The sequence below is a fragment of the Ranitomeya imitator genome, chromosome 5 (genome assembly GCF_032444005.1).
Source record: "Ranitomeya imitator isolate aRanImi1 chromosome 5, aRanImi1.pri, whole genome shotgun sequence".
Classification (NCBI taxonomy): Eukaryota; Metazoa; Chordata; class Amphibia; order Anura; family Dendrobatidae; genus Ranitomeya; species Ranitomeya imitator.
The window spans coordinates 229,612,919-229,757,097 of record NC_091286.1 but is presented as its reverse complement, the minus strand read 5'-3'; the positions used below and the strand labels follow the sequence as shown (position 1 = coordinate 229,757,097).

Sequence of the window (144,179 nt, the reverse complement as noted above, 5' to 3'; positions counted from 1 at the left end):
TCATTGCAATACATCTCCTTGGGCCACAGCACTATGTTGCCCCCCTTATCTGCCTCCCTGATCTCAAAGGACTCGTTAGATTTTAACTCTTTAAGGGCCTGCTTTTCCTGCCAGGATAAATTGCTATGACCAATCCTATCAAGTTTCAGATTTTGAATATCCCTACTCATCTTTTCATAAAACATCTGCACAGCAGGAAAGAGGGTGAATGATGGAGTAGCTTGTGATGGCAATCTGCCACTAAATCTGCGCTTACCTTGATAGTTCTCACTCTCTTCCAATAATTCCGTCAGGTCTCGCAGTAGTAGCCTATCTGTCTCCGTCACATCATCCAATACTGTAGTGTTCTGATATAACAATCTGAAAGTCAGTTGTCTACAAAACAGGTATAGGTCCTTTGTGAGTTCAAATTTGTGAAGGGTGTTCATCGGAGAAAAGGAGAGGCCACGGGACAATAAATTCTTTTCAATACTGGAAAGATTATAGGTGGACAAATTAATGATGTTAAGCTCACCCGTAGTATGTTCTGTTGTTGCATCTCCTCCTAACGTCTGCGATTGTTGTAGCGGGTGACCCACTTGAAGCTCGGTGACCAATCCTTGCGTCGGCCGTTCCTTTTCCTTCGGCCCGCCGTGCTTCCTTCTCCCCCGACTGTGCCGCTTTCGCGGTCGCTGGTATCGGTGGATAAAAAAAGCTGTATTTTGCTAACATAAGAGACACTGAGACAGCCATACACATCACGTAGGATACAGCGGGACTGTTGTATATACATCCCATAGTAGACCCCAGGGCTGGACTATATACATCACAGGAGGCATGGGCCTGCGGTATAGATATCAAAGGCGACATGTGGCTGCGGTATAGACATCACAGGAGAGATGGGGCTGTGGCACAGACATAACAAAAGATATGGGGCTGTGGCATAGACATTACAGGAGATATGGGGCTGTGGCCTAGACATCACAGGAGACATGGGGCTGCAGCATAGACATTACAGGAGATATGGGGCTGTGGCATATACCTTACCGGAGACATGGGGATGCAGCATAAACTTCACCAGAGATATGGGGCTGCTGCTACTGTTTTCTTCTATGGGATGGAAATGCATTGTGTGCCAACTCCGCTCACAAAATACGTCCTCATGCTGGCACTGGCCAGCGTCAAGACCTACTCTTTCACTGCACATGCCGCACCGTTCAGTAGGGAACGCTGTATGGGCATGCTACAATAATAGCAAGAATAAATTAAAGGGCCATCACTCATCAAAATGTAGCTGCTAACTCAAGCAGTGTGGTCCCTGGAAATCACCCTGGGGGGCAGAAAAAATGTTTCCCGCCCTTGTTCTAAATGGTACACCTTCCATTTTATCTTGTGATATATTCCTCCCTGTGTCAGTACAGTAAATGACAGATTTGTTATTTATTTGTATTGCTTTGGCTGGCTGCACACGGCATCTGTGTACTGAGCATACAGTATACATTGGAAGCGTTTCCTGATGTATGCCATAATGTAGCCATAGGCAGCCGTTCACCAGAGGTACAAAGTATGTTCTTTTGGCCTCTCTTTGGCAGGTGTACGACTGCACACTGTATAACTGTATAGGAAAGCGCTGCTGACTGCTCTTTTTTATACAGGGGGTCACTGCAAAGAAACTTAGACCATGAGGTATACATTTCTTAACAATGGGTCCCTATGGTGTACAGATGCCTCGGTCGGCATCCTTCCTGACTGTGCACACTGTCAGCGCATACCACAAAGGTGTATGTTCCCAGTCGGTGTGCACAAACATAGTGTGGAACTAGCCTGTAGAAAAGGAGCCTTCTTTTAAGGAGTGGTGGAATATGGAGGCACATAAGTGTTTGTAAATTGCCTACAAAATTCTCACTACTGTGTACAAAGAGAACGCCGTGTTGCCATTCACATTCGTTCTGACATAGCTCCCAAAGTTAAAGTTACTCATTAGTATTTCACCTGTCAGTAGCATGTGGTTGGCAGCATTGGATGGATGTAATCCTTGTGTTGACCAAAGGCAAACCAAGGCCGGTTTCACATTTGCGGTTGTGTCCGCAGCCTTTCTTCCGCAAATATCCGCATGCGTTGTGTATTCCTATCTTTAACATTAGGGACGCATGCGTCTGCGATCGTTCGCGTTTTGCCGCGTTTGACGACGCATGCGTCGTTTAGTCGTCTGCGGCTTGTCCCGGAAATGCAACATGTATTAATTTTTGGAGGCGTCAATTTGCCACCTGGAAACGTATGCGGTCGATTGCGCAAGGAATGCGCCAAAAAAACGCATTGCTGTCTATATGAACGCAGGCGTTCACAAGCATATGCGTTTGCTTGCGTTCGTGAATGCATGCGTTCAGGGCCGTATTTGCCACTAGGCACTTGAGGGCGCGTGCATAGGGCGGCAGGATGCGGGGGGGCGCACTTGAGCAAGGTTTTTTTTAATAAGTCTGGGGTCAAGTGCCCGCCCCCCCTCCTGCCTCCCTCCCGCCCTCCCTCCTTCCCCCGCCCTCCCTGAAGACGCCATACTCACCTTCCTCCAGCGGTGGCTGCAACTCCGTTTCAGCGCCGGCAGCTCGTCCTGTCTTCAGCGGTCACGTGGTACCGCTCATTAAGGTGATGAATATGCGCATATTCATCATCTTTAATGAGCGGTACCACGTGACCGCTCATACAGGAAGGAAGACGCTGCAGACTAGAGATCCCGGGAAGTTCTGCGCCGTGCGGTGAGAGAAAGGTGAGTATGACAGCCAGGGTTATATAGTGGGGGGTCGGGTCTAAAGTGGGGGTGGGGTATATAGTAGAGGGTTATATTATGGGGGTGGGGTATATATTGGTTACACCTTGGGGTGAGCTGAGCCTGTGATCTCGGGCACCTGTAGGCTCTGTCCGCAGTGTGCGGGGGGGGGGCTGTCGCAATCTCCGGTCACTCACATACACCCGCAGCTGCAGGTATCGGGTGTGCAGGGCGCTCAGCAGCTTCTCCTCGTCCAGATCTGGCAGTGACGCTGCGTCCTCCCCGGGGACAGGAGCCGGGAGCCCGGCCGGCAGCTCCATGTGTCTCAGCTCCTCAGTGGCCCACATCATTACCGGCAGGAGGCGCCACCCTGCGGGTGTGAGAGGAGGAGGCGGCGGGTCACCGGGACACAGAGATAAGGAACGTGGGATCCAGGCACCTGCACCTGTCTGTATATATATGTGTGTCCTGTGTATATATGTCCTGAGTATATAGATATATGTGTCATGTATGTATGTGTGTCCTGTGTATATATGTCCTGAGTATATAGATATATGTGTCCTGTATATATATATATATATGTGTGTCCTGTGTGTATATATGTCCTGAGTATATAGATATATGTGTCATGTATGTATATGTGTCCTGTGTATATATGTCCTGAGTATATAGATATACAGTGGGGCAAAAAAGTATTTAGTCAGTCAGCAATAGTGCAAGTTCCACCACTTAAAAAGATGAGAGGCGTCTGTAATTTACATCATAGGTAGACCTCAACTATGGGAGACAAACTGAGAAAAAAAAATCCAGAAAATCACATTGTCTGTTTTTTTAAGATTTTATTTGCATATTATGGTGGAAAATAAGTATTTGGTCAGAAACAAAATTTCATCTCAATACTTTGTAATATATCCTTTGTTGGCAATGACAGAGGTCAAACGTTTTCTGTAAGTCTTCACAAGGTTGCCACACACTGTTGTTGGTATGTTGGCCCATTCCTCCATGCAGATCTCCTCTAGAGCAGTGATGTTTTTGGCTTTTCGCTTGGCAACATGGACTTTCAACTCCCTCCAAAGGTTTTCTATAGGGTTGAGATCTGGAGACTGGCTAGGCCACTCCAGGACCTTGAAATGCTTCTTACGAAGCCACTCCTTCGTTGCCCTGGCGGTGTGCTTTGGATCATTGTCATGTTGAAAGACCCAGCCACATTTCATCTTCAATGCCCTTGCTGATGGAAGGAGGTTTGCACTCAAAATCTCACGATACATGGCCCCATTCATTCTTTCATGTACCCGGATCAGTCGTCCTGGCCCCTTTGCAGAGAAACAGCCCCAAAGCATGATGTTTCCACCACCATGCTTTACAGTAGGTATGGTGTTTGATGGATGCAACTCAGTATTCTTTTTCCTCCAAACACGACAAGTTGTGTTTCTACCAAACAGTTCCAGTTTGGTTTCATCAGACCATAGGACATTCTCCCAAAACTCTTCTGGATCATCCAAATGCTCTCTAGCAAACTTCAGACGGGCCCGGACATGTACTGGCTTAAGCAGTGGGACACGTCTGGCACTGCAGGATCTGAGTCCATGGTGGCGTAGTGTGTTACTTATGGTAGGCCTTGTTACATTGGTCCCAGCTCTCTGCAGTTCATTCACTAGGTCCCCCCGCGTGGTTCTGGGATTTTTGCTCACCGTTCTTGTGATCATTCTGACCCCACGGGGTGGGATTTTGCGTGGAGCCCCAGATCGAGGGAGATTATCAGTGGTCTTGTATGTCTTCCATTTTCTAATTATTGCTCCCACTGTTGATTTCTTCACTCCAAGCTGGTTGGCTATTGCAGATTCAGTCTTCCCAGCCTGGTGCAGGGCTACAATTTTGTTTCTGGTGTCCTTTGACAGCTCTTTGGTCTTCACCATAGTGGAGTTTGGAGTCAGACTGTTTGAGGGTGTGCACAGGTGTCTTTTTATACTGATAACAAGTTTAAACAGGTGCCATTACTACAGGTAATGAGTGGAGGAAAGAGAAGACTCTTAAAGAAGAAGTTACAGGTCTGTGAGAGCCAGAAATCTTGATTGTTTGTTTCTGACCAAATACTTATTTTCCACCATAATATGCAAAAAAAATGATAAAAAAACAGACAATGTGATTTTCTGGATTTTTTTTTCTCAGTTTGTCTCCCATAGTTGAGGTCTACCTATGATGTAAATTACAGACGCCTCTCATCTTTTTAAGTGGTGGAACTTGCACTATTGCTGACTGACTAAATACTTTTTTGCCCCACTGTATGTGTCCTGTATATATATATATGTGTGTCCTGTGTGTGTGTATATATATGTCCTGAGTATATAGATATATGTGTCATGTATATATATATATATATGTGTGTGTCCTGTGTGTGTGTATATATGTCCTGAGTATATAGGTATGTCTTGTATATACTGTATGTGTGTGTGTCCTGTGTATATATGTCCTGAGTATATAGATATGTGTCCTGTATATACAGTTAGGTCCATATATATTTGGACAGAGACAACATTTTTCTAATTTTGGTTATAGAAATTACCAAAATGAATTTTAAACAAAACAATTCAGATGCAGTTGAAGTTCAGACTTTCAGCTTTCATTTGAGGGTATCCACATTAAAATTGGATGAAGTGTTTAGGAGTTTCAGCTCCTTAACATGTGCCACCCTGTTTTTAAAGGGACCAAAAGTAATTGGACAATTGACTCCAATGCTATTTCATGGACAGGTGTGGGCAATCCCTTCATTATGTCATTCTCAATTAAGCAGATAAAAGGCCTGGAGTTGATTTGAGGTGTGGTGCTTGCATTTGGAAGGTTTTGCTGTGAAATAAACATGCAGACAAAGGAGCTCTCCATGCAGGTGAAACAAGCCATCCTTAAGCTGCGAAAGAACCCATCCAAGAAATTGCTACAATATTCAGAGTGGCAAAATCTACAGTTTGGTACATCCTGAGAAAGAAAGAAAGCACTGGTGAACTCATCAATGCAAAAATACCTGGGCTTCCACGTAAGACAACAATGGTGGATGATCGTAGAATAATCTCTATGGTGAAGATAAACCCCTTCACAACAGCCAACCAAGTGACCAACACTCTCCAGGAGGTCGGCGTATCAATACCCAAATCTACCATAAAGAGAAGACTGCATGAAAGTAAATACAGAGGGTTCACTGCACGGTGCAAGCCACTCATAAGCATCAAGAATAAAAAGGCTAGACTGGACTTTGCTAAAAAACATATAAAAAGGCCAACACAGTTCTGGAAGAACATTTTTTGGACAGATGAAACCAAGATCAACCTCTACCAGAATGATGGAAAGAGAAAAGTATGGCGAAGGAGTGGTACGGCTCATGATCCAAAGCATACCACAGCATCTGTAAAACACGGCGTTGGCAGTGTGATGGCTTGGGCATGCATGGCTGCCAGTGGCACTAGGTCACTAGTGTTTATCTATGATTGGACACAGGACAGAAGCAGCCGAATGAATTCTGAGGTATTCAGAGACATACTGTGTGCTCAGATCCAGCCAAATGCAGCCAAACTGATTGGTCGTCGTTTCATACTACAGATGGACCATGACCCAAAACATAAAGCCAAAGCAACCCAGGAGTTTATTAAAGCAAAGAAGTGGAATATTCTTGAATGGTGAAGTCAGTCACCTGATCTCAACCAAATTGAGCATGCATTTGACTTATTAAAGATTAAACTTCAGACAGAAAGGCCCACAAGCAAACAGCAACTGAAAACTACCGCAGTGAAGGCCTGGCAGAGCATCAAAAAGGAGGAAACACAGCGTCTGGTGATGTCCATGAGTTCAAGACTTCAGGCAGTCATTGCCAACAAAGGGTTTTCAACCAAGTACTAAAAATGAACATTTTATTTACAATTATTTAATCTGTCCAATTACTTTTGGTCCCTTTAAAAACAGGGTGGCACTTGTTAAGGAGCTGAAACTCCTAAACCCTTCATCCAATTTTAATGTGGATACACTCAAATGAAAGCTAAAAGTCTGAACTTCAACAGGATCTGAATTGTTTTGTTTAAAATTCATTGTGGTAATGTCTATAACCAAAATTAGAAAAATGTTCTCTCTGTCCAAATATATATATGGACCTAACTGTATGCGTGTCCTGTGTGTATATATGTCCTGAGTATATAGATATCTGTCCTGTATATATGTGTCCTGTGTGTATATATGTCCTGAGTATATAGATATGTGTCCTGTATATATGTGTGTCCTGTGTGTATATATGTCCTGAGTATATAGATATCTGTCCTGTATATACAGTATGTGTCCTGTGTGTATATATGTCCTGAGTATATAGATATGTGTCCTGTATAAATGTGTGTCCTGTGTGTATATATGTCCTGAGTATGTAGATATATGTGTCCTGTATATATGTGTGTCCTGTGTGTGTATATATGTCCTGAGTATATAGATATGTGTCATGTATGTATGTGTGTCCTGTGTATATATGTCCTGAGTATATAGATATGTCTTGTATATATGTGTGTGTGTCCTGTGCAGGGCCGCCATCAGGGCATTACAGCCGTGACTGGCGTAAGGGGCCCGGTGAGCAGAGGGGGCCCGCATCAGGCCCCCTCTTACCTGCTCACCGGGCCCCTACCGGCAGCCGCAGGCTGAACCGGGCCCTTAGCGGCGGCCGGCGCTGCAGCTGTACGCTATTGACATGCGGGCCCGCGCCCGCACGTCAATAGTTAACAGCCGCCAGCCGCAGCGTGCAGGTCGCCGGCGTCTGACGTCATTGTCAGTCGCCGGCGAGTGCACAGTGCAGCTGCGTGGAGAGAGGAGCGCGGCAGGTAAGTAGAACTTTTTTTTTTTTCTATTAAGAGCGGAGAGCGGCGATCGGGGGGGGGGGTTTGGGCAGAAGGCTGGACACAGAGGGGGCAGAAGGCCGCTGGACACAGAGGGGGCAGAAGGCCGCTGGACACAGGGGGGCAGAAGGCCGCTGGACACAGGGGGGCAGAAGGCCGCTGGACACAGGGGGGCAGAAGGCCGCTGGACACAGAGGGGGCAGAAGGCCGCTGGACACAGGGGGGCAGAAGGCAGCTGGACACAGGGGGGCAGAAGGCAGCTGGACACAGAGGGGGCAGAAGGCAGCTGGACACGGGGGCAGAAGGCAGCTGGACACAGGGGGGCAGTAAAGCTGGACACAGGGGGGCAGAAGGCAGCTGGACACAGAGGGGGCAGAAGGCAGCTGGACACAGGGGGGCAGAAGGCAGCTGGACACAGAGGGGGCAGAAGGCAGCTGGACACAGGGGGGCAGAAGGCAGCTGGACACAGAGGGGGCAGAAGGCAGCTGGACACAGGGGGGCAGAAGGCAGCTGGACACAGAGGGGGCAGAAGGCAGCTGGACACAGGGGGGCAGAAGGCAGCTGGACACGGGGCAGAAGGCAGCTGGACACAGAGGGGGCAGAAGGCAGCTGGACACAGAGGGGGCAGAAGGCAGCTGGACACAGAGGGGGCAGAAGGCAGCTGGACACAGAGGGGGCAGAAGGCAGCTGGACACAGAGGGGGCAGAAGGCCGCTGGACACGGGGGCAGTAAAGCTGGACACGGGGGGGGGGGGGGCAGAAGGCCGCTGGACACAGAAGGGCAGTAAAGCTGGACACGGGGGGCAGAAGGCTGGACACGGGGGGCAGAAGGCTGGACACAGGGGGGCAGTAAAGCTGGACACAGGGGGGGCAGAAGGCTGGACACAGAGGGGGCAGTAAAGCTGGACACAGGGGGCAGTAAAGCTGGACACAGAGGGGGCAGTAAAGCTGGACACAGAGGGGGCAGTAAATCTGGACACAGAGGGGGCAGTAAATCTGGACACAGAGGGGGCAGTAAATCTGGACACAGAGGGGGCAGTAAATCTGGACACAGAGGGGGCAGTAAATCTGGACACAGAGGGGGCAGTAAATCTGGACACAGAGGGGGCAGTAAATCTGGACACAGAGGGGGCAGTAAATCTGGACACAGAGGGGGCAGTAAATCTGGACACAGAGGGGGCAGTAAATCTGGACACAGAGGGGGCAGTAAATCTGGACACAGAGGGGGCAGTAAATCTGGACACAGGGGGCAGTAAAGCTGGACACAGAGGGGGCAGTAAAGCTGGACACGGGGGGGGCAGAAAGCTGGACACGGGGTGGGCAGAAAGCTGGACACGGGGGGGGCAGAAAGCTGGACACGGGGGGGGCAGAAAGCTGGACACAGGGGGGGGCAGAAAGCTGGACACGGGGGGGGCAGAAAGCTGGACAGGGGGGGCGGGGCAGAAAGCTGGACACGGGGGGGGGCAGAAAGCTGGACACATGGGGGGCAGAAAGCTGGACACGTGGGGGGCAGAAAGCTGGACACATGGGGGGCAGAAAGCTGGACACGGGGCAGAGTGCTGGACAGAGATGGGGCAGATTGCTGGACAGAGATGGGGCAGAGTGCTGGACAGAGATGGGGCAGAGTGCTGGACAGAGATGGGGCAGAGTGCTGGACAGAGATGGGGCAGAGTGCTGGACAGAGATGGGGCAGAGTGCTGGACAGAGATGGGGCAGAGTGCTGGGCAGAGTGCTGGACAGAGATGGGGCAGAGTGCTGGACAGAGATGGGGCAGAGTGCTGGACAGAGATGGGGCAGAGTGCTGGACAGAGATGGGGCAGAGTGCTGGACAGAGATGGGGCAGAGTGCTGGACAGAGATGGGGCAGAGTGCTGGACAGAGATGGTGCAGGATTGGAAACAGATGGGGCAGGATGGATACGATGGAGACAGATGGGGCAGGATGGGGAGATCATATGGGGTAGAATGGATACTCATGAGGGCAGGATGAGAGAACATATGGCTGGAGCCTGAAATGAGACACACGGTGGCCAGGATGGCGAATATTACCATAGGGGCTAATTAAGGGATATTATTATTGCAGTGATGTATTTATTTTATTTTTTGAGTATACTGTTTTAAATGGGGGGGGCGGTCCTGTTACTGTGTAGAGTGATACTATGTTGCCTTCTTCATGTGGTGTAATGTAGAAGTTGGGAAAATTAAGTAATGTGTTCTACAAGCGGAACTCGAGATAACTGTTTTATTTCCTGCAGAGACGAGTCCTGGCTGGATAAAGTGATGGCGGTCTGTGCTGGATGAAAGATGAAGGACTTCACCTAGAGACGTCACTGGTGAGTCAGTGTTACCTATACACTTACACTATACACTGTATACTATATACAGAGGTCCTGTGTACAATGTCACCAGTGATCACTGTATTATCTATACATTATATACAGAGCTCCTGTGTGTAATGTCACCAGTGATCACTGTATTACCTGTACACAGACACTGCTTACTAATTACAGATCTCCTGTGCATAATGGCACTGATGGTGATAGTATTGTGGGTTTTTTTTGTATTACTGATCAGTATTGTAGTATTCAGTCATTGTTGGTAATATGTGGTCTGGTCATGATGTGGAGGTAATATGTGGTCTGGTCATGGTGTAGCGGTATTTGTTCCTCGTATTTTATATTATTCGATCACTGTGGTGGTAATATGTCATCTGGTCATAGTGTTGTGGTATTTGTTCCTTGTATGTAGTATTATAGGTCATTTTAAAAATTGAAAAATAAATAAAAATATACCTAAATTGTATTGCATATTTTAACAAATATTTAGTAGGTTACAGTAGAGTAGGGCCCGGCCAAAAGTGTCTACCTTGTTGTGGTGGCGGCTTAAAAAATCTTTTGGCCAAAACAAAAGCTGCCGGCTATATGTGTGATCTGGTGATGGGAACTGTCAATGTGTGATAGGTGAGAAGTGGAGATTTTCCAAGAGAGAGTGGTGGGACTGTGGACAGTTCGTGGGGTGGAGCCTGGAGGCGGGGCTGGGGTGGAGCCTGGGCGGAGTTTCAAGGGGGCCCCGAAAATTTTGCCAGTATGGGGCCCCGAAATTTCTAGTGGCAGCCCTGGTCCTGTGTATATATGTCCTGAGTATATAGATATATGTGTCCTGTATAAATGTGTCCTGTGTGTATATACAGTGGGGCAAAAAAGTATTTAGTCAGTCAGCAATAGTGCAAGCTCCACCACTTAAAAAGATGAGAGGCGTCTGTAATTTACATCATAGGTAGACCTCAACTATGGGAGACAAACTGAGAAAAAAAAATCCAGAAAATCACATTGTCTGTTTTTTTATCATTTTTTTTGCATATTATGGTGGAAAATAAGTATTTGGTCAGAAACAAACAATCAAGATTTCTGGCTCTCACAGACCTGTAACTTCTTCTTTAAGAGTCTCCGCTTTCCTCCACTCATTACCTGTAGTAATGGCACCTGTTTAAACTTGTTATCAGTATAAAAAGACACCTGTGCACACCCTCAAACAGTCTGACTCCAAACTCCACTATGGTGAAGACCAAAGAGCTGTCAAAGGACACCAGAAACAAAATTGTAGCCCTGCACCAGGCTGGGAAGACTGAATCTGCAATAGCCAACCAGCTTGGAGTGAAGAAATCAACAGTGGGAGCAATAATTAGAAAATGGAAGACATACAAGACCACTGATAATCTCCCTCGATCTGGGGCTCCACGCAAAATCCCACCCCGTGGGGTCAGAATGATCACAAGAACGGTGAGCAAAAATCCCAGAACCACGCGGGGGGACCTAGTGAATGAACTGCAGAGAGCTGGGACCAATATAACAAGGCCTACCATAAGTAGCACACTACGCCACCATGGACTCAGATCCTGCAGTGCCAGACGTGTCCCACTGCTTAAGCCAGTACATGTCCGGGCCCGTCTGAAGTTTGCTAGAGAGCATTTGGATGATCCAGAGGAGTTTTGGGAGAATGTCCTATGGTCTGATGAAACCAAACTGGAACTGTTTGGTAGAAACACAACTTGTCGTGTTTGGAGGAAAAAGAATACTGAGTTGCATCCATCAAACACCATACCTCCTGTAAAGAATGGTGGTGGAAACATCATGCTTTGGGGCTGTTTCTCTGCAAAGGGGTCAGGACGACTGATCCGGGTACATGAAAGAATGAATGGGGCCATGTATCGTGAGATTTTGAGTGCAAACCTCCTTCCATCAGCAAGGGCATTGAAGATGAAACGTGGCTGGGTCTTTCAACATGACAATGATCCAAAGCACACATAAGAAGCATTTCAAGGTCCTGGAGTGGCCTAGCCAGTCTCCAGATCTCAACCCTATAGAAAACCTTTGGAGGGAGTTGAAAGTCCGTGTTGCCAAGCGAAAAGCCAAAAACATCACTGCTCTAGAGGAGATCTGCATGGAGGAATGGGCCAACATACCAACAACAGTGTGTGGCAACCTTGTGAAGACTTACAGAAAACGTTTGACCTCTGTCATTGCCAACAAAGGATATATTACAAAGTATTGAGATGAAATTTTGTTTCTGACCAAATACTTATTTTCCACCATAATATGCAAATAAAATGATAAAAAAACAGACAATGTGATTTTCTGGATTTTTTTTTTCTCAGTTTGTCTCCCATAGTTGAGGTCTACCTATGATGTAAATTACAGACGCCTCTCATCTTTTTAAGTGGTGGAACTTGCACTATTGCTGACTGACTAAATACTTTTTTGCCCCACTGTATGTCCTGATAATATTGATGTGTGTCCTGTGTGTGTATATATGTCCTGAGTATATAGATGTGTCCTGCATATATGTGTGTCCTGTGTATATATGTCCTGAGTATATAGATATGTGTGTCCTGTATATATGTGTGTGTCCTGTGTATATATGTCCTGAGTATATAGATATATGTGTCTTGTATATATGTCAGGGAGGAGGATGGGGGAGCCATGGACGCAGGGTGAGAGGATGGGGGAGCCATGGACGCAGGGTGAGAGGATGGGGGAGCCATGGACGCAGGGTGAGAGGATGGGGGAGCCATGGACGCAGGGTGAGAGGATGGGGGAGCCATGGACGCAGGGTGAGAGGATGGGGGAGCCATGGACGCAGGGTGAGAGGATGGGGGAGCCATGGACGCAGGGTGAGAGGATGGGGGAGCCATGGACGCAGGGTGAGAGGATGGGGGAGCCATGGACGCAGGGTGAGAAGATGGGGGAGCCATGGACGGAGGATGGGGGAGCCATGCACGCAGGGTGAGAGGATGGGGGAGCCATGGACGGAGGATGGGGGAGTCATGCACGCAGGGTGGGAGGATGGAGTATAAATATGGAGTATAAATACTGGGCCCTAAAGGGGGGACACATTGTAAGAGGACAGTGTGAAGAGGGGTCTGGTATGGAAAGGAGAGGTCAGTGTGAAGAGCATGTATCATAAGAGGGACAGTGTGGGGGTTATATTTTATGCAGACAATATAGTGAGTGGCAATTTTTTATTCAGGAGCATTATAATGACACTTCTATCTTTAAGGGCGTCATGTGGAGATTTTCTGCAAAAGAGCGGAGAAGATGGAAGTCTGCAGAGACGAGCTGTGGATGAGAAAACTCATCATTGGGTCTGGACAAGATGAAGAAAAGAAGAATGACTCCAGAGACGACATCGTCTATAAGGTACCTGGATGTAAATGTTATTTGTGATACTAACTCATGTTTTTATTTGTTAGGAGAATTAAAGGGGATGTCCAGGTTTGTGATGAGTCTGCAGTCATTCTATGTGACTGCAGACTTCTGAGTTCTCACAGTGCGCACTGCACGCTGTCAGGATTCTCTCGTGCTGGCGATTTTACATACGTGCGGTCACGTGCTGACTAGACGTGTGGCCTCACTCTATGAAAATAAACTGAGCGAGGCCGGGCACGTCTAGTCGGAATGTGGTCAGAAGTATACAAATCACATGCTTGTGCTGACATTACTGTCCACTGGCAAGAGAGAATCCTAAAAGTGTGCAGTGCATGCGTTGTGAGAATTCAGAAGCTGCGATGTCAGGATTCAGCTCTGCAGGTTCCATTAGTCGTCACATGGACACGTCACTCACATGTGATTTTCATACTCATGGTCCTGTGACAACGAGCTTGTCTACTGCTTCTCTGTTTTTCACTGAACATTGAGAGCATTAGGGAGAGGAGCTCGTTGGTACATGACTGAGTGTGCAAATCGCATATGTCCTTGGCGGAGGGAGGGGGGCGCCAAAATGGATTCTTGCCCCTGGTGCCAGAAAACTTAAATACACCTCTGCTGGTATGCCACTGCGAGTGGCGAATACCGGGTCCGGTGGAGGGAGGTCTGTGCACAGGGAGTGAGGCAGGGACTGAGGGTGTGCACAGCGAGAGAATGGAGACCTACCTGGAGACTGCCCATCCTAGTCTACGCCGTAGCCTGGAGCCCTCATTATCATAGGAATATGTCAGTTAATTGTTTTTCTAAAGCTTTATAGTGTAGTTTTAGGTCAGAGAGGGATGAGCTAGCAAGGTGCAGGGACAGGTAGTGATGGCTACTTGCAGACATGTGCGGAAATTGCGGTTTTGCACTTGCAGTGATACAAAAAACACTGCTAGCAGCATTTTTTTTTTCTATTGCTGCAAGTACCGCATTTGCCGGATCGCGGCAAAACCGCAAGTGCCGCACATGTCCGCAAGTCCCATAGGGAATGTATGAGGCACAGTGTTGCCGTAAGTGATCCGTTACACGGCAGATGCGGAAAAACTTCCAGATCTGCTGCAAAAGGCGACTTTCACATCAGCGATTATTGCCAAAGTCACTGCCGATAGTGTCATACTCACCAATGGGGGAGGCAGCACTAAAAGTGCCTAGGGCAGCAGAAACTCTAAATACAGCCCTGCATGCGTTCCACAAGAGAAAAACATGTCTAGACACTAATAAGCCACCCCCACATAGTATGTGATAAAGGGAGGGAGTGGACATTTGCAGGTCACTACTCAGCAGACACTGAAGCAGACGAGACACAGGCTACATCTTGGAGGAAAACAAGACACTGGACAATGTGAGTATATCCTAGCCAATGCCTTTATTTTCTATTTTCTGTCTCTACATGTCCTGATTTCTGCTATTTCTTTCTTTCTGCATGCATCAGAATGTCTTCTTCTTCTGATGAGGAGCAATGTCCTGGGCCTTCTGAAGTAGAACATGTCAGTGAGGTGAGTACTTGCATCCTCAGATTGGTAAGTATTCACTGTCACATCAACACATATGACAATTTTTGTTTTTCATTTTTTTAGGGCTCTTCTTCTACTGCGGCAGAGACTGGGCAGGAGCAGCGGAGTCAAGGTCGGGTGTACGTATACAAGGCTGACTGTTTACTGTATCCTCACTTTAGTATTCTTGAATCTTCCTTTCTTTACATTCCTATTTCTTTACATTTTCCTTCTGGAATCCTTTTGTATCTTGACTTTCCTATTCATGCCATTTCTCAGTCTCTATTTTCTTTATTTTCCTTAATTGACCCATCATTAATGTCTTTATTTCATTTTTAGGTTCCAGAACGGGATGAAGACATAATAGAGAATGACCTCCTCATCTCCCTGGTCCAGGAGCGAGTCCCGTTGTGGGATACCCGGGATCCACTGTACTCAAACAACGTAACGATCCGGCGCCTATGGAATGAGGTGGCCAAAGAGATGTGGGATGGCTGGGACAACGCCCCGACTGGGGTCCGAACTGCATTTGGTAAGTATTGCAATGCAGTGTGAAGCAGCAGAGACCTTGGCCGTGCTCACAAAACTGTGTGCGATGAGAGAAACTCTCAGGATGAAAGAAACTCTCAGGAGTTTCTCTCATCACACACAGTTGTGTGAGCACGGTCAAAAGTTCATTTTCTGACCATAATGTTTTTTTTTTAACAGTGGCCAAAGTCAAAACACGTTGGCGTTCGATGAAGGACCGCTTCAACAAGGACCTGCGTCAAGAGAGCCGTGTTCCCAGTGGTTCAGGAGCAAGGATCCGAAGATATAAATACCACCACATTCTAGCATTTTTAAGAACGGTTCCTTGCCCAGAGAACGTAAGTATTTTTCCCTTGCATTAGGTTGTATTGTATTGCCATAATCTGTATGTTTCTATTCCACAGGAGTTGGCGTCTGGTTATTTTTTGGTATTAATTGTCTTTTTACTTTTTTCACAGCACATGGAGCACTACTGTTGGCCCAGGTTCAGGAGCGGTCCTTCATCAGACAGCCACGGACCCGTCCCAGCCATCCAGCAGCGCTGCAGCAAGTGGGCTTGCCACACTAGCTGGAGACCAGGAAGTTGGCCCATCAGGTGTTCCCCTTTCCCAGTCCTCTGCCCAGGGGCGTAGCTAGAGCTTTTGCCGCCCGGGGCTGCTCCCGAGTTTGGCGCCCCCCCGCCTCGGCTCAATACACACAAAGGTTACCAAAAATAGGACAACACGCATGATCGGGACTGCAAAAAAAAAAACAAGTTCTGCTTACCTGACCGCGCTCCTGCTCTCTCCACGCAGCTGAAGCGTGCACTCGCCGGCGACTGACAATGACGTCAGCATTGCCCCAGTGTCTCCAGCAATCATCTGCCCCAGTGTGTCCTCCAGCATTGCCCCCATTGTGTCCAGCAATCTGCCCCAGTGTCTCCAGCATTGCCCCAGTGTCTCCAGCAATCTGCCCCAGTGTCTCCAGCATTGCCCCCAGACAGTGTGTCCAGCAATCTGCCCCAGTGTGTCCAGCATTGCCCCAGTGTGTCCTCCAGCATTGCCCCCAGTGTGTCCAGCAATCTGCCCCAGTGTCTCCAGCATTGCCCCAGTGTCTCCAGCATTGCCCCAGTGTCTCCAGCATTGCCCCAGTGTGTCCACCGTTAGCTTATCAAAAAAACAAAAAACAAACAGAGTCTCCTCACCTGACCAGTGCTCCATGCGGCGAGCTCCCTCCAGCAGCGCACACTCGCCGGTGACTGACAATGACGTCAGAAGCCGGCGACGTGTGCGCTGCGGCCGACTTCAGCTGCCAGCCTCCAAATGGCTGGTGGCTGTTGTTAACTATTGACGTGCGGGCGCGGGCCCACACGTCAATAGCGTTAAACAGCTGCAGCGCCGGCCGCGGTTTTAGAGGGCCCTGGGCGAAAGAGTCTCAGTGGGCCACCCCTTTAACACATAGCACGATTCATGATGCAGATACAGCAGAGAAATATAGCATAGCCACATAGCATATAACACAGCCCACGTAGCACATAACACAGCCCACGTAGCATATAGCACAGCCACGTAGTGTATAACACAGCCCACGCAGTATATAACACAGCCCACATAGCGTATAGCACAGCCACGCAGTATATAACACAGCCACGTAGTATATTGCACAGCCCACATAGCATATAACACAGCCACGTAGTATATAACACAGCCATGTAGTATATTGCACAGCCCACGTAGCATATTGCTCAGCCACATAGTATATTGCCCTGCCACGTAGAATATTGCCCAGCCACGTAGTATATTGCCCAGCCACGTAGTATATTGCCCAGCCACGTAGTATATTGCCCAGCCACGTGTTATATTGCCCAGTAACGGAGTATACAGCACAGAGTCACGTAGTATATTGCCCAGCGACGTAGTATATTGCCTAGTGACGGAGTATACAGCACAGAGTCACGTAGTATACAGACTTAAAATAAAAAATAAACATATACTCACCCTCCGATGAAGTTCTGACCCTGTACCGCACGAGGCAGCTTCCAGTCCCAGGGTTGGTATGAGCGCAGGACCTGTGATGACGTTGCGGTCACATGACCGTGACGTCATGGCAGGTCCTTCTCACATACCATCCTTGGCACCGGAAGCTGCCGCTTGCATGGAGCGGGCACTGGAGCGTGGGGAGGAGCGGGAAAGGCGATGGAGGGTGAGTATAGCAGGTTTTTTGTTTTTTTATTATTTTTAACATGACATATTTTTACTATTGATGCTGCATAGGCAGCATCAATAGTAAATAGTTGGAGACACACAAGGTTAATAGCAGCGGTAACGGAGTGCGTTACACCGCGGCCCGTTACTGCTGCTATAAACCCTGTGTGAGCGGTGACTGGAGGGGATTATGGAGCGGGCGCCGGGCAGTGAGTGCAGCGGAGGGACTAATCGGACTGTGCCCGTCGCTGATTGGTCGCGGCAGCCATGACAGGCAGCTGCCGAGACCAATCAGCGACGACAGACATAGGCTGCGACCAATGAATATCCGTGAAAGAAAGACAGAAGGACAGACAGAAAGACGGAAGTGTGACCCTTAGCCACTGCCTCTGCCTCTGCCCCTTTTTTGGGGGGGCTCCTCCCGGCAGCGGCAGAGGGCATCGGACAGGTCCCTCATGCCCGAGTTTTTGCACTTGAGCTCGGTTTTTCACGAAGATTCCATGGAATCTTGTCCCGTAACATTTCTCCCGGATTTATATTTTTTCAGACGTCTTTAAAAAGATAAAACAGAAATCATGTTGCAAATTGTAAAGTAAACTACAGCTGCGTTCTGCAGAACATTATAAAGGCATTTATTTTTCTTCATCTATTTTATCTATCCCTATCTGCAGTCATTTTTGTTATCTATGACAATCAGAAATGATTTCATATTGTACAGAAAAGTCCATTGTGCTCGGACAGGTCAGACCCAGTTTATGAACCACTAAACATTTACACTAGATTGTACCCTATACTGAATTGTGTGATAACCTGAAGATGGGATATTTCTTATACAGTATGTAGCCAGGGCCGGACTGGGACTAAAATTCAGCCCTGGCATTTGAAGTTACACAGGCCCACTTGTCACATGGTGACTGTATAATATCTTTGTACACTTGGAGGTTACAAGAAGTGAGGGGAGTGTAACACGACTATATAACATATAATACAGCTGTATCCAGCATTACAGCTCAGTCCTATTTATGGCTTTTAGTTGCAGTACCAAGAAAAGCCGCTACTTTACCTACATAACTGGATCTCGTAGATAATGAAGGGATGAGATGACCAAAGGCTGTGGAACCTCATTCTGATGCTCCATATACTTTGCATACAGCCACTTTTGGTTCCGCTGCGCAGCACGAGACCCGGTGACTCTGAAGAGCGGTGACAACAGTAACGTCACAGCTCTTCAGATATTCCGGGTCTTACACTAAGCTCGGCGACTGTAAAGAGCAGTATTGTTACTACCATCACCGCTCTTCAGAGTTGCTGGGTCTCGCCAGGTCTGGGCTAGTATTGGGGGTGTCTGATAGACACCTCTCCATTACTTACACCAGGGATTGATAGCAGCTGACATTACGCAGCTGACATCAACCCTAAAAATCATTAAACATACCAGAATTAAATGCTTTGGCGGCTGGGAAAAGCAGTAGAGTTAGCGCTATTCCCAGGCGCCGGGTGCTAACTACAACTGTCATCATCCTTGCCTGGTCTCCCTGTGAAGCATTTCTGCTGTATTTACATGCGCTGATCTCAGGCCACTAAACAAGTGTGATCGACAATACTGAAGTTGTTCGCTTGTTTTCCGGCCTCTTTACACCAACTGAGAAATAATGAAGGGAACAGAACAATCACAATTAGATCAATCTGTCCCCATACAGTATCATGTTATCAGCAGCACATCTACAGTTTACACTGGCGATGTGCTGCTGAGAACAAGGATTTCTGTTCCCACATAAACAATCCAATCACTCGATGAATAGGCAGCATTTTGCTTGTTTAGTATAATACACCCTATAGTCCTCCATATATTATAATGTGCACCTCAGTCCTCCATATATTATAATACACTCCTCAGTCCTCCATATAGTATAATACACTCCTCAGTCCTCCATATAGTATAATACACTCCTCAGTCCTCCATATAGTATAATACACTCCTCATAGTCCTCCATATATTAAAATACACTGCAATTCCTCCAAATAGTATAATACACTCCTCAGTCCTCCATATAGTATAATACACTCCTCAGTCCTCCATATAGTATAATACACTCCTCAGTCCTCCATATAGTATAATACACTCCTCAGTCCTCCATATAGTATAATACACTCCTCAGTCCTCCATATAGTATAATACACTCCTCAGTCCTCCATATAGTATAATACACTCCTCAATCCTCCATATAGTATAATACACTCCTCAGTCCTCCATATAGTATTATTATTATTATTTATATAGCACCATTGATTCCATGGTGCTTTACATGAGAAGGGGTTACATACAAGTTACAGATACCACTTACAGTAAACAAACTAACAATGACAGACTGATACAGAGGGGCGAGGACCCTGCCCTTGCGGGCTTACATTCTACAGTATAATACACTCCTCGGTTCTCCATATAGTATAATACATTCCTCAGTCCTCCATATAGTATAATACACTCCTCATAGTCCTCCATATATTAAAATACACTGCTCAGTCCTCCATATAGTATAAAACACTCCTCAGTCCTCCATATAGTATAATGTACTGCCACAGTCCTCCAAATAGTATAATACACTCCTCATAGTGCGCCATATAGTATAATGCACTGCCATTGTCATCCATGTAGCACAATTCACTTCCCATAGTATAATGCATCCCATAGTTCTTCATATAGTATAATGTATTCCCCATAGTCCTCGATACAGTATAATGCAGCCCACATATAGTATAATGATGCCACTCCAGAGTATAATGCAGCCACCCCACAGAATATATTGTAGCCCCCTGAGTATAATGTAACCCCCCAGAGAATATAATGTAGCCCTCTCATATAGTATAATGCAGCCCCTGCATATATATGGTAGCCACCTCATAGAGCATAATGCAGCCCCCCATAGAATATAATGTAGCCCCTCCACAGAATACAATGCAGCCCTCCTCATATAGTATAATACAGCTCCCCATAGAATATAATGTAGCCCCCTCATAGAATATGATGCAATCACCCCTCATAGAATATAATACAGCCCCCCATACATTATAATGTAGCCCCCAGAGAATGTAATACAGCCCCCCATAGAATGTAATACAGCGCAGCCCTCATAGAATGTAATACAGCCCTCCCCCCCTAATTGCCCCACAATCCAGTTATCACTCATTGATATATTTTTTTAAAAAACCACTCTCCTCATGCCCCGCGCTGCTCCCGGCTCCGGACTCAGCAGCTGCAGTCTGCTTTCCCGGCCACACAGCAGGTGCGCAATGATATGACGTCATCGTGCACCCGCAGTGTCAGAGGCAGAGCGGGGAATGATGGGAGAGGGAGCGACAGCAGACTCTCTCTCCTCCATTATTGCATTCAACTGTACTGGCGTCATAGCCACTGATAGCGGCAGCGGCCCCGGCCCACTCCTGGCACCGGTCCTTCTGGCATTTGCCAGAAGTACCCGATGGGCAGTCCGGCCCAGCACTGACCCCGGGATAGACCCCAGCACTAACTAATGCAGAAAGGACAAACCATATGAGATATTAGAGAGTACCATGTCAGCAGTACAGACGAGGAGTTGACACTCTGAGGAAACGGCAGTGCTGCATAGCAGCCTGTACTGCCTCACTAGATGAATACAGCTGTATAAGGCTACTTTCACACTAGCGTTGTTGGCTGCACGTTGCAATGCATCGTTTAGGAGAAAAAACGCATCCTGCAAAGTTGTCTGCAGGATGCATTTTTTCCCCATAGACTAACATTAGCGACGCATTGCGACGTATGGCCACACGTCGCAACCGTCATGCGACGGTTGCGTCCTGTTTTGGCGCACCGTCGGCACAAAAACGTTACATGTAACTTTTTTTGCGCGTCGTGTCTGCCATTTTCGACCGCACATGCGCGTCCGGAACTCCGCCCCCTCCTCCCCGGACCTTACAATGGGGCAGCGGAAGCGTCTTAAGACTTCTTCCGCTGCCCATGTCGGGCATTATTTTCACAACGCGCGTCGGCTCGTAGGGCCGACGCTAGTGTGAAAGCAGCCTTATGAGGCACTGGCTTTAGGCTGCCGTCACACGGTCAGTATTTGGTCAGTATTTTACCTCAGTATTTGTAAGCCAAAACCAGGAGTGGGTGATAAATGCAGAAGTGGTGACGTGTTTCTATTATACTTTTCCTCTAAGGGTATGTGCACACGTCCGGATTTTTAGCGTTTTTTTTGCGGAATTTCGCCATAAAAACGCTATAATTCCGCATCAAAAACGCTAAAAATATGCATCCTATCATTTAGAATGCATTCCGAAATTTTTGTGCAGATGGATGCGTTTTTTTCCGCAAAAAAAACGCAATCCGCAAAAAAAATGAACATGCTCATTCTTTTTGCGGATTTTTTGCGGATTCCCTGATAAAAGGACATTCAGGAAAAAAAAAAAAAAAAACGCTAAAAATCCGCAAAAATTCCGCGCAAAATCCGCGCAAAAAACGCGCAAAAAACGCGAAAAATCCGCGTGGAAAAAAACGCAAATTTCTGCCAGAAAACTCCGGATTTTGTCAGGAAAATAACCTGACGTGTGCACATAGCCATGTTCCACTCCTGGTTTTGGCTACAAATACTGAGGTAAAATACTCACCAAATACTGATAGTGTGACGGCAGCCTTAGGCTATGTGCACACGTTACAGATTATTTGCGTTTTTTTTTAGCATTTTTGCGCTATAAAAACGCTATAAAACTGCAAATAATCTGCATACGTTAAGCATCCCATCATTTATAAAGGAATCCGCAATTTCTGTGCACATGATGTGCGTTTTTCCGCATGAAAAACGCATTGCGGAAAAATAATGAACCTGTTCATTAATTTTGCGGTTTTTTCGCGGATTTCCCACTGTCTAATGCATTAGGAAATGTCTGGGAAAAAACGCGCAAAAAAACGCGCAAATAACGCGTCAAAAACGCGCAAAAACGCATGCGGATTTCATGCGGAAATCTGGCATAAATGTCCGGATTTCCACAGGAATTTTCTGCATGAATTCCTGAACGTGTGCACATAGCCGAAGGGACAGGACTGAGAACAGTAGGGAATAGGACTATTGGCAAGAAGAGCCGCACTGCCCATCACTGGCAGATACACGTCCTCCTAGGAACAGAGTAAAACACGACACTGGTGACTCGGCCTCGTCACTGTGGGCCCGGCTCACGGACACCCGAGCAGGTGGCAGGCTCCTGAGCATGCTCACACACACCTAGCTCCCACAGCCAATACTACACTATCCTCCCACAGGAAATCCCTCGCCACTCCCCCTCCTTGGCTCAATGGATTGTTCCTTTCTGTAAGAGCCTATACCAGGATCTCCTAATAGAATAATTAGCGGGGGAGGCCTTCTCTGCTCCAGCCTCTCCAGGAGCCGGGGAATCATCCCCTGCCATGTGTGTGCGGTGCCCGGAGTGTGCGATGAGTCATCAGTGATGGGAGCCGGGGATGCTGCGCACTGAGCCTCCTCTCCGAGGGGCTGGCACATCATTACCCTGGGCTTAGCCGCCTCTGCTGCTCGGCATCATCATCATCATCATCATCATCATCCCTTCAGTAACATGGAAGAGATTCTGAGGAAGCTGCAGAAGGAAGCCACTGGCAACAAGCACAGGGCGATCAAGGATACGTGTGTCCTGGCCATCGGTGAGTGCACCTGCCTGGTGTATGTGGGATCATGGCTGCGGATGATGGCTGCCTGCCTGCTGTCACTTCTGTTCTCATGACAGCTTGTCAGGTGATGCCACATAATGACAGATGTCCGGGTAGCTGTAAGTGTGAGGCAGATCCTGGCCAGGGAGGCTGCCACCCCCGGATCTGCCGTGTACATGCTAAACTTTCTACATGGCACAGCGCTGGCACAGATCTGGCGGCGGTGGGCCAGTGTCAGTCTGCTACCAATCAGGAATCCTGGGTCCATGCACAGTCTACATATAGAATTATAGAAGCCCCTGATGATTAGTGAGCGGCCGGCTACTCACTGCCCACCATTGCCTAGTAAGCCTGGCAGCCCACCAGAAGCCCCTGATGGTTAGTGAGGGGCCGGCTACTCACTGCCCACCATTGCCTAGTAAGGCTGGCTGCCCACCAGAAGCCCCTAATGGTTAGTGAGGGGCCGGCTACTCACTGCCCACCATTGCCTAGTAAGGCTGGCTGCCCACCAGAAGCCCCTAATGGTTAGTGAGCGGCCGGCTACTCACTGCCCACCATTGCCTAGTAAGGCTGGCTGCCCACCAGAAGCCCCTAATGGTTAGTGAGGGACCGGCTACTCACTGCCCACCATTGCCTAGTAAGGCTGGCTGCCCACCAGAAGCCCCTAATGGTTAGTGAGGGGCCGGCTACTCACTGCCCACCATTGCCTAGTAAGGCTGGCTGCCCACCAGAAGCCCCTAATGGTTAGTGAGGGGCCGGCTACTCACTGCCCACCATTGCCTAGTAAGGCTGGCTGCCCACCAGAAGCCCCTAATGGTTAGTGAGTGGCCGGCTACTCACTGCCCACCATTGCCTAGTAAGCCTTGGTGCCCACCAGAAGCCCCTAATGGTTAGTGAGGGGCCGGCTACTCACTGCCCACCATTGCCTAGTAAGGCTGGCTGCCCACCAGAAGCCCCTAATGGTTAGTGAGGGACCGGCTACTCACTGCCCACCATTGCCTAGTAAGGCTGGCTGCCCACCAGAAGCCCCTAATGGTTAGTGAGGGGCCGGCTACTCACTGCCCACCATTGCCTAGTAAGGCTGGCTGCCCACCAGAAGCCCCTAATGGTTAGTGAGGGGCCGGCTACTCACTGCCCACCATTGCCTAGTAAGGCTGGCTGCCCACCAGAAGCCCCTAATGGTTAGTGAGGGGCCGGCTACTCACTGCCCACCATTGCCTAGTAAGGCTGGCTGCCCACCAGAAGCCCCTAATGGTTAGTGAGGGGCCGGCTACTCACTGCCCACCATTGCCTAGTAAGGCTGGCTGCCCACCAGAAGCCCCTAATGGTTAGTGAGTGGCCGGCTACTCACTGCCCACCATTGCCTAGTAAGCCTTGGTGCCCACCAGAAGCCCCTAATGGTTAGTGAGGGGCCGGCTACTCACTGCCCACCATTGCCTAGTAAGGCTGGCTGCCCACCAGAAGCCCCTAATGGTTAGTGAGGGACCGGCTACTCACTGCCCACCATTGCCTAGTAAGGCTGGCTGCCCACCAGAAGCCCCTAATGGTTAGTGAGGGGCCGGCTACTCACTGCCCACCATTGCCTAGTAAGGCTGGCTGCCCACCAGAAGCCCCTAATGGTTAGTGAGGGGCCGGCTACTCACTGCCCACCATTGCCTAGTAAGGCTGGCTGCCCACCAGAAGCCCCTAATGGTTAGTGAGTGGCCGGCTACTCACTGCCCACCATTGCCTAGTAAGCCTTGGTGCCCACCAGAAGCCCCTAATGGTTAGTGAGGGGCCGGCTACTCACTGCCCACCATTGCCTAGTAAGCCTGGCAGCCCACCAGATACCCCTGATGATTAGTGAGCGGCCGGCTACTCACTGCCCACCATTGCCTAGTAAGCCTTGGTGCCCACCAGAAGCCCCTAATGGTTAGTGAGTGGCCGGCTACTCACTGCCCACCATTGCCTAGTAAGGCTGGCTGCCCACCAGAAGCCCCTAATGGTTAGTGAGTGGCCGGCTACTCACTGCCCACCATTGCCTAGTAAGCCTTGGTGCCCACCAGAAGCCCCTAATGGTTAGTGAGGGGCCGGCTACTCACTGCCCACCATTGCCTAGTAAGGCTGGCTGCCCACCAGAAGCCCCTAATGGTTAGTGAGGGGCCGGCTACTCACTGCCCACCATTGCCTAGTAAGGCTGGCTGCCCACCAGAAGCCCCTAATGGTTAGTGAGGGGCCGGCTACTCACTGCCCACCATTGCCTAGTAAGGCTGGCTGCCCACCAGAAGCCCCTGATGGTTAGTGAGGGGCCGGCTACTCACTGCCCACCATTGCCTAGTAAGCCTGGCTGCCCACCAGAAGCCCCTGATGGTTAGTGAGTGGCCGGCTACTCACTGCCCACCATTGCCTAGTAAGGCTGGCTGCCCACCAGAAGCCCCTAATGGTTAGTGAGTGGCCGGCTTCTCACTGCCCACCATTGCCTAGTAAGCCTTGGTGCCCACCAGAAGCCCCTAATGGTTAGTGAGGGGCCGGCTACTCACTGCCCACCATTGCCTAGTAAGCCTGGCAGCCCACCAGATACCCCTGATGATTAGTGAGCGGCCGGCTACTCACTGCCCACCATTGCCTAGTAAGGCTGGCTGCCCACCAGAAGCCCCTAATGGTTAGTGAGTGGCCGGCTACTCACTGCCCACCATTGCCTAGTAAGCCTTGGTGCCCACCAGAAGCCCCTAATGGTTAGTGAGGGGCCGGCTACTCACTGCCCACCATTGCCTAGTAAGCCTGGCTGCCCACCAGAAGCCCCTAATGGTTAGTGAGGGGCCGGCTACTCACTGCCCACCATTGCCTAGTAAGCCTGGCTGCCCACCAGAAGCCCCTAATGGTTAGTGAGGGGCCGGCTACTCACTGCCCACCATTGCCTAGTAAGCCTTGGTGCCCACCAGAAGCTCCTGATGATTAGTGAGGGGCCGGCTACTCACTGCCCACCATTGCCTAGTAAGGCTGGCTGCCCACCAGAAGCTCCTGATGGTTAGTGAGGGACCGGATACTCACTGCCCACCATTGCCTAGTAAGCCTTGGTGCCCACCAGAAGCTCCTGATGATTAGTGAGTGGCCGGCTACTCACTGCCCACCATTGCCTAGTAAGCCTGGCAGCCCACCAGATACCCCTGATGATTAGTGAGGGGCCGGCTACTCACTGCCCACCATTGCCTAGTAAGCCTGGCTGCCCACCAGATACCCCTGATGATTAGTGAGGGGCCGGCTACTCACTGCCCACCATTGCGTAGTAAGCCTGGCAGCCCACCAGATACCCCTGATGATTAGTGAGCGGCCGGCTACTCGCTGACCACCATTGCCTAGTAAGGCTGGCTGCCCACCAGAAGCCCCTAATGGTTAGTGAGTGGCCGGCTACTCACTGCCCACCATTGCCTAGTAAGCCTTGGTGCCCACCAGAAGCTCCTGATGATTAGTGAGTGGCCGGCTACTCACTGCCCACCATTGCCTAGTAAGCCTGGCTGCCCACCAGAAGCCCCTAATGGTTAGTGGGGGGCCGGCTACTCACTGCCCACCATTGCCTAGTAAGCCTGGCTGCCCACCAGAAGCCCCTAATGGTTAGTGAGCGGCCGGCTACTCACTGCCCACCATTGCCTAGTTAGCCTGGCTGCCCACCAGAAGCCCCTAATGGTTAGTGAGCGGCCGGCTACTCACTGCCCACCATTGCCTAGTAAGGCTGGCTGCCCACCAGAAGCCCCTAATGGTTAGTGAGCGGTCGGCTACTCACTGCCCACCATTGCCTAGTTAGCCTGGCTGCCCACCAGAAGCCCCTAATGGTTAGTGAGCGGCCGGCTACTCACTGCCCACCATTGCCTAGTAAGGCTGGCTGCCCACCAGAAGCCCCTAATGGTTAGTGAGCGGCCGGCTACTCGCTGCCCACCATTGCCTAGTTAGCCTGGCTGCCCACCAGAAGCCCCTAATGGTTAGTGAGCGGCCGGCTACTCACTGCCCACCATTGCCTAGTAAGGCTGGCTGCCCACCAGAAGCCCCTAATGGTTAGTGAGCGGTCGGCTACTCACTGCCCACCATTGCCTAGTAAGGCTGGCTGCCCACCAGAAGCCCCTAATGGTTAGTGAGCGGTCGGCTACTCGCTGCCCACCATTGCCTAGTAAGCCTGGCTGCCCACCAGAAGCCCCTAATGGTTAGTGAGCGGTCGGCTACTCGCTGCCCACCATTGCCTAGTAAGCCTGGCTGCCCACCAGAAGCCCCTGTTTGTGGCAGCTGTGATCTTCCTGCTTCCTACCTTCATAAAGCTTTTTCCACATCCTCAGGTGTTGTTATGGAAACGGCTGACATTTTGGTGTTGTCACTGACTTCTTATGACGTGGTGCAGATATTTAGGAAGCTGTGATCTGTTTCTGCACAGTACCGATCAGTAATGTGCGACCCGTAGAGATGAACGCCAGAGTGAGGGCCGCCATACACATTAGACGCCCCCTTGGTAAGGACCAGAAAAATGCCCACTAAATGAGAAGGCCCTTATCTCTGGAAGCATGTGGGGGGGTTATAAAAATACCCCATAACATAGGAGCTAAAGCTGCCCACTTGTGACCCGGTGACAGACCCCCAATAGATGGGGCACAAGATACTCATCCTTCCAGACTGCCACAGGCAAGTTGCCATTGTGCGCCATAGTGCTCATGGTCATACGCTTGAAGTCTCCATAATCGGGCTCCAGGCCTGAAGGACACTCTCTTTTTGATCCAATTTTTACTAATTCAAAATGCGTATTATTAATCCAGAGTTCACCCCTGAATAAACCCCTGGCATCCGTGTCTGTTGGCGTCATTACTAGTTCTGGGTGGACTCACTTGGGCTAATTGCCCCAGAACAGCTCAGCCGAGCCAGGTCCTGCCATACCAGCAAGCTCCGTGTTCGGCTTTGGGGTTTGACCACTAAAAGTCATTATATTGGTGGTCCCCTTTAAGAAAACTTTCTTTCACAGACCGTGATAGCAATAACCAAAACAGACTGAGTACTACATGCCCTCCCCAGGTCCAGCACGGGCTCTTCACCGCTGTCTTTGACATCGCGTCAGTAACACTGCGGCCAATCGGGGAGCTTAGGTTCTCTGCCTCTGAGACAACTGATTAGCTGCAGTGCTGTCAATGTGATGCACGTGCTGCAGACAAACAGAGACCTTTTGAGGTTAAAGGGGTATTCCCGTCTCCAAGATTCTACCCCAATATATAGTAGGGATAATAATAATGTTAGCAAATATCTCCAATTAGGAATTCTGATTCACTATGTCGCTTAGTGCATTGCAGTAGCTTAGGTATCCATTGTTACAACCACCAGCAACGAACTAACAGGATGTCACATCCACTCCTATAATAACTATGGACACCTAAGCTACTGCACATGGAGAAAACAGCATAGCTAATCAGAAGAACTATACTACATTTCTAATTGGAGGTATTTGCTAATATTATTTCTACATATTGGGGAAGGGACTTTGTGATGGGGAATACGCTTAAGTCCCCACTATGAGTTTTTGATGCTGCAACTTACTTTTCCAGCAAAGTGAATGGGATTAATAGAAATCTCATTCCCTTTGTGCTTTTTTTTTTTTTAAACGATCTGTAACCTGACCTGCGGTGCGTGTTTGAAATCTGCAGCATGTCATTTTCTCTTGTGAGTACATGGATTTTCAGGGCTCACTCGCACTGTTGTCGATTCTCTCATGTGAGCAAATGACACTCAGATCAAACTGTGATCCCGGTGTGATCCGAGTGTGATCTGATTGTCTCTCGTGAGAGAATCTTATCGCAAATGCAGAGAAGACGAGAACGTAATTTCTCCATCTCCTCCATTGCTGGCATCCGCAGTATTCAGCCTGCACTTGGATGACATCTGAGTGCAGCCCGCTGTTTCTTACTCACACAGACTTGTATGGGTGCACTTGATCATTGGATGTACCTGAATCGGCATGAGAATATAAGGTAATCACAGATCTGCACTGCCCCATAGTATAACTAGGCTGAGTGCCCTCCTATAAAACATCACCTAGCACTCGGCCGTGTCATACAGCAGTGTGAACAAGCCCCAAGTAATACTTGTTCTGTATAGCTACTGTAGTCTATGAAAGGAGGGTTTCTTAAAGAGGAGAGTCCCTTTAAATCTACAAATAAATGATGATTTTATTACCATCTTGAAAAATAAGTGTATAAATTTACCATCTGTTTACTAAACTTTTACCTAAACGTTTGGTCACAACAAGATGTTACTGAATATCTGACCAAATATTTAGGAGAGACGTGTGTTTGTATTGTGTTTGTACACTGTGGGGGGGAATTACTGTCAGGACATATAACCACTGTCGCTCTGCGCACACGGCTGTTTGTGTCCCTCTTTTTAGGATTTATGGCAAAGTCGCCTTTGCTGCAGTGCTGGTTGTGCAGCATCTCTTATAGTCTTGTGGCATTTGTTGTGCTCTGTGTATTTTGGATAATGCACATACAAAGTTGAATCCACAGAACATTTCAATACGTTTCACTCATTGATTGATGGGCGTTTTTTTTTATCAATATACAGATGTATTAGAAGCTCCAGAGGGCACCGCCAAGATCCCTCCTTGCCACCTTAGGTAAGTGCCCTCCTCTCCTTCTTTACCTCAGTATTCCTAGCTGCATGCAGCATCTGTTGGATATGTTGTATTATAATAAATGGATATCACTGATCTCTACAGAGACGCTGCTATTTCTACTGTCAGCGATATATTGCGCAGGATTGCTGTCACAGGCCCCTGAGCACTTTGTGTAGCGCTGCATAAAGCCACAGCAGGGCATCAAGCTACAGGAAATGACTGTTTTACAGCACGTCTTTTTTTTATTTTACAATATTATATCCTTCCCACATTACGATGTGAATAAACGTCCTGAGCAGGGGTCCATAACTATAGAGGGGGCTCACAAATGTCTGAAAGAAGAACTTCCCAATGCTGCAAACTAAACAAACAGTAATTGTATGAGCGAGAATGGTTTCCAAATCTTCTCACGCTCCAACTGACAATTTCCAAAAGACATTACATTTGTTCTTTTCTTGTATTTGGTATCCTTATGGACATGGCTTATATCAGTGCTTATTAAAGGGAATCTGTCACCCCATTTTTGGCCTATAAGCTGCGGCCACAGGCATCAGGGGCTTATCTACAGCATTCTGTAATGCTGTAGATAAGCCCCCGATGTAACCTGAAAGATAAGAATAACAAGTTAGATTATACTCACCTGGGGGGGGAGCGGTCCGGTGCGGTCCGGGTCCAATGGGCGTCGTAGTCCGGGTCCGGCGCCTCCCATCTTCATACGATTCATTGGCCCTCTAAGCCAAAGCTTATAGGGCCAAAATGAGGCGACAGATTCCCTTTAATAAGTTTCATCTGGTGTGGAATCCTCATGGATCCTCACAGATCATTTTCACCGTAAAACCTGATTATTTTGGATTTTTTTTAAGTTATAAAGTTAGTTTCAAATAATATATTGGCATAAACATGAATGGACTCTTCAAAGTTAACCTTTTTAATGCACATGGACCACCAAGTCCTGCATTATAGGAACCCTGCAAACAGCAACATACAGAGGCGTGCTAATGTTTTCAACCACTTGGCATTTTTCGGGTTTTGCTTCTTCACATCCTGGAATTTCATTTGAGGGTTTGCTTTCGTGTAAACATTTGGTTTTCTTGTTTATTGTGAAGCAAACAACAAATAGGACAAAATAACTGAAAACTTCAGTGTGCATATCTATTCCCCCCCTAAAGTCAGTACTTTGTAGAGCCTCCTTTTGCAGCAAGTACAACTGCAATTTGCTTTGGATAAGTCTCTGAGCTTTTCACATCTTTCCACAGGGAGTTTTGCCCATTCCTCAAGGCGAAACTGCTCCAGCTCCGTCAAGTTGTGCCCCTTCACACGTCAGTGTCTCCAGTACGTATGGTGACAGTTCCACCCGTACTGGAGACACTTACACACATAGACGCATTCAAATATTTGGGTCTGCGCACATGACAGTGACCGTGTGCAAAACACATAGACATGTCAGTTTTTTGCCAGCAGCACGGTCTGCAATACGTCCCACACACTGACACACGGATGACATCCATGTGTCATTAGTGTGACACGTACCGGCGTCTGGGAAAAGCTTTACAGTTGGCGCTGTTCCCAGGTGCCGAGTGCTGAATCCAACTCTCATCATTGTCGCCTGGTCTCCCTGCGATCAGCAATACCAGGCGACGCTGATGACAGTTGTAGTCAGCACATGTAGTCTGTGTCGCGCATATCAAAAAAACCATTTTAACGAACATTGTTGTGCGGTCCCCTTTACTTTTCCTAACCAGCTGTAGGAAAACAGACTGTTGGGGGCTGTTGTTATTCTGGGAAGGGGCCAATAGCCATAAAGGTTTCAAGCCTATTAAGAACAGATTACATCTGTCTGCTTAGCTTTTACTGGTTAGTAAAAAGAGGGGACCCAAAAATAAAATGATGTCGGGTTTCCCCTATTTTTACTAACCAGCAAAAGGTGAAACAGACAGCTGTGGGTTGAGATTAATAGGCTGGGAAGTGGCCATGGATATTGGCCACCTCCCAGAATAAGATCACCAGCCCTCAGCTGCCCCAGAAATGGCGCATCCATTAGAATTCTGGCACTTAGCCTTGGCTCTTCCCACTTGCCCTTGACAAGTAGGGTAACAGTTTTGGGATTGATGTCAGCTGTTTTATGTCCACTGGCGTGAAACCCAGGGGTTGCTAATGGAGAGTCATTCGCCAGATACCCCCATTACTAACCCCATTGTCAAAATTAATAAAGATGCACACAGAGAAAAGTCCTTTAATTGTACAAATCAAACCCTGACAATCACCCTCTTTTACCCATTTAATAACCTAAAAAAATTTTTTTTTAAATCAAAGTAATTCTCACCTGTCTACGTTAATCCATAATGATGTCCCACAACAATTCCCATCTCTGCTACATCTGAATGGTAAAAACAGAAAAATTTAGCTTGGTTTGAGTTGGTATCCATTCAGCACATAAGCGCATGTTCACATTGGCCATAAAGCACACACAACCTACAAGAAACAAAATGAGCAAAAACCCTGCTGTAACTAAATAAGTTTTTAATATGAGAGCGTGTAGGACCGTCCCGATCAGGGTCACCTTGTGGACGGTGGGATGGCTTTTATGCTATTTTTGATCAAAAACAGTATTACTAAGAACCCCGAGTTATTTAAACGCACTTCTGCTTTTTACTTACGGTATTTGGTTACAGCAGGGTTTTTGCTCATTTAGTTTCTTGTACATCTGGATGGTGTGGTGAGCGGTGACATCAGTATTGTGACCACTTACCCTTGGAAGAGGGGAGTAAAGCAGAGCTGTGTGACAAACATCTCTTGCAGCTTTCATCCCATGGTACTGTCAGCTCTATTCTAACTGCCATTAGATGAGAGCTGCATATGCTGAGGCGTTTGTAATGACACACAGCTCTGCTCCACTTCCCCAGTTGTAATCACAGTAGGTATAGGCAATGAGATTAGCCAGGTCTAATATCTGGGGGCATGAGACGTTTTTTTTTTTTTCCTCTTGCATATAATTGGCCAACATCATGCAGAGAAAAAAAAGATCAACTTCTCCAGAGAAGAGTCTCTAACTTCCCCTTAGATTAGTGGAAATTGGCACATAAACTTCACTAGCTAATATCTCTGCAATGGAGATAATAATTGGTAAAACTACCTTTTTATTCAGCTCTGCAGCGATTACTCCATGATGTGGACAGTTTATGGCCTGTGGACAGATGTTGATGGCGTATGTCCTGATAACTCTTACTGCTTTATAATGTGATATACAAATAATAATATAATACAGCAGTGAGCATGAAACATTACCAACGTTCACATGATCTGAACTAATTTTTCACTATGTACAGTATAAGAAACATAGAACCGGCTGAAATAACTGTGCACATAAATAGTCTGAGATCGTAGATCAGTCCATCAAACGTATCTATCCTTACAACCTCCTACTCAGCCTACATTCACACATCCATGTGCTGTCTGATTTTTTTAATTTTTTTATTTTTTTTTAATCGTACAGCACACAGACTCTTCGAGTATGTCCTATTCTCAAACTCCGATCAGAATTGGACCTGCTTCAGGTCTTACTGATCTCGCACTTGGATCCGTGATTTTCACTGATATATGAATAGATCTAAGATACTTTTATGTCACATGGTGTCAATGGACTGTGGGCACCTACCTGATCTCTGAAACTAGGGTCATCCTAGTCTATCCCTGTCCCTCCTGAAGGGACGTTCTCGTACCTAAATTAAAACTCATCTGATCCCTCCCCCATCCAGGGAGGTGAGGGGCTGAAATGTGTAGGAAAACACTAACCAGACAGGGATGAAAGAAAACTACAATCATACAAATACACTCACAAAAACAACAGAGTTGGAAACGGAGGAGGTATGGCAAGGGGGAACCATATGTGAGAGGATAAGAAACAACCCACAAACCAACTCCAAGCAGCAATCTCCCAGAAAAACTCTCCAACCGCAAACTCCAAACACTGAACTTTCTCCTTCACCACCAAACCAGGCAGTAGAACTATCACTGGCAAATCCTCAGTGCCAGTGGGGAGCATATATACATGAAGGCAGTGGCCAACACTGAACAGCTGAGACCATTCAGGAGGGAGAGCTCCAGGAGAGCAACTGAACTGATTGACTCTTGCCATGACAGAGCAAGGAAAACTGTTTAATACAACCCTTGGCAAAAATTATGGAATGGAGGATGTTCATTCACTTGTTTAATTTTGTAGATAAAAAGCAGATCACAGTAAAATTTACTTTTATTAATCTTACTTTCATTTATTTCCAAAATCTACGGTGCTCGTGCAGCCTATAAATGGTAAAAACACCCATGTCTACTGACATCTGTAATATAAGCAATATTGCCCTGGCGGCGAAACACATAAATGGGACAATTGGAGAGTACTCTGTGGGATTATGTCAATTACTAATACGACCATAAGCCTCAAAGGCAGATTGGATTGAGAAGAGCAATACTACAAAAATATCTCAGAGCAATCAAGCTTGGACTGGCCCACGGGAGAACCGGAGAATCCTCTGGTGGGCCATCATGATCTTATATGAGCAGTACTTGGCAGAACATACTGGAATTACTATGTACAGACAAAAATGTCAACATATCCATTAAGCAATCTACCCAGTTCAGACTGCACTAGCACCATGGATTTGGGAAATAAATTATTTTAACGTAATATTAATAAAAGTTCATTTTTATTGTTAGTCTTACTCAGTCAGTGATTTTTTTTTTTTTTTTTAAGCAAGTGGCTTGAACTGAGTTTTCTATGTCCTCATTCCGTGACTCCACGTGTGTGGGACAATAGCTGCCATATACATTGGTCACATATCCACAATGTCACTCTATACAGACAAGGAACAAAGTACCCCCAGTCTTGTGATTAACAGGGGTCTCAGTGATTGGACCCCAACCAATCATACGTTTATCATATATTCTGTGAAGAATGCCATTAAATGGTTAGAATATGTTAGACGTGTGGCCTGCCAAACCTTGGTTCATAGGCATTGCACTAGACTAATACAAGCCATCTTGATATTGCTGAATTCCATACATTGCATATTTGATATGACAGATAAGGTTAATACGTGAAATGCAAACCAGTCAAAATATTTGATCTGAGATAGACATGTAGAGATAATTAATTGACAGTGAGCTATTCATGAGTTCATCTGATAAATGTTTCTATGATAAATGAAGAAATATATTTCTACATCTTAATCTGTTTATTATTATTTTTTTTTTTTAGGGAAAGATGTCTTCTCCCCCTTCAACTTGCTCTGGAATCTAAGAATATGAAGTTGGCGCAGCAAGCACTAGCTGGCATGCAGGTAACAATGGGAAGATCATGGGGTATAAATACTATATATTGCTTTTATTTGAGTATTTGGCATTGTTGGAAGCCAGCTCTTAGTAGTTGATGATGTAAGTGTCTCTCCTGTAAAACACCAGAAGCTGAAAAATATTCTTTGACTCTATTTAGCCTAATGAAGACCAAGGACTAGTTACTAAAGGGGGTTATTGGCACCTCTCATGGTGTCCATCAGGTTCTTGATTGTACAAGACTGTCAGATTTCGTTGATGCATGATATTAACCCGTTTCTGACATCTGCCAATGTTGGACACTCTCCTTTTGATGTGGGCTCCTGCGGTGAGCCCACATCTTTCCCGGCACATGTCAGCTGTTTTGAACAGCTGACATGTGCCCGGAACAGCCACAGGTGGAATCGCGATCCACCCTTGGCTATTAACCCGTTGAATTCCACTGTCAAACTCTGACAGCGGCATTTAACATGCTCTCCCGGCAATTGCGCCGGAAATCCACCCATTGGTGACCCCCCGTCACATCATCACGCGTCACCGATGGGTTGGCATAACAACCAGTGGTCTCCTGCATAGCAAGTGAGTAATTCTGCTACATACAGGCTATCTGATCATCGCCTGTATGTAGCAGAGCCGATTGGGTTATGGCAACTTCTAGTCTCTCATAGAGGCTATTGAAGCATGCCAAGCGTAAAAAAAAAAAAAAATTCAAATCACCCCCACTTTCCCCCCCATTCAAAATAAAACAATAAAAATAAAATCACACATACAGTACATATATTTGGTATCGCCGCGTTCAGAATCACCCGATCTATCAAAAAAAAAGAAAAAGGATTAACCTGATCACTAAACGGTGTAATGAGAAAAAAAGTCAAAACTCCAAAATTACGTTTTTTTTTCTCGCCGCGATATTGCATTAAAATGCAATAACGGGCTATCTGTACCAAAATGGTATCAATGAAAATGTCAGCTCGGTGCGTAAAAAATGAGCCCTCACCCAACCCAAGATCACAAAAAATGGAGACGCTAGGGGTATCGGAAAATGGTAATTTTTTTTCTAAAAAAGTTTGAACTTTTTTTATTTTACCACTTAAAGGCAACCTGTCACCCCCCCCCCCCCCCCCAGGCGTTTGTAACTAAAAGAGCCATCTTGTGCAGCACTAATGCTGCATTCTGACAAGGTGGCTCTTTTAGTTATTGTTCGTTGCACTGCAGAAATAATCACTCTTGAATTATGTCCCTCATACCTTCAAATCGTCCGGGGGGCAGGTCTTTCCCACCTCATCCAGACACAACACAGCCATCACTCTGCGAGAAGGATGCTGCCTCCTCGGCGTTATTCAGTTGTCCAGGCGCCTGCGCGGTCATATTCTGCCTTGGGCATGCGCAGTTCGTGCTGCCCGACAACTGACATCACTTGATGTCTTGTTTACTGCGCCTGCGTGCACGCGCGGCCCGTGCGCGCATGGTGGCTCTTTTAGTTACAAACGCCTGGGGGGGTGACAGGTTCCCTTTAAATAAAAAAGAACCTAGACATGTTTGGTGTCTATGAACTTGTAATGACCTGGAGAATTATAATGGCAGGTCAGTTTTAGCATTTAGTGAACCTCGTAAAAAAAGCCAAACAAAAAACTATGGAATTGCAATTTTACCGCACTTGGAATTTTTTTCCCGTTTTCCAGTGTACAATATGTTAAAACAAATGGTGTCAAAAGTACCTCTCGTCCAACAAAAAACAAGCCCTCACATGGCCATATTGACCAAAAAATAAAAAAGTCGTGGCTCTGGGAAGAAGGGGAGCCAAAAACGAAAATGCTAAAGCGAAAATACCCCTGGTCATGAAGGGGTTGAAGAGTAGCTAAACTTTTTTTTATTTTTTAATGTTTGAGTGCCTTTTTAATTGCAAGCAGGGCATTGGGGGTCTCGGTCCTGAGAACTCCATCAGTTGCTCAAGAAAAACCCCCAGAGTTGCGCAGCAGATGGGAGCGTACAGCCACAGTATGAAGCACATGCTTTCTAGTTTACAAAGTCTATGCTTTCAATTGAATCCATAACGCTTTCTTTGTGCTCCTGTTGACTGAGTTGCACACCTCTTTGTTTTTTTTTTTTTTTGTTTTTTTGAGCATTTGGGGTCTTAAGACCTGGATCTGCACTGATCTGATTGCAATTAAAAAGTCACTCAAATAATAAAAAAAGTGTTGAAGGTTTATTTCCTCTTACATTATATGAGGCCACATGCATGATACCTGGCAAGAGGGCATCACTTCAGGTTCCACCCTTCCTCCTGATGTCCTCTCTGTGACCGCCTACCTAAACAGACATTTATAACACATACTAAGGTCATGGTATAAATGCCTTTGACTACAATAACCAATTAATAGAATTTTCTGCCATTTCTGATGACTTTTATACATAATGAGACATTATTTCGGTCCATAAACCTTCTAGCAGAAATATGGGCTGAACATCTACATCTAAAAAATAAAACCTTCTTTCTTGGATAGGAAAATGAGTTTATATCTGGACGGCTGGTCGCACAGCGATAATGACCTCAGAGCTGACTCACTGCTTCTCCGTTCCTTTTTTCTATAGAAACTTCTCGCTGACGACAGATTTGTATCCGTGGAAACAGAACCTGATGAGCGTCAGCTACTTAACCAAATGCTGAGTGCCGTTAAAGTGACCCCATCTCTATATGAGGATCTGCAAGTTGAGGTTATGAAAGTAAGTACTTCCCAATGTGATAATGATCCCGTACGATACATCGCAGCCACAAAGCGTCGGGTCATGAGTCAGTGTTGGATTTCTATATCGTTGATTTTGTGTTGAAAATAGATTCTATATGCGTCTACAGTACAGGGAGATTCACTGGTAGGAGACCCCCATTGTAGTCTCGTAACTCGCGTTCGGGTGAAGCAATCTGAATAATGCCCTACATACCTTGACATGTGTTATCGATTGCATTGCATTCAATGCTGGAAATGACCTCCGCTTTCTGCCAGACAAATTTCGACGTGGCGCTCCATGTTCCTTAACATATCGGTAAGCTTATCGGAGAGATTAGCAGCAATTTCACGTTGGATGTTTTCCTTCCAATCTTCCTTCAGTCCAAGGCTTGTTTTGATAGACCCCAACAATAGAAGTCTGGTGGTGTCAAACCGTGGTGGCCAAAGCACCTTCATCATTATTCTGTTGCTAAAAAAGAACTACATTTCTGCCATGTTCCTGTTCCAACTGTTCGTTATCTCCCGAGGTTAAACGTTGCGATGGCTGTCCGGCACCTACCTCATTGTACAAAGTAGCATGCCCATGTGCTGGCCCAAAGCTCCAGATACCGAAGATTAAGTTTTTTACTTCAGATTGCTTCATCTTGGCGCGAGTTCTTACAGAATATTCGAGGGCTCTTTTGAGTGAATCTCCCTGTGTATGCACTTCTAATATAGAAATGATATAGTTTACACATTAGCTTACATAAAATATTGTTTCACAATTATCAAAATGTTCTAGTTATTTCTACCTCAGCAAGTGATATCATAAGTCATATAATAGGATGGGCCTGTGCAGCAGGCGGAAGACAGACTAATGCCTTGTGTGGTAAGAATCCACTCAGTCCAGTGATCGTGGGGATCCTAGTGATTTATTGCTTAGGTTGGAAATTTACATGGGTTATTTTAGTGAAAAAAATTAAGTAAGTAATTTTTAAATAAGTAATTTTCAGACTTCGTGAAATTCGAGCCATCATTTCGTGACCAGCTACCCATGTTCCAAGAATTGTGTCAGGGCGTGCATCAGGGGAAGGGAGGAATGTGCAGCTCCTTTTCAGCTTTCTTTCCTGCCCTGCATTGATTCGAAAGATCAGGCAGGGAGAGAGAGAACTGTGCAGCTGCTCACTTCTCCCAGTGTTCAACTTTATTTTCCTCTTGATAAAGTGTGTGTGTCAAAGTCCAGAAAAACAGACTTTTTGTAATTTTTTTGATAATTTTAGAAAATTAAAACTTGCGTTACCACCAAATTCTGGCAACCATCACTTTTTTTTTTCTGAGCTGTTAGGTGTTTTTTTTTTTCTGGCCAATGTTGCAGGTTTTATTTTACTGTCGCCATTTTGGGGTAGATACAACTCTTTGAAATAATAAAGTTATTAATATGCAGTTTAAAAAAAAAATTATACCCTATCTTTTAGCATTTTTATTTATTTGGTCTCCCTTGGGTGCTTAATCGTGCAATTGCTTGATTGCGGGTTCAATAGAGTAGTGTAATTCTAGCAATCTCCTTTTTAAAATCTTCCTTTGACAGGGCTTATCTTCGTTTTATAGGTTGTAGTAGCTATAGTGAAATCAAACACAAGTATTTACCCTCCTAGAATTCAGCTCCAGTCTCTATTTGTCTGCAGTGCTGATGTCGCATCGACAGCGCTGCAGCCAATCCGTGAGCTCAGTTGCTCTCTAGAGTTCACTGATTAGCTGCAGTGCTGTTGATGTGACTTCAGGACTGCAGACAAACAGAGACTGGGACAACAGTGGAGAGCCACCATTGGACCCGGGAGGGTGCATACTACCAAAAAAAAATGAAATGACAGCTAGGAACAGTTTATAGGAACAGAAGGTGCCCATGACCGATCTGACACGTTTTGACTGACATGTCCTAAAATTCTTTTGATCACACTGTTGTGTAAATGTAAACTTGAAAAACTCCCCTAAATGTATGCAGTATACCCTCTGAGGCTGTCGTGGCATTTTACAATTTGTGAGTAGCACTGTGTGCTTAGGAACCAGAAGAACCTGTCTGCTTTATAGCACCAGAGCCTGTGTTCCTTGTCAGCATGTGGTTCACTCGGATTGGAGGTTTAATAGACAGATGGTAAAAACACCTACTATATGTCATTGGAAATAATCTGCTAAATTCTGGAAAAACATATGCACAACACTACAAATAGCAGCAAGCAGCAGTGCTGTGTGTGCACAGTGTGTGTCTGTCAGCACTCTGAATAGTAAAGGTAGGAAGCTTACATACAATAATTGGCAGATCAATGGTTAAAGGGAATCTGTCAGCAGGATTTCACACCCCAAACCATGTATATGCTCATGGATAAAAGTCCAGCAATACCTTTACATGGCCAGTCCTTTCCTCTATTACTGAGAAATCAGCGTTTGTATTACTATGCAAATGAGACTGCTGGACTATGGTAGATCTGAAGCATCTATCACTCCAGCTCTATTCCCCACCCAACACTGCCTGATAGTCTCTGTGCTGTGTGACTTCAGGCAACGGAGCCATCAGCCAAGCAGCAGGAGCCGATTCTGGGAAGAGAATAGAGCTGGAGGGATCAGTTGATTTCTCAGTAATGGAGGTGACCATGTCCAGATATTGTCTTTGAAAGAGCCATGTACATGGTAATAGATTGGGGAGAGAGAATCATGCTGACAGATTCCCTTTTTGAATAGCGCCATAATTCCCAATAATCCGGTGTAAGTAGGTGCAGCTATTGGCAATAATTAATTTGTTTTTCGCATTCTTACCTTACTGTGATCACCTACAGTATATCGTTTGTAGACAGTAAAATCACTCATGTAATTTAGACGTCCGTAATGGACGCAATCAAAGAGAAGAAAGCGCAAGTGATCACGTCAGGATTCTAAAAAATCTTTCCAGCCAGCACGCACTCTGCATTTACCAATTTATCTGTCCGCGTAAAAGAAGCCTAAGGCTATGTTCACACCGTGCGTTTTTTAATGCAAATTTTCCGGTGCACTTTACAGTACCAGCAAAGTCTGAGATTTCAGGACTCTCATGCACACAGCTTGGGGTTTTTTTTTCTGACTATACAGGTTATTTTTTTGCAAAATGCAGCATGTCGCTTCCTTTCAGCAGGTATCAAAAATGCTGCTTTTTTTGGTGCCAAAACCTGACGAAGTTGAATCGGATTTTTTTTTTCTGCACTAAATTGTATCCGCATGCACCAGGGGCAAATGTACCCTGACAAGAGTAAAAATAAAATGCAGCAAAAACTGCTTCTTTACTGCCAAGAGGGTAGGTTTTGCTGCAGAAAAAAAACGCATCAAAAACGCAACGTGTGAACATAGCCTTAGAATCCTGTGCATCTAGAATTGCTGCTAATTACTGTTCTTATTTGTGTAGGTGTTACTCTGCATCACGTACACGTCCACGTTTGAGCTGAATGGCAGCTCCGTCCTAAAGATTGCGGAGGTAAGTGATGGTAGATTTAAGTATGCTGCGCCATTCCAGATCTACAGAAATGGGCTGCTCCCAGTCCACTGTATAGCGTGTATGCATTTCAGACCATATACCTGCTCCAGCCACATGTTTCATGAAGGAACTATTAAACCTCGGTCTCCAGTTAGTACCAGCATATATGTATGATTATGTACGTGGCTCTATTTTTCCACATCTCATATCTGCGCTCCATGGTTCAGTTTTTCTCTTTGTGTTATGCTTTTTGTAGTTGTGTTTGGCTTGCCATAAAAAGGCATGAAATAATAAGAGTCCATTGCACACATCCTAGCTGCTTAATTCCATCGCATTTTCCTTGGCCCCTTACAACCCATTGCTTTTTAGAGGTATCCTGTTATTTACTAATGTATGTATGTGGATAAGTTACTTTTATTTTTTTTTCATTTATCTGATCGCCCATTATATCTATAGAGAGAGTTTAGTTAAAAAGGAAGGTCTTGTATAATCACTCCCTATACAGTTTCCAGTATTTTAGCCTATTACTTGTGTAAGTGACCGTATTACACCGAGACACAATAATAATGTGAAATATACTGGGGAAACAGCCACTCTCATGCCTACCTTTCATCTTTATTGAACATTTTTTTTCATTTTTTTGCATAGTTTATGCCCTTTTGGTGTTGGCTTGGGGATTTGGTTGTGTCTGTCCTCGTGGGGTGTACTTATATAGTGCTGGGCTGCCCGCCTGATGTAACAGTATGGGTGTAAGCCAGACTCTGTGTGTGACTGGCGCCCTATACAAGCCATATCCGCGTACATTTGGAATACTAGGCCACCATCCCTCCATGAATGGTCGGTGTGTAGGCGGTTGTTTCATCGGTATTTTGCACCAACGCTGCCTCTGCCTTTACCAATGGGGGCTGCTTCTTCCCGCGGTGCATTAGTACATTTTTTTTCTTCCTGTTCTTTTCTGTGTATACTATAATAAGTGGGGAAGGTATTTTCAGGGTGTGAAATAAGTAGTTACCTTTTTCATTTATTTATGTCCTTTACACCTTTTTGAGACTTTTATGCTGTGAACCGATGGTCCTGACATTTAACGGTATCAATATAGTGACTCCTAGAGAAAATCTGTCAAATCTAGTCATAGGGGAGAAACTGGTATCTTGCGTTCAGTTATTCTTTTGTAGATTGTTACCTTAATATTACTGCTGTTTTCCCGCAGATCTGCATTGAAACCTATGTATCAAGCTGTCATCAGCGAAGCATAAATACGGCTGTACGAGCCACGCTCAGTCAGATGTTAAGTGACTTGACGTTACAATTACGTCAGAAGCAGGATAGCCCGGTGAGACTTCTTAGATTTCTATATATTTTTTTTCTTGTATTTTCTGCAGGTAAATCTATGCTTCAGACAATGCCTGGGATTAGCAGTAGTGATGAGCGAACGTGCTGGGATAAGGTGTTACCTGAGTGCAATCTTTTGACCCCTGTAAATATTTTACAAGTACAAGTTATTGTTTTTTCATAAAAAAAATAAATAAAAAAGTTAAAAAAAATAAAACATGAAATTTAACAAAAAAATTTCAATTAAAGAAGAGTAGAAAGGAGGAAAAAATGAAACCATTAATCTTCTTTACTATTCTACTTTTCTAGTAGTCAAAGGGTTCTTCTCGAGTTTATATCTTCAGGAGCGCAGCGCTCCTCTGCCTCCCAGCTGTTTGCTCTGCTGTGATTGGGGTGCCCCCCTGAAGGACAGGCTGCGATCCTTACTTAGGCATCCATCCACTCTGAGACTGCAGGGTGGCCGGTAACCTAGGCAACGAGCTGTACACTTAGTAAAAATAATTCTCAAGGATGGAGGGATTATTAATTCTAAGAGGTAAATTGCAAAGCTGGTTGTTTTTATAAGCACTTTGCAATTTTACCCATTTATGAACTTCAGACAACCCCTTTAAATGAGAACATACAAAATTGCTCTTAAACCACTGTATGTGAGGTTTGTGCACACGACGTCATTTTACAGGCAGATACCAAAAAGATGCCTTAAGATGTTTCAGGAAAGAGGTGCTGCGTGCATATACCCTAATGATGTGCTAGTGCTGAGTTTTTACAGCCGAAATTGAGTGGAAACTCCAAATCCATCTCCAAAAACTCAGCAAAAAAACGCCGAGTGAACACACTCTATGGCTGCGGTCACACTAGCAGTATTTGGTGAGTATTTTACATCAGTATCTGTAAGCCAAAACCAGGAGTGGAACAATTAGAGGAAAAGTATAATAGAAACATTTGCACCACTTCTGTATTTATCACCCACTCCTGGTTTTGGCTTACAAACAGGGGTGGATTAAGGGTAGCCAGGGCCCCGGGCTGTTCAGACACTGTGGGCCCCCCCCCCCCCGGTCATGTGACGGGGGTCATGTGACAGGGGTCATGTGACGGGGGTCATGATATACCCGAACCAGATTATTCCAGAAAAATGGCCGGGCCCTTCTCTACTGTAACCTATTAAATATTTGTTAAAATCTGCAATACAATTTAGGTATATTTTGACCAATAATATCACATACAAGGAACAAATACCACCGCACCATGACCAGACCACAAATTACAACCACAGTGATCGAATAATATCACATACAAGGAACAAATACCACAGCACCATGTCAAGACCACATATTACCACCACTTGGTGACCAAATAGCACATACAAGGGACAAATACCACAACACCATTTCCAGACCACATATTACCACCACATAGTGACTGAATACTACAATACTGATCAGTAATAAAAAAACAAAAAACACAATACTATCACCATAAGTGCCAGTATTCACAGGAGATCTGTACTTAGTATGCAGTGTCTGTGTAGAGGTAATACAGAGATCACTGGTGGTATTATACACAGGACCTCTATATAGTATACAGTGTATAGTGTCAGTGTATAGGTAACACTGACTCACCAGTGACGTCTCTAGGTGAAGTCCTTCATCTTTCATCCAGCACAGACCGCCATCATTTCTTCCAGCCAGGACTCGTTTCTGCAGGAAATAACAGAGTTATCTCGAGCTCCGCTTGCAGAACACATTACTTAATTTTTCACAACTTCTACATTACACCACATGAAGAAAAAAAGGCGATATAGTGTCACTCTGCACAGTAACAGGACCGACCCCCATTTAAAACAGTATACTCAAAAAATAAAATAAATACATCACTGCATTAATAATATCCCTTAATTAGCCCCTACAGTAATAATATTCCACATCCTGGCCCCGTGTGTCTCATTCCTGGCTCCAGCCATATGTTCTCCCATCCTACCCTCATGAGTATCCATTCTACCCCATATGATCTCTACATCCTGCCCCATATGTCTCCATCGTATCCATCCTGCCCCATGATCCCATCCTGCCCCATGTCTTTCATTCTGCCCCGTGTCTCCAATCATGCCCCATGTCTACATTCTGCCCATGCCTCCAGTCCTGCCCCCAGTGTGTCCAGCAATCTGCCCCAGTGTCTCCCGCATATTGCCCCCAGTGTGTCCAGCATTGCCACCAGATAGTGTGTCCAGCAATCTGCCCCAGTGTGTGCAGCAATCTGCCCCAGTGTGTCCAGCAATCTGCCCCAGTATGTCTAGCATATTGCCCCAGTGTGTCCAGCATATTGCCCCCAGACAGTGTGTCCAGCAATCTGCCCCAGTGTCTCCAGCAATCTGCCCCAGTGTCTCCAGCAATCTGCCCCAGTGTCTCCAGCAATCTGCCCCAGTGTCTCCAGCAATCTGCCCCAGTGTCTCCAGCAATCTGCCCCAGCGTCTCCAGCAATCTGCCCCAGCGTCCTCCAGCAATCTGCCCCAGCGTCCTCCAGCAATCTGCCCCAGCGTCCTCCAGCAATCTGCCCCAGCGTCCTCCAGCAATCTGCCCCAGCGTCCTCCAGCAATCTGCCCCAGCGTCCTCCAGCAATCTGCCCCAGCGTGCTCCAGCAATCTGTGCTCCAGCAATCTGCCCCAGCGTGCTCCAGCAATCTGCCCCAGCGTGCTCCAGCAATCTGCCCCAGCGTGCTCCAGCAATCTGCCTCAGCGTCCTCCAGCAATCTGCCCCAGCGTCCTCCAGCAATCTGCCCCAGCGTCCTCCAGCAATCTGCCCCAGCGTCCTCCAGCAATCTGCCCCAGCGTCCTCCAGCAATCTGCCCCAGCGTCCTCCAGCAATCTGCCCCAGCGTCCTCCAGCAATCTGCCCCAGCGTCCTCCAGCAATCTGCCCCAGCGTCCTCCAGCAATCTGCCCCAGCGTCCTCCAGCAATCTGCCCCAGCGTCCTCCAGCAATCTGCCCCAGCGTTCTCCAGCAATCTGCCCCAGTGTCCTCCAGTATTGCCCTCAGTGTGTCCACCGTTATAAAAATAAAAAACAAAGTCTCCTCACCTGTCCGCGCTCCAGCGGTGAGCTCCCTCCAACAGAGCACACTCGCCGGCGACTGACAATGACGTCAGACGCCGGCGACGTGTGCGCCTGCGGCCGACATTAGCCGCCAGCCTCCAATTGGCTGGCGGCTGTTGTTAACTATTGACGTGCGGGCGAGCGCCCGCACGTCAATAGGAAACCGCCGCAGCGCCGGAAGGGGCCCGGTGAGCAGATGAGAAGGGGCCCGATGCGGGCCCCCTCTCTCTGCCCACCGGGTACGGCGGGGGCACATAAATGCCGGCGGCGGCTTCCGGCATTCACAGATGATTATCAGAGGGTCAATCTGTGCGGTAGCCCAGGGCCCCCCCAGACCACTGGGCCCTGGGCTACCGCCCATATTGACCATCTGATAATCCGCCCCTGCTTACAAATACTGAGGTAAAATACTGACCAAATACTGCTAGTGTGACGGCAGCCTTTTAGTGGTAGGTCGGTTTATATGTGTTCACGACGTAGAGAGATTTTGACGCCTCCAATTATAAGGAGTTCACCTGCGTCCTGGTGCCAGAGAGGGCTCAATGCCCCTTTGCCACATAAGAGACCACCTTAATAAACATCACATGTATTTGGGGGGCCCTAGTATTCAGATTCTAGCCTTTGCACCAGGAGCTTCTGCAGTTTCCCTATGACAAGACAGAACAAGGAGTGAGTATTGTCATGGGGACGTGGGTTTGGGATGCTGTAGTCGTGCACAATTCACATCCAAAGTCAGAAATGAGGGGAAAAGTTACATTATAAGATCTTAGTTGAAGTTTACTTATTTAATAACTAGCAAAGCTCTTGTGTGAGAGTATAGCTGGCCTCAGCATCCCGACATGCCGTCTGGTGTTACCGTATGCTTGATAATCATGCCATCAAACTTTGTACACAGGGCGTTTCCAGCCCCGCGGTCTTCTGTGAGTCAGCAGACACCTCGGCAGTGGCCATATGTTGTAGTACACATTCTCTGCTTGAATGTGCATCGTTAAGGCTACGTTCACATTAGCGTTTCCCGACGCAGCGTCGGGAAACGCAGCGGCGACGCATGCGTCATGCGCCCCTATATTTAACATGGGGGGTGCATGGACATGCGTTGTGCTGCGTTGTGCGACGCATGCGTTTTTTTTGCCGCAAGCGTCGGGCAAAGAAAACGCAACAAGTTGCATTTTTTTGCATCTAAATTTCGGCAAAAAATGACGCATGCGTCGCAAAACGCAGCGTTTTTGCATGCGTTTTGGTGCATTTTTATTTGCATTGTGCGTTGCGTCGCAGACGCAGCGGCGCACAACGCAAATGTGAACGTAGCCTAATGCAGTTGTGGACTGAGAACTTATTTAGGCAGATGCAGTAAATGAAATAAACACGACAGCTACGAACATGGAAATTCAATTCAATGTATATAATGGCATGTTTGGTTCATGAACAACCCTCTTCTTCTACATTCAGCATTACTCTTATTTAAAGGGAACCTGTCAGCAGGATTGTGCACAGTAACCAACACGGTGTCAGGTCGGCGCCGTTGTACTGATTCAAATGATACCTTTATTGATGAGATCCGTCTTGTGGTTGTTGTTTAATCTTTATTTTCAGTTTTGAGTTAATGATATACCCGTGGTTCGGGGCGCTACTGCACAGGCGACGGAGGCGGCATCTTGTTGGAGTCAATTTTTTTTTGTCTCTAGCAAGATGGCTCCTGCGCAGTAACAGGTATCAGATCGTAATTAGCTGCTACTGTGCAGACATGGACGATGCCATTTTTATATGAATTTATGGATACCATCAAAGAGAAGAATTAAATACACATTATAGACACAATCATGCTGCAGCACTGGTGCCTGCCTGCAGAGGGGGAGATATGTATATATAATCTCCTACAATTCAAATGGGTAAGTAGAATGGATGAAAATCACCTGCTGGTCAATGGGAGGACCCATTTGAATTGTAGGCACATAGCCCGTGAGAGACATGTTTGTCCATTTTAACTGTAGGCTGATGGCTTAAGAGAGGTCTGTACAGTAGAACAGGGACCCATCAGAGGGTGGTCACCTTGCCATGATTGATGGACATACATTAATTGGCCAATTTATGCACTAAGAACCTTCATTTTTGTAAGTATGTAAGTATGTACATCTTACTGAGGAGCAGCACTGTTTAGATATACTGTATATATCTTAACCGTGCTGTTCCTCAGCAAGTTGTACTTACAAAAATGAAGTTTCTTTAGCCCATCAACCACGGCAAGGTGACAACCCTCTGATGGGTCTATATAATTATGGATATATACATACAGTACAGACCAAAAGTTTGGACACACCTTCTCATTTAAAGATTTTTCTGTATTTTCATGACTATGAAAATTGTACATTCACACTGAAGGCATCAAAACTATGAATTAACACATGTGGAATTATATACTTAACAAAAAAGTGTGAAACAACTGAAATTATGTCTTATATTCTAGGTTCTTCAAAGTAGCCACCTTTTTCTTTGACTGCTTTGCACACTCTTGGCATTCTCTTGATGAGCTTCAAGAGGTTGTCACCGGGAATGGTCTTCCAACAATCTTGAAAGAGTTTCCAGAGATGCTTAGCACTTACTGTACAGGTCCTTCTCAAAAAATTAGCATATAGTGTTAAATTTCATTATTTACCATAATGTAATGATTACAATTAAACTTTCATATATTATAGATTCATTATCCACCAACTGAAATTTGTCAGGTCTTTTATTGTTTTAATACTGATGATTTTGGCATACAACTCCTGATAACCCAAAAAACCTGTCTCAATAAATTAGCATATCAAGAAAAGGTTCTCTAAACGACCTATTACCCTAATCTTCTGAATCAACTAATTAACTCTAAACACATGCAAAAGATACCTGAGGCTTTTATAAACTCCCTGCCTGGTTCATTACTCAAAACCCCCATCATGGGTAAGACTAGCGACCTGACAGATGTCAAGAAGGCCATCATTGACACCCTCAAGCAAGAGGGTAAGACCCAGAAAGAAATTTCTCAACAAATAGGCTGTTCCCAGAGTGCTGTATCAAGGCACCTCAATGGTAAGTCTGTTGGAAGGAAACAATGTGGCAGAAAACGCTGTACAACGAGAAGAGGAGACCGGACCCTGAGGAAGATTGTGGAGAAGGACCGATTCCAGACCTTGGGGAACCTGAGGAAGCAGTGGACTGAGTCTGGTGTGGAAACATCCAGAGCCACCGTGCACAGGCGTGTGCAGGAAATGGGCTACAGGTGCCGCATTCCCCAGGTAAAGCCACTTTTGAGCTACAGAGAAGCAGCACTGGACTGTTGCTAAGTGGTCCCAAGTACTTTTTTCTGATGAAAGCAAATTTTGCATGTCATTCGGAAATCAAGGTGCCAGAGTCTGGAGGAAGACTGGGGAGAAGGAAATGCCAAAATGCCTGAAGTCCAGTGTCAAGTACCCACAGTCAGTGATGGTGTGGGGTGCCATGTCAGCTGCTGGTGTTGGTCCACTGTGTTTCATCAAGGGCAGGGTCAATGCAGCTAGCGATCAGGAGATTTTGGAGCACTTCATGCTTCCATCGGCTGAAATGCTTTATGGAGATGAAGATTTCATTTTTCAGCACGACCTGGCACCTGCTCACAGTGCCAAAACCACTGGTAAATGGTTTACTGACCATGGTATTACTGTGCTCAATTGGCCTGCCAACTCTCCTGACCTGAACCCCATAGAGAATCTGTGGGATATTGTGAAGAGAAAGTTGAGAGACACAAGACCCAACACTCTGGATGAGCTTAAGGCCGCTATTGAAGCATCCTGGGCCTCCATAACATCTCAGCAGTGTCACAGGCTGATTGCCTCCATGCCACGCCGCATTGAAGCAGTCATTTCTGCCAAAGGATTCCCGACCAAGTATTGAGTGCATAACTGAACATTATTATTTGATGGTTTTTTTGTTTGTTATTAAAAAACACTTTTATTTGATTGGATGGGTGAAATATGCTAATTTATTGAGACAGGTTTTTTGGGTTATCAGGAGTTGTATGCCAAAATCATCAGTATTAAAACAATAAAAGACCTGACAAATTTCAGTTGGTGGATAATGAATCTATAATATATGAAAGTTTAATTGTAATCATTACATTATGGTAAATAATGAAATTTAACACTATATGCTAATTTTTTGAGAAGGACCTGTATATATATAATATTCATTATGTAAAATAGGAGACGGGTCACTGAGGGATCAGTGACCTGTCAGAAGCCAAACAGATGAATACTTAAGCAGAGCACCACATAAAGACCCACAGGACCGCCCCAGGGCACGAGCATATCATTAACGCAAAAATAAAGATTAACCTCTTCAGGACCTTGCCCTTTTTTGGTTTTGCATTTTCGTTTTTCGCTCCCCTCCTTCCCAGAGCCATAACTTTGTTATTTTTCCGTCAATATGGCCATGTGAGGGCTTGTTTTTTGTGGGAAGAGTTGTACTTTGGAAATACTTTTGGTTTTAGCATGTCGTGTACTAGAAACCGGGAAAAAAATTCCAAGTGTGGTGAAATTGCAAAAAAAGTGCAATCCCATGCGTATTTTTTGTTTGGCTTTTTTGCTAGGTTTACTAAATGCTAAAACTGACCTGCGATTTTGATTCTCCAGGTCATTACAAGTTCATAGACACCAAACATGTCTAGGTTACGTTTTATCTAAGTGGAAAAAAAAATTCCAAACTTTGCTAAAAAAAAAAAAAAATTGCGCAATTTTCCAATACCCGTAGCGTCTCCAATTTTCGTGATCTCGGGTTGGGTGAGGGCTTATTTTTTGCTTTATGAGCTGACGTTTTTAATGATACCATTTTGGTGCAGATACGATCTTTTGATCGCCCGTTATTACATTTTAATACAATGTCGTGGCGACCAAAAAAGTAATTCTGGTGTTTCAAATTTTTTTTTCGCTACGCTGTTTATCGATCAGGTTAATCCTTTTTTTTGTTGATAGATTGGGCGATTCTGAACGCGGCGATACCAAATATGTGTAGGTTTGTTTTTTTTTGTTTTTTTATTGTTTTATTTTAAATGGGGTGAAAAGGGGGTGATTTAAATTTTTATATATTTTTTTTTCCATATTTTTTAAAACTTTTTTTTTTTTTTTTTACTTTTGGCATGCTTCAATAACCTCCATGGGAGACTAGAAGCTGGCACAACTCGATCGGCTCTGCTACATAGGAGCAATCCTCAGATCGCTCCTATGTAGTAGATTTACTGCATTGCTATGAGCGCCGACCACAGGGTGGCACTCACAGCAATCCAGCATCAACAACCATAGAGGTCTCAAAGAGGCCTCTGTTATGCCGATGCATCGCTAACCCCCGATCGTGTGACGGGGGGTCGGCGATGCGCTTATTTCCGGCTCGATAGCCGGAAGCGGTAGTTAAATGCCACTGTCACCGTTTGACAGCAGCATTTAACTAGTTAATGGCGGCGGGTGAATAGTGATTCCACCTGCTGCTATTGCGGTCACGTCAGCTGTTCAAACAGCTGACATGTCCCGGCAGGGGATCTAACCTCCACCGTACTAGTACGGCGTAGGTCGGTAAGGGGTTAAACAACAACCACCAGACGGATTTAATCAACCAAGGTATCATTTTAATCAGTATAATGGCGCCAATCTAACAGTGTCTGTAGGTTACTGTGCACAATCCTGCTGACAGGTTCCTTTTAAAGAGGAGTTGTCACTTCCTGAAACTGAACCAGATAATTAGTGCAGCCCTAGGCTGCTTTCACAACTACGTCAACACCACAGGTTCCTATGCAGAGCGCAGCAGTTAAGATGAGTTCTCTGCTTAGGGAGCACCAAAGATAGTGATGAGCGAACATGCTCGGATAAGGCATTATCTAAGCATGCTTGTGTGCTAACTGAGTGTGTTTGGCGTGCTCGAAAAATATGTTGGCGTTCCCGCGATTGTATGTCTCAGCCACAACCCATACAGGGATTGCCTGTTTGTTATGCAATCCCTGCATGTGTCATGGCTGTCAAACAACTGTGGGACATGCAGCTGCGGGGACTGGAACATATTTTTCGAGCACGACGAAGACACTCTGTTACCACCCGAGCATGCTCAGGTAACGCCTTACCCAAGCATGTTCCCTCATCACTAGTCAGCAATTTATGTTGAGGAATGGTGTCAGTTTAGCGGATTTTCTCATTAAACTTAAGTAATCTTAAAATCCACAATAAACCCAAGTTGCTGCAGATTACCCTTGGATTTGCAGTAAAAGCTCAAATCCTTAATGATCAATTCATTCCTTCACATTTAAACCACTGTCCTCGCATTACTGATGCTCCCGTAGCAATAATACTCTGGTTCTTCGACGGTCACTGTATACCTGGCCTCCTGCGAGAATGTCTTGTTCCATGTAATCACTGCAGCGTTCACGTGGGATGAGGCCTCATCAGATGAGGCAGGTGTACAGACGTCAGGAAAGCATTGCTCAGGGAGGATGCATATGGCGAGCATGGCCAATGAAATCTGCACCAAACTTACAGAATATGTGTGTATATGCAGTTGATTTCCTTGCAGACTCTTGTGGGTATGTCACAGAAAACAAGCCCAATAATTTCCTATGTGTGGACACATCCTATATCTTGGGGCTTTAAAGTGAACCAGTTATATTGGACATACTGTACTAACCAAGGCAGTGTGTTACTCAACATGATATGCTGCTATGTAGCATGTGGAATAAGATTTAGCAGAACTTCTAAAATCTCTGCTTACTTTGACGTCTTATACGGAGGTCTTACAGATCTACAGTACCGATCAAACATTTAGACACAGTTTTTATTCAATGGTTTTCCTTGATGTTGGAATCTGCACATTGTAGATCCAGACTGGCTGCAGCAAAATGACAAAGGAACACATGTGGAAACAAGGCATAAAGTGTGACACAAACCAGAATAGTTGTTATGCCTTAGGCTATATTCACACGTTGCGGTTTTTACCGCGGAACCGCAGCGATTTTGCCGCTGCGGGTCCGCTGCAGTTTCCATAGCGTTTCCATTTCCATGTAAACCCTATGGAAACCGCAAACCGCTGTGCACATGCTGCGGGAAAAACCACGCGGGAACGCAGCGGTTTAAAACCCGCAGCATGTCACTTCTTTGTGCAGAATCGCTGCGATTCTGCACCCATAGGAATACATTGAACCGCTTACTTCCCGCATGGGGCTGTGCCCACGTTGCGGGAAGTAAGCGGCTAATGTGCGGTTCCTACCCGGGGTGGAGGAGAGGAGACTCTCCTCCAGGCCCCGGGAACCATATTTGGGGTTAAAAAAAAGAATAAAGATTCCTCATGGTAACCCCCTTTTTACTCTGACATCTTTACACACCTTTCCGCATTCAAACAGCTTCATCAGGTAGTCGCCCAGAAAGGCTTCCCGTGAACAGGTATGCCTCCTCAAGAGTTCATTTGTGGAATCATTGACCTTCAGAAAGTGTTTGTGTTCATCATGTGTGTTTTTCAGAGGCCGTGTTGGTACACAGTTCCATATAATACTGAGACCTATTCTATAACTGTTCTAAGTAAACCTATGGCACTAACCACTCAACTAAGCAAAGAGAAATGAAGGTCTGTTATTACTTGAACATGGAGGGGGGTCAGTCCGGAAAATTACTAGAACCTTGAATGTATACCTCAAGTGCAATTATGAAAGCCACCAAACTGGCTGTCATGATGACCTCCCCAGGAAACGATGACCAAGAATAAACTCTACTGCAGAGGATAAGTTCAACAGGGTTACTGATGGCCAACAAAACAGCATATTGACATCACCTCAGATATTAATTCTCATAAATGATGCACAGACATCAAATAGCTGAAACCTTGCAATATCAACTGTCGAGGAAAGACCACGAGAAGCAGGCCTTTTAGTCGAATTGCTGCTAAGAAAGTCAAAGGACCGCAAACAAGAATTGATTTGTTTAGGCCAAGCAGCACAAGAAATGGACATTACATCAGGGAAAATTTTGTACTGTGATGTAATAAGTAAAAATTTAAGATTTTTGGCGCCAAGCGCCATATCTTTGAGATGCAGAAAAGGTGAGCGTAGGGTTTTTTCATGTCTGATGCCCACTGTGAAGCATGGAGGCGAAGAGGTCGAGGTTGTTGATTTATTCCAAAATCAAGACACACAGCATGGCTACAACAGCATTGTGCTTAGTTAAAAAAAAGTAACCACTACTGACTACCACATTTTTTGTTCTTGATTTCTTTTAGTGTTTCTGAAAGCCAAAAAGTTGCCATTTGAAATGACTTTAGTTCTGTGCCATGTCTGTGATCTGCTTTTTTTCTACAAAATTAAACAACTGAATGAACATCCTCCAAGGCCGGTGATTCCATAATTTTTTCCAGGGGTTGTATTCCAGGTGACTAACCAATGAAGCTCCTTGTCAGAATGTCAAGGTGATATAAAGCTATCATTGCAGTAAAAGGAGGGGGGGGGGGGTACTTTTATGAATCAGAGGTTCAACAGACATTCTGGATGGTTTCACACGTTTCTTTACTCCTTGTTGCCATATGTATTACTTTATGGTTTTGCTGCCTTCAGACTGAATCTACAATGTACACTTTCCAAAATAAGAACATGAATAAGGAAAACCATTGCATGAACAGGTGTGTCCAGACTTTTTCCCAGTACTTTTTATACAGCGGGTGAAAGAAGTATTAAACATGTCACTAATTTTCTAAGTAAATATGCCATTCCAAAGGTGCTATTGACATGAAATTTTCACTAGATGTTGGTAACAACCCATCCAATCCACACAGGAAAATAAATCAAACCATAAGTGTCCAGAAATTAAATTATGTGTAGCAATAATAATGAGGACTGACACAGGAAAAAACGTATTGAACACATGTTGAAAGAGACGTGCACAAAGCCATAGAAAGCCATTTCACCATCTTAAATCTATCAGTAATTGCAAAGCAATCCTGTCACTTATTAGCTGGTTCAAATGAAGGCCTATAAAATGGTGTCTCATTACCAAGGTGCCACACGAGAAACATCTTATCATGGGTAAAACCAGTGAACCAGTGTCTCAAGACGCTTGCAACCTTATTGTTACAGAAGACTTTCTAGACTACTGAAAGCTCCAGTGAGCACTGTTAGGGCCATAATCCTCAAGTGGTAAGAACATGATTTCACTATAAACCAGCCATGAATAGATGCTCCCCGGAAAAGTTCAGACAGAGAAGTGAAAAGAATTATCAGAAGAGTTGTCCAAGAGCCAATGACCACCTGTGGAAAGCTACAGAAAGACTTAGAAACAGCAGGTATAATTGTTTCAAGGAAAGTGTTCTGCCTTCCTCCACGTATGATGCTTTCTGGATTCTAGCATACGGCTAAACCTTCATCCATTGCTTCGGTAAACAGACTGTGTAGGTTCTTAAGTCTATATTTATTGAAATGGTGAACGATAAACAACAATTTGTAGATGATATTGTGAGATATTCAATATTATGGATGATCAGGAAAAAACTAGGAAATAACCGTGCATCAGTACTTGGCATATTACAGCATGTTACAATATGCAATAACATGAATAACAGAGATTAGAGAGCTAACACTGAACACAGGATAAGGCAGATACACAGTTATCATGGCTATCTTAGGGCAGGTTCAGGCTGTCAGCATTGTATTAATTTATACAGGCAAAAATCTATCTGCATACAGAGAAACAGCAATATGAAACAAAGCACAACATGCCTAACTACACACTCTGCTACACAGTGGCTGCATAACTGTTCTAACATAACACACACATGTAAGTACATTTGTTCCTCACCGGAATCTGCTTATCAAGAGCAATGATCTGCAGGAAGAGAGAGCCAGGAACATGTGTGTAAGGCTAGGTTCACATTGCGTTCAGTGTCTCCATTAAACGGACTACGTTACACCGCGGCATAACTCGGTGTAACGTAGTCCGTTAACGGCGCCATTGAATGCAATGTCAGACGCATCGCTAGCGCACGCCCACAATGGGCGTGCGCTAGCGATGCGTCCGACATTGAGTGACGGACTCGAGACGCGGGCTGCAGCATTTCCTGGTCCGTCACCGCTAGTGCAGATGGAGCTAGCAAATACTCCATCTGCGCTAGCTCTGTGCAAAGTCGGCACTTGCGTCAGCGCAGTCCATTTAACGTATGCGTTGAACGGACTGCACTAACGCAATGTGAACCTAGCCTTAGACTCAAGGACGGGGAAAATGGCTACTTTGCCTGTGAAACCAGGGGGGGCGGTTCTAGCCAGAACACAAACTTAAAGCGATAAGCTCCTGGATACAGAACAGGCTAGATATTCTTGATAAAAAATCTGCTGCCATCTACCAGGATGATGAAGAACAAAAACCAAGGAAACTCTGAGAAAGAAAGTAAAGTTTCTAGAATGGCTCAGTCAGTCACCTGACCTGAATCCACTACAAAATTCATAGGAGCCAACAGAACCTTCAGGATTTGAAGATTGTTTGTGTGGCAGAATAAGCCGAAATCGCACCTAAGCAATGCATGCAACTAGTTTCTCCATACAGGATGTGTCTTAAAGCTGTCATCACCAACAAAGGCTTTTGTACAAAGTATTAATTACATTTCAGTAAGTGTGTTCAATACCCTTTTCCTGTGTCATTTCTCGTTGTTACACATAACTTAATGTGTTGACATCTATTGGGTTGTTTCCGACATCTGGTGAGCATTTCATGTCAATAGCACCTTTAGAAATATATTTATTTAGAAAATTGGTGACCTGTTCAATACGTATTTCACACTCTGTATATCCTGTTCCCCGGCTCTATAACATGATGAGGTCTACTTTAAGGCATTACCCAGAAAAATGGTAAATAAAACTAGATCTACCCTTGCTTGTTCCCCATGAACATTGGTCGCAAAGAATCCCTTTGATATTCAGTCGGTGACTTCCAGACTTTAGTTTCTTTACTATTAGGAGGCTGTCTGTAAGGTTTTTGTGTAATTGAATCTCCAGCAGAATTCTTACAAATCCTGTATAATTTTTACAGAATACAGAAATCCATGAAGCTCTTTTGGAATTCCGTAGCCAAGGTATGTCCTATTCAGAATAGCAGCCTGTAAATATGAAGAGTTGTAGATGCTCAACTACACTGTGTGCAGAATTATTAGGCAAGTTGTATTTTAGAGGATTATTTTTGTTATTGATGAACAACTATGTTCTCAATCAACCCAAAAGACTCATAAATATCAAAGCTTAATATTTTTGGAAGTTGGAGTGGGTTTTTTTTAGATTTGGCTATCTTAGGAGGATATCTGTTTGTGCAGGTAACTATTACTGTGCAGAATTATTAGGCAACTTAATAAAAACCAAATATATTCCCATCTCACTTGTTTATTTTCACCAGGTAAACCAATATAACTGCACAAAATTTAGAAATAAACATTTCTAACATGCAAAAACAAAACCCCCCAAAATTAGTGACCAATATAGCCACCTTTCTTTATGATGACACTCAGCAGCCTCCATCCATAGATTCTGTCAGTTGCTTGATCTGTTTACGATCAACATTGCGTGCAGCAGCCACCACAGCCTCCCAGACACTGTTTTCCCTCCCTGTAGATCTCACATTTTATGAGGAACCACAGGTTCTCTATGGGGTTCAGATCAGGTGAACAAGGGGTCCATGTCATTGTTTTTTCTTCTTTGAGACCTTTACTGGCCAGCCACGCTGTGGAGTAGTTGGAGGCAAGTGATGGAGAATTGTCCTGCATGAAAATCATGTTTTTATTGAACAATACCGACTTCTTCCTGTACCACTGCTTGAAGAAGTCTTCCAGAACTGGCAGTAGGTCTGGGAGCTGAGCTTCACTCCATCCTCAACCCGAAAAGGACTCACAAGTTCATCTTTGATGATACCAGCCTATACCGGTACCCCACCTCCACCTTGCTGTTGTCTGAGTCAGAGTGGAGCTCTCTGCCCTTTACTGATCCAGCCTCTGGCCCATCAAGAGTCACTCTTATTTCATCAGTCCACAAAACCTTTGAAAAGTCAGTCTTAAGATAAAATGTCAAGACTGGGCCAAGAAATATCTTATGTTTCTTGTTCAAAGGTGGTCGTTTTTCAGCCTTCCTTACCTTGACCATGTCCCTGAGTATCCCACACCTTGTGATTTTTGTTACTCAAGTAACGTTCCCGCTCTGAAATATGGCACAACTGGTGGCAAATGGCATCTTAGCAGCTTCATGCTTGATTTTCCTCAATTCATGGGCAGTTATTTTGCGCCTTTTTTGCCCAACATGCTTCTTGCGACCCTGTTGGCTATTTGCCATGAAACGCTTGATTGTTCGGTGATCACGCTTCAAAAGTTTGGCAATTTCAAGACTGCTGCATCCCTCTGCAAGACAACTCACAATTTTGGACTTTTCAGAGCCCGTCAAATCTCTCTTCTGACCCATTTTGCCAAAGGAAAGGAAGTTGCCTAATAATTAAGCACACCTTATATAGGGTTTTGATGTAATTAGACAACACCCCTCCTCATTAGAGATGCAGATCACCTGTTTTACTTAATTTGTAGTTGGCTCTCAAGACTGAACAGCTTGGAGTAGGACAACATGTATAAAAAGTATCATGTGATCCAAAAAACAACTTGCCTAATAATTCTGCACGCAATGTATGTCATACAAGGAAGATATCTGTATATTGCCACCATTGTGTTATCACAGAATACACCATATTGAAACAATAATTGTCAAGAAATAACTCATTTAGATTTTCTGTATTGGTGTGATATACCATACATGTCTTTTGTGAAGAAAGTATCTTAAAGGGGTTGTCTGGACTAAGGACAAAATATTTGCCTTGGGGAATGCAAAGGGTTGCCTTTAATAAACGGAACAGTCTCCAAACCACTTTGAGAATGACAAAGCAACACACATTAATTATAGCTTACTTTAGGGGGAAGGGGAATTAATTCAGCTGCTTTTATGGCTTCTTAAGAATTGTTGAGCCAGTTAAGACCTATGTTAATTTCTTCCTTAAAGGAGTGATCCGAAGTCCAAAATAATATCCTAAATCTCTATAAAGTGCCATAATCTAAACTATTTTCTAATATAATTGCATTAAAATGTATCTATCCATCCCCAGCTATACTATCTAACTGCTTTGCTTTTTTCTCCCCTACTTCCTTTTTGATGACGCTTCATGTGAGAATCAATACTCAAATGAAGCCTCATCAGGGGGCAGTGGCTGCACCCTCCCTGAAACACAGGCTTCATCAGTGACACTTGTTTCACCTGCTGGTCCCTTCTCTGTCATTGTGGGATCTGTGCACAATGACAGCGCACACTGTTCAGTTCAGCAGTAATGAGCTGCAACAGAGTGCGTCAGCACAGCCAATGAAGAGAAAACGAGGACGAAATCCGGCATGACCATCTAACAATAAAACCACGATTTGTTGAGAAGTCATTAAAAAAAGGATCCAAAAAACCTATGTATTTAGCAGCCGTGTGAGGGGATCTCATAAATGAGGCCAGAGAGGGGCTGATAATATCCAAGATGTGCACAAGAGTCCGCTTCATACTAATCTTCTGAACCTATCCATACATTGTAGAGGGTAACCCTAAAGGGGTTGTCCAGTCTTAAGCTACACGTCTGCAGTCACTCTCTGTGACTGCAGACTTGTGATCCCTCACATTGTGCACACTGCGCGGTGAGAGAATTCTCCGGTGCCTACTGCTGTTTCCATCTAGAAATGGCCAAAAATCTCTAGTAGGCAGTATGATGATTTCTAAAAATCCTGATCATCTATTGGAGCTTGGTTTGGTTGGCAGGCTTGCTTTCTTATCCTGAATCTTGCAGAAAGGCTCGTTAAAGGGTCGAGGCTTTCGGGATTGCTCCATCCAACAGGTGTCATTAGTTACTGTCCTCTATCTCTCCACGGACCTATTTGCTTATGTTTCTTTCTCTTTTCCTCCTATCTCTTGATTAGCAGATGGAATATTGGAGAACGGTTGGGGATTCAGTTTTAATGTATTTTATCTTCTACTTCGAACACACAAAACATAATAACAATTGTAGTAATAAAAAAAAGTTGTATTATATTCTTGTCTCTTATTGATACTTTAATCTGCATCCCAGAATCTGGACCGTCCGTAGAGTCGCTGTGTGATGACGTTGTATCTGTCCTCACGGTCCTATGTGACAAATTGCAGGCGGTTATTAAGTAAGTATTTTATTGTTATTTTTTTCACCAATAGTTCATTTAGATCATGTGATTTTGGGGTCAGACCTATTCCAGGTTCACATTCTTCACCTATACAGTACTGTAGGTCTTTAGACCTCGTAGCCCACCTCCCATTCATTCCCATTATTTGTTTTGCAGTGAGAATCACCCTCTGCAGCTTCTGTATTTGGAATGCATACTTTCTATGCTGAACAGCTCCTCTCCAACAATGCACAGCCACAAGGGCTTCATGGACTTGATATGGCAAGTATCTGTTTATAAAAAGGACAAAATGTACTGAAAAGACCAGTGACTCAGTGATTATTATATTTAAGGCTCTGCAGTGATTTCCTTGGGCCACGTCTGGTCACATTGAATGTCTTCCAGATGTGTTTTACTGTTGACATTCATTAATTTGCTTAGTAAACTTTTTTTTTTACATTCAGGATTGTTATTTTTGTGTTCAAGGAAGCATCTGTGTCCAGCGCTTGTAGTAATCCTGGGAAATCCAGTCCACGACAAAACCATAACCTCTGCCCATAATAACACCTTTGTGGATTCAGAATGTCAATCAACTGGAGTAGCAGACCAAGGGCGGGGGTCAGCATGTTCTTCTACTGCACCGGCTCTGAGTGGTCCAGTCGCCAGAACAATTTATTACATTGCAGCTGAGTTAGTTCGACTTATGGGAACTGTTGAATCTATGAGACCTGTTCTTCAGTCGCTATACCACCGCATTCTGCTGTATGCACCACCACAAAATCGTGTGGAAGCTATCAAAATTATGAAGGAGGTAAGTAAGAGATGACTGAGTTCCTTTTCTATTCTTGTGACGCCTTAAGTTCTCTATGTAAGGGGACCCATAAACAATAGGTGGCCATCAGCCAAATGATTGTTCAGCCATCAACTCTCCCGACTCTTCCATACATCTGAGCGTTCCAGAGGTGTGTTAGAGAATCGTTGCCAGATGTCTCTTGTGATGACTTATCTTTATAAGAACCAAAGGATTGATAGTCCAAAATCAGACATGTGAGATCCTTATCTCCCCTAATACCATTTGTTAGAAGGACCCTGTACACATTAGACTAATATCCGAGCCTGTCAATATTGGTGGGTTCCTCAAACATTAGTGTAATGTGTATAGGGGCCGTAAAACTTTATTTATTTCCTAAACTCTAGCTATATTCTCTGTGTGATAAAGAATAAAAAGTACTTAAAATTATGCCCCTATACACAATGGATATCTACCTCTCCCAACTGCTCCATACGTGCATTTTGGCCAAGCGATCCTGTGTTCTCTATGAAAGCTGCCATGCTCCTCCGGTTGAAGCTCATCTTCTGGAGAACCAAAGCATCAACCATCAGAAATCCAACTTGCCGGATCCTTCTCTTCCCCAACATCATCTGTCGGCGAAGAGACAGGAGGCCTCCATACACATTACACTGTTGGCCGATCATTGTGAGTTTGGTCAACATTGGAGAAATTAAGTACTCCGTCTTCTCCATACCTGTGCTGCAATTCTCTCATGCGAGAAAATCGGATCCCACTAAGGTGACACTCGGACCAAACTTTGACAGCGTTTGAGCTGAGTGTCAATAGCATAATCCGTCCGATTGTGTCGCATGAGAGAATTGATGGCCATGTGACTGAGGTCCATGAAGTAGTTTCCAAAAGGAAATGACCTCCATCTGCAGGGAACTGTCTATAAAGTCGAGAATTAAAACAATGAATAAATACCCTGGAGTAAGTGAATAAGTAGAACTAGTACAAGTAGCTAACAAAAAAATTAGTTCACAATATTTTCATCAAGAGAGTGTAAAAGCCATCCACTGCGACCGATGTACTGATTGGGTACACAGAGTATTCACTTACTGCAGTGTAGCTGTGCGTTGTGTGTATCCTGGTAGTGTGAAATATGCACCTACATATTGCTGTTATCAGTCAGCAACCGATAAGTTTATCTTCCATCCATTCACAGGATCTCATTTCCCTAAATATTATATTGGACTCCCAAGGCAGTTGTAGAGCCATGAATGTTTTATCTTTTAAGGGACTAAATATTATTAGACCGTTTACCCTTTGTGACCCTAGAGCACTGCAGTGCATTGGGCCGTGACCATGCACTTCCAGCTTCTCGGCCTCACACTGAATTCCCTGCCTAGAGTCACTCTCATCTGGTTGATTGACAGGTTCACTCTGGTACGTGGCCAACAACCTGTCAATCATCCAATTGAGGGCGGTGCTAGGTACTTCAAGGTGAAGATGTATCATCTCACCCCAATGCACTTTCAGCCTGAAGTATGCTAATCTTCAAAAGTGACTTTTCTCTGCGGCAGCAGCACTCTGAGGTCATATAGGCATCCACTATATTCTCTTTTAAATGGCTGCACAGTCATTAAAAAAATGGTAGAAGTGTCTGACCGGTTCTCTTTAAGGTTGTTTTTGTGCATTGTCCTAATGCAAAACCATTGGTGGCTGGCCACACCACTGCTATGGAGTGCCTGCGCTTGGGGGGCCTGAAGATGACCAGCCTCGACCTCTGCTTTGCATCTGCCCACGTTTTATGGCAGAAGTGTGGAGGATTTGTATGGTGCATGCTCACACGTTGATCCCTGCCAGCAACTGCTACAATTGGAGCTAGTGCTGTTCGATGCAGTATATCTTTTTGGATGCAGCTATGAACAATGACCAATGGTTAAAGAGAAGGTCCCTCTGTCATCTCCATTGGGCCTTCACAACACCTGATGGGCAGCCGGGAGCCCTGTGGGGAAGGGCCCAATTGGAAAGGAGGCCCAGATTTCAGTATACGCCCCTGTGTCCTATCTATCGGTCTCTGGCTTTATAGTTTTGAAGTATAATGCGCATAAACTAAAGGTTTTCCACTAATAGATGTGTTCGTGGCATTCTCCTATTACATTGTTGACCTTGGGTTGAGATGCACTCAGGCATAGAAGGAATGGAAAGTTTCACATAGGCACAACTTTTCTCTCTGTGCCTGAATTACACAGCATTGGATGGCAAGAGTTATTACCGGACATGTTTCGTAGTCAGTTAATTTATATCTCTTTCTCTAGATTCTCAGCAGTCCACAAAGACTTTTTGATCTTGCCGGGCCATGTATTTCTGAACAAGAAACCAGGAAACGATCCATATCAAAAAGGAAGTCCCATCTGGACCTGTTAAAGCTGTAAGTACTCTTGTTTGTTACTTGTAAACTTGTTCATTTGTAAGCAGTGGAAATGCGTGATTATATTTGTTACTAATGCTTAGGAATTGATAGAAAAAATAATAATAATGATAATAGCTGATAAATAAATCTTTGCTGGTCCCCATCTGTCTTTGTGACCACTGCAGCCAGTCTCTGATGCCTGTATGTATTAAACAAAACCTTTGTGGCCAGTTACATTTTCATTTCAGATTTTTTTTTTCATCTATATCTAGGAGGAATAATAGAAGACCTTTTACAGTACAGACTTATATGAAAGCAGATTCTGTATTATCGTTATTTTTTATGAGATATAGAAGTGTGTACTAAAACAGACATGTTAGAAGACCTGCTATATCATCTTTATTTATTTACAAGTAGGAACTAATGGGCTTTTAAGATTTATATTATTAAAGTGCAACAAGAATGAGGTATGTCACCTTGTACTTTTTGATTTGTCTTGTAGGATCATGGATGGGATGGCAGAAGCATGTATGAAAGGAGGCATTGAAGCTTGTTATGCCTCGGTGTCTTGTGTCTGCGCATTGCTTGGAGCTTTGGATGAAATGAGTCAAGGAAAAGGTCTTAAAGAAGCTCATGTCCAACATCTTCTAAGACGGCTTGACGAGCTGAGAGATGGAGCAGAATCAAGCCGAGAATCCATGGAAATTAATGAGGCAGATTTCAGGTGGCAAAGACGCGTTTTATCCTCCGAGCATACACCTTGGGAACTGGGAACAGAAAAGAGTCCTGACATCAGTATTAGCGTGACCACGGACACTGGACAAACCACCTTAGAAGGAGATTTAGGACAGACTACTCCAGAAGATAACCTAGATGGGCAAGGAGATAATCGTAATAAAGATCCAGAGCTGGATGTTGTAGATCAACCAGATGTTGTCCAAAGGAGTCATATTACCGTTTACCCCGACATAACAAACTTCCTGTCCGTTGAGAGTAGGACGAGGTCTTACGGCTCAAGGTACAGTGAGAGTAACTTTAGCGTTGACGAGCAGGATCTCTCTAGGACAGAATTTGATTCATGTGATCAGTACTCTATGGCTGCAGAAAAGGATTCGGGTAGATCTGACGTCTCGGACATCGGTTCTGATAACTGCTCGCTGGCAGATGAAGAGCAAACTCCCCGAGACTGTCCTGGTCATAGGTCATTGCGGACTGCGGCTTTATCTTTAAAACTGCTGAAAAACCAGGAGGCGGATCAGCACAGCGCTCGGCTGTATGTACAGTCTCTAGAAGGTCTTATCCCTCGCCTCCTGACGCTGCAGAGGATGGAGGAAGTCGATTCCACTTTGCAGAATTTTGCTTCAACATTTTGCTCCACTTTACAAGCTGGTAACTATTCATTATGCAGTGATAGGACACTGTACATCTGTAGTCAGGCCTGCTCAGGAATGGTGATATTCCAGTGGTAGGATTTAGTCCATTTTACTATTAAACAATTATCAAATATTTTTATACCTAATCATACCAAAAATTGCATGCATGAGCGACAAGGGATATTATTAACTGGCCATGATTTTGCTAATTGGGGATGTGATCACACATAGCAGCTTATTACATTAGAGGGAAAGTGGATGAGAATTTAATATATTTCATTCACATGCTGTGGGAAGAGAAATACTCCCAAAATTGTGCCTGTGGTGCAGATTGTAAATGTGCAGCATGCCAATATAGGCTGCAGAGTTTGTGTGCAGAGTTCACCCTTTGCAATGCATTTTGGAGCTTTATGGAAACCACAGGAACACTTTGGGTGTATGGAGTTTCTGGGAGGGATAGTGTGAATGTCCAGCCGACTGCTATCCAACGTATATATGCGCCTTACGTGAAACTAAATGGATACAGTGTTGTTGGGTCTCCCCCTCTCACCACTGATTGTGATTTGTCTTTGTCATCGCCTGTGTGAACTTCAGATAGACACATTGGTCTCACTCTGAAATGTTTCCATGTGATATTCATTGCTGCACGTACTTCAAGGTTTTTTCCATCATCATGAGTTCCCAACGACAGGCTGCTGTAGCACTCCTAAGGAATGGAGCCTTGTACACGCATGGGCGCCACTCTCTATCCATTCTCTGCAGGACTGCCAGAAAAAGATGAGCATGGCACCCACATCTCCATTCTTGGAGAGCTCCATTTTGAAAATGGTGGGGTTGCCAGTGGTCTGCCCACTAATTCAGAAAAGATTTTAATAATGGGAATAACCCATTAAATAGGCAGATTCCGTTAAGGCTAGGGCTTGACAACAACTGTGGCGCAACAGCAGTTCTAAATCACAGCTCTATAAAAGTGATCGGGGTCGCATTGTGAAATGCAAGTCACAAAAAAGTAATTTGAGACCGATGTAGGTGTGGCAGTGCAGCCCCATTCACTTGTATAGTGCTGCAATGTAGCAGCGGCACTGAGTGATCTGTGATCTCACCACGGCTGTTGCGGACAAATTCTTCATGTATACTTGGCCTAAAAGAAACCGCTGACGCCATAGGGTGCTTTCACCTTGATTTCAGTCACTTGTTCATTGGCCCCGTCGGTGCTTGCGTACAAATCCCCCTCAAAACGGGATTTGGGCGTATACGCCGGTGAGGCCATAGACTTTAATGGTGAAGATAGAACAAACGTGTGCTCTGTCGTGCATCAATTTCAGGCGTGTACGCCTAATCAAGGCAGACACTCAGACGCATTCTACTACGTGTTCACTCTGTCGGCACCATTATAGTCTATGGCCTCGTTAGCGTGTAAGCTCCGACGGGGCCAATGATCAGGTGCCTGAACGCAATGTGAAAGCACTTTAAGCACATTATCTCTTCTCCAGTATTGTAGTCTTAAGGGTATATGCACACAACGTGTTCTTCAGGTGGCCCAAAATGTCCATTTTTCAAGTGAAATATGCTTTAGGATTTGCTCTTTTTTCATGGAGTTTTTGTAAACTTTATCTCTTGCGTGCTTTTTTTTTTTTTGGGGGGGGGGGTGTTTTGATGAAAGGGAGGGGGGGTAGTTTACAGTTCAAAGTTTTTGACCACAGCTGGTCTTCTGAGCGATTATCCATGCCCCAGCATTTTTGGGGTGTCTTTTGTACTGGCATTTCCCAGACTATATTTTTAACTTTTTTCAGCAGTGAACAAAGAGACAACCTGGGCCGTCTTTTGACCTTTCCAATTGACTTGTATGATGTGGGATGCCTGAGGAAAAATGGCGCAATAGGGTTTTTATCTATGGGCGATAAAGATGATAAATAAGGTTATGGTAACCTGATTTAATTATGTATACGCAACATTTTCATTACATAAATCCAACTGTTGCAGGTCCAACGGGTCATTAGATAGGGAAATCACCGATAGGAGAATTTGCAGATAATCTGCGCTGCTGGTATTACATCTGATCCAAGTCCAGACAGAAAGTGTTTGCTTTTTTTTCGTTATTCAGTCGACGCGTTTCGAACTACTACAGACTTCATCAGGACAAGAAAACCATCATTATTGACCTCATGAAGTCAAACGCATTGAATGTATAAAGAAAAAATGCAAATAACTTTCTGTCTAGATCTGGATCAGATGTGAAACCAGCAGCGCAGATTATCTGCAAATTCTCCTCATCTGTGAAGAATTGTCAAGTCACTTTTTAGCTGCTTGGTGTCTTTGGAAACCTGAAGCTGTTAGGTCCCTCAAAATCCTGAACATGAATATATGAAAAATCAAGTCGTTTTGTTATAGACATGAATATTTTCATTCTTTTGAGCACTCCCATGTTTCGGAGTAGACCTGCTCCAAATCTGCCTGAAGGAAACATTGTGTGCACATTCTCTCAGGCTTGGTTCACGCCTTGTGACCACTGTGGTTCTTCAGTGTGATTTTTCGGACTTGAAGGCAGAAGCACAGCACACAATGTGTGAACCTAGCCTTCGTGTCATTACGATCATTCTCCCAGTTAAGTAGGGGAGTTATTTCACATTTCTTTAATCCAGCTTTTCTCTTCACAGGTGTGATGCATTCACCCGGCTTTGAAACTAATGGCGGAACATGCGCCCAGAACCTTCTGAATGCAGACAGTTTATACGTTGCAGCCTACTACACCCTTCTGCTGAACCTGAAACTAGCCAACAGTGATTATTACAGGAAGAAAACTTCTTTGGCCCCCTTGACACTAGTAGGTGCAATTTTACTATATTACGTGGTGCTACCAATAATCATGCACATGTGATTTCTGAAGATTCATATCTAGTGAAGACACAGGCTCCCAGCCTTTTAGAGCAGTTTTGGGCAGTTTTCATCATTTGGTCTCCTCCAGCACCCAATGTATCATGTGACATATCACATTATATTTTTGGGAGGTCGTGTTATCGTTCACAAGTAAGTGGACAAACGGAGCAATGCACGCTGTGCCAGGTTTTTTGCCTTGTACAGCGCTATACATACACATGTGGTCAAAATTGTTGGTACCCCTCGTTTAATGACCTTTTCATGGTTGAAAAGCAATATCTGACTTTCATTTGTTCATTTTCATAAATCTTTTATTTATTACTTTGGTCAGATTCAAGTTATTTCTGTGACCATTGTGGGTTTTTCTGTCATTAAATGAGGGATACCAACAATTTTGACCACGTGTGTAACGAGCAGATTCTATATAAGGGACGGTGCTATACATGGAAAGAGAGGATGCTATATAATAAGGGATGGCGCTATATAATAAGGGATTGCTCTGTACACGAGATGATGCTATGTAATAAGGAACTGTGCTGTTCATTACAGAGAAGACTATATACTTATAGACGGCACTATACATAATGAGGGAGTTACTTTTACACTCAAAAGTATTACTCCCATCTCTCCGCAAGTAAAAATGTTTTTACACTTAAAGATAATCAAAACCTTCCAGTGTAAAATGCATGTTCATTGGGCGAAATGATCTTTTGTGCAGCACAAAAGATCATTATTTTCGGCAGTTCATCGTCCTGCGTAAACAGGACTTTGACTTCCAAGAACAATGGCAGCCTGTACACACTGAGCTATGTATTCTAGATTACTCAGTGTGCATCGTTTATTGTTTGCTGTCGTTTATAGGCTATCAATTGATTGCCGATTGGTAAAGGTTTCCCACAATTCAGTACCAGTCACTCTCTTGGGTCCTCAATTCATTATAATGTTATGATCTTCCCCTCTCCAGACAATGCCTCGCGACTCCTCTTGCTTCCTCTTGTGGCCAGTGGATATATGCTAAATGATGCAGCCAGCTTCCTGTAGCTATGATGCGATTCTTTATTGCCGGCAGCTGAGCTACATCAGCACTCCCTTCCCTGCGATGTATGCCGCCAACGGTGGCTACACAAATAATGTAATAAGGACAGTCTGGCCATGGGGCCCCTTGTAGCATTGAACCCCACCGTTGGTAACGAGATTACCCTCATAATAACCCTCCTGTGTATGTTCTCTAAGGGCAGTCCCACACGTCCAGATAATTCCGGTACCGGAAAAAATCGGTACCGGAATTATCCGTGTCCGTGTGCCCCTGCATTTCTGTGGCACATCAGTGTGGCACACGTGTGCCGCCTGTGTGCCCACTGGGTACACCGCGATTCATATCTTCTGTTCAGCAGCGTTTGCTGCAGAGAAGATATGAATAATCCTTTTTTTTTTTTTTTAAAGTTTATCGTGTATAAAATAAAGGTCCATATCCCTACCTCCATGGACCTTTATTTTATACACGATAAACTTAAAAAAAAAAAAAAAAAGGATTATTCATATCTTCTCTGCAGCAAACGCTGCTGCACAGAAGATATGAATCGCGGTTTCAGCACCAGTGGGGGGGGACAGCGCTTACTGTAGCGCTGTCTCCTGCACGGCACACGGACTGCACACGGACAACGTGCACTCCCACGAACACTGACATGTCTCCGTGTTTGGCACACGGAGACACGGTCCGCAAAAAATCAATGAAATCTCTACAGATGCATTGATTTTAATGTGTCTACGTGTGTCAGTGGCTCCAGTACGTGAGGAAACTGTCACCTCACGTACCGGAGCCACTGACGTGTGAAACCGGCCTAAGGAAGCCTGTGGCCCATCAGCAAGCAATTTTTAGTAACTTAGGCTACTTTCACACTAGCGTCGGAATCTCCCTGTCGCAATGCGTCGGGCAGAGATTCCGACGCTAGCGTTTGACGCACTGCACAACGGGTGCAGCGGATGCATTTCTCCGGCGCATCCGCTGCCCCATTGTAAGGTGCGGGGAGGTGGGGGCGGAGTTCCGGCCGCGCATGCGCGGTCGGAAAAAGTGCGGTCCGCCACAACACGGCGCAACCGTCGCAATGCGTCGCTAATGTTCATCTATGGGGCAAAAACGCATCCTGCAAACAACTTTGCAGGATGCGTTTTTTGCCATAAACGACGCATTGCGACGTCTGGCAAAAAACGCCAGTGTGAAAGTAGCCTAAGTAAAGCTACTATGGTAGCCTTCAAAGTGTACATTGTTCTGTCTAGTTTTTAGCATTTTTAATTGTTTCATGGGGGTTTCCTCGTTTCAGAAAACCTTCGTCCCCTTAGTGCAATTTGTTTAAAAAAAAAAAAAAACTTCCTTCCTAATCCTCACTGAGTCTCTGGCTCTACTCTCAGTCTTTTACTGTCTGCAGTACTGACCTCAGACGACAAACCTGGAGCAGTAGTAGACTCTTAGCACTGGACCCGGGAGGGTGTGTTATGCATATTTTGGTTATTTAAAACAAATTGCACCCGTCTTAGAAGGGTTTACAAGAGATGGATTTGATGCTATCAAATATCGGCCACAGCGGATCTGCAAAGTTAAATATATAAAATATAAATTGAGTAAAGTACAGCATAAAAAAAAATAAATACATGAGTCATCTTTTAAAATGCTGCAATTCGAAAGCTGAAATTTTGGTTGTTGAGAATTGCTAGACCTCTTGCCATAAAAGGGTTAAACACATAAATTCTTGTTTCTATGTCCAACTCGGAGACAATAACTAAAGCTTCCCCTACACATTAGTAGCTGTCGGGTGTTTCATCCATATGCTGGTAACTATGCTCTGACTTCCCTTTAAATTTGTGTGCTTGGATCCGTGATATGTGGCTTTCATCACCGCTATCCTGCTTATTACTGGTGCCATGGACCAGTAATATGGCTCTGAGCCTGGTGCCAAGAACCAGTAATATGGATCTGAGCCTGGTGTCAAGAACCAGTAATATGGCTCTGAGCTTGGTGTCAAGAACCAGTAATATGGCTCTGAGCCTGGTGTCAAGAGCCAGTAATATGGCTCTGAGCTTGGTGCCAAGTACCAGTAATATGGATCTGAGCCTGGTGCCAAGAACCAGTAATATGGCTCTGAGCCTGGTGCCAAGGACCAGTAATATGGCTCTGAGCCTGGTGCCAAGGACCAGTAATATGGCTCTGAGCCTGGTGCCAAGGACCAGTAATATGGCTCTGAGCCTGGTGCCAAGAACCAGTAATATGGCTCTGAGCCTGGTGCCAAGAACCAATAATATGGCTCTGAGCCTGGTGCCAAGAACCAGTAATATGGCTCTGAGCCTGGTGCCAAGGACCAGTAATATGGCTCTGAGCCTGGTGCCAAGAACCAATAATATGGCTCTGAGCCTGGTGCCAAGAACCAGTAATATGGCTCTGAGCCTGGTGCCAAGAACCAGTAATATGGCTCTGAGCCTGGTGCCAAGAACCAGTAATATGGCTCGGAGTCTGATGCATGGACCAGTCATGTGGCCTTAAAAAAGATGCAAGGTTTCAGCTCTGCTGAGATCTCTCTGCAGTCTCTGTCCACAGCCAGTGGGCTGTATGCAGAGAGATGAAAGCCAAACATGGCTGCTGTCTCGCCGAAGGAGGAACAATGCTTTTCAGCTAATAGAGTTTGAACATTTAGCTAATGCGAGTGTAGTCACATTGAGAATATTCTATACATTGTATGTTTCATAATACAGAAGGAATTCATGAAGCAGGTCCAGTCCAGTGGGGTGGTCATAGTATTCTCCCAGGCTTGGATCGAGGAGCTGTATCACCAAATCCTGGACAGGAACATGCTTGGAGAGTCTGGCTACTGGGGCACCCCTGAAGGCCAATGTCTACCTCTTATTACCATGCTTATTAGTGAGTATTGTAGTGGTTTTGCCTTAACTGCTTTCTCTGCTTTTTGTTGTTCCTTTTGTGTGTTATATTTTATGTTCTAAGATCTAGAATTCAATATTCTATTATTGCTATCTTTTCTTAGAAAAGCCACTGCTGTTATTCCCCCCCATAACTTGACAACCTCCCGACAATATTCCCAATGTCATACTATCTCATCAGTTCTAATGGTGCTACAGTTTATAGAGACATTGTATTGACAACAGGAGCAGTTTTGTGCATATATTTCCAGCAAGAATGACAAGAGGAAGACGTAGAATTGTGAGAAAAGCTGCTCCAGAATTATTATTTATAGAGGATACAAGAAATCTCCAAAACAGACTGGTATAAAAAGCTGACCCGTTCTTTTAATGCTGGTGTCATGTCTAACCTGGCCTGTGAATAGTGATGTGATGTGTGGCCTATTTCATCGGAATAATGTTCCTCTCTTTTATCTTCATGTTACTGTCAGTAGGAGGGAGCCAGCCACACTAGTACGTGCACCCATTTCAATCTGTCCCTTGGAGTGTCACTTTTGTTGGGGGCTCTCTTTCATGGGGTTCCATCAGGACAACCCTGTCCACATGTACTAATAAGGCCTCTTTGTGATCCATGGCGGTCCGCTGTTGGTGGACCAGGCATGCCAATACATTACGTGGGCAGCCATTATTTAGAAGTCCTCTCCCGTTGCATGTATAAGCACAATAAATACAAAGCTAGGGTTTAACATTACAGCTTTGCACCTCTGAATTATAGTAATGAATATTATAAAAAAAAAAAAAAGAAAATTCTTCTCCAGAATAAATTTTTTTTAACCCAATCACCCCTAATGAAAACCCTTATGTATCAAGGTGTTGAGAAATAGTTCTGGATCAGACACCCATGTCATCACCCAGATGAATAGGAAAGATGTAACTGTAAGACCAAGGAAGGAAGCACACATAGGACTTTCGTATTTATACATTGTAGCCATATATGTCTGTGCCATTACTTGTACAAAACCGTTATTTCAAGTCTGTTTTCTTTAAACTCCTTTTTGTGTTTTATTACTGCAGACATTGATGGTTTGGGCAGCAGTGCCATCGGTGGACAGCTTCAGGCATCCACGTTAACCCAATCTCCACTTCCTTCTGACAAGAATATGGACCCAACAACCGTGGCAGGTGTGCGGGGAGAAAATACTAATGTGCATGGCGCCTTCATTTCCATACATTTCTATCACTGTGGAACATAACAACTCTTACTGCAAGTGCAAAATGAAGGCAACTGGTGAAATTTGGAATATCTCACTCGGCTTCTATCAAAGTGGTTGTTGGACACTTATTCCCCCCGCACAAGGTTGATGATAAATGTTTGATCAATCACCGAAATGGCATGTACTCACCGTCCGTTCCCCTATTGCTCCTCTGTCCCACGCTGCTGTTTTGTCCTTTTTCGTCATGGTTTAAGAGGAAGCCCCCACACTGTAAACCATCTAGATGCCGTGGTCACTATTTACAGCTGCATTTAAGGGGTTAAACTGCCATGGTCGGCATCAACACCAATCGTGACTGATGCAGAAGGGCATGGGGTATAGTGTACATCTGACGGCTGCTGCATTTTTCACTCGTCGGGGGATGCTATTCACTTATATGTAAGGTTAGTAAATAGACGTATTGGTGGCCAACCATGCCGAAAGAAGAGCGGATACCAGCAGGGAACAGAGGAGCAATAGGGGAATAGACAGTGAGTATATGCTTTAGGGTTTACCAACTGGAGCCATATGGAATGTTTAACATAGGGGGGTAGAAAACCCCTTCAATATTACATTGGGTATTGTGTGTGCTAGTGAATTAGGCTGTAGGGGATTTGAATGTGTTAGCCTACGTTCACATTTGCGTTGCTGGGCGCAGCGTCGTCAACGCTGCGCCCAACAACGCAAATGTGAACGTAGCCTTAATGAGCCAATCGGACACCCATTAAAGTTAATGATGATTCCATTGTAAAGATGGTAGGTTTGCCTAATCTCTAATCTCTTTGCTTTCCCTGACTCAGGTGTTGCTTTTGCACGCTTTGTACTTATTGGATGCTGGAAGAACCTGATAGACACTTTGTCTGCACCACTTACTGGGCGCATGGCAGGGAGCTCCAAAGGATTATCATTTATTTTGGGCGCGGAAGGCGTGAAGGAGCAAAATCAGAAAGAAAGAGATTCTATTTGTATGAGTCTTGATGGTTTAAGGAAAGCTGCTCGTCTCAGCTGTGCCTTAGGTATGGCTTGCCTTGTTTTTTTTATTGATGTTCAAACTTGGAATCATATGTCGATGTATTATTACTTGAAATGTAGTGTTTCATGGTCTCTGGTTTAGAAAGCTGAATTACTGCTGTATGTGATGATGGCCTATCATCAAGTATAGAAAGCTGCTATAGGCATCTGTCACCAGATTTCACAGTACCAGTTGCATACATTATGAAATTGATTTTAGATCTAATGAGGCTGGAGCGCTTACTGTAAAAATCCACATCAGAATGGTTTTTTGAAAGTTTAAACTAATTCTGTATCCAATTGGCTAGAAAAAATCATACCAAGAAGAATCATTTCAGGACTATTTCCAGCTTTGTCATCCAGGATCTGTACAAATCAATTGAGAAACAAGCTGAAATAATTTTGAGGGGGAGAATTAAAAATAACAAAGCTAAAATAATGTGGTTTCTTACGTGCAAACACCCCCTCCGATAATTGGGGATGTGCTTATGATCAGAATTAGCCAATGACATTGAAAGTCTTATTCGATTGTAGTCAGTACATCATTTACAGTGATTCTGATTAACTCCATATAAAGTTTAGTTCTGGTAGAATCTTTCTGAAATATTCTTAGTCACATTTTACAGCAAAAGCCATGGACTGCAAACAATTTACAACAAAGCAAAGGGATCTCATTGTTTAAAATTATCAGTCAGGAGAAGTGTCGAAAAAAAAATTCCAAGGTATTACATATACCATGATACAATGTGAAGACATCGTCAAGAAGTGGCTTAAATATCGCATAACAGTGACATTACCAGAACTGGACTCCCCTCAAAAACTGCTGAAAAGAAGTAAATTTGTTGGTTGCAGCCAAGAAGGCCTACAGCAACATCAAAGGAGCTGCTGGAATTTCTGGGAAGTACTGGTTGTGTACTGCCTTCAACAACAGCGTCTCATAATCTTTCATATGTTTGACCTGTGAGGTAGGGTCGCAAAACTGAAGTATTTTCTTATAAAGAAAAACATCCAAGCTCAGCTATGTTTTGACGAAACCTACATCAAGTCTGCCAAAATCATGTGGAAAAACATGTAATGGTCTGATGATGGTCAGGGTTGAACTTTTTGACCATAATTCCACAAAGTTTGTTTTGTGCAAAGCCAACATTGTGCATCACCAACAAAACACCATATCCACAGTGAAGCATGGTGGAAGCAGCATGTTATTTTGCAGCTGTTTTTCAGCAATGGTAACTGGGGCTTTAGTCAGGGTGATTGGTTCCAAATTGATGTTGCAACAACGTCTTCAGGCTTCTACTAAGAAGATCGAGAGGAAATTCACATTTCAGCCAGACAACGACCCTAAGCATACTTCCAAATCAGTTTAAAAGAATTTCTTTGTCAGATGAAGATCAGAGTTTTGTAATGGCCCAGACCTGAATCCAACCGAAAATCTGTTTGTTGACCTGGGAGAGGTCTGTACTTTGGAGATGTTCTTGCAATTTTACAGTGTTGGAGTGCTAAAAGATCTGAAATGATTCTTCAGTTTTAGAGTAACACATAGTGGGAGTAGAGTCATATTAAGTGACTGACTGCAGAAATTTTGTTCATGGACGGAACTCCCCTTTAAGGTCTTAGATAGCCCCTTCATGTTACATTACTTAGTGTAAGTTCTTCTGATTTCCCATAGGTATGTGTATTTTGTGAATCTGTTGAATGTTGGTATACTTGGCTTTATTTCCTTTGTCTTGTATGCATCTACAGGGGTGGCTGCTAACTGTGCCTCAGCTTTAGCTCAGATGGCTGCTGCGTCCTGTGTGCAAGAGGAGAAGGACGACAAGGAAAACCATGAACAAAATGACACAATATCCCAAGGTATGCTCATTGTGCAGTGTTTTAAAGGCATTCTGTTACTTAATAGCAAATAGTAGGGGACAAATTTATTCAAGTGGAATTTAATTTTTACTAACATTTTCCCAAGTTACCAATTTTCTTTCTTTTTGTATCCCACATTTATAATTAAATTCACAGGCCATAACTTTGCGCGCAAATCAAGTTCTCCTGAACAATCTGCTTGATTTGCCGAATTTGAATTTTGTCTGATCCGCTCATCTTTAATTGTCCAAAATTAAAGTGATGGAATTACAAGAATAAAGTGCTAGATACATTCTAATTTCCTAATAAAGTATCAGTTATTTTCTGTCCAAATTTACGAATCATGGGAACCTGATCAACAGAAAGTGGAGAGCACTGATTTACAAACATCGTGGGATCAATTTGCATCGGTTTTTCTCTTTTCCACCAGTTCGAAAAGCAAAGTTTATCAAGTAGAGTGACTGCAGACTTGTGAACCCTCACAGTGTGCATAGTGCGCGTAGTCAAGTTTTTCTGGTGCCAGTGGTGAGATCGGAGGTCATGTGACCACAGTTATACAATATCCATATTCTCGGCCACATTACGACTAGATGTGTGCGATCGCTCTCAACGTGCATTGAGCGAGGTTCCACACCTCTAGTCTGAATGTGGCCAGAAGTGTGATCCTGTCAACTGCATCAGAGAATCCTTACAGTGCACAATTTGAGCGCTGTCACATAGTGACTGCAGACTTTCGTGAAAATCTTGGGACAGTGCCTTTTAAGACACAAAAGTGACTGAAATAAAAAAGCAAATGAAAACTCGGAGTCTATTTCTTTATTAAAAGTGATGTACAGACACCGAGCTCTTCATGCCCCTGGGAACCTGTCACGTCATTTTTAGCATGTAAACTGTCCCCGGTTCGTTGTTAGTGCTGCAATGTGCATCACTAACGCGTTTGTTTAATTAAAAACGGTGCTGTAATCATGTGCAAAAAGAACTTTATATAGTTAGATCGTACCTGCTCATTAGTCATAGGGGTGTGCCTCATTTCATTCAGTCACGCTCGTCACCGCCAACGCAGTTTGAATGATGTTTCCGGGGTTGCTCGACACTGCGCAAGCGCGGCTGCACAATGCGCAAGCGCGGGATTTCAAAGCGGATTCAAGTGACGTAGGCGCAACCCCGGGAACATCATTCAACAGTCTTTATGTGAGAATTGTGTCACAACCTGTTTGATAAATCTGCCCAAATAACCCAGAGTCTTTAGAAATACCCTGGTTTAGGGAAAGAGGGGGAAAAAAAAAAAAAAAGAGACAAGTGCGGCGCTTCCTCTGAGCGTAATATGTTTTTACCAACAAGTTAAAAACATTTCTTTTATTTGTAGTTATGCTCACCTTCTATCGGTAAGAAATGCACGTTGAGATTCTCAAGGAATCAATTCTTTAGGCAACTCTTCTTCGTATGTTGTATAATCCAATAAGGTGTGCAGCTCACTTTGGAGAACTATGTGTTGATCCTGCTTCAGATCCACATAGGTGGCAATTTCAAAGAGAAAAAAAAAAAAAACTCCAAGTAAATGTGGCGCTAAGCACCTACGGATTTTTTGAATTCATCCACTTCAAGTGAAAAATGTTAAAAAATTCATTTATTTTCTCAAAATAAAAAAATAAAATATATTTGTAAATTTTTTTAAAAAACAGTACAACGCGTTTCGGCTGCTATTTTTACAGTGCAGCCTTCATCAGGTAGTAAAAAAACAAAAAGAACAAACAATACAATATAGTGCTTATTGTATTGTTTGTTCTTTTTGTTTTTTTACTACCTGATGAAGGCTGCACTGTAAAAATAGCAGCCGAAACGCGTTGTACTGTTTTTTAAAAAAATTTTCAAATATATTTTATTTTTTTATTTTGAGAAAATAAATGAATTTTTTAACATTTTTTCACTTGAAGTGGATGAATTCAAAAAATCCGTAGGTGCTTAGCGCCACATTTACTTGGAGTTTTTTTTTTTTTTTTTTTTCTCTTTCAAATAACCCAGAGACGGTTCGGAATGTACCAAATTGCTTTCTTCTTTTTTTTTAAAATCAGTTAAGCAGAAAGTGGAGCAAAAACTGGAGCAGATGGGAAAGCATGGAGGGTATCGTCTACACAATGCCCATGTTCTGTGTATGGACGCCATACTTAATGTTGGTCTGGAGATGGGAAGTCACAATCAAGATTGCTGGCCGCATGTGTTCAGGTAGAATAGTGTTTACTTGTCGCCCGGGGGTATGATACGCTCAATTATTTTTTGTTATGTAAGTATTTTAGAAGCATTTTTTTTTAAAGAATTATTTTCTTGTCCTTTTACCTAATGTTTCAAGTAGAGTTTATGTGGTGGTAATAATTGTCAAGTAGAGTTTCTTCAGGATAATTCTCTGTTCTCCCTGCCAGGGTGTGTGAATATATCAGCACACTGGAGCACACGCACTTCAGTGAGGGGATATCGCAGCTACCGCTGACAATCACTCAGTCCACAGACTCGCAGGGTCTTTGCGCTGATTCTTTAGACCAAGCGAAAGAACAGGAGGCTTCACTTGGGAAGAGTCCAATCATCCAACCAGTCCCAATCCAAGAGCTTATCAAGGAGGGCAGCAAGGGTCGGTCCTTTGACTTCCGTGGAAATGCCTTGATGAGTTCAAGCAATGCTGCAAAGGCTGTGGGTACCTTGTCCACGCAAGCAGACAAGTGAGAATCCTGATTTGCTACAGATCGGTCTACATATTGTAACATGCTTATTTTCATCCTTAAATTCCAATTGGTTAATATAAAAATTTTAATTGTCCTTAGATTATTTGAAGGCGCTGCGGACAAGCTCAATCTGGTGGCACTAAGTGGCTTTCTCTACCAGCTGAAGAAGGCTTCCCAGGCTCAGCTTTTCTATTCAGTCACTGATACGGTTGACTATTCCCTTGCCATGCCAGGTGAGACTTTTCTATTATGGGATTATGAAAGTGGCCAAACCTACTCTAAAAGGGATTATATGGAGAACTCGATGGCTGGCTTAGGCTCTAGTTATGATGGCTACTTTTCCTGTGTTTATATACAGTGACACTTGTCTTCTGGAATTCACTCATGGTTTTCTACATTTACAGGTGAGATTAAATCTACTCAGGACAAAATAAGTGCTCTACATCTCTTCCGCCTTGGCGATGTCATGTTACGTATCATCCGCAGCAAATCTCGTCCTCTTCTGCACATTATGCGATGTTGGAGTATAGTGGCCCCTCATTTTGTAGAGGTAACTATATATTGTGTATGGTGTCATCACCCTGTCCTGATAATATGCTGATCTAATATAATACAATAATATATAGTAATATGGTGGTCGTGGAAAGAGGGGTAAATGGGCTATCTGAGCTGAAGGGTGGGTTTTCAGAGATCCAAGAGTAAAGCTCCGTTTACGCTGAAAGATTTGTCATGAACATGGATTCCTAGGATCACTTATTTCATGATAATCTTGCAGTGTAACAGACTGACAGTCACTTGATGAACCAGCAAATCGCTGTTTCGTTGGGTGAAACAATCTTTTGTGCTGCACAAAGGTTCATTGTTCTCAGCAGCATGTCCTCTGGAAGCAGGACATGCACTGTTGAGAACAATGGCAGCTTATGCAAACTGAATGATCTATTACAGATCATTAAAGAGAACCTGTCAACTGGCTTTTGCTATGTATTAGGACAGCATGAGGTGTTTAAAACATAGATTTCAAGGATGTGTCCCTTATCAAATTGTTGTTTACTTACAATGAAGGTTTTATCTCTAGGAAAATATCATTGCTGTGACTAGCTAACCATGTGAGCACTAGTCTGACTCCGCCCCCTCCTGTGAAAAAGCAGCTTACTGTCAATAGGTTGTACATACAGAGCCTGGTGTGGGCGGGATTAGCTTTCTCGGCTCTGCTACATGCTAAATCTAAGAACTGTGTCACAACTGCTGCACCCAGTAAACTAAGTGATACATTGTTGGATCCAGGGTCTCGTTGCCTAGCTACATCATGCTGTTCTCAGATGAGATAGCAAAAACCTGCTGACAGATTCCCTTTTAAATGCACATGTGAAGAGCTGTCTGCCTCTGTAAAATATAGTGCCTTTATTGCTACAAACGAGGTGGTGTAAACCCAGCTTAGAGGGTAGTGAATTCCAGAAAAGGAGATGTCTTGGAGGAAGAACATGATGAGGAAGAAGGCAAGTTTTGTAGAATGGAGATTATGTTGAACTATTATATAGGCTCTGTGACTGGTGCTGTTATTTTGTAGGAATCAATGAAGCTTTAAGCCGTTAACGACCGCCGATACGCCTTTTAACGGTGACAGGTAATGGGCCTTATTCCTCAGCGCCACTTTTTAATGCTGAGAAATAAGTCTGTAGCTTCCCCCAGCGTCGGAAAATTCTGAGATCTCGACTACAGAGTCGGGTCGGTTTTTATCATCCCCAGTTACGTGATCGCCGTTATTCACCAAATAACGACTATCACAAAAAAAGGCAGATTTCTCATTAATTTCTCTCTCCTCTGACATAATCTAGCATACCAGAGGAGAGAGAGAATGGGTTCCACTGAGTCCCCCCTCGATACCTCCGGCATCCCCAGACCCTCCTGCTACATCCCCTGGCTCTCCGAATCATCTTCCTGGAAGAAAATGGCAGCCGCTGAGATCTGCCGGCAGGCACTTGGCAACAATAGCAGATTTTTCCCATTGGTTCATTTTGCTCACGGTGATAGACCCTATCACAGTGATCAAAATAAAAAAAATAGTAAATCAAATCAAATCCCCCCTTTGTCCGTCCCTTAGTTAGGTAAAAAAAAATATAAAAAAAAGTTTTTGTTTTTTTTTCCCATTCTTTGCACTTAGCGTTGGAGCTAGGGTTAGTGCTGGGGTTAGGGTTGGGGCTGGGTTTTGGGTTGGGGCTGGGGATAGGGTTAGGGATGGGTTTTGGGTTGGGGTTGGGGTTAGGGTTGGGTTGAGGTTAGGGTTGGGTTAGGGCTGGGGTTACGGTTGTGGTGTTGGGGTTATGGTTGTGGTGTTGGGGTTATGGTTGTGGTGTTGGGGTTATGGTTGTTGTTTCAATTACGGTTGTTGTGTTTCAATTACGGTTGTGGTGTTGGGGTTAGTGTAGTGGTTAGGTTTGGGGTTGGGATAAGGGATAGGGGTGTGTTGGGGTTAGAGTTGGGTGTAAGGCTGTATTTGGGTTGGAGTTAGAATTGCCATCGATTCCAGACAATTTTGCGTTCAAAAAGTAAAACGGTGCTACCTCCCTTCTGAGCCCGGTCAAGCGCCCAAACGGTTTCTTTCACTCACATATGGAGTATCGGCGTACTCAGAAGAAATGGCAAAATAAATGTTATGGTCCATTTTCTCCTTATACCCTTGTGAAAATAAAACAGTCTGGGTCTGAAGCAAATTTTTCTTTGAAAACAGTTAAATGTTAATTTTTTCCTTCCACATTGCTTTAGTTCTTGTGAAGTACTTGAAGGGTTAATAAACTTGTTGAATGTGGTTTTGCGCACCTTGAGTGGTGCAGTTTTTAGAATGGTGTCACTTTTGGGTATTTTCTATCGTATTGACCCCCCCCAAAGTCACTTCAAATATGAGGTGGTCCCTAAAAAAAAAATGGTTTTGTAAATTTTGTTGGAAAAATAAGAAATCGTTGGTCAACTTTTAACCCTTATAATGGCCTAACAATAAAAAGATTATGTTTCCAAAATTGTGCTGATGTAAAGTAGACATGTGGGAAATGTTATTTATTAAGTATTTTCTGTGACACGACTCTCTGATTTAAGGGCCCAAAAATTAAAAGTTTGAAAATTGCTAAATTTTCAACATTTTTGGCAAATTTCCTTTTTTTTTTTCATAAACGCAAGTTGTACTAAAGAAATTTTACCATTATCATGAAGTACAATAGGTCACGAAAAAATAATCTTTGAATCAGTGGGATACATTGAAGCGTTCCAGATCTATAACGTCATAAAGTGACAGTGATCAGAATTGTAAAAATTGGCCTGGTCACTAAGGGGTTCAAGTCTTTGACTCAGAATTATCTCAATTATTGAAGTCTAACAGAAAATAATAATAATCATGTTGACATTTACTTGATTGGTCTTTTTAGAACGTTTAAGATTACGATTATCAGAAATCTCCAGACTATGCCATAGGAATTTGAGTTCCCTATGGAGCCCTTTTTTTTCTAGAAATCACTGGTAGTCTGAGTTTACAATTTTTAATTAATGTGATCTTCTCACATGACATCTGTTTTTTTGATTTCCAGTTTGGCAGTCATGTACCTGTGATTTTTCCAGTTGTTACACGAACTACATTCCTTATTACTTTCCTTCTATATCGTAGGCAGCTTGTCATAAAGAAAGGCGTGTTTCTAAGAAGGCGGTCTCCTTCATACATGACATCATGACTGAGGTTCTGATGGACTGGAACGAGCCTCAACAATTTCACTTTAATGAAGCCCTTTTCCGTCCTTTTGAGCGTATCATGCAACTCGAGTTATGTGATGAAGATGTTCAGGACCAGGTGAAGTAAAAAAAAAAGTACAAAAGATCACTGAAATGCAGGGTTTTGGTCACTTGCCTCAGGGCTGGATCTCTACTGACTGAAACTAGAGGCATTGGACAGCCTAGCCCTTCATTTGACACTGGAAATATAGTTGGCAGAAATCAATTTGCAAGACTCTGTCTAGTGGCCACGTTTCTAAACTGGCCACTGTACCGGAGCCATGAGAACTGCCCCTTGCCTTCTGACATCCATGGCTCTTTTTTTGATTAGCCGACTTGGTGCGAACTCATCGCTATGGCGTGTGAACCTGTAACATCGCACCAGGCAAGCTAATCAAAAGACGAGATTCAGATACCGTCCAGTAGCTATGGAATATTAACGTGACCGATAGAACGGGTCCTGCAAATCAGTTATCAACAAGTCTAATCGAAAAGCAATATTTTTTCAGCTCTATGAAATTGTATGCTGCACTAGAATTTACCATATACAGTGGGGGGAAAAATGTATTTAGTCAGCCACCAATTGTGCAAGTTCTCCCACTTACAAATATGAGAGAGGCCTGTAATTGACATCATAGGTAGAACACAACTATGAGAGTCAAAATGAAAAAACAAATCCAGAAAATCACCTTGTCTGATTTGGCAAGATTTATTTCTCCTTCGCCTCATTGGGGGCCACAGACCGTGGGTGTATGCTGCTGCTGCCACTAGGAGGCTGACACTAAGTGATACAAAGAAAGTTCGCTCCTCCCCTGCAGTATACACCCTCCTGCTGGCTCTCAGCTAACCAGTTCTTGCTTAGTGTCTGTAGGAGGCACATGGGTCTGTTTCAGACCCCAACGTTTTTATTTTATTGTTTAATTTTCTGTAAATTTTTATTTTTTAATTAACGGAGTGAAGGGGGCGACGGTTCCTTTCAAGGTTCCGATGTCCCTCGAACCATCAACAGGCGAGAATGCGGAGTGTTACCTCCCCGTACCCTCTCCTGCGACGTGGGAAGCCATGCCTGAGCTCACTTCAGGGGCGACGGTTCCTTCATGGTCCCGATCTCCCCACACCAGCAGCAGGCGACCACATGGAGTGTTGCCTCCTTGTATCCTCTCCTGGAGCCAGGCCTAATGCCGGACAACTGGCCCTGTCCACCCGGACTGAACTCCGTGGATGTACTGAGGCCCCTCTCTATGGCGTCCGAGCAGCCCCCACTGTCCCACCACTGTGAAAGCGGATGGCACAAGGAGGCGGACGGTTCCTCTCCACCTCCCTAACAAACGGATGATGGATTGAGGCTTATCCCTGCACCATCCACGCTGCACAGAACAGCGCTGAAACCCACATCCGCGGGGGCTCCATGCCGGGACGCACATCAATGGTGAGTGGATCCATCTTCAGAGGGATATTCACATGCTGACAGGCAGCCTCAGCCACTTCCCTGTGGCCCACCTCTCTGAGGTAACGCTCTGGATGGCTGCAAAAATTTAGCCCCTGGCTTTGGCCGATTTGTAGGCCGCATCCTGGAAGTCTTGCCTGGAACGACCCACTGGTGACGTCTGCCGGCTACAGAAATTTAGGCCCCGGCTTGGGCCTATTCAACATCGTGTCTGTGGCTCCACCCCCCAAATTGGCGCTTCTCGCTCTCTGCGAGATTTTTATCAACTCTGCAGCTCCCGGTGGCCATCTTGGTCCACCCGGCCAGCTCACACTGGGGTGACAGTATTTTTGCATTAAAGGGGCACATCGACTCTACATCAGTACCCGGGTAAGGAAGTACCTGGTCTTAAAGGCACACGATTAGTAGTCCCTGGTCTTAAAGGCACATGACCAGTATTCCCTGGTCTTAAAGGCATATGGCCAGTATTCCCAGTCTTAAAGGCGTATGACATGTATTCCTTGATTTTTTAACGCGCATGTCCAGTATTCTCTGGTCTTAAAGGCGCGTGACCAGAATTCCCTGATCTTAAAGGCGCATGACCAGTATTCTCTGGTCTTAAAGGTGCATGACCAGTATTCCCTGTTCTTAAAGGTGCATGACCAGTATTCTCTGGTCTTAAAGACGCATGACCAGTATTCCCTGGTCTTAAAGGCGTATGACCAGTATTCCCTGGTCTTAAAGGCGCATGACCAGTATTCCCTGGTCTTAAAGGCGCGTGATCATTCCGAGGAGCCCTTCGCCGCCGACCCCAGCTTTATCCTCTAGTTCCCCTCAGTGGACTTCTTCACTGACCACAATCCATGGTTCTCTGACCAAGAGATTGAATCCCTCTGTGTACCCTCTGTGTTTGGAGTGCTCGCAGGACCAATATACATGGTCCCTGTCCTACATGGTAGCCGTCGGCTAGCAGGGGCCGCAAGTATTCTAGAAACGTGCAGGTGTCTAGAAACAGACAGGCATCTAGAAAACGGAAGTTTTTCGTTTCCTGCTCCCTCACCAATGATTTGATGACAACAAGGCTCTGAATATGGATTGGATCTTGCCTGAACTTGCCAGAGCTTCAGAGACTAAACTCCCTCGAGAGCATTTGCCATTCAATTCGGAAAGCGATTCACTGGACAGAAGCCTCTACGTGGGATGCCATGTCTGGCCTGTTTTTTAAGGGCGACGGGTCCTTTAAAGGGCACCGATCTCCCCACACCATCAACAGACGAGCACACGGAGTGTCGCCTCCATGTTTCCTCTTCTGCATCCAGGCCTAATGCCAGACAACCTGTCCTGTCCACCCGGAGACCTGAACTCTGTGGACATACAGAGGCACCCTTTTTGGCGTACGAGCACCCCCCTCTGCATCACCACTATTTAGCGGAAGATGCAAGAAGGCGGACAATTCCTCTCCACTTCCCTGTTAAGAGGGTGATGGATCGAGGGTTCCTAATTTTTATCTCTGCACCGTGAAAAGAGAGCGGCGATGGCAAGAGACTATGATCTGCTGGATGCAGCCGCACATTCTGCCATGGGGCAGATTAACCGGGTAGAATCTCCAGTGGTAAACCTACCAGTATCCCTACCAAATGGGTCATCAATTAAAAATACCACGGACTGTCAGATAGCAAATCTGGTTCGTTCTGTCTTTGGGTTCGGCGCTCTATCCTCCCTAGTGGCCGCATGGATTGCTAGAGCAATGGTCTCCTGGCTGGAGACCTTAACTACCTTGATTCACACCAGTAACAACTGGCCAATCAAATCCTTTGAGCGGGAGACTGACAAAGGATTGTATAAGGATTGTCCAGCACAGTCTAGATCTAAGGGATCTTGGTTCCAAACAGGGGAACGAAAAGTAAGATCGACCCTGGACCTCAAACTTCTAACAACCTTTGACATGGTCCTCCTTCTTTGGATGGAGTCCCTCCGCTCAGCCATTACTTCAACAGAAAAAGGTGCAGTTTCCGGCATCCATCGATATTCGGGGTGCTTACCCTCTGCAAAAATTCCTTCGCCTTTCCATTCTTCAACAGCATTTTCAAGTCACAACCTTGTCCTTCGGCCTTGCTTCCGCACCCAGAGTGTTCAGAAGGGTCATGGCAGATGTCATGTTTCTCTTGCACTCTAGAGGCGTGCTCGTCCTGCCCTGTGTGGTCGACTGTCTAGCCGCCCTTCCAGGACTACGCTGAGTCGTCTATATCACTTGCGATACCTTCTCACCTGGGCTGGCAGCTACACTTAGACAAGTTCTCCTCATTTCCAGCCCAGCAGATATCCTTTTTGAGGATGATCCTGCACACTTTAGAAGGATGGTAATTCTTCCTCTAGGAAGAAGGTCATGGCCCTTCAACAGGGAGCTCGCGCAAGGAAAGTTCTGAGGACTTGATTACTCACCCCCTCATTTCATTCGATTTACTAGGAGAGTTCTGAGGAAAAATGGTGACGACAATGGAAGCGGTTTCCTTCGCTCCGCTCGTTTTCAGCAAGTCAAACAGACTTTCAGACAATAGTCTCTGAGCTCCTTCTTCATCCAGGGCCTTTCTCCCGATTCAATGGTTATTAGTAACTACCAATGCCAGTCTTTTTCTCCCTATCATTGTTCTGGAGATCCGAATGGTAGTCCTACAGCCGGTCCACTGCCTTCTGGCGGGTCACCCTATCCGAATTCAATTGGATAATGCCACGGCGGTGCCATACGTCAGTCATCTAGCAGGTACCCACTGTCAGGCGCCATGACCGAGGTACCTCACTTTCTCTGATGGGCCAAAGTCTATTATTCTGTGATCTCGGTAGTATATATCCCAGGAGTAGAACTCTGAACGGCAAACAAATTCAGCCGTCAGGATTCCACCTCAAGTCAGTGGGAACTTCACCCCGAAGTCTTCCATCAGACCTGCCCTTACTGGAGCTCTCCAGTTGTAGGTGGGATGACATCCAGACTGAAGGACAATGTACTCGAGTTCGTGGTTCGGCCTCGAGATCCAAGAGCCATCGCACTCCATGCTCTGGTTCTGCCGTGGTACCAGTTTCCATAACTCCCCTTCCACTACTTCTGAAAGCCTTTCGGAAGCAGAAAGGGGCCCCAGTGATCCTCAGAGATCCGCACTGACCACGTCCGTTTTTTGTTTGCGGAGCTAGTATCTTCTTGCCTTATCGCAGCAAAACTGCAAGTAGGGACTTTCTCACAGGGAGTTTTCGCACGTAGTCCTTCTCTATCACATACCGTTAGCTCATTGGGACCTTATTATTCCTAGGAGCCTTACAGTAGGCTCCTTTTCATCCGGGCAGACTTTACTATCAGGGAAAGTCGCCCCTTTTTCCTCTGCAATATTCTCACTCTGACGAGTGTTCGGAGCTAGCTGCTCTGCTCTTTCAGACTTTTTTCCCTTATTACCTTCGAGGCAAGGTTGTTCTCAGGCCATCCCCATCCCTTGTTACCAAGGTGGTACTGTATTACCACTGTTATGAGGGCATAGTTCTTCCCTCATCTCTTTTGGCACCAGTCCACAAAATGGAATGAGTTCCCCCATATTCTGGACGAAGTGAGTGCTCTGAGTAGGTACGTCTTGAGGACGGCGTCCTTCCGAAGGTTGGACGCTTTATTTGGGCTTCCTGATGGTAGAGGAAGGCTTCCTGACATTTTCAGGAAGGGTTTAGCCGTTTCATCGACCATGATAACATGGTGAATTTGTTCCACCATCCAGGAGTCCTTCCGTGCTAGATGTCAGCCTATCTCCCTGTCTATCAAGGGTCCTAGGCACCAGGAGTTGGCAAGGCACGCCTGCAAGCTTGCGGATTCGTCCAGTCCGCATGCATTCTTGAAGCACTATAATTCCAACACTTCCACAGATGTGAGTCTGGGCAGGCGGACTCTGCAGGCCGCGGTGGCGCACTTTTAAGTAGCGGTTACACAGGGCCTGATCTATTGTTATCCTCACCCAGGGACTGCTTTGGGACGTCCCACGGTCTGTGTCCCCCAATGAGGCAAAGGAGAAATAGGAATTTTTGTGTACTCACCGTAAAATCCTTTTCTCCGAGCCATTCATTGGGGGACACAGCTCCCACCCTGTTATTAGCTTATGATTGTTTTTTATAATCTGACATGCTATACTCTCATATATAATATGACATGCTATACGCTCATATACTGTTATTGATCTCCTACTGCTTTTGCACCGAACTGGTTAGCTGAGAGCCAGCAGGAGGGTGTATACTGCAGGGGAGGAGCTAACTTTCTTTGTATCACTTAGTGTCAGCCTCCTAGTGGCAGCAGCATACACCCACAGTCTGTGTCCCCCAATGAATGGCTCGGAGAAAAGGATTTTACGGTGAGTACACAAAAATCCCTATTTTGCAAATTATGGTGGAAAATAAGTATTTGGTCATTAACAAAAGTTCATCTCAATATTTTGTTATATATCCTTTGTTGGCAAGGACCGATGTCAAAGGTTTTCTGTAAGTCTTCACAAGGTTGGCACACACTGTTGGTGGTTTGTCGGCCCATTTCTCCATGCAGGTCTCCTCTAGAGCAGTGATGTTTTGGGCCTGTCGCTGGGCAACACAGACTTTCAACTCCCTCCAAAGGTTTTCTATGGGGTTGAGATCTGGTGACTGGCTAGGCCACTTCATGACCTTCATATGCTTTTTACGAAGCCACTCCTTCATTGTACTGGCGGTGTTCTTGGGATTATTATCATGCTGAAAGACCCATCCACGTTTCATCTTCATTGTCTTTGCAGATGGAAGGAGGTTTGCACTCAAAATCTTACGATACATGGCCCCATTCATTCTTTCATGTACACGGATCAGTCATCCTTGTCCCTTTGCAGAGAAACAGCCTCAAAGCATGATGTTGCCACCCCTGTGCTTCATAGTAGGTATGGTATTCTTTGGATGCAACTGTCTCCTCCAAACACGAAGAGTTTTGTTTCTACCAAACAGTTCTACTTTGGTTTCATCAGACCATATGACATTCTCCCAATACCCTTCTGGATAATCCAGATGCTCTGTAGCAAACTTCAGATGGGCCCAGACATGTAATTGCTTAAGCAAGGGGACATGTCTGACACTGCAGGATCTGAGTCCCTGGCGGCGCAGTGTGTTACTGATGGTAGCTTTTGTTGTGGTTGTCTCAGCTCTATGCAGGTCATTCACTAGGTCCCCCCCGTGTGGTTCTGGGATTTTTGCTCACCTTTTTTTGTGATCATTTTGACCCCATGGGGTGAGGATCTTGCGTGGAGCCCCAGATCGAGGAAGATTATCAGTGGTCTTGTATGTCTTCCATTTTCTTATTATTGCTCCCACAGTTGATTTCATCACACCAAGCTGCTTGACTATTGCAGATTCAGTCTTCCCAGCCTGGTGCAGGGCTACAATTTTGTTTCTGGTGTCCTTCGACAGCTCTTGGGTCTTCACCATAGTGGAGTTTGGAGTGTGACTGTTTGAGGTTGTGAACAGGTGTGTTTTATACTGATAAGATCAAATAGGTGCCATTACTACAGGTAATAAGTGGAGGACAGAGGAGCCTCCTAAAGAAGAAGTTACAGGTCTGTGAGAGCAAGAAGTCTTGCATGTTTGTAGGTGACCAAATACTTATTTTCCATCATAATATGCAAAATAAATCTTGCCAAATCAAACAAGGTGATTTTCTGGATTTGTTTTCTCATTTTGACTCTCATAGTTGTGTTCTACCTATCATGTCAGTTACAGGCCTCTCTCATCTTTTTAAGTTGGAGAACTTGCACAATTGGTGGATGACTAAATAAATACGTTTTTTCCCCACTGTAAATCCAATTTATGCTTCATATGTGAAATTTCTCATTTTTTTATTTTGTGAAAGTGCTAAATAAGAAATGTTACTTCTATGGCAAACTTGTGATACAATCATGGTTATCTGGTGTGTTTCTTTATTTGACTTTCAGGTGGTGACTTCGATTGGTGAACTGGTAGAAGTGTGTTCTCCTCGGATCCAGTCTGGATGGAGACCTTTGTTTAGTGCCCTAGAAACTGTACATAGCAGCAAGTCTGATATTAAAGAGTATCTTGTCGGAGAGTACTCTATGGGTACGTTGGAAGCGCAGTAACACATTGCTCCCTATTGGAAAATTTTTACAAAATTTTGCATCGCAGAGATTTTAAGTCAGTTTTACTGTTTTCCTTTAGATATGTGCTTGTGTACATCTTAAACCTATATTTTTTTAGGAGGTGTAGTGATGAGCGAATGTGCTGGGATAAGGCCTCATCCGAGCATGCTCATGTGCTAATCAAGTGTCTTTGGGAGTGCTTGGATAATATGTTCAAGTCTCGACGGTATGTCTCACAGCTGTTAAGGTACCGTCACACATAACGATATCATTAACGATATCGTTGCTTTTTGTGACGTAGCAACGATATCGTTAAGGAAATCGTTATGTGTGACAGCGACCAACGATCAGGCCCCTGCTGGGAGATCGTTGGTCGCTGAGGAAAGTCCAGCACTTTATTTCGTCGCTGGATCTCCCGCTGTCATCGCTGAATCGGCGTGTGTGACGCTGATCCAGCGATGTCTTCACTGGTAACCAGGGTAAACATCGGGTTACTAAGCGCAGGGCCGCGCTTAGTAACCCGATGTTTACCCTGGTTACCAGCGTAAACGTTAAAAAAACAAACACTACATACTTACCTTCAGCTGTCTGTCCCCGGCGCTCTGCTTCTCTGCACTCCTCCTGCATCCTGTGTCAGCGCCGGCCAGCCGGAAAGCACAGCGGTGACGTCACCGCTCTGCTTTCCGGCTGACCGGCGCTGACAGTGCAGAGGAAAGCAGAGCACCGGAGGAAAGACAGCTGAAGGTAAGTATGTAGTGTTTGTTTTTTTTAACGTTTACGCTGGTAACCATGGTAAACATCGGGTTACTAAGTGCGGCCCTGCGCTTAGTTACCCGATGTTTACCTTGGTTACCGGGGACCTCGGGATCGTTGGTCGCTGGAGAGCTGTCTGTGTGACAGCTCTACAGCGACCAAACAGCGACGCTGCAGCGATTGACATCGTTGTCGGTATCGCTGCAGCGTCGCTCAGTGTGAAGGTACCTTTAGACATCCACAACACATACATGGATTGCCTAACAGGAGCAAGACAAGCAGCTGCAGAGATTGGAACATAGTTTTTGAGTACGCTGAAGACACTCTGTTAGCACACGAGCATGCTCGGATGATGCGTATTCCGAGCATATTTGCTCATCACTACTCAGCAGAGATCCAATTTTGAGCCATAAATATAATTCCTTTTTTTTTTTTTTCTTACAAAACGTTAAGCATTTATGAAAAATCAAATAAAGATGCTTATGAGTGTAAAGTGCAGGTTTGTGCTTTGTTTTCAGAAATATTGGGGGTCTCCTTTTTTTGGTTTTTATTGTCAAAAGTGTGCAAGTTGTGTAACACTACCTGGCAGTAGGAGCTGCTAACTTACTTTCTACTCATATTCATACTATATCCCATAGTAGATCTCAATTGCACTATGTGATGGCTAAACAAGAGCAAGGTAGTAGTAAATTACTGTCACCTGACTCCATTTCCATAGTCCCGCGACTCCTATAGGACTCTACGGTAGTCTGACGCTGGAAAACAGTCGGTTATTATGAAACTATTGGACTGTGACCTAATCAAGGTGAAGAAAAGGGAGTATTGGAATGTTATGAATATATTGCTGGCATTCTCTATAGAATGCTGTGACTGTGCAGTTAACTTTTTTACTGTTGAGGACATACATAATTAAAGATGAGCAGTGAAAACAGTATTGCAGATAAGGTAGCTTTAAAGGCAGTCTGTCACCGGGTTTGTGCTATTTAATATGACAGTATTTTATCAAAAGTACCACTAACAGATAAGTAAGTAAAACATCAATAGTATCAGAGTCTCTGTCCCTATATTATGCTGCTTTCGGATTACATAGCAAGAACCTTGCGACTGATTCATTTTAAAGCCCAGTATCTTGGCTATGAAATTATACCTGGGCTTGTAGCTTGAGGCACAGCACCCATTTTAAATGGAAAAGCATGAAAAGTTTTATCTCCTGGATCTGTGTATTTAAGGAAGCAGCTGGAAGAGGGAAAACTGCAAATTATATCAGGAGGAAGGATCACAGCCTCCTACTGCCATTTGTCTTCCTGTATGACCTGTTATCATTCCTTTACCAATAAAGAGCAGCTTTCAAACAATAAACAAATTGTTTGAAAACCTTTGTGAATGTAATGAGCTGGGTCATATTTTCACAATGAGTCACGTATCTGCTTTTAGAAAGTATTGTATTTGGTTATGGGCGTTGTGGGTAGGCAGTTTGTAAAATCTCACATGGAAGGTATGTGTCACCGAGGTGGCTAGCCTCAGTGATGTAGGTCCCAGAATGAAGGCTGCAGTAATGGCAGGTTGCTCAGAAGTTGGGGTGGTTGTTTTTTTTTTTTTCTTACTGGATTTTGGGTCTGGGATTTAGGAGTGACCAAATAGCCTGGGTGGGAATGGTCAGTCATATACCTTCGCTTTTTGTAGTTTCTATTAAAGACTGCTAAATCAGCTGTGGTGGGGTTGGTGTTTGGAGAGGCAGTTAGTGTAATTGCTGATCCAACTGAGAGAGGTGCAGGGCCTGTGTCACTGCAAGGGTGAGAAACTGTGTGCTTATGGTAATTTGCATTCACAGAGAATGGACTTTGATTTCTTTGGTTCCTTTTGTTTGAATACTATGAAGTTTTATTATGTTTAATAAACCTCACTTTGTTTGACCAGAACCCTGTGTATACCTGACGCTCTACCAGAAAGTGAGTGATTCTTACAACTGGAGGATGAAGTGTGGGTGTGAAGTTCCAAACATCAAAGGCGAGTGCAGTATAAGGCTATGTTCACACTTTTTTTTTTTAAATTCGTTTATTAATTACAGGACAGATCATACACACATTTGCTTGTATACATCATTATCCATTAGTTAGTTATAGAAAATTACCATACATAGCCGTGTATAAAATATTATAAAGATAATAAACTGTGTATGTTAATCAGTAACATCTTATTTAAACCTTAACTACATTAACTTCTAATAAAGCCTCCAAAACTAACATAACATAGTGCCTCTTGCAGGAGAGTTCTAAATAGACTCCGCCCTGTGAGTAAATAGTGTCCGCATAATCGTACACCCTTTTTATACGTATACTGAGTTATTTTGATCTAAACAGTATGGCCGGATGAGTTCCATCTTCCCCATATCTTCTCAAATTTGGCTGGACAACCCCTGTTTTGATATAGCGTCCGCTCATATGGAATAATTGAGTTCACTAAGTCAATCCATGCCCTAAGAGATGGACAGGAACCTCCCATCCAACGCATTGCTAACACCTTTCGTGCCATAAATAGCGATTCTCTCAGAAAGATTCCCGTGTGGTGATCCCATGTCTCTGCCTCCCATACCCCAAACAGGCATACCAGTGGCTCAAGTGGAACAGGGATCGACACCAAGGATGTCAATAGTACCGTTACCTCTTTCCAAAATTGAAAAACAACAGGACATTTCCAGATCATATGAATGAAATCTGCGTCACTGGAATGACACCTCAAGCAGTCTGATGAATGAAGATGGCCCATTTTAAATAGACGAGTCGGGGTCAAATAGGATTGATATATAATATACAGTTGGGTCATCCTATTATTGATTGATGGGGAGACCCTAGTCGGGGATTCCAAGATTTCATCCCATTCTTCTCCTAGTGTATCTGGAAGTAGCCTCCCCCATTTTCCCTTAATTAAATCTAAGGTGGATTCTTCGCCTATGGATAACATATAGGTATATAAAGAAGAGATGAGTCCCTGAGGCCCTTGTGATTTGAGAATTCCTATTAATGGTAAAGTTGAAATAGTTCTACCTGCACCCGTATGCCGTACATATGATTGGAAAGCAGATCTTAATTGTAAATAACGGAAAAATTGAGATCTCGGTATATTGTGAGTATTTTGTAATTGTTCAAAAGAAACAAAAATTCCTTGGCTATGTATATCACTCACTGTGAGGACACCATACGATATCCAAAATTCAGTAGATGGATGGCCTAATAATCCCGGGAAATAGCTATTGTTCCACAATGGCATTTCGGCTGCTATATCAACAGATTTTGTAACTTTTTTAATTTGCCTCCATATCGAACGGGCCAATCGGAGCAAAGGAAGCAAACGAGGGACAGTAATTTTCTCCATTTCCAAAAAGCCCAGCGGGCAATCAATCTGAGCTGAATGTAATACATGGCTTTCAGAGTTGGGAAGAGACTCCCCGGGCATCCATTTATTTATCATTTTTGCCTGCCCAGCAAGGTAGTACAGATAGAAGTCCGGCAAGGCAGCCCCACCCCCCTGTTTGGGTCTCTGTAGAATGGATAATTTAAGTCTAGGCCTAGCTTTCCCCCATATGAAGGATGTGGTAAGGGAATTCAGGGTTGCAAAGAAAGATTTAGGTATTAAAACGGCACTATGTTGAAGACAATAGCTCAATTTTGGGAGTAATATCATTTTGATCAGGTTAATACGACCAGCCACAGATAGCGGGAGCTTGTCCCAGGTAGCAAATTTAGATTTAACCACGTCCAATAGTGGATATATATTGAGATGCAAATCTTGGTGACTGCATTGAGACATATGTATTCCAAGGTATTTAAAATTGGAGACAATGGGCAGCAGCGAGAGGGTTTCAAGGCATGGCATTGGGGTATGGGAGAGAGGCATCAAAGCAGATTTATCCCAATTTATATATAGACCAGAAAATGTACTAAATTTATCAATCATCGTTATTACTTTTGGCAATGTATCTTCTGTCTGGTCCATAAACACCACCATATCGTCTGCATAAAGACCAATAATGTCCACCCGGTCAGCAATATGTATCCCTTTAATGTCTACAGAGGACCTCATCCGTATTGCCAGGGCTTCTATAGCCAAGGCAAATAGAGCTGGGGAGAGAGGGCATCCCTGACGAGTTCCCCTATGTAAGGAAAATGGTGCAGATACAGAACCGTTTACCACCATACGTGCCCCAGGTTTCGCATATAGTGTACCTATCCCTCTTAGAAATTTATTCCCAAACCCATATTTCCGTAAGCATGCAGTTAAAAAGGACCACTCAAGGGAGTCAAAAGCCTTAGCTGCATCCAACGAAGCTAATGCCCACTTATTGTCTGGCTCTAATGAACTATATTGAATGACCGATTGCACTCTTCTAATATTAATAGAGGTATTTTTCCCGGGCATAAAGCCAGTTTGATCTGGGTGTATGAGATCTAGTATGATCGCATTCAATCTAGTAGCCAGAATTTTAGTGAAAATTTTGTAGTCCACATTCACTAAAGAAATTGGTCTATATGATCCACAATCCAGAGGATCCTTCCCCTCCTTCCTAAGCACAATAATATTAGCATCATAAAACGATTCGGGTACCGATTCTCCCTCCCATATTCCCCTTAGTACCTTCAGCAATATAGGTGCTAATTTATCACGATATTTTCTATAAAATTCAATGGGAAATCCATCAGGTCCCGGGGCTTTCCCGGTGGCCATATCTGCTATAGCATGTTCTACCTCTTCCAGAGTAAATTCAGCCTCCATAAGAGCTCGTTGGGATGGACTCAGCGAGGGGAATGTTATATCCGATAGATAATCCAGGCATTCATCGACATCTAAACCACTCTTAGACTTATACAACGAAGTATAATAATCATAAAAGCCCTGAAGTATTCCATCAGTAGAGGACACCAATGAGCCATCGGACACCCGGATCTGCAATATTGTGTTGGAGGTGCTATGCTGGCGCACCAAGAAGGCCAGGAGTGTGCTGGCTTGATTCCCTAGCTCAAAGTAGGACTGACGAGTAAAAAATAATTTGCGCTTTGACTTAGCATCTGTATGTTGGGTATACAATCTCTGGGAAGTAAGCCACTCAATTCTATTACTGCTGGACTGATTAGCTATATAAGTGGCCTCTGAGTCTTTTAATCTTTGCTCTATCTCCTCGTCCTCCCTCGCCGTCACTCTCTTAATATAGGAAATGGTAGAAGACAAGCATCCCCTCAAGTATGCCTTCAGGGTATCCCAGAATAGACCAAGGTTTTGGATTTCCGAATGTGTCAGCACAAAGCTATTCAACTGATCAACCGTCCTATCACTAGAGTCTATCAATTTTAACCAAAAGGGATTTAATTTCCAGGACCTATTGCTATTATCGGATTGCCCATATTTAAGTTTAAGAATGATCGGGCTATGATCTGAGATCCCCCGGTTACCATGTTCGATGCTATCCACCCATAGCGCCAAGCCACCCGACCCAAATATATAGTCTATTCGAGACAAAGACTGCCTAGTAGACGAGTGGCAGGTGTACCCCTTAACTTCTGGATGGTTTATTCTCCATAAATCTAGCCACCCACTCCCTTCCATAAATAGTGCTAATTGTGAGGGGTGCTGAGGCACAACTTCCCCTGAGTCCACATCGTCCAATCTCAATCTATCCATGGACTGATTCATTATTAAATTAAAGTCTCCCATACAAATAACATTGGCTTCCGGATATTTTAAGGAGAAGCCCAGAGCCATACGTAGGATTGACATGTTAGCGGGAGGGGGGTTATAGATACACAACAACACATACTCTCGTGAGTTAATAAATGCATGCACAAAGACGAAACGACCCTCCGGATCACGTCTCGCCTCTTTAGCCTCCCATCTGACCTCCTTGTGTATCAGCAGAGAGACCCCTCTTGAATAGCTAGTGTGGAATGCGTGTAGGGACCACTGTACCCATGGCTTTTGTATACATCGAACCGTGTCTCTTGTCAGATGTGTCTCTATCAGAGCTACGACTTGAGGGTGATATCTTTTAATCTGCGAAAACACCTTAATTTTCTTTCGAGGAGTTTTTATACCTCGTATGTTCCAGGTCATACATATAAGTTCAGCCCCCATATTTACTCTTAAAGGGAGCATTGATATATATCATTATCATTCGGGTGCAGTCTAACGGCACCGCACCGAGCAAAGAATTAGCATTAGAGGCAGCCATGCTTAATAAACATCCAAAACTAGTATATAAAACCAAACTAAACAAAACTTGAACAGTAGGGGAGCATATTTCCATACTCCCACAGTCAAATTGAATAGGGGATACCCTCACTGGACTCAGTGTCCGGTATTGTTGATATTTTCCGCATCCAGACAGAAAGCTCTATCTATGTTGCCATTAATCAGGGAGCTCAGGTTAGGGGTCTTCCGCATTCGACCCCCCGCGAGACCGCAACCACTCAGTCGCCTCCGCTGGATCCGTGAAGAATAAGGAGGAGCCCTTATAAACGATGCGAAGCCGGGCCGGATAAAGCATGGAGTAAACGATGTTCTTATCTCTAAGTTGTTTCTTGATATCCATAAATCGTGCTCGCTGCTTTTGAAGTTCCATAGAAAAATCTGGAAAAATCGATATGGTAGCATTATCGAATTTGATGAGGCCCTTCTGCCGTGCTAAGCGGAGGATGATATCTCTGTCTCTACAATTAAGGAGACGCGCCAGGAAAGGCCGCGGCGGGGCTCCAGGAGGAAGAGGCCTGGTCGGGACCCTATGGGCCCTTTCCACCGCGAATGTCGAGGAGAATCCATCTCCCAGTGATGACTTGAGCCATTCCTCCAGAAACTGTTCAGGCTGCTGACCCTCCGACCGCTCCGGGAGACCTATAATTCGGATATTATTGCGGCGCAGTCTATTTTCCAAGTCGTCTGCCTTTTGCTTCCAGGCATTTACGGATCCGGCAGCTTTGGTCAGTTTAGCCTCCATAGGGGCGATAGTGTCTTCAATATGAGACACCCTCGTTTCAACCTCCGTGATGCGCCCTCTCATAGTTTGCATGTCATGACGCAGGCGTCCCACCTCAGTATGCACATCTTCTATTTTCTCCGTAAGAGCTGATCTAGTGAGGGAGATAGCCTGCATCAACTGCTCTGATGCCTGTTTAAGAGTCAGTTCATCCTCTCCTCCCTCCTCATTGCTGTCGGAGGGGCGTCCTTTACGTTGAGACGGTGTAGGATTATTTCTAAGATTGCGCACATTATCATGAGGATCATCTTTGGCATATTTTTTTAATTTTTCAGCAGCCGATGCTCCTCTAGGGTGCTGCATGATGGATATTCACAAGGGGATTTCACAAAGCGACCCAAGGAGTAATTATGGACAAGCTGTATTCCGATTTTGAGACTTGTATTATGGAGCCCGAGGTTATAAGACAGGAGTCCACTGGGCAGGCAGTTTAGGGTATCCGGTATATAGAGATAGCCGCTGTAACACTCAAGCCGTGCAATTCCACAGTTATCATAAGGGGAGCAGCTGAAAAGGGGTTAATCCCTGTAATGTTATGGCGTTAGCAGGGAAAATGTCCACCCGACAGGGGGGCGCAGGTCCCACTTTCTCAGGGCACACACTGCACCACCCCTACTTCTTCAGGCGCACACCCACCGCCCAGCGCCGCTAATAAGATTAGAAGCGCACTTCCCTAACTGTCAGGGTGTGCGCTGATATGATGGCCGCTACCCCCGGCATGTACCGCCACTTGCATCAGTCCTCACGGCTTACCAGTAGTATCCACCGCCACCAAGATGAGGGGGACCCGGCTCCAGCAGAGAGCAGCACCGCGTTCTTTCCTGCTCCCTCTTGCAGGTCCCTCGTCGCGCCCACCAGTGCGGTCAGTCACCGCTGCCTCCGAGACGGTGGGAGGTCCAGCTCCGGCAATGAACAGCGCGGTGTCTTGTGCTCCCTAGCGCGCGCTCCCAAGATGGCCGCCGCTGCACATGGGGCTCTCCTGCCTGTTTTAGCTTCTGCAGCTCCCGGCTCCGCAAATCTCCACAGCGGTCTCCCAGAAGGTCCACCAGACTCTCCGGTGCATGGGGTCCCGATCCGGGCTAGTACCGCTCGGTCACGCACAATATTTATAGCAGAATCAGCTCAGGATGTATGGAGCTCTCCTAGGATGCCTCCTTCTTCTTCAGCTACATAGCCACGCCCCCCCTATGTTCACACTTTGCAGATTCCACTGCGGATTTTTCCGCAGCAGAATTCCAAAATCCGCAGTAAAAACCCGTCGTGGTTTTTACTGCGGATTTATCGCGGTTTTTACTGCGGTTTCTTCTGCGGATTTTCATCTGCAGTTTCCTATTGGAGCAGGTGAAAAGCCGCAGAAAAGAAGTGACATGCTGCGGAATGTAATCCGCTGCGTTTCCGCGCGGATTTTTCCGCAGCATGTGCACAGCGTTTTTTGTTTCCCATAGGTTTACATTGTACTGTAAACTCATGGGAAACTGCTGCAGATCCGCAGCGGTCAAATCCGCTGCGGATCCGCAGCAAAATCCGCAAAGTGTGAACATATTCTTATGGCCGGAGTCACACTACAGCGAGATACGGCCGAGTCTCGCAGGCTACAAACAAGCTCTGGCACCGGGACTACAGAGCGGAGCGTGCGGCTCCATGTATTGCTATTCGGCCGCACGCTCCGCTCTGGAGTGCTGGTGCCAGAGCTTGGTTTTAACCTGCGAGACTCGGCCGTATCTCGCTGTGTGTGATCCCGGCCTAAGGCTGAATGTCCTGGGTAAAGGCAGCTGCAGCACTTCACACACAGTGTCTTCTCTGGGTAGGCAAATCAAGCACATGGTCTCTCATCCCTTCAGGGACAGCACCACACCCATCTTAGCTGATTAGGCTTCTTTCACACTAGCGTCGGAATCTCCCCGTCGCAATGCGTCGGGGAGAGATTCCGACGCTAGCATTTAGCGCATTGCACAATGGAGGCAGCGGATGCATTTCTCCGGCGCATCCGCTGCCCCTTGTAAGGTGCGGGGAGGTGGGGGCAGAGTTCCGGCCGCGCATGCGCGGTCGGAAAAAGCGGTCCGTCAGGAGTAAAAAACGTTACATGTAGCGTTTTTTGCTCCCGACGGTCCGCAGAAGCACGACGCATCCGTCGCTCGACGGATGCGACGTGTGACAATCCGTCGCAAATGCGTCGTCAATGCAAGTCTATGGGGAAAAAATGCATCCTGCAAGCACTTTTGCAGGATGCGTTTTTTCTGCAAAACGACGCATTGTGACGGATTGCAGAAAACGCTAGTGTGAAAGTAGCCTTAAGCTCTCTTTTATAGGAGCTGCAAAAGCTGGATTGGAGGTATGTGAGCGACCATTCCCACTCAAGCGCTTTGGTCACTCCTAAATTCGGGTTCAAAATCCAGTCAAACAAAAAAAAAAAACATTAAACTTCCATTACTGGAGCCTTCATTCTGGATTCCAGGACATCTACAACACCAAGGCCAGCCACCTCGGTAGCAGATGCCTATATATTTTAATATTTCTTTTATTTTTTCATATCTTCGGTTTCCTTTGTGTCTGTAAAAAGAAAAAAAATAAATAAATGTGAACATTTTCCAGGCAACTGCTAATAAGTGCTGGGGTTGTGGTCAGACTACCCTGCATGTTCCAAGTTGCTCTGTAACGATAATCTTCTGCTGATAAAATGCTGATTTCATTGAAACTGCAAAACCCAGCCTACTAAGTGACACCTCACTCTGCTCCTACATTATGGTGCTCTCAGATTACAGAGTAAGAACCTGGTGGCAATTCCCTTTAAATTCTCTTAAGTCCTGGACAATCCCTAAGATTGTAATGCCTGGTACTTTCAAAGGAGACCGTTTTAAATCCGGTTCTTTTAAAATTCATCGTTTGACTTTGCACGTTAGTGGAAACGATCGTGAAAATGATTGCATTGAGTATGTGTGGTGTTGTCCTTCATTTTCTAACCCACTAATGTATTGTTTCTTAGGGAAACGCCAAGCTCCGGTGTTCGACGTGTTTGAAGCATTCCTGAACACTGACAACATTCAAGTCTTTGCCAATGCAGCCACTGATTACATTATGTGCCTTATGAAATTTGTGAAAGGATTAGGTATATATTTTTAAAATTCTACCTGTACTATGCTTATTAGCTGAGAGCTGTTTTGAACAGCTGACATGTGCACGCAGTAGGCGCGGGTGGAATCGTGATCCGGTCGCTCCTATTAGCTAGTTAAATGCTGCTGTCAAACTCTTGACAGCGGCATTTAACATGCGCTTCCGGCCATCGAGCCAGAAATGCACGCACCGCTGACCCCCGTCATGTGATCAGGGGTCAGCAGTACGTCGGCATGACAACCAGAGTTCTCCTTGAGACCTCTATGGTTGTTGATGCTGGATTGCTATGAGCTCCATCCTGTGGTCAGAGCTCATAGCAATGCAGTAATTCAGCTACATAGGGGCGATCTGAGCATCGCCTCTATGTAGCAGAGCCAATCAGGCTATGCCAGCTTCTAGCCTCCCATGGAGACTATTGAAGCATGGCAAAAGTAAAAAAAAAAAATGTGTTTAAAAATATGAAAAAAAAAAAAAAAAAAGTTCAAATCGCCGCTCTTTCGCCCCATTCAAGATAAAACAATAAAAATCAAACCTATACAAATTTGATATTGCCGCGTTCAGAATCGCCCGATCTATCAATAAAAAAAAAAAGATTAACCTGATTGCTAAACAGGGTAGCGAGAAAAAAAATCAAAATGCCAGAATTGTTTTTTTGGCTGCCACGACATTGCATTAAAATGTAATAACGGGCGACCAAAAGATCGTATCTGTACAAAAATGGTATCATTAATAACGTCAGCTCGGCGTGCAAAAAATAAGCCCTCACCCGACCCGAGATCATGAAAAATGGAGACGCTACGGGTCTCGGAAACTCGGAAAATGCTTTTTTTTTTTTTTTTTTTAGCAAAGTTTGGAATTCTTCTCAGATTTGGAGGATTAATATATGTAGCTGGCCTTAGGAGTGGAGAAGACTTGTTTTTTTCCACTGGACAACCTCTTTAAATGCTTTAGAATAATTGAGACATCTCTGGTATCATTGGTTTTGTATTATACAAAGTTTGTGCAATACCCATTATTTTTAAGGATGTTGAAGCAGAACAGTCCTCCACATAGATTCCCGGCCTGTAAACACCAGGGCACAACACAGGATTGGCCGACAATACATGAATACATACGGAGCTGCAGAAAGTGCTACTTTTATTAGTAATGTTTGCTTTGTCTAGAACCCAGAATAATATAATAACCGGTACTGAATATGATTTTCAGGTGAGAATGATTGCAAAGAAATTGGAGATTGTATACCATCGTCTGCTTCATCGTCCACAGACCTCTGCCTACCGGCTTTAGATTATTTGAGAAAATGTTCTCAGGTAAAACAATTAATTTACTCTCTGCAGTTCATAAGATTGTTTCAAAAGATTTATAAATATTTCATAAAATGTCTGGGTACTACAGTAAAAGGTAAACTAGACCCTAAAACATTAGAAGCAATTTTCAGGCATAACCTTGTGAAATGCTTGGCAGCTTTTTCGACATTTCTGTGCCGAACAGAAGTGTCGCAACTCATCTGTTGGGTGACCCGGGATCAGGGGTTTCTTCTCTGTACCTAACTCTAGGGGGCACCCTGGCTTCCTCTATTCCCTGGGATACTTCTGAAGGTGAAGATGCCGGGTGGGGGGTGCCACTCTTGCCTTTTCTCCTGAATCAGCCCTGCGTCTGTTCCCTTCCACCACCCAAGGAAGAGGGGAGCTGCTGTGCACCACAGTACACCAACCTGACGAATAAGGGGTAGCTAAAAATTCCAGGCATACAAATATTCACTCACCTATAACAGAGGAATGAATTGGGGAGTGGAGGATGGGGAAAAACAAAATAAGAGAAGGAAATTATCACACTTACAAACCCACGCGACAGTGACAGTTAACTCATCCAAACTCCTCATATAACCTCCAAACAACTCTCCTCCCAGACATGCAGCAAAAGCTACCTCTGATATGGGTTTCAATCAGGACCCAGATTATATTGGGATGGGAGTGACTAACTCATACTCCCAGAGTTTCCAACATGGCCGATTAACCCCTCGTCTGCCAAAAGAAATAAACACCATTTAAAAAGAAGATGAAGTGCTTCTCAGTGCAGGAGTAGGAGAAATCACATGCTGCGGTCTTCTGGCTCCTCTCTGTTGTGGTAACCCTGTGACAAGAAGTTTATGAAAAGACTAGATGGTGGCCCGATTCTAACGCATCGGGTATTCTAGAATATGCATGTCCATGTAGTATATTGCCCAGCCAGGTAGTATATTGCCCAGCCACGTAGTATATTGCCCAGTCACGTAGTATATTGCCCAGTCACGTAGTGTATTGCCCAGCCACGTAGTATATTGCCCAGCCACGTAGTATATTGCCCAGCCACGTAGTATATTGCCCAGCCACGTAGTATATTGCCCAGCCACGTAGTATATTGCACAGCCACGTAGTATTTTGCCCAGTCACATAGTATACAGCACAGAGCCACGTAGTATATTGCCCAGCCACGTAGTATATTGCCCAGTCACGTAGTATATTGCCCAGCCACGTAGTATACAGCACAGAGCCACATAGTATATTGCCCAGCCACGTAGTATATTGCCCAGTCACATAGTATACAGCACAGAGCCACGTAGTATATTGCACAGCGACGTAGTATACAGCACAGAGCCATGTAGTATATTGCCCAGTCACGTAGTATATTGCCCAGCTATGTAGTATATTGCCCAGTCATGTAGTATATTGCCCAGCTATGTAGTATATTGCCCAGCCACATATGTCACAGGTTAAAAAATAAACATATACTCACCTTCCAAGGGCCCCTTGTAGTTCGGTCACATGACCGTGACATCATGGCAGGTCCTTCTCGCGCAGGCGCTCAGGACCTGTGATGACGTCACAGTTACATGAACATGACGTCATGGCAGGTCGTTCTCGCGCAGGCGCGCAGGACCTGTGATGACGTCGCGGTCATATGACCGTGACATCATGGCAGGTCCTTCTCCCATACCGTCCTTGCCACCGGAACCTGGCGCTTGCATGGAGCGGTCACCGGAGCGTAGCCAGGAGTGGGAAAGGCGGCAGAAAGTGAGTATAAAATGATTTTTAATTTTTTTTAATTATTTTTAACATTAGATGATTTTACTATTGACGCTGCATAGGCAGCATCAATAGTAAAAACTTGGTTACACAGGGTTAATAGCGGCGGTAAGGGGTAACGGACCGCATAACGCGGTCCGTTGCCGCTGGCATTAACCCTGTGTGAGCGGTGACTGCGGGGAGTATGGAGCGGGCGCTGACTGCAGGGGAGTAGGGAGGGACTAATCGGACTGTGGCCGTTGCTGATTGGTCACGGCAGCCATGACAGGCAGCTGGCGAGACCAATCAGCGACTTGGATTCCATGACAGACAGAGGCCGCGACCAATGAATATCCGTGACAGAAAGAAAGACATAAACAGAATATACGGCAAAAGCCAGCTCACCGATCATTGCAAGAAGCCCGGAACTTCGTCCTGACAAGACGCAGTAGGATTCCATAAACGAAAAGAGAATGGTTCCAGCTTCAATAAAATCATGAAAATTTATTCCAATTTTTAAAATGGAGAAACAACTCCTGGGACAGCACCATAGCACATGCGAGGTAGGCTACGCGTTTCGACCGACACAGCGGTCTTTATCACAGCTGATCTACTCACTGATTCCTCAGGTATAAAAAGAACCAGGAACCAATAAAATGATAGTAAGACCTCACATGACCCAAAAGTCCTAAATACTAACAATGAACCTCTATATAAAATGCGTAAATTTGTGCAAAACTAACAATTAAATACACATGAACATATAGAAAAATACACACATACAATATTTCTAAAGTTAATGCAAAAAATACAAAAATAGCAAAAAATAAGATTGAAAAATGAAAAAAAAAAAAAAAAAAAACGAAAATCTTTTTTTTTTTTTTAAAAAACCTTCACGAGGAGGTGACATTCAGAGAATGTTGTTAAACAGGGAGGCTTTTTGGATTTTTAACCTTGGCACTAGGTTTCCTAATGGTCTAAATAGAAGGAATGAATTAATGTTCCATTATTGATAGTCTCTTCATGTATTGTAAAAAGTTTTCATGCATTTTAAAAGAGGAAGGGAAGGGGGGGAAAAAAAAAAAAAAAAAGATTTTCGTTTTTTGTTTTTTTTTCATTTTTCAATCTTATTTTTTGCTATTTTTGTATTTTTTACATTAACTTTAGAAATATTGTATGTGTGTATTTTTCTATATGTTCATGTGTATTTAATTGTTAGTTTTGCACAAATTTACGCATTTTATATAGAGGTTCATTGTTAGTATTTAGGACCTTTGGGTCATGTGAGGACTTACTATCATTTTATTGGTTCCTGGTTCTTTTTATACCTGAGGAATCAGTGAGTAGATCAGCTGTGATAAAGACCGCTGTGTCGGTCGAAACGCGTAGCCTACCTCGCATGTGCTATGGTGCTGTCCCAGGAGTTGTTTCTCCATTTTAAAAATTGGAATAAATTTTCATGATTTTATTGAAGCTGGAACCATTCTCTTTTCGTTTATAGAAAGAAAGACAGACAGACGGAAGTGACCCTTAGACAATTATATAGTAGATATTCACAGTACATGTCCATAAACCAAGAAGCCTTATAATAAAATGATGGTTTATTTAATATACAGCTACTGTCTAAAATCTACAAGATGCCAATGAAACCAATCTTCTTGTGTGGGCGCCTGAGCACTTTACCCCGCCGAGTTCAAGAAAGATCAGGAAGCAGTGAAGATGGCATTGATGCGGTGTTATCCGAGTTTGATGATGACACCGGTAGGTTTAGCATTTCACTTTTCTAACACCCAAAAACCAGTACAGAAAACATAGTACACACTGTTCATCCCACTTTACCTCCTGTAGTGGTGATGCCGAAGTGATCTTCACAACAGTATATACCGCTGCTGCCATCACTGCGAAAAATGTGTAATGTGTCTTTCTGCTATGTTTTTTTTTTTCTTTTTACTGTGGGACTCGCTAGTAATGAGGCAACATGCCTATTCTAATAGTATGTGTGTCACTAGTAGGCTGTAAACCAGAAGCTGTGCACTACATGTGTGTGACCAGCGCCTTCTACAAGCCTTTTCTGTGTGCAATTTTAATACTAAGCGACTACCCCCTCCATGAATAGTAGATGTGAGAGTGGTTGTTTCATCAGTATTTTGTACCCTTGTTGCATCAGATTTTATCCATGGGGTTCCGCTGCATCCTGTAAGTGGATTAGTTTTCTGACCTGTGGTGTTAAATGCGGCTGCCTTTTTCTGCTATGTTTTTGGCCTAAAGTAACCTGAACACGGGTTCTAAGTTCATGCGAGGTCCCCAAATTTAACACCGTGTTTGGGCATTGTGATCAGTATTATCGGGGCTAAGGTTATACTATCTGCAGCATTAGTAAATGTGGCCATGGTATTTCAGGCCTTTTTTTGGACATCTCTTTTTCCTTTCTGAATCTTTCCGTATTTAAAACGTTTTTATTCCCCTCCCTCCTTCCCCACATGAAGAAGTTGTGTGTCCGGTTAGTAAGTGTGGTCTGTCTGTTTCCTTTACTTTAGGTCTTATTGATGTATGGATAAACCTTTTAGAACAACTTACCGCCGCTGTTTCCAATTGTCCTCGTCAGCATCAACCACCCACCTTGGATTTACTCTTTGAGTTATTGAGAGAGGTTGCCAAAGTGCCCGGTAAGTGTATTACTACACTAAAATAATCCTTAGATACAGGGATGCAAATAGGTAGTGTAGTAAGCAGCCATTTCTCTATCGCCTTTCATTGGGGGACACAGGAATCATGGGTGTATGCTGCTGCCACTAGGAGGCTGACACTATGCAAATATAAAAAAAGTTGGCTCCTCCTGTGCAGTGTACACCCCACCGACAGGAAGAAAGATCTTCAGTTTAGCTTAGTGTCAGTAGGAGGTGGACACGGGTCTTTCATTAGACCCTTATCTACCTCAATGTGCGTCGTTCCTTTTCAGGTTTTCCGGAAGGGATACAGGGTGAGCAGTCACACCTGTAGTCCCACAATACGGACTATGAGTACGGCGTGTACTGCCACCCCGTATCCTCATAGATCCCTCACCAGGACCAAGATCCTAGCACACAAGCGTGCTCAGAAGTCCGGTCCTGCATCCGTCCCCCACCCACTCGCCCACCAGAGCCTGTCGGTTTGGAGGAGACGAGGACGTCCATCAGCCCCCTGGACGTCTGAAATTTTCCCCAGAATGAGGTTAGTAAGGACAGCGTGGGATGTTTTAGGTAAGTATTCCAAAGTACCTCTGAGTCCTTCCTCAGTCCCAGGGCAGTCATTTGGGGGTCCCTTGGGATATTTTTCCAGGCTGCCTTCACTTTCACATGGGGCGGGGGTCTTCGCCTCTTTCGCGTGGCAGCCGCGCTATGGCGGCTGCGCTGTTATTGGCCTTACAGGCGGCCGCGTTGCCCTTTTTCCCCCGGCCGCATTGTGCTCTGGCCTGGTGCGGCGGTCGTGTGACCTGCGGCCGCACTGTTTCTGCCCCGGCGCGGCGGCCTTAGGTAGCCGCGCCGATTCCCTCTTACGGCACTTTTCTGCTCGCTGGCAGCCGCGCCGCTTTCTACGGCGGCACAGTTTCTTCTGGCGCAGCGGCTTTGCTGGCACCGCGCCGCTTCCTCTCCCGGCCTCACTGTGCCCTTTTGCCTCAGCGCGGCGGCCTTGCAGGCAACCGCGCCGCTTTTCCTGACGTCGGCACTTTACCCGCCGCCGCGGCCCTTCCGGGTGGCCTCCAGCCTCAAATTTAGGCCCCGGCTTCTCCCGGGGCCTACTTCCGGCTTCCTCCTCCGGCCACACCGTGCCCTTTTGCCGCGGCGCGGCAGCCTTGCAGGCAACCGCGTCGTTTTTCCCGCCGCCGCGGCCCTTCCTGGCGGCCACCGGCCTCAAATTTAGGCCCCGGCTTCTTCCGGGGCCTACTTCCGGCGCCGCGTCCCCTCCCACTTCCTCTCTCTCGGGCGGGCTTTTCTCCCGCCCGATTATCACGGCAAGCTCCGCCCACCGCCGCTATCTTGGTGCTCCTGGCCTGGCGTTAAGCCCGCCCACCACTCCCAGGCAGCCACAGATACTTATTTCTGAGCCAGGAACGTTTCTCTTTGCCCATCTTAAGAGCGCAATTTTCTGGCGTCCTCACATCTCCCACTGGCCTGCAGGCAAGCTACATCGGACAAGAGAGTCCATCAGATGTCTGCCTGTTCTCCTAGGGGCTATCGTTCCTGAGGAGCATCTTCCAAGCCGTGCAGCCTTCCATCCGGAAACCGCAGCGTCTGCCGTGAGTACCTCTACACCGCAGTTTTACTTAATCCCCTGCCAGACCACCCCCCCCCCCCCCCCCCGTCCCCTACTCTCCAGACATTTCCCTCAGGGGCCCCTTCGGGCTAATTTTAAAGGTGGTCTCTCCCGGCCTCCTACTTTGTCCTGTGCCTTACTGAAACACTTTCAGGGTTCGTCTTGTAACCCCAAGCTTCCCTCAGGCAGGCCCGCAGCAACCCACATTATGTTCACCGCCTAAGACTCCCCTGCTGCTCCGCCTCAGAGTGAAATTCCCTCCCCAGGCTGGGCCTCCCCTCTGTCTCTTTCAGTAGCGAATCTCACACGGGTGTCCCAGACCCTTGTGTCCATGCTCGATTAGTTGCCCCTGCGGACTTCCGTAGTAGCCAGCGGGTCGCTAGAAGCTCCGTCCGAGTCTTCCATGCAGGCCGCGAAAGATCCAGACGGGAACGCCGGTCTGAGTTCTCTTCTCGGTCCATCTCGCCTCACGGTCCTTCTCTGTGGTCGACTTCCCCCTGATCCCCTTCCCGGAGTCAGGCGAGGCCTCGGAGGATAATTTGGGGCCGAAGTTGAACCAAATCATAGCATGAGGGATATGGTTCAAAGCTTCATTGGAGCGTCCAATCTGACCTGTGGCATCAAAGATCCCTCTACGGAACCTGCAGATCAGGCGGTTTCGTTTAGACGGTCTAAACTACCTCCCAAGGGATTCGCTCCTCATCCTGACTCGAGGAGCTTCTGGCCAGAGAAAGAGAGAATTCGACCAGACATTCTCAAAGAGGCGAGCGTCTTGGAGTCTCATATTTCCTTCCTCCGGATCTCATCGCCAACCGGAACGAGAGGTGATAGAGAACGACCTCTCCCTCTGTGGATCCGCCGACTGCTAGACTTGCCACCAACACAGTCCTCACGCTGTCCGGTGGGGCGAATCTGACAGATTCCATCAATAAGATCATGGAATCCTTCGCGAATTCGGTTTTCGCAGCTGCCGCATCATCCCTCTGCCCGGCTTTCGCTTCCATTTGGGTTTCGAAGTCTATCCGAAGGGGCTAAACAACTCCGTTGGGGCATTCAGGCTGGAGCTCCACCAGACTTGCTGGCGAAAGTTGCCACCCAGATTACTCGCTCTGTTTGGCTCAGGGGTCATCAAGAAGTCCCTTACGAGCCTGCCTTTTTCAAGGATCACGTCTTTTCGGTTCCAAGCTGGACTAAATTATCAAGGATGCCACTGGTGGCACCAGTTCTCTCCTTAGGCGGCAACTTCGGTCCTTTCAGCCCTCTTTTTCGTCGTTTTCGCGGCATTTGACCCCTTTTTTCGCAACAGCAGAGGCCACAGGCACGTTAAGAGAAGAAGGTAGTCTTCGACTCACTCCTTCCTGGCGTTCCCGCTACTCCTAAGGTGGATTATCCAGGTCCAGGACTGGAAATTCCACCTAGGCAGGACCCACGACTAGGCCCCAGCCCGTTTCCTAGGCTGGGCAGCCGTTCTCCTGTTCCCCAGGGACGTCTTTGTCTCCTCAACAGAGAACGCATGGGCCAGGGAACTTGTATCCTCTGGAGACAAAATAGATTAATTTCACGGTCCTGGGATCGTTTTCTCTAATCCCAACCTCCAAGAGAACCCGTTCTAGTCCTGGGTTTCTTTACAGCCATTGTTTCCCTCCTTAAATCCGGGGTAACATTCCCGTCCCTGAACAGGAACGGTTCAACGGTTCACAGGCTTCTCTTCGAACCTATTTGTACTGAAAGAGGACGACAAGGTTCATCCCAGTCCGGATCTGAAATTGCTGAACAGGAAGTTTCGTCTGAGACTCTTCAGGTTGATATTCCCTCGTTCAGTAATCACTTCCATGGAGGCTCAGGAATTTTGGTTTCAGGCTCCCGAAAGTCTATCCCTCTTCCCCGACAGTCTAGCCGTTGCGGCGGCTCGTCAACAGGAAGAAGTTCCGTCTTGTTGTTGCTCCAGGGTTCTCGGCTCCCCTCCTTGCTGATGGACCATAAAGGTCCTAAGGAGGTTGGTTGCAACATCGGAAGCAATTTTTCCCTTCGCCCGTTTCATTCAAGACTTCTTCAGCAGGCTATTCTATCACAGGAGGACAGGTCTGTCTTCTCCCTGCATCGTCCGATCCGTCTTTCTACCGGGATCAAACGGTTCCTCCACTGGTGGCCGAGGTCCCTGCTCTTATCCCAGAGCACATACCTCACAGCATATCCTTCCTTCCAGTTTCCTGGCAGGTGGTGACGACGGTCTCCAGCCGTCTCGGCGGAGGCGTGGGGCTTTGTCACCTGTTCTTTTCATCGTGGTTGGTCGGCACAGGAGTCCTCTCTGCCAATCAATGTCCTCGAGTTCCGGATCTTCTTTCTATCTTTCCTTCACTGGGTAAGGATTCTCAGCAGCCTGCCAATTCGAATCCAGACAATAACACAGCAGTGGCATATGTCAACCACCAGGGGTGGACGCGGAGTTCTCTGGCCTTGGCCGAGATTCCAGGATCCTCTTTTAGACAGAGGCAACGGTCCTGGTGAGATCCTCAGTGCAGGTCCCTGGCGTGGACATTTTGGCCGCCGTCTTCCTCGGGCCTCGCGGCAGGGGAATGGTCCTTACTTCAGAAGGTCTCTTATCGGATTGCCCTTCGTTGGGGGACTCCAGAGGTGGTCCTCACGGCGTCCCGATTGAACAGAAAGGTCCATCGGGTCGTCCCAAGGTCCCGCGATTCTCTCGCAGTGGTGTTGACATTTTGGCCATTCCTTGGTCGCAGTTCCTGCTCCCCTATTGATTCCCACACCTTCCCTTGCTTTCCAAACTGTCGTAAAAGATCAAGGCGGGATGGGTGCCGGTCATTCTGATCATCCCGGATTGGCCCAGGAGGTCTTGGTTTGCAGGCATCGTCACTCTTCTCGCGGACACCCCTGGTGCCTTCCAAACAGACCCGATCTGCTGTCTCAGGGTCCGATCTGCCACCCGAAATATCGGTCGCTCAGTTTAACGGCGTGGCTGTGGACTCCACAGTTTTAAGAGCGTCCGGCCTTTCGGCCCGGATGAGTCACACTATAATCCAGGCTAGGAAGCCTTCGTCTTCTTCCAGGATCTACTATCGTACCTGGAAGGCTTACTTTCGTTGATGCGAGTCCAACCACTTTTCACTTATGTCCTTTTTCCCTGCCTTCCATTTGGTTTTCCTTTGGGCAGGACTGGATTCGGGCTTCGCTCTCAGTTCCCTAAAGGGCCAGGTTCCTGCGCTCTTCTTCCCTTTAAGAAGACTTTATCTTCTCAGCCACAGGTTAAGACCTTCCTTCAAGGAGTAGTCCACGCTGTCCCTCCGTACAGGGCCTCTGTGGATTCATGGGATTTAAAGGTTGTGTTGGTTGTTCTTAGGGGTTCCCCCTTTTGAGCTTCTCAGGGAGTTTTCCCTGTCAGTTCTATCTCGGAAGGTGGCTTTTCTCAGGTCCATCTCTTCGATCCGCCGCGTTTTTGAGTTGACGGCCATTTCCTGCCGACCTCCTTTCTTGATTTTCCACCAGGATAAGGTGGTCCCAGGCCTCCGCCTTCCTTCCTTCCTTTCTCGAGGTGGTTTTCATCTTTCCACCTCAACGAGGACATCGTTCTACCTTCCTTTTGTCCAGCTCCGACTCATCCTCTGGAGCGATCGTTGAACAGGCTGGACCTCGTCAGGGCAGTGAGGATCTCCCTGGCTAGCACGGCCGCTTTCCGAAAGATGGATTCTCTTTTCGCCATCCCTGATGGCGTGCGTAGAGTCCTGTCGGCTTCCAAGGCGACGATTGCTCGCTCGATCAGAACGGCAATTTTGGAAGCTTACCAGGTCAAGCACCCAGGCAGTCGGCGCTTCCAGTGCGGTACGTCACAGGGCTTTCGCCGACGGCTTTGCAAAGCGGCAACCTGGTCTTCCATCCACACGTTTCGCCGAACTACGGCGGACTCCGGCCTGGGCAGAAGGATCCTGCAGGCGGCAGTGGTGAGTCCTCTCACCTGATGGAAGTCTGTTTTTCCCACCCCAGGGACTGCTTTGGGACGTCCCATGGTTCCTGTGTCCCCCAATGAAAGGCGATAGAGAAAACAGGATTTTTGGTTGCTTACCGTAAAATCTGTTTCTCGGTGCCTTCATTGGGGGACACAGCACCCTCCCAAGTTGAACAGCTCTGTTTACTGTATACGTTTGAGTTCTTTGAACACTCTTTGGGTGTTTGAATCTGTTAATCTGTGAAGCGCCGTGGATTTTGTTGGCGCTATATAAAGTTTATTATTATTATATTATTATTCTTTCTCTTTTACACGTTGCTTCTCCTACTGCTTTCTCACTAACTGAAGATCTTTCTTCCTGTCGGTGGGGTGTACACTGCACAGGAGGAGCCAACTTTTTTTATATTTGCATAGTGTCAGCCTCCTAGTGGCAGCAGCATACACCCATGGTTCCTGTGTCCCCCAATGAAGGCTCCGAGAAACAGATTTTACGGTAAGCAACCAAAAATCCTGTTTTCTTTCTTTTTATGCTGCCAGTAGAAGTAATAAATGGTCTAGGTAAAATACTGATCTCTAAAATAATTGTTATAGGCTAGCATTGCGTCTCTAGGCTACAGACTTGGGCCACGGCCACACATTCAGTATTTGGTCAGTTTTTTACATCAGTATGTATAAGCCAAAACCCAGAGCGGAATAATCAGAGGAAAAGTATAATAGAAACCCGTCACCACTTCTGTATTTATCACCCACTCCTGGTTTTGGCTTACAAATACTGAGGTAAAATATTACAATTGCTGAGGTAAATTATTGACCAAATACTGAGTGTGTGACCACTGGTGATGGTGGTAACCCAATATTTTTTCCAAATCCATTTTGGCAGCTGTGTGTGGATTTAGTCTAAGGATATACTGCCCAACGCAAACCATAGTCCGTTGTCAATTTATGTTATTGGAAATTAGAACAGGACAACATTATTAGCATTTTTTTTTTTTTAAACGATGTGAGCGGTATGAAAAAATCTAATCTTTAATAAGACCTTATGTTATACTTTTAAATGTTTTTACCTTATACATCCTACAGTCAGTGCCCTTTACAATGAGTCCTTTTGTCTTGCAGGCCCTGGCTTTGCCATTTATGCAGTTGTACACCTGCTACTACCTGTTATGTCCATGTGGCTGGCTCGCAGTCAGGGTGATCACGTCTATTGGGACGCCGCTTCTGCCAACTTCAAACACGCGATTGGCTTGTCTTGTGAACTAGTGGTTGAGCACATTCAAAGCTTCATAAACTCGGGTACTTTATTTTCTCTTAGGAAAGTCTATCTCCATGTTACCGTGACTTTGCTGCAAGGGCGGACGTATTACTGGTGCAACTTGCATGGCTGCAAATGGGCCCAAATGGTCAGGTGATCACTACTACCTCCAACTCGGCTCCAAATGAACTCTTTGGCTGCAAAGGTCCCATTTAATTAATTCTGCTTTTGCTTAGATGGTACTCTCATATTCTGCAGTGCTTTACACATATTATCGGTCTCAATTGAGGCTCTCAATCTACATTCCCTATCACTGTGTCTGTGTCCACGGGGAGAACATACAAACTCCTTGCAGATGTTGTCCTTCATGGGATTTGAACCCAAGACCCCATCGCTGCAGTGCTTACCACTGAGCCTCCACCGTGCTGTCCATATATTGTTCTTGCCCTCATCTGTGTGTGTCCGACAGTGCTTTGCTGTGCTTTAGTTTTCTGCATGCTTCTGTTTCAATCTTGCTGAAAAACAAATATATTAACACCTGTTAAACCCTAGGGACCCCCTTCAGTCCACAAATTTTTGGCCATCATTTTGTGGCCAACCAACTATTATTTCACAATAAAAATTATTAAAAAATGATTCACTACCGTTCTGGAGAATATCAGTGACCATCATAATGCGACCATGTCTACTTACCTTCTCTGTCCACCAACTGACCATCATGGCTTCCCAAGCTGAAGCCTGTACCAGTCATTCCTGGACTGAGCATGGGAATATAAGGGCTATTCTTCAGACTTAAATTTAATGTTAAATACTTATCCGCAATTAAAAAGGACTATATAAAAATGTAATCAATAAAATTTAATATAACTTTTAAGAACACACCAGCAACGACTCAGTCTTTACTTGACTCAAGTCTGTCATCCGAATTAATAAGAGCCCACACAGCCAGAGAGTTGTGTTACCTCCCTTCAATAAAGCAATGCGACAAAGGAATTAACAAAGCGAGGCGGGTGGGACAGGAAATCTTCAAAATTCCTGTGAGAATGACACCACAGCGCGCCTTGGTTTAAATAGAATTCTGAACCCGCCTTCCTGCGGCATCCTTCAATCAGATGATCCATAAAGAGCGGAAAAATACATCTCCAAGTCCATATATACTGCCCATCAAACCTGGTCAGCTTTGCCATGATGTCTTCCTTTCGACCGAGGGGGGGGGGGGGCTTCACATTCTTGGTCTCATACTGCAGACTACCGTATGGGGGAAGGGTGATACTTCAGCCACTTACCTTATAGCCATAAAGGATTGTTTTCCTGGACACATTCAATTCTTTATACACTTCCAACTTAATTGTAGTATGAGACAGCAGATGAAAGAGCGGAAATGGAGTCTGTTGTATATAACATTCATATTTCATCTTTTCTTTTACTTTCTGTATCATTAAGGGTTACTTTTGCCATTTTATCATGGAATTGCATTATCAGTAATTCAATAATATAATTCTAATGTCAAAAAAGCTTCCATTATGAGCTAGAGTTATAAAAACAGCAACAGAGTAATCCAATTCTCAGTGCCTGTATTTTGTCCATGAAGCTCGCTGCTTGGCTGTAAGCACATTACTGGGCACAGGATTCTGTTGTTAGTGGTTCAACTGGAAATTTAAGAACCTCTGATGCGCAATGCTACCACAGAAATTGTCATCATATACAGGTGCTTCTCACAAAATTAGAATATCATCAAAAAGTTAATTTATTTCAGTTCTTCAATACAAAAGTGAAACACATATTATATAGAGTCATTACAAACAGAGTGATCTATTTCAAGAGTCTATTTCTGTTTATGTTGATCATTATGGCTTACAGCCAATGAAAACCCAAAAGTTATTTTCTCAGTAAATTAGAATAATTATCAAAAACAGTAGGCTCCACAATCATGAGGAAGACTGCTGACTTGACAGATGTCCAGAAGGCAGTCATTGACACACTCCACAAGGAGGGTATGCCACAGAAGGTCATTGCCAAAGAAGATGAATGTTCACAGAGTGCTGTATCCAAGCATATTAATGGAAAGTTGAGTGGAAGGAAAAAGTGTGATAGAAAAAGGTGCGCAAGCAAACTGGATAACCGCAGCCTTGACAGGATTGTTAAGAAAAGGCCAGTCAAAAATTTGGGAGAGATTCACAAGTAGTGGACTGCTGCTGGAGTAATTGCTTCAAGAGCCACCACACACAGAGGTATCCAAGATATGAGCTACAAGTGTCACACTCCTTGTGTCAAGCCCCTCATGACCAATATACAATGCCAGAAGCCTTTTACCTGGGTTAAGGAGAAAAAGAACTGGACTGTTGCCGAGTGGTCCAAGGTGTAGTTTTCAGATGAAAGTAAATTTTGCATTTAATTTGGAAATCAAGGTCCCAGTGTCCGGAGGAACAGTGGAGAGGCCACAATCCAAGCTGCTTGAGGTCTAGTGTGAAGTTTCCACACTCCGTGATGGTTTGGGGAGCCATGTCATCTGCTGGTGTAGGTCCACTGTGTTTTATCAAGACCAAAGTCAGCGCAGCCGTCTACCAGGAAATTTTAGAGCACTTCATGCTTCCCTCTGCTGACAAGCTTTTTGGAGATGGAAATGTAATTCTCCAGCAGGACTTGGCACCTGTCCACACTGCCAAAAGTACCAATACCTGGTTTAAAAACTACAGTATCGCTGTGCTTGATTGGCCAGCAACCTCGCCTGACCTTAACCCCATAAAGAACTTATGGGGGATTATCAAGAGGAAGATGAGACACCAGACCCAACAATGCAGACTAGCTCAAGGCTGCTATCAAAGCAACCTGGGCTTCCATAACACCTCAGCAGTGCCACAGACTGATCGCCTCCATGCCACGCCGCATTGATGCAGTAATTGATGCAAAAGGAGCCCCGACTAAGTATTGAGTGCATTTACTGAACATACATTTCAGTAGACAATTAGTAGAAATAGAACAAATTGTATACAAAATAAGGGTAAAGGAGAAAAATAGATAAGGATCATATAAAGGAAAAAGTGCAATGAAGAGTGAAGACCAATAAGAAAAAATAATCGTATAAAAACATTTTATTAAAGGTAAAATTTAATAAAACCGCTGAATCAGGTAATGACGCACGTTACAAAAATAGTACTCAAAAGCTATAATAGGTTCATTAGGAAAAAATTCATTTCAGTAGGCTAACATTTCGGATTTTAAAATCATTTTTTCAGGCTGGTGTTTTGAAGTATTCTAGTTTACTGAGATAATGACTTTTGGGCTGTAAGCCATAATCATCAGCATTAACAGAAATAAACATTTGAAATAGATCACCGTTTATAATGACTATATCATATGCGTTTCACTTTTTGTATTGAAGAACTAAAATAAATTAACTTTTTGATGATATTCTAATTTTGTGAGAAGCACTTGTAGATGTATTCCGGAAGTGATCAGAACAGTTTCCTAATATATGCAAAGGTTAATGTGTATGCACCATTTTTTTTTTTCAATAAATCATTAGAACGCATGAAAATTTTTTAAAAAAAGGAGAATATATCTTATTAGAGAAATTTGCATCCCCCGCCCCCCCTTTGACTGATCATTCTTTCTAAAAATTCTCAATTCAAGGGTTAAATCTGTCTCCATTGGGTACAGATTTTCCCATTACTGGGGTAGGAGATGACATTTAGTGCTCATAAGATTCTATAGAGAACTGTAACTGTCATTTCAAGAGAACTTGCAGCAGAATGTCTGTCTGGCTCTAGCTCCTCGTCATCTCCATAGAATTTTATAAGCACCAACTGTCATCTCCTATCTCAGTAATGTGAAGATCTGTTGATTGAACACAGATTTTACAGATTTAAGATATGAATTGATAACTAATTATCAGTCCAGGAGAAGAAAGAAGCAAATTTCTTTAAAGAGACATATTACAAAGTTGCTTATTTTCATGTGTACTATTGATTTGGGAAAAAAAAATTAAAACAAAAACAATTTTATGCTTTAATTCCAACAATTGAAATCACAAATAATCCCAAAATGGTGAATCTATTTTTAAGAAGTGTCAACCAAATTAACCAGCAGATTATACAACATAGACCTATGTAACAGAATTGTGCGTTACAATGCCAGCCCAAGTGTGCACCATTCTACCAGGCAGCCTCCGTGTCCAACCTTTACCACTAACTAACAGATTTCTGATCTACAAGGTTTAATTTTTTGGTTCTTTTCCTGCAGACATAGGGTATGAAAATATGATTAACACAATGCTAAAAGAATTATTCAAGCTGCTGGTGTCATGTGTGGCTGAACCCACCGAAACCATCTCTCGAGTGGGCTGTTCCTGTATCAGGTAGGGATTCGTTGATAGATCAGATATGGGAATCCTTGTTTTTTTCTGTTTTCTGATCTGATCCCATTTTGATTTATTTTTTAGATATGTGTTGGTAACTGCAGGACCAGTCTTTACAGAGGAGATGTGGAGATTGGCTTGCTGTGCCTTGCAGGATGCGTTTTCTGCTACGCTAGAACCAATGAAGGTAAGACATAAGGGATGCTATAACCAAATGACGCTAGTCACGCTATTGAAAATATATAACTAAATATCTCTCTTGTCCCAGAATCTGTTAGGCTATTTCCATAGTGGGTCGGAAAGTTTTTCTGGAGACGCATGTGAAGTGAAGGTGGCAGCACCGTCTTTATCCCCAAATGCAGAGGCTGAATACTGGAGAATCCGGGCCATGACGCAACAGGTAAAAATCCCTCTACCGTCTAAAATGAAGATATACTGTTACTTTTTAGTCTTACTACCTACAAGTAGTGCCACCAGCCAGGTTCCGCAGGTCCAGAGGCCAGGCCAGATATGTGATCGCTGGCTACATGACCGCATCTTTGATTAGCTGAGCTGGTGCCATGTTGTGTGTTGGCGCACCAGCCCAGCTAATCCGAAGAAGATGACAGCAGGTAAGTGGTGATTTGCAGAGCTCCCATCCAACGGTCATGGATTACTGACCTGACTGCTTGACCAGGGTCCTGCAAATCGATTTTCCCATCTCTACCTATTAAATAATGTTTTTTTTCCGCTGGCACTCGCCATGTTCACTGGCTACTGGCCAACAACTGAAAGATATATTTCTGCCAGAAGTCAGTGTGCTTAACCGGGAATGAAAATTTAATAAAGTCTGTGGCCTAAAATTGATATAGATGAGATGATTCCTTTAAAGTGCCGCTCTCGGTCTCTTGATGGATGCATAATAGATTTGTGATTACACCAGAATATCATGGAAATGAACAGATGTAAAATATTAGCGCGAGCAGCCATAATTCAATTCTGCAGCAAAGATCTTCGAGACACACTATCTTTATTTTGTGGCTTAATACAAAATATTATTTTTCTTTCCATTTCCTACTACGTCAGATTGATTTCTTAAGGGGAAGTTGTCATTAGGTTTTTGCTATGTAAACTGAGAGAACTATGGTGCAAGGACACAGACCTTGATTCCAGTGATGTCATTTACTGGGTGCAGCAGTTGTGATAGAATCAGTTTTGTCTGCAGCTAATTTACCAGTTCTTTCAATGCTAAGCTGTGTATGAATTTAGCTAGCGGAGTTTCCTGCCTCACCTCCACCCACTTTGGCAGAAATGGTGAAAAAATGGCAACTACCGAACATTTTTTGCACACCTTAATGTTGCGCTAAAATATTTGTGACTTTTTAAAGCTTTGTAAATACCAGAAATGAAAAAGCCTTGATTAATCACCCTCAATATATTGACAGAAACCGGCTAATCACTGGTGTGATCATGGTTGGACTAGAAGGCACGAGATATCTAGTCTTGTAGTGTTAATCTCCTTCTGATTGAAATACTGATTTTATTAAAACCGCAAAACGCATACCAGTAAAGGCCCCTTCACATTAAGCGACGCTGCAGCGATACCGACAACGATCCGGATCGCTGCAGCGTCGCTGTTTGGTCGCTGGAGAGCTGTCACACAGACCGCTCTCCAGCGACCAACGATGCCGGTAACCAGGGTAAACATCGGGTAACTAAGCGCAGGGCCGCGCTTAGTAACCCGATGTTTACCCTGGTTACCATCCTAAAAGTAAAAAAAAACAAACACTACATACTTACCTACCGCTGTCTGTCCTCCAGCGCTGTGCTCTGCACTCCTCCTGTACTGGCTGTGAGCACAGCGGCCGGAAAGCAGAGCGGTGACGTCACCGCTCTGCTTTCCGGCTGACCGACGCTCACAGCCAGTGCAGGAGGAGTGCAGAGCACAGCGCCGGGGACAGACAGCGGTAGGTAAGTATGTAGTGTTTGTTTTTTTTTACTTTTAGGATGGTAACCAGGGTAAACATCGGGTTACTAAGCGCGGCCCTGCGCTTAGTTACCCGATGTTTACCCTGGTTACCAGTGAAGACATCGCTGGATCGGTGTCACACACGCCGATCCAGCGATGTCAGCAGAAGTCCAGCGACGAAATAAAGTTCTGGACTTTATTCAGCGACCAACGATCTCCCAGCAGGGGCCTGATCGTTGGTCGCTGTCACACATAACGATTTCATTAACGATATCGTTGCTACGTCACAAAAAGCAACGATATCGTTAACAATATCGTTATGTGTGAAGGTACCTTAAGTGACACATCACTGGAATCAGTGTCTGTGTCCCTACTTTATACTGCTATCAGATTACATTTCAGAATCCTGCTGACAGACTCTTTTCTTTAGTTGGTGGCATACAGATTTGAAATATTCAGGATTTTTACTACACCTTTTGTACCATATGTTCAAGCAATACATTAAGGTCATTGTCATTGACAGGTGTTCATGTTAGATGCCCAGTGCTCGCCAAAAACCCCAAACAATAAGGAGGGCTTTGAACATGCCCAGTCCTGTGTGCTTATTATTGAGCTGCCTCCAGATGAAAAACCCAATGGACACACGCAGAAAAGGTAAGGCTATTGTGGTAGATTGGCTCACTCGGCTGTACACGGAAGTAGACACAGGAACATTATTTAAGAATGTCTTTGGTTTATTAGATGTGGCATAAACCGAGATGAAGCTCAAAGTAAACACGGCCCTCTGGGCAAAATAGCAAAACAAAACAGAATGGCAGCACTAAGCACAGTCCTTGTATTAGCAGGGATCAGCCCGCTTAGGGTTAGCAACACACACAGTTCAGGTATCGGCAAACTACAAACACTTCTCTGGAGTGTTCCTCTCCAGACACTGAACACTGCTGCCTTTGGAGGCCAGCTACTTAAGTCCCAGACTACACCCTGGGGTGGAGATAAGGTAGACATCCTCCCACCCGCTCTATGGATGTCCACATAAAACTCAGCCCATTACATTAATTAGCTTTTAACCCCTCCCCGCACGTAGTGTGCTGGAGGAAAATCTCTGAGTTTTATATCACTGACACCATTAAGCACAGTGAAACCTATCTCCCCTCCAGAACTTTCCAGTGACTTTGCCATACTATTTAAAAGATATTTTCCATTTTAACCTGCCTATCAGATGGAGTCGCAGGAGATCTGGTATAGCAAGTGTTTACATATTTTTGCACTATTGTTAATTTTTCACCTAATACTAGCTAAAAGAGATATAATCTTGCATAGCAATTATTCAGGATGCCATATGTGTTAATTTGACCATAAATTGTATGTCTTCTTGGAAGTCAGTCACCACAATATCCAGAAGAGCCATTAGGCTAACATATTTGAAAAGCCTTCACATTTGTATAATCACACAGTGATATATTTAAAAGGTTCTCATGTTCTTCTATTTGTAAAATTGCAAAGTGCTTGTAAAAATAAGCAATTTTGCAATTTCCTTCTTACTAAAAATCCCATTCGTCCTGATGAATGTGGGGATTTTTAATGTTACTTTTTACTGCTTATTGCCTAGGGTAGCCAGCCACCACTGAAGTTTAGCAGTGGTGGCTGATCAATGGCTTACAAGCTCTTTCCAGTAGAAATTGTAAATACTGCTCTGGTTTAGCTGGCTTTAGTGCCTGTGAACTCTTCCAATGCTGCTATACGAGACAACTTTGCTTCTGCATCATCGAAGGAGCACACAGCTTGGGCTAGCAGCACAATGATGCCACTGTCCAAAGTGCCAATCAAGCAGTAATACACAGCCCACCAGCAAGCCACAGTGCACACCTATCTCAGAAGATGCAACAACTCCTTTTAGTCACATTTTTCCTATAAACATATATTTTTGTCTTTTTGTTACGTAGCTAACTTGTTAGCTTTACTGTGTAGATTGGTAAAGACAGCAGAGTTGTTTCATTATCAACCTCCTGGTCTCTGAGGAAAATATCTGTACTCAATGACTTCCTGGAGTGACAAAGCATACACACCTCACTGCACAAACAATAGAATAAGAAAGTGTGTCTGTCCAAAATTAGTGCCTCCTGGGGAAGTTTTCAAAAATAAATAGCTAAAACATATAAAAATAGAACAGATAGTCTACAGACATGAATTTGGTATCTGAAAGCTACATTAAATACATGAGACAGTCCCTTTAAAGGGGACTTTCTTTAGTTTTAGCATGTTGAACTGGTTGTATCTTGAAATAGAGGGTGCAGAGCCAAACAAATATTTTTATTTTATTTTTTAATTTATAATCTCGGGTGCATACATATTGGCTTATGAAGTTCAGCTGATTACTTAGGATAAGTTCAACCAGAGTACTTTTCTCTATCGCCTTTCATTGGGGGACACAGGAACCATGGGTGTATGCTGCTGCCACTAGGAGGCTGACACTATGCAAATAAAAAAGTTAGCTCCTCCTCTGCAGTATACACCCTACCGACAGGAAGTAGGATATTCAGTTTAGCTTAGTGTCAGTAGGAGGTGGACACGGGTCTTTCATTAGACCCTTATCTACCTCAATGTGCGTCGTTTCTTTTCAGGTTTTTCCGGAGGGATACAGGGTGAACAGTCACACCTGTAGTCCCACTATGCGGACTATGAGTACGGCGTGTACTGCCACCCCGTATCCTCATAGATCCCTCTCCAGGACCAAGATCCTAGCACACAAGCGTGCTCAGAAGTCCGGTCCTGGCTCCGTCCCCCACTCACTCGCCCACCAGAGCCTGTCGGTCGGAGGAGACGAGGACGTCCAGCTCCACGGACGTCTAAAACCTTCCAGGTTAGTACCGGCGTGGGATGTTTAGGTGAGTATTTTCCCTCCCCACCCTGTGGCTTCCCTGGATCCTAAAAAGGGGATTCCTATTTGGGGAGTTTTCTGGTGCGGGTCGCATCTCTTTTCGGCCGCGCCACTTCCGTGGATGCGGCCTCCCTGTCCCCTGTTCCGGCGCGGCTGCCTTTGCGGACCGCCGCGCCGCTTCTTGTCCGGGCGCGCTGTCTGCGTGGCCTTGCTCAGGGGGGACATTTCCGCCTCGGGTCCTGTGGGCTTCCCAGCCCCGGCTTCAGCGCGGCCCTCGGTGGCTCCCCTGCTCCGGCCGCTGTGTGCGGCCGTTCATTTCCTTTCAGCGCGGCGGCTTTGCCGACCGCCGCATCGCTTCGGCCCTCTGTGGCTTCCCTGCTCCGGCCGCTGTATGCGGCCGTTCGTTTCTTTTCGGCGGCTTTGCCGGCCGCCGCGTCGCTGGTCAGGCCCCCTGCAGCTGCATCCCTCTGGCCGCTTGCAGCGCCGTGCGTCCTCCCTCGGCGTGGCGGCTTGCCGGACCGCCGCGCCGCTTTGAACCTGCGGCTGCGCTGCACCCGCCGCTGTGGGCGGCCGCTCGCCTGTCGCCTTCTGCGGCGCGCTGTTTGCCGCTTCGGCCCTTCTTTGCCGGTCACCGATCGCTAATTTAGGCCCCGGCTTCTGCCTGGGCCTACTTCCGGTGCTGGACTCCGCCCCCTTTCTTCTCTCATCGGGCGGGCTTTTCTCCCGCCCGACATTTTCACTGCGGCCCGCCTTCTCTCCGCCCACCGGCGCCATCTTGGGACTCCTTTACATGCACCTCAATCTCAGGAGCCCATACCGCGGTCACATCCGCAGATCGAGTCCAATTTGCGGCAGGAGCCCACATCACCCTCCTGCCTAAAAGACGACTTCTTACCGGAGGCCCATCCTATCAAGCCGAACAGCGTCCTCCGGATCCCGTTTTTCGTCTACCGTGAGTAGCTCTGCTCTGCAGATTGACACTCCCCTCTGCCCCCACCCCCCCTGCCCCCTAACCACTCGGGCAAAAAGGGGGCCATTCTCGTCTTCCTACTCCTGCAGCAACCCTATTGTGCCTACCGCCCAGGATCCCCCGGCCAATCCGTCCGAGAGTGATACCCCCATCCCAGGCTGGGCCTCCTCTCTGTTTCAATCGGTGGCCAATCTAACACGGGTGTCTCAACCCTGGTGTCCGTGCTGGATCGGTTACCCCTGCAGACCCCCGCAGTAGCCACCGGGTCGATGGAAGCTCCGTCCGAGCCCTCCAAGGCTAGCTGCAAAAGGTCCAGACAGGAATGCCAGTCTGAGTCTTCTTCTCGCTCCATCTCGACACTCGGTCCTCCTCTGCAGTCGGCGTCCTCCCGATCCTCCTTCCCTGAGTAAGGCGAGGCTTTCTATGATACGCCTTCGAAGGATAATTTGGGGCCGGTTTCGAACCAAATCGCTAACATGAGGGATATGGTTCAAAGCCTCATTGGAGCGACCAATCAGACCTGTGGCATCAAAGATTCCTCTACGAAACCCGCAGATCAGGCGGTTTCGTTTAGACGGTCTAATTTACCTCCCAAGGTATTTGCTCCTCATCCTGAATTCGAGGAGCTTCTGGCCAGAGAAAGAGCAAATTCGACCAGACGTTCTCAAAGAGACAAGCGTCTTGGAGTCCCAGATCTCTTTCCTCCGGATCTCATTGCCAACCGGAATGAGAGGTGTTAGAGAACGACCTCTCCCCCTGTGGATCCGTCGGCTGCTAGACCTGCCACCAACACAGTCCTTACGCTGTCCGGTGGGCGGCTCTGAAAGATTCCATCGATAGGACCATGGAATCCTTCGTGAAGTCGGCTTTCAAAACTGCCGAATCATCCCAATGCCCAGCCTTGGCTTCTATTTGGGTTTCGAAGTCTGTATCCGAGGGGCTAAACAACTCCGTTAAGGCATTCAAGCTGGAGCTCCATCAGGCCGGCTGGCGGAACTTGCGACCCAGATTACTCACGCCGGGGAATATTTTGTTCCCTGGACGTCGCGTCTTCTGCCGCACAGGCGCCCAGTAATGTTGTTGCCAGCTGTCGCACTGTTTGGCTCAAGAGTCATCAAAGAAGTCCCTTACGAGCCTGCCTTTTCATGGTTCACGTCCTTTCGGTTCCAAACTGGACCAAATTTATTAAGGACGCCACTGGCGGCACCAGTCCCCTTCTCCAGACCTCGCCTACTTTCCCTTTAGGCGGCTACTTCGGTCTTTTTGACTTTTTTCGTAGTTTTGCGGCATCAGATTCCTCTTCGCAGAGGCCACAGGCACGTTAAGAGAAGAAGGTATTCTTCGACTCACTCTTTTCTGGCGTGCCCGCTACTCCTAAGGTGGATTCTCCAGGTCCAGGACTGGAGGTTCCACCTAGGCATGACCCACGACCAGACCCCAGCCCGTTTCTCAGGCTGGGCAACCGTCTCCTGTTCCTCAGGGACGTCTGGGTCTCCTCAGTAGAGGGCGCATGGGCCAGGGCACTTGTATCCTCTAGATACAAATTCTTCATTTCACGGTCCTGGGATCGTTTTCTTCAAATCCCAACCTCCAAGAGACCCCGCTCTAGTCCCGGGTTTTCTTTACGGCCATTGTTTCCCTCCTTAAATCTGGGGTAAACGTTCCCGTCCCAGAACAGGAACGGTTCACAGGCTTCTCTTCGAATCTTTCTGTACTGACACAGGCAGTGGCGTATCCAGGGGGGGGCAGCCGGGGCATGTGCCCCGGGCGCAGCCGACAGGGGGGCGCCAGCGGGCCGCCTGATGATGCGGCGGTCCAAGGAGGCTCGGGTGGGACTGCACTTGTCCCGCAGCTGAGCAGAGCCCCTCCACCGCAGAGAGCCGCACACCACAGCTATTGCTTGTGCAGCTCTGTGCTCACAGGACCTGTGATGAGGTCACGGGGGGGAGGAGTCAGGAGTCACATGATGAAGGGCTTCTGTGTAGTGCAGGACTCTGCTGATTGTCATGGTGCTCGGTGCTGGACGAGGGTAAGGGTCAGGAGTGGTTTGTGTGGATGTAGCAGAGCCATGTGTGTACTAGGTGTACAGAGCGGAGCCGTGTGTGTGTACGGAGCGGAGCCGTGTGTGTGTACGGAGCGGAGCCGTGTGTGTGTACGGAGCGGAGCCGTGTGTGTTTACGGAGCGGAGCCGTGTGTGTGTACGGAGCGGAGCCATGTGTGTACGGAGCGGGGCCATGTGTGTACGGAGCAGAGCTGTGTGTGTGTGTACGGAGCGGAGCCATGTGTGTACGGAGCGGAGCCATATGTGTACGGAGCAGAGCTGTGTGTGTGTACGGAGCGGAGCCGTGTGTGTGTGTACGGAGCGGAGCCGTGTGTGTGTGTACGGAGCGGAGCCGTGTGTGTGTGTACGGAGCGGAGCCATGTGTGTGTGTACGGAGCGGAGCCGTGTGTACGGAGCGGAGCCGTGTGTGTGTGTACGGAGCGGAGCCGTGTGTGTGTGTACGGAGCGGAGCCGTGTGTGTGTACGGAGCGGAGCCGTGTGTGTGTGTACGGAGCGGAGCCGTGTGTGTGTGTGTACGAGGTGTACAGAGCTGAACTGCGTGTGTGCAAGGTGTACATAGCGGAGCCGTGTGTGTACGAGGTGTACATAGTGGAGCCGTGTGTGTACGAGGTGTACATAGCGGAGTCGTGTGTGTACGAGGTGTACGGAGCGGAGCCGTGTGTGCAAGGTGTACGGAGCTGAGCCGTGTGTATACAAGGTGTATGGAGTGGAGCCACGTGTGTACGGAGCGGAGCCGTGTGTGCAAGGTGTACGGAGCTCAGCCACGTGTGTAGGAGTAACTAGGTGTGGCCATTACATTACTGTACTCAGTGTGTGTGTGTGTGTTTGTGCGTGCATGCGTAGCGCTGCGGGTGAATGTGCAGAGACGTAAATGGTTTTGTGTGTGTACGGAGAGGAGAGGCGAGGGCAATGATGGGACTGACGGGGAGAGGGCAATAATTGGGATGGAGGGGGAGGAGGAAATGATGGATGTGGTGGAATGGGCAATAATGAGGGGGGGAAGAAATGATGGAGGTGGTAGAATGGACAAGGATGGTGGTGGTGGAAAGCACACTGATGATATTGGAGGGGGAGAAAATGATGGAGGTGGTGGAATGGGCAAGTATGGTGATGGTGGAAAGGACAATGATGATGGTGGTGGAAAGGGCAAAGATGGAGATGGTGGGGGAAAAGAAAATGATGGATATGGTAGAAAAGGCAAAGGAGGAAATGATGGAGGTGGTGGAATGGGAAATTATGGGGTGGTGGGGGAGAAAGCAATTATAGTGGTGGTGGAGAAAGTAAAGATGGAGGTGGTGAAGAGAGCAATGATGGGGTGGGGTAGAGGAAAATAATGGGCATATATGAGGAAACAGTTCAGGAGAATGGGGGGCATATCTGAGGAAACAGTATGGGGGATGGGTGCAGACAGTATGAGGAGCGAACGGGGGAATGTATGTGGACACAGTATGAGTAGCAATGTGAAAAATGTATGTGGACAGAGTACGGGGAGTGAGGGTGATGGGATGTGTGCAGACACAATATAGGGAGTCGGGTGAGCAGGCAGTATAGAAAGCGAGGGGGTAAATATATGAGGAGACAGTTTGGTGAACAGGAGGGATGTGAGAGGAGACAGTATGAGGAGGGAAGGGAATAGTGTGAGGAGACAGTATGCGGGAGAAAAGTGAGTGGGCACAGAATAGAAACTGAGCAGTAGGGGTGTAGAATGAGGGGACAGTGTAAGGGCACAGCCAGCAGAGGACAGTATACCAAGGAGGGGGGAGTGTAATCAGAGTACAGTACAAATACTGGGCCCTATAGAGGGGGACACAGTGTGAGAGGACAGTGTGAAGAGAGGACCGGTATGGAAAGGAGAGGTTAGAGTGAAGAGTATGTACCATAAGAGGGACAGTGTGGGGGTCATATTTTGGGCAGACAATATAGTGAGGGGCAATTTTTTATTCAGGAGCATTATAATGACACTTGTATCTTTAAGGGCGTCATGTGGAGATTTTCTGCAAAAGAGCGGACAAGATGGAAGTCTGCAGAGACGGCTGTGGATGAGAAAACTCATCATGGGGTCTGGACAAGATGAAGAAAAGAAGTAGAACGACTCCAGAGATGACGACATCTATAAGGTACCTGGATGTAAATGTTATTTGTGTGTTGTGAATTCTGTGGCAGAGCTCCCTCCTGTGGTCACAAGTGGTACTGCGGCTTCTGAGTTTCCTTCCTCAGGTGATGTGGTGAAGTCGTAAGGTGTTGCTCTATTTAACTCCACCTAGTGCTTTGCTCCTGGCCTCCAGTCAATGTTCTAGTGTTGGTCTTGCTTCCTCCTGGATCTTTCCTGTGGCCTGTCTGCTCAGCATAAGCTAAGTCTGCTTGTGTTTATTTTGTTGCTATATTTTCTGTCCAGCTTGCTTTTTGGGTTTTGCTTGCTTGCTGGAAGCTCTGAGACGCAGAGGGAGCACCTCCGTACCGTTAGTCGGTGCGGAGGGTCTTTTTGCCCCTCTGCGTGGTTGTTTGCAGGTTTTTGTGTTGACCGCAAAGCTATCTTTCCTGTCCTCGATCTATTCAGTAAGTCGGGCCTCACTTTGCTAAACCTATTTCATCTCTGTGTTTGTATTTTCATCTTACTCACAGTCATTATATGTGGGGGGCTGCCTTTTCCTTTGGGGAATTTCTCTGAGGCAAGGTAGGCTTATTTTTCTACCTTCAGGGCTAGCTAGTTTCTCAGGCTGTGCCCGAGGCGCCTAGGTCTGTCAGGAGCGCTCCACGGCTACCTTTAGTGTGGTATTATAGGATTAGGGATTGCGGTCAGCAGAGTTCCCACGTCTCAGAGCTCGTCCTATGTTTTGTGGGTTTTGTCAGGTCACTTGTGTGCTCTGAACTTCAAGGTCCATTGTGGTTCTGAATTACCTAATCATAACATTGTGATACTGACTAACTCATGTTTTTATTTATGTTAGGAGCATTAAAGGGGTTGTCCAGGTTTGTAATGAGTCTGCAGTCATTCTTTGTGACTGCAGACTTCTGAATTCTCACAGTGCGCCCTGCACGCTGTCAGGATTCTCTCGTGCTGGTGATTTACATACATGCGGTCACGTGCTGACTAGACATGTGTGGCCTCACTCAATGAAAATGAACTGAGCGAGGCCGGCACGTCTAGTCGGAATGTGGTCAGAAGTATACAAATCACATGCTTTTGCTGACATGACCGTCCACCGGCAAGGGAGAATCCTAAAAGAATTCAGAAGCTGCGATGTCAGGATTCAGCTCTGCAGGTTCCAGTAGTCGTCACATGGACACTTCACTCATATGCGACTTTCAGACTTGTGGTCCTGTGACAACGAGCTTCTCTTCTGCTTCTCTCAGTTTTTCACTGAATATTGAGAGCATTAGGGAGAGGAGCTCGTGGGTACATGACTAAGTGTGAAAATCACATATGTCCTGGGGGGGGGGCGCCGAAATGAATTCTTGCCCCGGGTGCCAGAAACCCTAGATACGCCTCTGGACACAGGACAACAAGGTTCGTCCCAGTCCGGATCTCCATTTGCTGAACAGGAAGTTTCGTCGGAGACACTTCAGGATGATATTCCCTCGTTCAGTAATCACTTTCATGGAGGCTCAGGAATTTCGGTTTCAGGCTCCCGAAAGTCTATCCATCCTTCCCGACATTCTAACCGTTGCGGGTGGCTCGTCAACAGGAAGAAGTTCCGTCTTGTTCAGCGCCTCGTATCTCCGGGCATGTTCTTCGACACTTGTCGGACCAGAGTCTTCCTTCCCGAGGACAGGATATCCCTCCTTTGTCAGGAAGTTCGCTTGCTCCAGGGTTCTCGGCTCCCCTCCTTTCCGATGGGCCTTAAAGACCCTAAGGAGGTTTGGTTGCAACATCGGAAGCAATTTTCCCTTCGCCCGTTTCTTTCAAGACTTCTTCAGCAGGCTATTTTATCGCAGGGGACAGGTCTGTCTTCTCCCTGCATCGTCCGATCCGGCTTTCTCCCAGGTCAAATGGTTCCTCGACTTGTGGCCGAGGTCACTTCTCTTATCCCAGAGTAGATCCTTCACAGCATATCCTTCCTTCCAGTTCCCTGGCAGGTGGCGACGACGGACGCCTGTCCGCTCGCGGAGGCGCGGGGCTTTGTCTCCTGTTCTTTCAGGGTGGTTGGTCGGCGCAGGAACCCTCTGCCGATCAATGTCCTCGAGTTCCGGATCATCTTTCTGTCTTTCCTTCACTGGGTAAGGATTCTCAGCAGCCTGCCAATTCGAATCCAGACAGACAATGACACAGCTGTGGCATATGTCTACCACCAGCGGTGGACTCGGCGTACGCTGGCCTCGGCCGAGATTCCAGGATCCTCCTTTGGACAGAGGCAACAGTCCTGGTGAGCTCCGCAGTGCATGTCCCCGGCGTGGACATTTAGGCCGCCGACTTCCTCGGCCGCGAGGGCCTCGCGGCAGGGGAATGGTACTTCAGGAGGTTTCCTATCGGATTACTTTTCTATGGGGGACTCCAGAGGTGGTCCTCATGGCGTCCCGATTGAACAGGAGGTCCCTCGGGTCGGCTCAGGGTCCCGTGTTTCTCTCACAGTGGGGTTGACGCTCTGGCCATTCCTCGGTCGCAGTTCGGGCTCCCCTATTGGTTTCCATGCCTTCCCTTGCTTTCCAAGCTGTCGAAAAAGGATCAAGGCTGGATGGGTGCCGGTCATTCTGATCGTCCCGGATTGGCCCAGGAGGTCCTAGATTGCAGACATCGTCAATCCTCTCGCGGACACCCCTGGTGTCTTCCAGGCGGACCCGATCTGCTGTCTTAGGGTTCGATTTTTCACCCGAATTATCGGTCGCCCAGTTTAACGGCGTGGCTGTGAACTCCACAGTTCTAAGAGCGTCCGGCCTTTCGGCCCAGATGGGTCACTCTATAGTCCAGGCTGGGATGCCTTCGTCTTCTTTCAGGATCTACTATCGCACCTGGTAGGCTTACTTTCGTTGTTGCGAGTCCAACCGCTTTTCAGCTATGTCCTTTTTCCCTGCCTTCCATTTGGTTTTCCTTCAGGCAGGACGGGATTCGGGCTTCGCTCTCAGTTCCCTATAGGGCCAGGTTCCTACGCTCTTCTTCCCTTTAAGAAGACGTTATCTTCTCAGCCACAGGTTAAGACCTCCCTTCAATGAGTGGCCCACGCTGTCCCTCCCGTACAGGGCCTCTGGATTCATGGGATTTAAAGGTTGGGTTGGTGGTGCTTAGGGGTTCCCCCTTTTGAGCCTCTCAGGGAGTTTTTCCCTGTCAGTTCTATCTCGGAAGGTGGTTTTTCTCAGGTCCATCTCTTCGATCCGCCGCATTTTTGAGTTGGCGGCCATTTCTTGCCGACCTCCTTTCTTGATTTTAATCCAGGACAAGGTGGTCGCAGACCTCTGCCTTCCTTCCTTTCTCGAGGTGGTTTTCATCTTTCCACCTCAACGAGGACATCGTTATACCTTTCCTTTTGTCCAGCTCCGACTCTGGAGTGATCGTTGAACAGGCTGGGTCTCGTCACGGCAGTGAGGATCTCCCTGGCTAGCACAGCCGCTTTCCGAAAGATGGATTCTCTTTTCGCCATCCCTGATGGCGTGCGTAGAGGCCTGCCGGCTTCCAAGGCGACTATTGCTCGCTCTATCAGAATGGCAATTTTGGAAGCTTCCGGGTCAAGAACAAGAGTGCCTCCTGAGATAAGGCTCACTCTACCCGGGCAATCGGCGCTTCCAGTGCGGTATGCCACGGGGTTATCGCTGATGGCTTTGCAAGCGGCAACCTGATCTTCCATCCACACGTTTCGCCGAACTACGGCGGACTCCAGCCTGGGCAGAAGGATCCTGCAGGCAGCAGTGGTGAGTCCTCGGACCTGATGGAAGTCTGTTTTCCCCACCCCAGGGACTGCTTTGGGACGTCCCATGGTTCCTGTGTCCCCCAATGAAAGGCGATAGAGAAAACAGGATTTTTGGTTGCTTACCGTAAAATCTGTTTCTCGGAGCCTTCATTGGGGGACACAGCTCCCTCCCAAGTTGAACAGCTCTGTTTACTATTTACGTTTGTGTTCTTTGAACACTCTTTGAGTGTTTGAAACTGTTAATCTGTGGAGCGCCGTGGAATTTGTCGGCGCTATATATAAATAAAGTTTATTATTATTATATTATTATTATAGTTCTCTTTTACACGTTGCTTCTCCTACTGCTTTCTCACTAACTGAATATCCTACTTCCTGTCGGTAGGGTGTATACTGCAGAGGAGGAGCTAACTTTTTTATTTGCATAGTGTCAGCCTCCTAGTGGCAGCAGCATACACCCATGGTTCCTGTGTCCCCCAATGAAGGCTCCGAGAAACAGATTTTACGGTAAGCAACCAAAAATCCTGTTTTTTTCCCTTTGATACAGGGGAAAAAGAACATGCCCCTAGATAACCTAAGTGTGAGACTTGTAATGATAGACAGCCCTGCTCTCAGTCCTTGTCTCTGAAGCTACTGTGTAGAGTACTTCAGAGCTGAGTGTGATTCCAAACACATACAGCTTTTATCTTATGAATGTCTGTGTGGAGGAGGTGGACTAAAGCAGATCTGACCGTATTGTAAAGTAGATCTGCAGTTGCAGATGTGTTTGTAATTACCTTCTCCCACATTGACTGCTGTGAGTTGAAAGCTGAGAGTGTTTGTAATCACTCTCAACTAGGTGCGAAGGCTGAGTGTCATGATCTGGGCCGGAGTTTGCTTTCTGTTTATCCTACTCCGGCCTGGTCATGGCGGGGTTAACTATTTCTGCCTCTCTTTGATTTTGGAGTGGCTATTTCTTGGTGCTCTTGCTGGCAGCTTGTGTCAGTGATAGTTTTGGGCTTGCTGGAGCTGCTAACCCGTTAGACCCCAGTGTTCCTTTTGCCTCTGACCTCCGTTACCAGTGCCTGATTTGTCTCCTGTACCTGACCTAGTGTGACTTTGGTGTGTATCCCCTCTGTTTTTTGACTCGGCTTGAACTCTAACTTCGTCTCTTGTCTCCCGTCTTTGTTACCACACGTCTGTCTGGCTTTTGACCTACTGGCTTACTCTGACTCAGTTCTCTGTCTCACGTCTCCGGTACCTTTGCTCCTGGCTGGTCCTGACCTTCGGCTTGTATTTTGACTACGAGTTCTGTTATCCCCTTTAAACTATACGCTTACCGACTGTTACTGACTTGGCTCGTTTTAACTACTCTCTGTCGCCACCTGGTGGCGCGGTGCAGCGTGCACTGTGCTCCGGTGCGGCAAGTGCAACCTCTTTTGCTATCACCCACTCCCACTCGTGGAGTCTGCACATACCTGCATTGCTGCAGCATGACACTGAGAGCAGGGCTGTCTGTTGTTACATGTCACATTAGTGGGCATGTTCTTCTGACCTTTTGGGGGCGTTTTTTTATTCTGCATGACGCCTCCTGCTTTATGATTGGTCAACGTCATACAGGGGAAAAGTACATGCTTTCCCAAGAAGAAATAATGTAAACTTTACAAGCTAATATCTTTTCAACAGAGAGGAGATATTTAAAAATAAAAGCTTTTTCATTCTGCTCTGCAGCCACTATTCTATGATGTGGCCAGTTTAACATGTTAAAATTGGCGAAAGATCCTGCTTACTGATTACCAGGGCTGGACTGGCCCTCTGGCAAATGCCAGAAGGGCCTGTCTGGTCATGGGCCGCCTTGTCTGCTACTCTGTTAACAGAATCAGTGTTCTCAAGACACCCATACTCTTAAAGAGTTGTGATGGAGCACAAAGTTGCTGACCCCATCACTTACCCCAGCAGGCCACGGGTATCATTAGAAATATTGGTGTTGTAGAAAATCTTCCTTTCCTCCCTCCAGGGTAATGTTAGTAATATATCCCATCTGGTTCATGGGGACGGGGACAGCATGGGCCTGTGTAATTTTAAATGCCAGGGCTGAATTTCAGCCCCAGTCCGCACCTGCTGATTACTATAAGGCTGCCTAAATAATATAGTCCATGTAGGAGCTTCGCTGGACCTTTTTCTCGCTACATTGGTTAGATAGGAGCAGTTACATATGTTTTACTATTTTGGCTACTTTGTATGTGCAAATGTGGCACGTGCAGAACCCCCAAAGATATCTTATATGTAGTTTTATATATATCCTGGCTCATATTAGTTGTTTAAATAGCTGGCTATATTTATTGTCCAAACATGTAGAAATATTTGGATGGCTTTTAGTTGTCTTTGATCTGTTCTATACAGCTCTGGCAAAAATTAAGACACCACTGCAAAATGTTCAGTTTGTCTGATTTTTCTCTTTATAGGTATATTTTTAGTTAAATGTAAATTGTTCTTTTATTCTATAAACTTCTGACAACATGTCTCCGAATTTCCAAGCAATAAATGTTACATTTTTTTTTTCTTACAAAGAAAAATGGTCAAAATTCACAAAACAAACAGTGCTTTCAAATAATGCAACAAAAACAATTTCATCATCATTTGGAAACAACAATACTAATGATTTAATTCAGGAAGAGTTCAGAAATCAATATTTTGTGGAATAACCATGATTTTATATTACAGCTTTCATGCGTCTTGACATGCTTTCTACCAGTCTTTCACACTGTTCCTGGTGCAAAAATGTAAGCAGTTCTTTGTTTGATGGCTTGTGACTATCCATCATCCTCTTGATTACATTCCAGAGGGTTTCAATGGGGTTCAGGTCTGGAGATTGGGCTGCCCATGGCAGGGTTTTGATGTGGTGGTCTTTAGTTTTTGCCAGAGCTGTATGTTCATGCACTTAAAGGTAGATCAAGCATCCTTTGGACATTCCTAATACAAGGGCAACATTGCCACCACTTTCGCAACTAGACTTATTATTATGGCAACCAGGAAGGCAATGGACTGATCCTTGCAGAGGCTATGAGTTTACCATCAACCTACCCAGACAGCACTAGATAGTGAGTGTGTAATTTTTTGAAATCTTTATCATGTCGTAACTTCTATTAACATGCTGTAATTTTTTATAGGCTTTTAATATCTGCAGCACTTTCACCTTTAAAGAGGACCTGTGACCCCCCATCAAAAATGGTCCGTTTTCGCTCTTCTTTTGTTCTTCTGCTTCCCTGAATATTCTGTTTTTGTATTTTTCTTTTTTTCCTACAGAATTATGATCCTTTTTGTTAGTGTTAATTTTTATGTTCTTTACTAAGGGGGTGTTTCTCATAGGGTAATAATAAAGATCAGCCTAAAGACATACGCCAGAGAATCCTGCAAGGACGCCCCCACTAACCTTAGAAAAGACCATTTAAAATCCGCACTAAATAAAAAGGCCGAATCTCTGATACAGTATAGCACATTTTAATAAAGGAAAAAAGCGGAATACTCAGGGAAGCAGTAAGAATAAAATAAAAGGAAAAACTGGTCAATTTTGACCTGGTGACAAGCCCTATTTAAGCATGCTTTCGGAAAGACAATAGGGGACTTAGACATTTTGAGATATTATTTATTTTAAGATGTCAGTACTGGAAATGTATGATTGACCCCTATTCTCTTTCCCATGAGTTTAATATTTGTTATCAGACTGCTAGCCCTGTAAGCTGTCATGGCAGCTGAGCCTATAGATGGCGGCGGTTCTAATTATCTGCTGACCACAGCTGCTTCATGTGATCACTGTTGTATTTTGTGACATGTATTGGTGCAATTCTTGCATGTACAGCTTCTAACTTTCTGCCTTTTTCTTTCCTGCCTATAACTAACGCTGTGCTACTAAACAGAAAGCTGGGGTAAGATCTATATGTTGCTTGGCACTATTGCATATTGAGGCTAACAAAAATGTCAGGTAGTGGTTACGTGGAAATTCAATTTTTGTATAATGTTCATATTGTTAACTAAAATATGAAAAGGAGGAACAATTCCAGTACTACAAGTAATAGCTGAACGTTGGCTGTGTGTTAAAGATTTAAGGGGCTTTCCAATCATACAGATTTATTTTTTTCTAAACCTTTCCTTGTGGCATAAAACTAATGCTCCTCTTCACCTATCCCCCACCACTCACGTTTTAGTGCCCACTGATCTCGGCTTCCCGGTCCCTCTTAGGGTGCGTGTCCACAGTCCGGATTGTCAGCGCTTTGGACGGAGCGGAAAACCCGCTCCTCCCAAAGTGCCGCCCCTTCTGTATGCGCAGCGATTCCGGATGTGTTCATTGCACACATCCAGAATCGCCGCACCCTATACATAGGACCCTGTTATTTACCTTGCGGCAACGGAGCGTCGCCGCAAGGTAACCAGATATGCTGTGTTCTAAAAAGATGCGCCGCATGTCCATAAACGCAGGGCCGCCAGATGTGTGCAAACACGCATAGTGGAGACGGGATTTCATAAAATCCCCTCCGCTATGCTGTAACATCTGGACGCTGCGGTTGCACGCAGTTAATCCAGATGTAACCCGGCCCGTGGACACATACCCTTTACATACAGGAAATGCTTCTCAGCCAATACCTGGCTGAGGCGGATCATTGCTGTAGTCAGCGATTGGCTGAGCGGCATTTCCCATGTGTTGATACAGGATAACCTAGTACAGACCATTGAGGCTCAGCGTGGGATCCGTGAGTTTTTTTTTGTCTGTCTACCAACTACTTCTTTAATATAACAAAGATTACTGAAGGCTCCATCTTAAATTAGTGTTTTACCATTCTCCGTAGTCCAGGATTCTGTCCTCTTTTTCTTTTAAGAGGCAATTTGCATATTATATTTCCCAGAGGAGCATTGCACGGCGAAAAAGCCTCCTTACCTTGACAAGCCAGAGCTGGTATGTCACTCTCCATAAGGAGAAACGATACCCCATAGACCCCAGTCCAGAGCCTCTCACCTAGCCAAATCAGTTCTCATGCTTTGCAATGACGAAGGCCAACAGCCCGAAACACCGTGTCTGCGAATTGAGATACTAATTTGGCTTTTATCCTAAGTCATATTGCAAGACTCGTTAAAGGGTTGATTGTGACTTGTAGGATCGCTACTTCCAACAGGTGGCCCTATTGAGTTTAAGTCCCTCTTTTTCTCAGAAGAGGCAATTTGCAAATTATATACATATACACTTTGGAGCGTGGGTGTTTCCCCTCTATCAGACAGAAAAGATGGCCACTGAGTATCGGTGACTCTGACCCATCCCTATAACACTACCTGTAATGATCCGATATTCTAGCCCCTGGATTCAGTTGCCATACAGATGGCGATCGACTGTTCACTATGCTGGGTTTGTTTTCAGTATGGGATGTCCTAGTGAGACAACCCCTTTAACAATCATGGGAAAAGATTTAGCATACTGTGTTTTGAGTGATCTTGGGCTTAAACCATAAGGTAAAGCTGTTTAATATAGTTTGAAACCATATGGAATGGTAAATGATCTATAAGGTCTGCATTATTTAATGCACATTGAACTCTCCTAACTCTATTTCTCTGTCTTTCTTACAGTATTCCATTTAGGACAATTGTAGTCAGTTTGCTTTCTCATCAAGTTCTGCTGCAAAACCTGTATGACATTCTGTTGGAGGAATTTGTAAAATGCCCCACGATGACTGAAGATAAATCTGCTCCTCTCCCTGAAGCTAAAACAGTTGGGTTTCTGAGATACATTTCAATGCAAAACCTGGCTGTTATATTTGACCTCTTGTTGGACTCCTACAGGACCGCTAGGGAATTTGATGCACGTCCTGGCTTGAAGTGCTTGCTCATGAAAGTTTCTGGCATTAGCGGAGCAGCAAATCTTTATCGCCAGTCGGCAATGAGCTTTAACATTTACTTTCAGGCTTTAATTTGTGCCTTGTTGACCAATCAAGACAACATAACTGCTGATGTTGTGAAGAAGATACTTTATGAAGAAGAGGAGCATAGTACAGATTCCTCCCAGCAATGCTCATCGGAGGATGAAGACATATTCGAAGAAACTGCTCAAGTCAGCCCTCCAAGAGGGAAAGAAAAACGACAATGGCGGGCTCGAGTCCCATCACTGAGTGTTCAGCCGGTCAGTAATGCCGATTGGGCTTGGTTGATTAAAAGACTTCACAAACTGTGTATGGAACTTTGTAATAACTACATTCAGATGCATCTAGACCTGGAGAATAATGAAGATCACCCAGGCATTAAGGGGGATCCTTTCTTCATCCTACCATCATTTCAGTCAGAAACCTCAACACCATCAACTGGAGGTCTCTCTGGAAAAGAAACCCCCTCTGAAGATGACCGATACCTGAATAAAGACCATCCTATCGATTTACCACCAAGAGGTTTTGCTGCATCAATGCCACAAAGTCCTAAGCTAGAGAAAAGAGATCAGGGCAGAAAGAAGGAATGGTGGGAGAACGCTGGCAACAAGATCTATACCATAGCTACCGATAAAACAATAGCGAAACTCATGACCGAATACAAAAAGAGAAAGCAGCAGCATAACCTGACGACGTTCGTTAAAGACACGAAGTTGGACAAAAAGGTTGAAATGTTATCTTCCAGAGGGCAGGAATCGCCTATGCCACAAAGGCCCCAACATCTGGTTGACCAAACTCAGATGAGACACTCTTTCAGTGCTGGACCTGAGATATTGAGGCAGGAGAAGAGATCTCGTTCCGGATCCACTGTTAGTACGTTCAATATTTCAACACGGGATGCAGAAGCACAGATACAGGTAATCTACTTTTAAGAGCCATTTGCTAATTGGGAAATGCTGCAATAAAGGGGTTTTCCAACCTTTGTCATTGATCACACATATTAGCTTATATACATGCCTTATCCCTAATATGACCAGAAGAAGGGGTGCTAAATGCACAGCAGCAACAGGTTGCAATTAAACCTTTTCTGAGATCGAGATATTGTATTTTCAACCTGGATATATGCAAGTCGCTCAAAGAGGTCTTCAAAAATTGCCACCTCTGTTGGATAGGTGGTAATCGTTACATTACTTAGACTCCCACTGATCGTCAGAACAGGTGACTTATGTCTTCCGTATAATGAAGTGGCTGGTCGCGCATACCATACCGCTCCAGTCAATGTCTGTGGCACTGACAATGATGGCAAAATGCTGAGCTTGGCTGTAATATTCGATCAGGTATTATGTCCACTCCACCTCCATCTGGCCGCAGTTTTGTGGCCAGGGAAGAGCAGGGACCCGTACCGATGTAAAAATCATCACCTACCATGTAAAAGTTTGGCACCCCTGGTCAAAATTACTTCTAATGTGAACAGTTTAGCAAGTTGAATATGAAACGATCTTTAAAAAATATGACGCATTTTTGCTTTGTATTTTAGGCAAAAAAAATGTTCTGCATTTTTTACGTTTTAAAAAGTACAAAAATGAAAAATGGGCCAATGCAAATGTTTGAGCACGCTGCATGGTTAGTATTTAGTAGCACCCCCTTTTTCAAGTATCACAGTTTGTAAACGCTTTTTGTAGCCAGCCAAGACTCTTAATTCTTTTTTGAGGGATTTTCCCCCATTCTTTGTTGGAAAATTCTTCTAGTTCTGTGAGATTCCTGGGTCATCTTGTATGCACTACTGTTTTGAGGTCAACCACAGATTTTCAATGATGTCCAGATCGGGGGACTGTGAGGGCTATTGTAAAACCTTCAGTTTGCACCTCTTGAGGCAGTCTATTGTGGATTTTGACATGTGTTTTGGATCATTATCCACTTGTAGAAGCCATCCTCTTTTCAACTTAAGCTTTTTACAGATGGTGTTATGTTTGCATTAAGAATTTGTTGAAATTTCATTGAATCCATTCTTATTTCTACCCGTGAAATGTTCCCCGTACCATTGGCTGTAACACAACCCCAAAGCATGATTGATCCACCCCCATGCCTAATGGTTGGTGAGATGTTCTTTTCCTGAAATGATGTGTCCTTTTTTCTCCACACATACCTTTCATCATTGTGACCAAAGAGTTCAATTTTAACCTTATCTGTCCACAGGACTTGTTTCCAAGATGCATCAGGTTTGTTCAGATGTTCTTTTGTATACTTTTGATGCTAATTTTATAGTGAGGATGCAGGAGAGGTTTTTCTCTGATGACTTTTCCATGAAGGCTATATTTTTGCAGGTCTCTGAACAGTAGAACAATGTACCACAACTCCAGGGTATGCTAAAATCTTTCTGAAGGTCTTTTGCCTCTTTAGCAATCCTATGAGCAGTTCTCACTGAAATGTTGCTTGATTTTCCAGACTTTATCTTGACCTCCACTGTTCCTGTTTACTGCCATTTCTTAATCGCATTTCAAACTGAGAAAAGGGTAACTTGAAAACGCTTTGCAATCTTCTTATAGCCTTCTCCTGCTTTGGAGGCCTCCACCATTTTCAGAGTGCTAGGCAGCAGCTTAGAAGAACCCATAGTTTCTGATTTTTGGCGCAAGTTTAGAGGAAGCAAGGTTTTTTTAAAGCTGGGAAATTTTCATAATCTGGCCTTTCCTAACGATAATAGTGAACAAGCCATGGCTCTTAACAGGCTAATTAAGGTCTGAAACATTGGTCAAAGTTATCTGAGCACAAAAATCTCCAAGGAACCCAAACCTTTGCATAAGTCCATTTTACTTTTTGGTAATTTTTAAAATGTAAAAAATGACAATACTTTTTTACGCAGGAAGTAAGTACAAAGAAAATGTGTCATCTTTCACTTTAGACCTTTTAGAGATCATTTAATCTTCAACTTGCTTAACTGTTAACAATAGCAGTAATCTTGACCAGGGGTGCCCAAACTTTTATATACCGCTGTATCCTGTTCATCCAGCTGTCAGTTGAAGGGTTCCCGTTTTCCTCTGCAGTACTTATATACGTATGCTTTTGTATTTTAGGCATGGACCAACATGGTGTTGACTATTCTAAATCAAATCCAAATCCTGCCAGACCAGATGTTTGCTGCCCTGCAACCTGCCGTGTTCCCGTGCATCAGCCAGCTGACCTGTCATGTAAATGACATACGCGTGCGCCAGGCAGTCAGGGAATGGTTGGGTAGGGTCGGCAGAATTTATGACATAATTTTATAAGTTCATTGTATGGTTCCGCTATCATTTTTACATATAAATTTGCTATTTCCAAATTTCTTCTAATTAAGGTTTATTACGTTTTGTAAGTAGAGTACATCATGGATATTTCCAGTTCTGGAATATTTTGCCTATCCCGCTTTACATTTATAACTCCGTCTTGTCCATTTCTTAGAGTCTAATAATTGTTTCATTCTCTGTATATATGTAGCCATGTGTACTCCATGACACACTAAACGAGACGCATAGGAAGTAGTCATCATGAGCAAACGTGCTGGAATAAGGTGTTATCCGAGCATGCTCAGGTGCTAACCGAGTGACTTAGGTGTGCTCGAATAATATGTTCGAGTCCCCGGGGTTGTTTGTCTTGTGGCTGTTCGACCGCTACAACGCCTACAGGGATTGCCTAACAGGAAATCCCTGCATATCGAACAGCCGCGAGACACGGAGCTGCGGGGACTCGAAAATATTTTTCAAGCGTGCCGAAGATAATCTGTTAGCACTCTCATCACTGATAGGCTCAGTGGATCCAGTGCTAATGATTTCCTATCTACCTTTCTCAGTAGCACAAGTAGTCAAAACTCAGCTCTTAATTGCTGAATGGCGCAGTGCCAAGCTGGCATTTGGCTAGTAAATTGGCTGGATCGACCCTTCTTTATATGCCAGTAGGACACTGTAGTTAGCTGTACAAGAGGCCTCAGAATGCTCAATAAATTCAGCCAGTTATCTAATTTTTTTTTTTAAAGAGGCAATAATCTCTGGTCTCAGACAGAGGGTTTTTCAGAACCAGAGACCCCTTTAAGTGCATTTGGACCATAATTTTCCTGTCTCCTCCACTTTCAGTTGTTTGCTTTCGTGCCTGCCTATTGCACACATACAGAAGGGATGGCTTTTTGCTGTGTTTTTCCTCGCGTTATTGTTGCAAGCACTGCAGTCAGTAGAGAAAAATGAAATGCATGTGGTTTTTCTGTAGCTTTTGTGTTAATGCATTTTTTTACAAGTTTTGTTTGTTTTTCTCAAAATCTAGCAGGTTGTCGGTACGTAGTGTTTATTTCAGAAATCTTTCTATAAGAAAAAAAAAATGCCTAAAAAGGTGCGAACAGAAAGCAAAATAGTGACACAAATGTGTGTTTTACTTTCGAAACACAATACCCCACTACTTCTAAACTGTCCGTGGATTCCATACGTTTTGAGCCAAACTTGATTTCTGCCTTTTCTCTGTAGTACGCCTGGCAGTCAGTGGCTGGAGGGAGGCATCTCGCAGTATTGGGCCTCATTCAGACTCGGTGGTTTTTCTGTTATGCAATAAATAGACCCATTTTCATCAGTGCTAGGTCCGTTTTTATCATCAGAGTTTCATCAGTTGATTTTTGCATACAAGAAGGTTTCTCAAACGTCCCCTATTGAAAAAACATGAAAATCAGACATCACATGGATGGCGTCTAAGGGTTTTTTTCCCATTATTTATTCATGGATCCAAAGACTTGCATAGGCTTGGATCAAAGGCGGCCTTGTCTCCGTGTTTTGGTGCTGCTTGGTCCTCAAAAATACACAGGCATGTGAACAGCCCCGTAGACTATAATGGGTTTGAGTGCCATCTGAACGAGCCCTAACCGTGGTCACCATTTGCACATTCCACTTTGAAGGTAAGCATGGCGGAAGCAGGGATATGATGGAAGGTTATATACATTTCTGTGTAGCCCCCTAATATGAAAATTGGATGATGAAGAATATGGAAAGCTTCTTTATGAAATCACCAAATAAGAGTTGGGATTTTATGGCTAAACACTATGCTATGTTATACGGCTTTCCTAAATACATAGCCGCCGATTAACAAAAGCTGAACGGTGATGGGGCCACATGGACAGTTTCTTTTTAGATAGTTTATTCTCTCCTCTTGGAATTTTTCAGGACATATTTCACTATGTGAATACATATTCGACAGTGGATAGGAACATACATAATATGCTTCTCAGAAATGTGTATATATAATCTTATACTGCTCATATATAGATGATTCGTAGCTTATCCATTTTTTATATGTATATATTTTACATAACTGTAACATCCTGTCTTGTCTCTTTTATAAAGTACCAATTCTAGAATACCTTGTCTTAGAAATCTTCATTGTGCTCTTCATCTGTTACTCCTGGAAGTGTATGTCACTAGTGTATCTAGCCCTATTAAGTGAAATGGTAATACCCTGAAGTTAGTATTCATTTATTTAAGTAAGGAATAACAAAGTAATAATAAGAAAACAGACAGATCCACTTTAATAATTACCATCATATTATCACAATGAGTTGCATTTCTAAACTACAGCTCTTAGTGGGAATGTGTCACCAGGTTTTTGTTACTCCATCTGAATGCAGCATGATGTAGGCGCAGAGGCTCTGATTACGGCAATGTATCACTTGCAGTAATTTTGATAATATCACAGCTTTCTCCAGTCACCTTCCACGACAGCAGTATTGGAGTAATTAGTTCTGTCGTGGAAGGTTCCTAGAAACCTAATTACCGGTAAGACTAATTCTATTTTCTCCAGTCACCTTCCATGACAGCACTAATTACTCCGATACTGCTGTCGTGGAAGGTTCCTAGAAACCTAATTACCGGTAAGACTAATTCTATTTTCTCCAGTCACCTTCTATGACAGCACTAATTACTCCGATACTGCTGTCGTGGAAGGTTCCTTGAAACCTAATTACCGGTAAGACTAATTCTATTTTCTCCAGTCACCTTCCATGACAGCACTAATTTCTCCGATACTGCTGTCGTGGAAGGTTCCTTGAAACCTAATTACCGGTAAGACTAATTCTATTTTCTCCAGTCACCTTCCACGACAGCACAAATTACTCCGATACTGCTGTTTTGGAAGGTTCCTAGAAACCGAATTACCGGTAAGACTAATTCTATTTTCTCCAGTCACCTTCCACGACAGCACTAATTACTCCAATACTGCTGTCGTGGAAGATTCCTAGAAAGCAAATTACCAGTAAGACTAATTCTATTTTCTCTGCTGCAGATCTAGCAGTTCTCTGAATGCTGAGCTCTGTATGACCCCACCCACACCATTGATTGGCAGCTTTCTGCCCATGCACATTGTATTCAGAAAGCTACCAATCAATGGTGTGAATGTGGTTGGAGATATGGCAGCAGGTTTACTAGTGCTCTAGTGATAATCTCCTGCTGATAAAACAGTGATTTGATTAAAACTACAGCAGGCAGCCTAGTGACATTTCGCTGCTATCAGGGTCTCTACGTTTTGCTACTCTAATATTAAATGGCACTGTAGCACTTCTTGATTTTGGGTACATTGGAGATCTGAGTCTCCTCATGCATGTTTTATTGTGCATACACCCTATAACTCAAGATCTTCACTCCATTTATTACATGGTCCTGCCAAAAATTATATATTGTAAGGCCACATTCAGACTTCAGTGTTGTAAGTATGTGTTGTATCCATTTTTTTCACGATAGAACATAGTTGTGGAGACACTACTGTCTGTGGGTGCACTCGTTCACTGGCCTGGCTGTCTTTAGAAAGTCTGCATGGACAGGGCCGGCTCCAGGTTTTTGAGGGCCCCGGGCGAAAGAGTCTCAGTGGGCCCCCCCTTTAACACATACCCCGATTCATGATCGCATATAAACACAGCCATGTAGTATATAACACTGCCCACGTAGTATATAGCAGCCCACGTAGCATATAGCAGCCCACATAGCATATAGCAGCCCATGTAGTATATAGCACAGCCCACGTAGTATATAGCAGCGCAGCCCACGTAGTATATAGCAGCCCACGTAGTATATAGCAGCGCAGCCCACGTAGTATATAGCAGCGCAGCCCACGTAGTATATAGCAGCGCAGCCCACGTAGTATATAGCAGCGCAGCCGAGCCCACGTAGTATATAGCAGCGCAGCCGAGCCCACGTAGTATATAGCAGCGCAGCCGAGCCCACGTAGTATATAGCAGCGCAGCCGAGCCCACGTAGTATATAGCAGCGCAGCCGAGCCCACGTAGTATATAGCAGCGCAGCCGAGCCCACGTAG

The 144,179-nt window shown here is 45.2% G+C and overlaps 1 protein-coding gene across 2 annotated transcripts; it reads left to right on the top strand.

The window, feature by feature from the left end:
* The first annotated feature begins 23,130 nt into the window (after positions 1-23,130).
* On the top strand, positions 23,131-140,280 carry ARFGEF3 (ARFGEF family member 3). 2 transcript variants are annotated; one of them, XM_069725953.1, is made up of 34 exons: positions 23,131-23,236; positions 29,810-29,861; positions 35,113-35,194; positions 37,779-37,910; positions 41,322-41,390; positions 42,601-42,723; positions 56,857-56,899; positions 59,947-60,031; positions 60,191-60,295; positions 60,500-60,824; positions 63,107-63,219; positions 63,704-64,590; positions 67,232-67,398; positions 71,196-71,361; positions 72,432-72,539; positions 73,411-73,626; positions 75,365-75,475; positions 77,548-77,698; positions 77,893-78,186; positions 78,289-78,422; positions 78,594-78,739; positions 81,842-82,021; positions 89,338-89,479; positions 100,257-100,379; positions 101,591-101,694; positions 105,045-105,189; positions 105,966-106,094; positions 112,799-112,975; positions 117,177-117,291; positions 117,376-117,478; positions 117,560-117,691; positions 119,763-119,893; positions 136,579-137,785; positions 139,940-140,280. In XM_069725953.1, the coding sequence occupies exons 1-34, from the start codon at positions 23,152-23,154 to the stop codon at positions 140,129-140,131; spliced, it is 6,474 nt and encodes a 2,157-aa protein (XP_069582054.1). In that variant the 5' UTR covers positions 23,131-23,151; the 3' UTR covers positions 140,132-140,280. The 2 variants fall into 2 exon arrangements, with proteins under 2 accessions (XP_069582054.1, XP_069582053.1); XM_069725952.1 differs by having other exon boundaries at positions 67,217-67,398.
* Positions 140,281-144,179: the final 3,899 nt, after the last annotated feature.

What these genes read in the sequence shown, in the direction of transcription:
- ARFGEF3 (XM_069725952.1), top strand. Translation starts at nt 23,152, where the DNA reads ATGGAAGAGATTCTGAGGAAGCTGCAGAAGGAAGCCACTGGCAACAAG. An exon ending in GTCAGAAGCAGGATAGCCCG is followed by an intron (nt 42,724 to 56,856) that starts GTGAGACTTCTT and finishes TAATTTTTACAG; the next exon opens with AATACAGAAATCCATGAAGC. An exon ending in TTGCTCCACTTTACAAGCTG is followed by an intron (nt 64,591 to 67,216) that starts GTAACTATTCAT and finishes TCTTTAATCCAG; the next exon opens with CTTTTCTCTTCACAGGTGTG.